This window comes from Thamnophis sirtalis, unplaced genomic scaffold (genome assembly GCF_051295495.1).
Source record: "Thamnophis sirtalis isolate CommonGarterSnake01/CBP01778 unplaced genomic scaffold, rThaSir2_p1.2 scaffold_5, whole genome shotgun sequence".
NCBI lineage: Eukaryota > Metazoa > Chordata > Lepidosauria > Squamata > Natricidae > Thamnophis > Thamnophis sirtalis.
Genome location: NW_028261385.1, coordinates 130,141,242 through 130,263,874, shown reverse-complemented (window position 1 = coordinate 130,263,874; position 122,633 = coordinate 130,141,242). Strand labels below are relative to the sequence as shown.

General features: G+C 39.3%; 3 protein-coding genes across 8 annotated transcripts; 1 reads left to right on the top strand and 2 right to left on the bottom strand.

Annotated features, from left to right (window-relative positions):
• The first annotated feature begins 1,191 nt into the window (after positions 1-1,191).
• GZF1 (GDNF inducible zinc finger protein 1) lies at positions 1,192-17,018 on the top strand. Of its 2 annotated transcripts, none has more exons than XM_087716889.1 (6): positions 1,192-1,282; positions 3,883-5,254; positions 9,313-9,407; positions 10,991-11,158; positions 12,370-12,527; positions 13,773-17,018. In XM_087716889.1, exons 2-6 carry the CDS (start codon positions 3,894-3,896, stop codon positions 14,130-14,132), a joined length of 2,142 nt encoding a protein of 713 aa, XP_087573015.1. In that variant the 5' UTR covers positions 1,192-1,282; positions 3,883-3,893; the 3' UTR covers positions 14,133-17,018. The 2 variants fall into 2 exon arrangements, with proteins under 2 accessions (XP_087573015.1, XP_087573016.1); XM_087716890.1 differs by lacking the exon at positions 1,192-1,282 and adding an exon at positions 2,111-3,094.
• Positions 17,019-21,562: 4,544 nt separating this feature from the next.
• Positions 21,563-53,494, bottom strand: LOC106541132 (beta-soluble NSF attachment protein). Of its 3 annotated transcripts, none has more exons than XM_087716886.1 (11): positions 53,299-53,494; positions 44,253-44,332; positions 42,257-42,373; positions 33,411-33,457; positions 33,194-33,271; positions 31,630-31,685; positions 31,142-31,226; positions 28,622-28,726; positions 25,223-25,291; positions 24,390-24,440; positions 21,563-23,575 (listed from the first exon to the last, which is right to left on the bottom strand). In XM_087716886.1, exons 1-11 carry the CDS (start codon positions 53,403-53,405, stop codon positions 23,363-23,365), a joined length of 1,008 nt encoding a protein of 335 aa, XP_087573012.1. In that variant the 5' UTR covers positions 53,406-53,494; the 3' UTR covers positions 21,563-23,362. The 3 variants fall into 3 exon arrangements, with proteins under 3 accessions (XP_087573012.1, XP_087573013.1, XP_087573014.1); XM_087716887.1 differs by having other exon boundaries at positions 21,563-23,227; positions 53,299-53,493; XM_087716888.1 differs by lacking the exon at positions 33,411-33,457 and having other exon boundaries at positions 53,299-53,354.
• Positions 53,495-59,550: 6,056 nt separating this feature from the next.
• Positions 59,551-118,728, bottom strand: GPCPD1 (glycerophosphocholine phosphodiesterase 1). 3 transcript variants are annotated; one of them, XM_087716885.1, is made up of 21 exons: positions 118,478-118,728; positions 110,628-110,705; positions 106,996-107,092; positions 104,816-104,900; positions 89,053-89,128; positions 86,890-86,928; positions 82,282-82,405; positions 80,543-80,789; positions 79,370-79,532; positions 78,877-79,009; positions 76,723-76,777; positions 73,919-74,011; positions 73,002-73,079; positions 72,422-72,461; positions 71,164-71,225; positions 69,827-69,892; positions 68,063-68,199; positions 67,075-67,210; positions 66,706-66,866; positions 62,028-62,065; positions 59,551-61,135 (listed from the first exon to the last, which is right to left on the bottom strand). In XM_087716885.1, the coding sequence occupies exons 2-21, from the start codon at positions 110,674-110,676 to the stop codon at positions 61,074-61,076; spliced, it is 1,941 nt and encodes a 646-aa protein (XP_087573011.1). In that variant the 5' UTR covers positions 110,677-110,705; positions 118,478-118,728; the 3' UTR covers positions 59,551-61,073. The 3 variants fall into 3 exon arrangements, with proteins under 3 accessions (XP_087573011.1, XP_087573009.1, XP_087573010.1); XM_087716883.1 differs by lacking the exon at positions 62,028-62,065 and having other exon boundaries at positions 118,478-118,717; XM_087716884.1 differs by lacking the exons at positions 62,028-62,065; positions 118,478-118,728 and adding an exon at positions 118,291-118,434.
• Between the last annotated feature and the right edge of the window lie 3,905 nt (positions 118,729-122,633).

The window sequence follows — 122,633 nt, the reverse complement described above, 5'->3', positions numbered from 1 at the left end:
CTTTGAAACTGGTTAGCATAAGACTATACACAAACAGCAAAATCAAATAATAATCTTTTTCATTGGTATGTTTGAAGGCATCCAAGGCAGTACTGGTAAGCTTTGACTTACAATTCATTTATTAAATATTCAAAGTTGCAATGGCAATGAAAATGTGTTGTATGACCCTTTTTCATACTTATGACTCAGTGGTGGGTTGCCAATTTTGTTACTACTGGTTCGGGCGCGTGACACTTCTGTGCATGCACAGAAGCGTCTGGGTGGGTGGGCGGAGCCTCCCGCCGCTACTACCGGTTTGGCTGATCCGGGCCGAAATGGCAACAACCCACCTCTGTTATGACTGTTGTAGCATCCCCATGGTCACATAATCGAAATGAAGACATCGGCACCTGACACATATTTAAGATGGTTGCAGTGTCCTGGGGTCACGTGGTCCTCTTTTGCCACCGTCCGGCCAGCAAAGTCAACAGGGAAGCCAGATTCACTTAACAACCATGTTACTAACTTAATGACTGCAGTGATTAACAACTGGCAAGAAAGGTTGCAAAATGAGGCAACACTCACTTAGCAACAGAAATTTGGGGCTCAATTGTGGTCGCAAGTCGAGGACTACCCGTAGTTATGCAATGCCTGCCAAACAGTCAGCTGGGAATGGGTCAGTCAGCTGTTGTAAGATAAGCAGAACCAAACTGCTCCTGTATGTGTGCTTTCAAGTCAGCGCTGACACTATCTGGATTGATCCCTGCAGTTTTCTTGGCAAGGTAGGTGGGGTTTTTTTTTAGGAAGCGGTTGCCATTGCCTGCTTAAGGCGTATCGAGAAATCACCGCATTGGTGCGGTTCGCTGTATAATGGATATTCAAAAGCTGGGCTAAACCAAGCGAACGAGACAATAGAACAACCTCAAACACCGCGAGAAAAGGAACGCTCGAAAAAAGAGATTCGGTTCAACCCGGACCTTTCCTAGGCACGGAGAGGCTCGCCTTTCTAGCCTTTGACGTCTCTATGGTGAAAGGCCTTTCTCCGTTTGGGTAGGGTAGGACAATAGAGCGGCCATCCCGTTTTATAGGAAGCCCGGCGGAAGGCCTGATGAAATCAGGGGTAGGAAAAATCTGACTCCTCCCTTTCCCCCCCCCCGTCTTCTCCTGGCAACGAACGCCGTAGGTATGCTGTGACGTCATCGTGAGGAAGGAGCGGCGGGGCAGCCGTTTACCGGATGTGGGAGCGTGACGGGAGGGTAGGGGCCATCCTACCTTGAGGCTGCCCAGCTGCGGGGGCTGCCTGGTGAGTGGGATGGCGGGGCGGCGGCGGAGAGAGTCGAATCGGGAGGGGCGCGGCAGGTCTGCGGCGCTTCGATAGCGGGTCGGCCGGAGGGGAGGCGGGGGGCAGGGGCGCTGAAGAAGTGAGCCTGCTCTTAGGAAGAAAGGCTAGGGAGACGAAGCGAGACAAAGTGGTACCCCTATTGTGTTCATTCTCCTCCTCCCTGGTGTGTTTGTGTCTGTGCGTGTGTGCGTGCGCGGTGGGTCTCCTGCAGAAAAGATCGCGATGCGGAACTGAGGACGGAAAGGAAGGCGCCGTCATCCCCCCCCTCCCTCCCAAATCTCTCTGGCTGTGAGCTTGGCAAGGTATTCGTAGCTAAGATGGGGAGTAATTTATGCGTAACATAAATTGCGCTTGGACCAAAAACACCGGATGGCCAAAAGATCCTCCCGCTTCCCCGGGGTTTTTAAAGCAACCTGGGTGCCTTCCCAATCAATTTCCAGTTGCCCTTAGCCGTTGATCGTGTGCTACCTAGGAAGAAATGGGACTTGTAGTCCTTTACATCTGTGCGGGCATCAAGCTAGTGAAGGCTAATGGTCCTGGGCAGCAGACAGAATGGGAGGAAAATGGGCTGAAGTCCAGCTGAGAGAAGGGTACATATTAAATGTAAATGGAGGTGGGTTATTGTTTTTTTTAAAAAAAAACAATAGTAAAGATGTGCATACTTAAAATATAGGATTTCGAAGTGTTTGAACTAGAAGTTGGAGATCATAGGGAAAAATTGCTGATTTGATTTTTTTTTTTTAATAGGCTGGGGCAGATTTGTTAGCAGAAGAATGCCAAACTTTTTAGCTGTGCCTGGAGTTAGGAGAGTGAAATTGCTTGATTCTACTGATAAAATCTTGACTTCTTCCTGTCTCTCAGTGAATATATGTCTATGTGGCTCTCTGACTTTTTCTGTGAGATCTCCTGAGCCCCTTGTACCTGCCTTGTTCATAGTGAAGTGAAATGTACTCCATTTCACTTGTATTTTTGCCTAAGCAGGGTGAACAACTTTGGAAAGAACATTCAAAATTGCTCTTTCATATCTTCCTAATAGGAACTTTACATCAGGGTCATAAGGAAATCCCAAGTTTGAGACCCACAAAGCCTGAAAAAAAAATACAAAGAGATGCAAAGCCTGAGTGTCGGAATAAAAAACGTGAATTATTTTACTTAGCAGTAAATAAACATATTAAAAATAAAAACGTGTTAGAAAATAATAGAAATAGGGAGTTTGAATTGAATGCTCAACAATAGTACTATTTTCACTGATTCATTTAAGAATTCTGAGGTGCTTTTTACCTTCCTCCATCATAAAATTATTTCAGAACAGCTTGCATAAGATTATCTGCCAGTTTGTAATCTAAATGAGATTGTGTGAAAGGAAAAAGGCTGAGGAAAACAAGCAAGTGTGGACTCTAGTTCTTGAACTGAGGTTCATTATATGATAAACCCCTGGCTATCAGATGGGCAGATTCTCCAAAGTCACCATGAATCAAACCCTGGTTAAAGCGATAGGTTTACTTTCCTTAACCACAGGCCTGTGTGTCATCTCAATCCAGGTGATTTGGTTAACTGATTAACTCTTCTTCCAAATGAAGAGATCTAAGGTGTGAATGTTAAGCAGTTCAGGGTGACTGTCAAGATGGAGACAACTGGATGGATGGGGTGTACTTCAGTGAATTGAAAATTGTAAGAAAGCTGTATATGGAAAATTGCAACATGCTGTATTATACTAAATGAAATAAGCATTTAACAGGACTTTCAAAGGGGCTGAGAAGAAGGGAAGGAATGGTGAAGAACTTCACTTTGTTAAGCTTCAAAGAGGCCACATACCCACCACTCCCCAACCCCAGATTCTTGTATGATTAGAGATCTGAACTAAGCAGTTTGCCTCTCATTGCAAGTATTTAATTTAATCAATTTGTTCGCTACATATTTTTCTCACCCTTCCTTTTGTAACTATATGTGAATGAAAAAAACACAGATTCCTTGGTATGCCATCCTATTCAGGAATGTTTTTTTTTTTAAATCTCTCTGGTTTAAGCTTATAATGTCAGAAAAGTTGTGACAGCACTGTAAAACCAAGTCCAATAGTTTATAACAAAAAAGAACAACTTCTCCTTTCTTGCTGTTTAGTCCTGTTTAGGCTGCTTCATTTAGCGACCATTCATAGTTACAACCGTGATATAAAAGAAACTTTAGGTCCAGTTCCTGCAATGACGACCTTTGCATATCTGTAAAGCAAAGGAAAAGTGAAGTAAGATCATAAAAGAATTGCGGTTTCACTTAGCAATCTATTTGCTTAATGACTAAGTTGCTGGTCCTAATTATGATTGCTAAACAAGGACTACCTATACATGCCAGGCAACTTAGGGAGATACAGTTGCAAATCACTGGCAGCCTATCAAAAAAATGGTTATATACATATTGAACAGTCAGAGACCCAATCAATGGTCATAACTGGATTTTGAAGATTTTATAGATCTATTTCTTTTTTCAAACTTGTTGGGAGAACATTACTTTGGGGTGTTAATCTCATTTGTGTGGCAGACTATTAACATGTAATAATGTATTTTTAGAGAGGAAGAAGATGGAAAGTAATGCTGTTCTTCTGGAATCCAAATCCTCACCCATCAACCTTCTGAATGAAATGCACCAGCTGCGTCTCCTAGGTCACCTTTGTGATGTCACCGTGAGTGTAGAATATCAAGGTGTCAGAGCTGAGTTTGTTGCTCACAAAGCTGTGCTGGCAGCCACAAGCAAGTTCTTTAAAGAGGTCTTTCTTAATGAAAATGGCATGGATGGACTAAGGACCATTGTGTTACTGAATGAAGTCCAGGTAGCTGACTTTGCGTCTTTTCTGGAGTTTGTTTATACTGCCCGGGTAGAGGTAGAAGAAGATCGGGTACAGCGCATGCTGGAAGTGGCTGAGAAACTGAAATGTTTAGATTTGTCAGAGACTTGTTTTCAGTTAAAAAAACAAATGCTTGAATCGGTGTTGCTGGAATTGCAAAATTTTTCTGAGTCACAGGATCCTGGTGAGGATGGCAGGGCTCATCCTGGCACTTTAATTGAGCCCAAAACTGTGACTGAACCACAAGGGGACAATGTGGATTATTTTGCAAGTTCTGCCCTCAGAAGACCCAGGACTGGACCGGACCTCGAGTCCACCACCCTGAAATTAAAGGAAAAGTTGGACAAAAAAAAAGAAGCCCTGAAGCCCCCCTGTGCCAAAATCAGGCGGGCGAGTGGCAGGTTGGCTGGCAGAAAAGTCTTTGTGGAGATACCCAAGAAGAAGTACACAAGGCGCCTGCGAGAGCAACAGAAGTTTGCTGAAGCTGTTGTGGAGGAGAGCTGGCTTTCCAAAGACCAGGGCCCCCGTGAAAAGGGTGGGGGCGAGGAGGAGGAGGAGGAGGAGAAAGATCAAGTGTTGAGCAGTGTGAAGCTAGAGGAGAAAGGGCCTGATGGTGCTGAGGACCACCGGGAAGAAAACCTGACTAAACTGGAGGAGGATAAAAAGAACCGCAGTGGCAACTTTACTTGCAGTACTTGTGAGCGGGAATTCCTCTACGAGAAGAGCTTTCTGAAACACATCAAGCAGAGCCATGGCATCGCAGCCGAAATCATTTACCGTTGCGAAACCTGCGGCCAGACTTTTGCCAACCGGTGCAACCTCAAAAGCCACCAGCGCCACGTCCACAGCAGCGAGCGCCACTTCCCATGCGAGCTCTGTGGTAAGAAGTTCAAGCGCAAGAAGGACGTCAAGCGGCACATTCTGCAGGTTCATGAGGGTGGTGGGGAGCGTCATCACTGCCTCCAGTGTGGAAAGGGTTTGAGCTCCAAAACGGCCCTGAGGCTTCATGAAAGGACACACACAGGCGACAAGCCTTATGGGTGCACAGAGTGTGAGGCTAAGTTTTCTCAGCCTTCGGCACTTAAAACACACATGAGGTATGAACAGACGGGACGGGCCTTGTAAGCTAAATCTCCGGGCAAAAAGCTAATGCCCTCCCCGAGGCAGCTTCTTCCTGGGCAAAAAAAGTAATGAATAGGTTGGAGCTCCTCTCTGGCGGATTCAGTAATAGGGGTTTTCTTTTGAAATGGCAGGTTGCGGTCATAATCTAAAATGCTCCTGAGCCACCGTAACATACATTGGAATAAATGTAAGCCTTAGCTAAAGAACAGAGAACATTTAGAATCCTGATTATTGAATCCTGATTATTATTGTTTAGTATCCTGATTATTAGTGTTGTGGGAATGATGATAACATCCCAGTGACAGGCTGACTTGGGTAAAATACAATACTGTGTAAAAGTTAAGGAGAATTGTAGCAGGTTGTCCCATGTTGGAAAACCAGTTCGTACGATTAAACCTTGTTCAGGTAATATTTGAAATACTGTCAGGAGGGTTACAGGGGTATTTATTCTGAAACAGCCTTCTCATTCTAGTGCTCTCCAGATGGGCTGGCTGAAACTCCCAGAACTACAGCTCCTTCACCCTCTCATTTTGACATGAGTTTGGAGATAATCAGTGCTGTTTGCAGTCAGTTTACCATATTAAACATTCAGAGAGCACTTTCTTTACTTCTGATTGAATGTTTCTAATTACTTTTGGCCAGATTTCTTTTCTTCTGAAAAGAAACCAGAGTATGTTTCTCATATTACTTAAGAGTAGAAATGATACTTCCTTGATCAAGACAAGGAATTGGATTGGTCTTTTAAGAAAAAAGATATTTCTGCCTGTGCTTTTCAGTCATAGCTGGGCAAATAAAATAATAACACGTAAGAGATATGCAAAACTTTCGTCATGTTTGGAGGCTAGACTAAGCTTTTATATAATGTGACATAAATGAATGTAGCCTTTTTGGCTAGTTGGAGTCTCTTGTTATCCCTTATGTTATTGAGGAGAATTTCAGAATCTCTTTAGTTTTGATGGGTCCTGATTTATTGTTTTGCCTAAGCTGGGAATTATGGGTGAAGTCTGATATCAAAACAATTCAGCTTCAACCCACTGCTTACGAACTAGACGAAGATAATCATCATGCAAAACACTAGTAGGTTTGAATGAAATAGGCAGCTGTGCTTACCTAACGGAACAGTTAAAGACTGTCCAAGTAGAAAAGAGTCAGGTAGGGGTATTGGCAAGCTTAGGAGAAAGCTGTTTGTACTTAGCTAAGGAAGGATTGAGGACCATGGCTCAATGGCTTTTTCCATGGCTGAATGGCTGGGAAACTGTGACTAAGCGCCTTAGCAAAGATCTATCCCACTGACTTTCAAATCTAGGAATACAGGTAATTCTCGACTTAACCATTCATTTAGTGGATGTTCAAAGCTACAATAGCACTGAAAAAACTGACTTACAATCATTTTTTCCACACATATGACCATTGTAGCATCCCCATGGTCGTATGTGTGCAGTTAGCAACTGGCATTTATTTATAATGTTTGCAGTGTCTTGGGATCATGCGATCACCTTTTGAGACCTGGCAAGCAAAATCAATAGGGAAGCCAGATTCACTTCAGAACTGTATTATTAACTTAACAACTGCAGTGATTCACTTAATGACTCTGGCAAGAAAGGTTGCAAAAGGGGACAAAACTCGCTTAACAACTCTCTTAGCAACAAAAAAATTGGGCTCAATTGTAGTCATAAGTCGAGGACTACATAGAAGGTAAGAACAAGGCAGATCTACTTTATAACCTAATGGGTAACTATGAGTTCAGCCCCTATAATGTTGAGCTACAACTTCCATGATTCCCCCAGGCGATATAACTGACATCCATGGTGATTAAGAATTGCAGGAACCGTGGTCCAATTTCATCTGGAAGGCATAGAATTGGAGAAAGCTACTTCAGGGTTTTGTTTTTATGCTTCCTGTTACATTGCTGCTGATCCTAGCCTGTGAATCATCGGAGATAATTCTGCTTATTCTTGGAAATAGAGAAGAAGTTTGGATATACAAGGGTTGAATGAAAAATAAGCAGCTCCATAAATTTTAGTTTAAATGGGAATATTTTAATCAATGAAACAGGGAAATCATCCTTGAAATGCTCTGCACTTCTCCACATAATCACTAGCATTTACTACACACTGTTGCCAATGATGGACAAGCTTCTTAAAACAGTCACACAAAATGTGTCTTTGGCCTAGTCCCAATAGTCTTTCCCCCTTCTTCATTTGAGTCAGAGAGATGCCTAAGAAGATATTCTTTCGATTGTGGGGAAAGGTGGAAGTTGCATGATTCCAAGTCTGGACTATATTGCAGATCGGCTAATGCAGTGAGGTCAAGCTTTGCCATTGTCTCTTGGGTGGCCCAAGGATCAAGACCTAGGGGTTGACGCCTTCAGAGTTGCATTCATATCTACTTGTCCTTCCAAACGCCATTTAATTGGGTGGGTTTTCAGCATTTTGAGTTGATCGTGGTGCTAGGTTCAAGGAACACACAAATACCACATAAGTAGACAGAAAAGCGGTAACTATGTTTTCCTGACAAAGCCTGTGTTTTGATTTTTTTTTTCCCAAGGTAAAATTTTGTAATGATATTCCATGGACCGATGTTTCATTTCTGAACCTCATTGACGTGCCCATGTTTCACTGAAGTTCATAACACAGTGAAGAAACTTTTCCATTATCTTCATTCTTACAATATGACAATGATTGCTGGCAAATTTCAACCCTTGAAAGCTTTTGTCTTTGCTATCAGCGTGAGAGGAATGCATCTTGCACGTTATGTGGGTCACGTTACTGATACATTAAAGTATATCAGTGATGTGACTGACCCACACATTCCTGTTACAATGCTATGGTTGTGTCCCTTTGACTGATTCACCAATTCTCTTTGATGTGTTTATCAACCTTTCTCATGTGAAGCTCCCGCTGTCATAGCTTATCTATGGTACTTTGTTCTTGATTATACAAATCAACCTTTCCCATCTGTACCTTTTTTGGCTCAGCTATGTGGAGTAGGCATATCAAAGCAATAATAACCCCCAACAATCAACATTTGTTGTGCATTTCAGTTGGAGGGATTCCTTTGGAAATCAAAACTTAAAAAGTGCAATCTCAGCAGGCTTCCATTTTACGAAATGGGGGCGGGGTAGGAAATGCTGAAGGAAATATCTAACATCTACTACACTAGTATTATCACCATTGTTAACTTATGTAACATCGGAAGCCTTGCTTTTCATTCAACCCTTGTAAGGTAGGAGAGAAAAATGGAGAATTTAATGGGGTTTAGATACGTCACCTCTATTCCTAAAGCAGATATCTGTGGTGGAATTTGATTACAAAGTTATAGGAACATTTTGGTCCTTCATGCTTCTTGATTCAGGAATAATCGTTATTTTAAGGGCAGAGTATGAAATACTACCTGAATTCGGAGAGGAGGTGACCTATAATCCACATGCACTAGCATTTTTTTTTATTTAAGAGAATCAAAATGCTTTTGATATATAGCTTCTGTAAGTAATTTTTCCCAGCTTTTGAAAAGTGAAATATTTGCAGTATTTGCAATATTTGTGGTACTAAACACAAAAAGACATTAATCTGAAAGTTTAATTTTCAGTTGTGATTCATTTCCCAAGTTAAATTTTAATCACGTTTGTTCCCTTTTTATTGCAGGTTAATTTAGACCACTGTTGCTTTTGATTTTAAGAAAATAATTTTCGTTTGACCATTCTCTTGTCCATTTTGAAATTTATTTCTGGTGTCTTCTCTTTTGAGGGGAAGTATGCCTAGACTTAAGCCTAGACTGTTATTCTCTGAATTTTGCTTTTAAAAAAGTCTTTTTAACATGAAATAATCTCACCCTGCCATTCAACATCATGCACAAGTGATACACTAGGTATAACATTTCCCAGTCAGTATTAGAGATCCTTATTCTAGACTGGAAATCTTAAGAGTCATCCTAGTAAATGCCATTGATTGCTATCCACTGATTTATGTCTCAGTGATGCTGAGGAGCAAATATAATACATGTCCTGATTTGTGTTATTCTTCTCTTATTTCAGAATCCACACAGGCGAAAAACCATTTGTTTGTGATGATTGTGGAGCAAAATTTACACAAAATCACATGCTTATATACCATAAAAGGTGCCATACAGGTAGTAGGATAATACTGCATTTTTACACTCCTTTTTTTTTATTCAGTGACTGATATGTGCAATGTATAATCTGTTTTGATGTATGTTATTACTATACGTATGAGCTGATGGGGTTAAGGTTAATGTTCTTGAAGATCAATGGCTATCAAATTTTATTATTGTGTCAATTTAAAATTATTACCTGGTTCTCATTAGTTTAGAAAAAATGTTGTATACCTTTACTCTGGATAGTCCAGTCTGTTTTCCAGAACTATTTGGCTCAGAGCTATTATTGGGATCAATAGAAATTCAGTTTTCCACTTTCAAGAAACCGATCAAATGATAAGAGTAGGTTGTTATTATATCTTGTTAAATGTTATGATTTGTTATTTAGAGATTTTCCTGTTAGCAGTATCACCAAACCATGAAATAATTATACTAGCGAATAAGGATATCTTTTGTTCACATAAAATGTTGTCCCACGGATAACTGAATCCTAATTCATTCACATAACTCAGTTGGATAGATTTTTTTTTTTTAACCTGAAACCATTAAAATCTTATGAAGAGATTCCTAAGTTGTGCTAGCCTAAACCATAGTTGGCTAGTTCGCAGTTCAGTGTATGATGTGAAAACAGCCTTATTTTCTACTTTAGTCGCATTAATGAGATTCTGCTAAACCAACAAAACGAGGATAAGCTCCTTTTTTTGTTTACATTAAAACAATGCACAGAAAGATATGTGCTGTTGGAAATGCCACAATGTATTATTGTGTTAAGAAGGGATATGTATTGGCAATCTTGCTATTCTTCATAACTCCATAATCAAGCATACGTACAAACTGTATCTCCATTAGCTAACTGCCAAGTTGGATCCAATATCCAATATTGCTGTGGTTTTATCTCAATCTCATGTTAATCTTAAATCCTACAATAATTTTGAGTATGAGATAATAGTAGGCTTTTTGTAGCCACTATAAAAATCTAATGAATCTAATTACGTGTCACTCTGAAGTAAGAACTGTTTTGCGAAGTATTTTTATTTCATACTTTTAAAAATGTTGACTATAAAAAGTTCTCCATCCATCCATCATTAATTATGGGACACATTTCAGAGAAATCTTTTTGGCCACGTTAACTTTGTAGAGATGTCAGTATAAAATATTCAAGGAGAACTTGTTTTTTATAACTAACACTAGCACTTAGACTTATATACTGCTTCACAGTGCTTTTACAGCCCTCTCTAGGCCGTTTTACAGAGTCAGCCTATTGCCCCCAACAATCTGGGTCCTCATTTTACTCACCTCGAAAGGATGGAAGGCTGAGAACCTTGAGCCTGGTGAGATTCGAACTGCCAAACTGCTGGCAGCCGGTGATCAGCAGAAGTATCCTGCGGTATTGCACTCTAACCACTGCGCTACTCTAACCACTGCACCACTCTTAACTATAACTATTACTTAACTATAACTATTCCAGAACTATGACAGACAAAGCAGAAGTGGATGGCCTTGTGTGCAAACTCATATTCATGTGTGTGGGTTGAACTTGGCATCAGCAAAAAACAGTCTTTCTGCTTTTTTCCCCTTCCAATTCCTTTATGCTCTAGGAGAGCGGCCTTTCATGTGTGAGACATGTGGGAAGAGCTTTGCCTCCAAGGAGTATTTGAAACACCATAATCGAATCCACACTGGATCCAAGCCCTTTAAATGTGAAATTTGCTTCAGGACATTTGCGCAGAGGAATTCACTCTATCAGCACATCAAAGTTCATACAGGTAGGAAGCTACAAAAACAATTTAGGAAAATGTTTGGCTTTAAAACTTTTTTTTAATAAAAATTAAGAGTGTTCTCTGAAGCTTTCTTGCTAGCTGATGCCAATCCTCTTGTAGCCCTTAGTTTTATCAGTGATGGTAGCATCTTTTACAATTTCCAGGTTTCCATAGTGCTATCCGCCAGATTGCCTGTGTTTCAGCCTGAATTCACTACTATACTGAATTATACCATATTGTGTTGGGTTTTTGCCCAGCCAATCCCAGTGATTTGTAAATCATCATTTGTGGCTTTATGAATCAGACTGTTGTAATCTCTTACGTCGAACAAACTGTAGCTGAGTTCAAATTGATTGTGAGAAATAATTGTTTCAAATGTAATATTTGAGATTGTTTGAATCTGGCATACACAATCTAGAAGCATACTCTTATCTTCAGCAGCTTGAAATTCCAGATCTCATATTTTTGACTGTTTTCTTGAGGTATTGTTATTTAGTTTTAGAACTTATGTAAAGAAGAGATAATATTTTAGGTTATTTATGCAGAAATATTAAAAATTCAAATGGTCTCGCCAACTTTTAAGCAGCACTATAAATATTCCCAATGTCTTTGAATCTAATTTTTATACTTTAAACTCTTGAGAAAATAATAGGTGTACTTTTGTCTCATTTTCCTCTACTTGATTGCTTTTATTTCTTGTCCCTAAAAGTAAACTTTGTCTGCTTTTGTTTACTTCTTCATTTTTTTAAAACACATGCATCTATAAATCTGTTCCTCTGCTTATGATCTTCACTGATTCCTGCTCCTTTTTATAGCTTTAACAATTTGGGGGTGTTAGTGTTGTGTTTGCATACCTGCAAATTCTCCAACTCCTGTTTAGCTTTCATATATTATTCCCTGAAATTCTGTTCTTCAGACCTTTAGGCGTTTTCCTCTTTAAAGTATATAAAGATCTATTTCATTGCATTCTTAACTGCATCACCAGCTTTGCATCTTTTGAAAAGATTCTCCAGATTCTCTCTTCAAGAGATTAGGACTATTCTTTTTCTATAATCCCCAATTGGTAACATTTTGTTTTTGCTTTTATTTGGAGGTGTAAATATGCTGAGAAGCACAACCTCAGCAAGGTGGCAGTGTAACCAAAGCTTTCTGTCAGGTTATTCGTGCATCTCATTGGCAAAACTTCCCCTGATTTTTGTAGGTGCTTTATCTTACAGGTGAGCGTCCATACTGCTGTGATCAGTGTGGCAAACAGTTTACTCAACTCAATGCTCTGCAACGTCATCATCGGATCCACACAGGAGAGAAGCCATTCATGTGCAATGCCTGTGGGCGGACATTTACCGACAAATCTACTCTTCGGCGTCACACCTCAGTAAGGGGGAAATGGGCACTTCTGTGAAAATTGCTTTTTGTGTACTTCCAGTTATTGTTATTGTTGCATTAAAGGATAGGAAAGGTTACCTTGTATGGATCCCACAATATTATATATATCAGCGGTTCTCAACCTTCTTAATGCCGTGACCCTTTAATACAGTTCCTTAAGTTGTAGTGACCCCGAACCAACGCTCTGTCGTGCCAAAACCCCGCCCCTCAGCTCTGATTGGCTTGGAACCCAATAACCGAAAGCCAATTTCTTCCCCCCCTTCCCCCCCACATATAGACTCCCTTTTTTTTTACGTTCGCGTTTCTCCTCCTACTTCCCTGTGTGTGCGCCTGCATGTATTTGTGGGTGTGTGCGCGTATGCATGTGTGTGCGCGAGAGAGAGCGACACAGCACGCTTTAGTCTAAAAAGTTAAAAGAGTTCCAATGGTCTTAGTTGACCCCTGTGAAAAGGTCGTTTGACCCCCAAAGGGGTCGCAACCCACAGGTTGAGAACCGCTGATATATATGGTGGCCTTGGATAATGAGATTAAAGTAAGAACTTTTCATGGATGAGCATTTTATGCAGATTTAAAAAATGGGAACCTTTCAGATATTAGCAGAGGGTATTTCGATTTCTATTGATAAAATACCTTCCTTATTGATGGTTGGGTTTCTGATTGGTGACATCTGCCAAATCAGGCTGTTCGGAATTACAGTGACAATTTTGATTTTGGTTTTGAACATCCACAAAAACTCATCCCAACACAATTAAGAAATGTGACACCGAGTTTCAAATATAGAGCCTGATCTTTGCCATCAAAAAGCCCACAAGCTTTTCCTTGAAGGAGAAAACAATTTACACATAAACGAATGCGCAGGCAGGTTCTACTATTTGAGATTATTTTTAGTTTGCTTGTAATGTTTCGCGCCTTCCCTTCACTTGGGAAAAATGTGTCCCGCTTCTTGCTATCTCAACATTTTAATTGCCACTGTTCTTCCCCGAATTCTACAGTTTCTTCACTGTGAACTTTGTCACTTGAATATAAACCAATTCTCCAAAATATTCTGCTATATTTGAATGAATAGCTATAGGTTAGCTATTACTTAACCAAGAATCTCCTCCGTACTGTATCAGAGTTTTAAAGCTCTGTGAATGGGTTGGTTTGTTACAGCCTTTCAGACTATAGAAAGTGCTGTAGAATCCAGTGGGTACTAATGAGTGATTTCATATGGGCAATCTTTTTTCTTTAATAGATTCATGATAAGAACACACCCTGGAAGTCTTTCCTTGTAGTTATTGAAGGTGCTTCAAAGAATGATGAGGATCATAAGACTGAGGTTCCTGATGAGGAATACGATGAACCTCGTCCCAAGTTATCAGAAAAGCTGCTGCCATTCTCTGAGAATGGGCACTATCAAAGTTTGATGGCTGTTCAAGACAGCATGACTGTCGGGCATGAAAATGGATCTTCCTCTGTAACAGACTGTAAATTGAGGCCTGTAGGGGGGTCCCAAGAAGCCCCCATAGCTACAGCTTTGCATGATCTGACAGTGTTGCACGCCCAGACAGACTCACTTCAGCCGCCTCTTCACAACTTGGTGAACACGGAATAGGTTGCATCAGTTGAGTGGAGAAGTTCCACAAGGGAAAAGTTACTTTATATTGTGTAAAACTAAAGTAGTACAGTAACCTGTAAAAAAAAGGTGCTGTTAGAATCCTGTGCTCTACCCAAATTAGTTGAATTTAAATGGATGAAGTCAGTACTTAGCCCATTTGTCAAAGAGAAAAGTGCTCTCTTTATGTTTTATCTGCATAATGTAAAGTAGGGTCCAGATCACAGTCACTATAAAAGGAAATGCAGGTTCTGTTTGAGTCCAGATTTTTCTTTTTTTTTCTTTTCTTCTGGGCATTATATCCTGTTAGTTTCCTTTTTAAAGAAATATCTTATTTAACATTGTTTTCATATTGTATGCAGAAGAATGTGAAATAGTGCACCACAATCTCTCTCTCTGTGGGTCTAATACATTATGCAGTATAATTTTTTTTCAAAGAAATCTCAGATGGTAGGAAATACCTAGCACTGTTTTTGTAAACTGCAGAACTGCTTTTCTGATGGAATTCAGAAAAATCACCCTTTGAATCCAACTATGCCCCCTTGGCTGTTGCAATGAAGTCCTGGGTTTCTCCTCCCTCAATTAACCCTTTTGCACCTGTCAAAAATCTGCAGCCAATCAATGTTTTGGCTGTTCTCCAGAACTGATGTGTACAATCACCACAAAGGGCGAGAAAGGGAAAACCACCTTGTTTGTCCCTACAATTTGGATTTTGACATAGCTTTGTAAAAGAAATGGAGCACCCTTAAAATAATGTAATCAATATAACAGATTACTTCTTTTTTTTGGGGGGGGGGTGTACTTGGAAACAGGTTTTTAAAAAATTGCAGCTTTGTTCTAGAGCTAAATTCTTCAGTCCCTACTGATCTGTCCACTTGATAGTGATGTCTACTACAGAGGTAAGGAACTGAAAGCTTTCCATAGATAATGCTAAATTACAGATCACAGTGCCAACCAGCATTCGTATTAATGAGACTTGAGAATTGTTATCTGGCAACATCTAGAGATTTATAGGTTCCCAACCTGTTTTATAAATTCATCATCTTAATGGCATCCACCTAGGTGTCTTCTCACTGCTGTACATTCTTTTCCCAGAATCTCTCTTTAGAAGGTACTGCACATGGTTCTTGGTTCCCCCACCCCCCCGCCTGCCAGAAGTTATTTCCCAGTTGCTGCCGTGTTCTACTTACTGGTATTTGCATATGGAGAAGAGTGTTCTATATCTTGAAAAAATGCACGGGCAGGACTCTCGTAGAACAGATTGCTCCAAGATATTAAAAATGGTGTCTTTTTAAAGATGGGACACATCTTGTTGTAGATAATTTATTGTATATTTTCTTGCTTTGCCCCATTATATTAATATTTTGAATTAAGAAAGTTAAAATCATCAGATTTCTGGCAGTGGTTCCTGAAATATTCTGGATGTAATTTTCCTGCTTTGGATTTATGTTTGCACGAAACACTTCCATCTCTTGTGGCAAATTAAGTTATAATTTCGGCTGACATTCTAAGCAATGCAAAAGAGAAATTTAGATAGGGAGACCTATTTGCAAACCTGTAGATTTTTACAAATATATTCACCCAATTATGTTTCAGTGCTCATAGCTCAGGAAACCCTGCAGTGTAACCAAGATAAAATAGTTGCTCCAAATGTGAAAGTAAGTTTCCTATATCACACAGAATGCAGGATGAAAACTTTTAACTCAAAAAGCATCAGTAATGTGCCTTTTTTACTTTTAAAATCAGGAAATAAGAAGTGCCAAAGCCTATGTGAATCTGAAATTCCACCTATATCCTGAATTTGCTAGTATTCTGGGTTTTAATCGTTATATTCAGAAACTATGCTTAGTATTATTTAAGACTTCAAAAAATACCAACTTGTTGTATGTTTCTTTCCAAATCACATGTATTGCGAATTTCGTGGTGTCTTTCTACATTGGGGAACTAAGGTGTAAGTTAAAGTGTTGTAGTTTCTGTCATTCCATGTGCACTCACAAATTTTCTTTGGAAGATTGTGGGAACCTTAAAGATGCAGCAGCTTTCAGAGAGCTACAAGATGCAGAAGACAACAAAGTAGGGGGAAATCCCCTTTCGAAAGTAGAAATCTGCTCACAAAAGATTTAGTATCAATCTTTTTAGGCATTTTCTGCCCCTTTGAGAAATTGGTGCAACTAGTAATGTGTGTGTTGGGCCCTGGACTCTTCATGACAAAAGAATGTGGTAAATTTGAGAGAGGCACAATTGTTTTGTCTTAAGGGACAGGATTTTCACAGAAGTTATCTTGGCATGCAAGATATCATTTTCCTCAAGGCATTTGTGGATTCAGAGAATATGCCAGCTGCTTTTACTCCGTTACTTTTCAAAGTTGATTTATTCTCGCAATGGATCCGATTTTGAATATTGGTTGTACCCTTTGGTAAAGTTTTGGATTCGTTTAGTTGTGCATCCTCAAAATTTCCTCTTTCCTTACATCAACTTCAAAATCACTTTGTAGAGGGGAGGAATAATTTAGGCCAACTTTTCTATATTTGCTTTTCAAATTCTTGCCCCAATATTTTATTTGTTCAGAAGGAAAAGCAATAAAAAGTTCCTATATATAATTTTTTAAAGGTAAACTCTGTAGTAAGAGCTTTATGTCATTTCTTCCGTTTGGTAAAATGAATGTTTTTAGAAATACTATCCAGGGGTTATATTTACATATTTATTTTGTATACCATGTGCTCCTTTTGACTTGCATTTTAATGACCAGTTGCAATACATTTGTAGGGTATATTTCAACCTTAAGTACCGATAGGGATCATTATTTTATACTGTATAAATATGTGAAAGTAGATGGACTTAAATAAATTGATTGGCCTTATTGAAAAATTAAAGAATGCCATCTTTTTTGCAAGATACTTATTTAGAGAAAGAGGTTACATTTCTTGGAAAATATCGCGATCCAGAAGGCTGAGTAATGTGTAAATGTAATTTACGTGCACTGTAAGCATTCATGTTTGTCTTCAAAAGTAATGGAACTGCTCTCTACTAAAGGATGCGTTTTCACAGCACACTAAGCCAGTGTTTCTCAACCTTGGCAACTTGAAGTCCGGACATCTTCAAGTTGCCAAGGTTGAGAAACACTGCACTAAGCCATAATGTGTTTTTTTGGTGTGAATTCAGCCATTACAGAAGGATCTGTAAACCACTTAGGTCTTAAAGCAAAACCAGCCACTGTGTTGCAATATACAACTACACTGGAGAATTTTTAGTTTGTTATAATTAGAAAAGAACATAAGGGGACCTAGTCCTACCTGCCAATTACTAATTTCTGGGCTGAAAGTGTTGAAATGGCATCTGTTCAGATTGGTGTGCTGTTTCATGCTAAATTAAGATCACTTTCAGCAAAGATAATTGAATAAACCACACTTGATTGGATTTAGAATACTTTTGAGACTCTTCATGCTTACTTTGCTTACTCATGGTTACTGATTAAACTGATTCATAAAGTCCACTAAGCCAAAAGGTGCTACAACTATTAAAACCATTACATAACTGCATTAGTAAAGGCTTTTTCATTAACTCGAAATCTACAAATCTTGTGAAGAGAGAAAATGCAATTAGAACAACTCTGGGGTGTTTTATGTTGAAATAATTCCCAATAACTCCTTTTGGGGGGTCATAAATCGTTCCAACTATTGAGTATTTTTTTCCCCTATTTACTAAAACAACATGCTAGGCTTGAAATTAAAGGGCAAAATGTGATATGGGGGGTCTCTTGGCATCTGGAGGAAATACTTTAAACCAAACACATTTCCCCCCCCCCCGAAGTTCATATATCCTCTGCAAAAGGTAGTCACATGACTGGAGAAAATCCTGGCTGTATTAAATTTTTGGGATATAGATTATGCACATGATCCCAATTCTGTATCTGAATCTCTGCACAACTCTGAGAATTATTTGCTAGTTGTACTACTAATGATATTGCGTGACCCGTCAAAACTGCGGTCCACAAAAGCGCAATCGACGAAAGCGTGCATTTGACGTCATCACAGCGCGACAAAAAAATTAAAAATTGAAATAAAAATAAAATTAAAGCAAGCCGATTCACATAAAGGTAAGGGTTAGGTTTAGGGTTAGGGTTAGGTTAAGGGTTAGGTTTAGAGCGTTAGGGTTACGTTTAGCGTTAGGTTAAGGGTTAGCGTTAGGTTTAGCGTTAGGTTAACGGTTAGGTTTAGGGTTAGGTTAAGGGTTAGGTTTAGGGTTAGGTTTGGGGGGGTTAGGGTAAGGTTTTCGCTTTATTTTTACATTTTTCGATCACAGCGCGATGTTTTCGTCGCGCTGTGATGACGTCAAATGCGCGCTTTTGTCGACCGCGATTTTGTCGTCCGCGGTTTTGTGGTGGAACCTGATATTGTACCAGCCTGACAAATCTATGAAGAGGAAAAATACAGGACTAGTAAAAATACACTTTGTCTTCACGATGGGTAATAAACAAGTTTAATGACACTTTTAACAATAAGCAATGCAAACAGATGGAATCTTCAGTACATTGAATTACAGCTTCTTCAATTAAAGACAATGCCAAGAACTTGGGTGGTTGCAACCTTACAGCTGCTTCAAAGAGTGTAGTATTTTCCATCTTTTAAGAGAAAAATCCAAGAGAATTGACCAAGTGATGCCACTTTTATACCCCATGTTACAAACGATCAATAATGAATTTGCTGTGTGTGCATCCAGGAAAATTTCACAGATTTCTAAACTATATTACCAATGCATTACTATATTGTGACTAGTTTGTCAGTGACAATATAAGCATGTCTACAGTATCTCTTCAACACTGAATATTTCACAACATAGTGGATTTTTATTTGAAATATTTCCAAAACTTACCAGGTGATGCTTTTTGTTGAAACCTAAAGCGATGGTTCTAAATACTGCTAACATTGGCTCGTGTCTTCATCCTGGCACACCAAACGTACGCATGCATCAAACAACTGTCTTTAGCTTAAAGAAATGGCATTTGTTGATTGGGAGGAGTAAGCCCAAGCAACTCAGCCACATATACACAAACACTCAGAACAAGTGAGTGGCACCGCAAAGTGAGTTGCATTGGCATAACATTCTGGGAGAGGGAGGGAGTTCACACTGCACAGTGGAGGAAATTCTGTTCGGTACACTGGAGAGTAATCCAAACTTGATTTAGTGCCCGGATTGAGTTTAGGAAACGAGCTATTTATTTTTTTAAAAAAAATTCCCTGAAGAGCTCAAAGAGGCTGTTTTCCTCTCGAGTAAATGTTTTCATTTTATGAAATGACATAAAATGTAATTTTGTGTTAAGACTGGGAGAGTCCAAAATTGCCCAATGATGTAGTTCCACCAGGATAGAAATAAATGGGAGATGCATTTCTCTCTTAAACTCATTCCTGGATGGTTCTTCCCCTGCCTCCCCCCCCCCCGCCCAACTCTGATTGCACAATGCTTTTAGATCAGGGGTGTCAAACTTATTTCATTGAGGGCTGCAGTGTTTGACCTCGGGGGGGGGGGCTCAACATCACTCCTGTTGGCCCCTGTGGTGGCCCGAGCGCTCTGCCAGTGAAAATGGGCTCCTGAGCTCTGTTTTTGGCTTCCACGACCTGCAACCCTCTGCCAGTGAAAATGGAGCTCAGAACGCCTCCCAAGCTCCATTTTTATTGGCAAAGGGTTGCAGCAGATCAGGGCAGCTGAAAACAGGAGCTCGGGAGCCCATTTTCGCTGGCAGAAGCACTAGCGGCCAGTCCTTTGCTGTTTCCAGGGTGACCCTATGGGCCAGATAGAAGTACCCCACAGGCCCCCAAGCCTTGAGTTGGACACTCCTGTTTTAGACCTTTCCAACGTAAGGGATTTCCAACACTGGAAACCACCAATAGTGATAGGGATAAGGAGAGAAGGGAGAAGAGCCTAATACTGCATTTGGTTTCCAAGACCAGCGTTGTTCTTCTGACCTTGGGAAGCAAACTTCAGCCCCTTCTATAGCTCTGGGATCCTTCATGCCTGAGAAGACTGCTGTGTTATGGATGTTCCAACACGAGATTGGAGATTGGAGAACAATTTGTCTGAAATAGTATAGGGCAGTGTTTTTCAACCTTTTTTGTGCAAAGGCACACTTTTTTCATGAAAAAAATCACGAGGCACACCACCATTAGAAAATGTTAAAAAAAATTAACTCTGTGCCTATATTGACTATATATAAAGTAATTTTCACACGGCACACCTTACACTATGTCACGGCACACTAGTGTGCCGCGGCACAGTGGTTGAAAAACACTGGTATAGGGTTTCCTGCTTAAGGAAGGGGCTGAACTAGAAGACCTCCAAAGTCCCTTCAAATTCTGTTATTCTGTTATAGCTTAATTAAATAATACATATAAAACTAAAAAAATATCTATAGGTCAATCTTCCCTCTACTACTACAATGCTAGGGAGCACATTTTGTCTAATGATCTTCCACTGGAACCCTCTTTAGATCCAGACTCAAATCATTTGAGTGGGGTTGCAGAGGACTAAGCCCTAAGATAAACCTGTGCATCACTCATATCATAAATCTATGTCATATCTTCCACATCTATTATTCACTGGCTGCCTTCGTTACTTCTATCATCTATGCTTCGCTGCCAATGCCATCCGAGAAATAGTAGTGAAATACTCTCCTAGCCAAAAGTATAAGGCGAATGGAAGTTAAGGGTACAAATATTGTTGAAGCTGAGCGTAGAGCAGCTTGTTACTGTTTTTTAACAATGTTGAGGAGCAGCAACAACATGAGAAAGCCAATGATAAGAGCAAGGATATTCTGTCCTTATAGGACCACAGTGTAGATTTCTTCAGATGACTGTCACCTGCAGAGCTGAGAATCTCTCTCTCTCTCTCTCTCACACACACACATACACACACACTCTCTCTTTTTGTAAAATAAACGACAAGCTAGGTCTGATAAAGCAGAAAATCAGAAGGTAGACAGAATAACCTATATGCCTTTAAACTTTTAGAGTGAGATGACACTAAAGAAGCAGAAAACAAACCCCAAGATCAGCAGAGAGAAAAATTATCTCTAGTCTGTTGTGCTATGCTGGTTTTCCCTTTGAGGGAATCTGTATGGAAAGGAGTGTCAACATGTATGGTCTTCTCATCTGCTATAGTAGTCAGCATTATCATACCAAGCATCCATCACTTCATTCTGTGTGGACCAGACATGTGAAAAACAATTTGGACAAATAAATTGTTGCCCATATTTCCTCACTGTTACTTATTTCAGACCCAGACTATTATGTAGTTTCACATACCTACTGAATACATACATATCTAACCATGCATTCTCTGTAGATAAAAATGGCGGGGTTTTTTTTTACCAGCAGCTATTGAAACAATCACATATAGATTCATACTGACAGAAAATGAACAGTATAAATAGTATCTGATCCAACAATTCCCTGTGTCATTTATCACAAATAAAATATACACTCTCATAGATTAAAGGTTTATCCCATCTTACAGAGGGGAGAGGAATGAGCATTTCGGGTGTGTGTGTGTGTGTGCTCTTATCATTGTTCTTTTCAATTCAACTGGAATTATATAATTTCAGTTTCCAGATCATATATTCACATGCACCCTGATCAAAATTTTTGCAGCTCCAAAAGAGAGTGGGCTACAATTGATTAATTCACATAAATTCCAATCTACTCTTTTGTTTATTATAGAAGGTGGATCATATTGTCCCAGATCTTCTGATCTGGTTTCAAGAACTCTGCCATCCTCACTTGTCTCAAGTAATGATAACTGCAACATGCAATAATCTTTTCTGATACATTCTTGTCATCAAATAAACACAAGGTTATAATTTGAACGTTGTTTGAAGATACCCTCTAGAAATCAAATTGGTCTTTATAGTGCAATCCAAAGCATCTTTGCTCAAAATGGGATTTACAGGGATAACACCAGTCCCATTGTGAAAGTCTACTTCAGACAGTGTAACAAATTGGGCAACAAGTTGGAGCCCAGTCATTTTGTGGGTCCCTGTTGGTGCAGTCACCTCACCACACTTAAAACACAGAGGTCTTCTGCTCCAGTTGATCACTGTTTAAACATTGCCTCTGAAAAATCCTCCAAATCAGGGCACTGAATGGGCTACAATCCTTGCTGCTGTGGACAGATGACACAGCCACACTATAATATGTCATTCTGAGGATTCCCTCAATGACACATTCTGTCACATAATTCTGATGGCCAGGAAATGTCCTGGGGGACAGGAGTTAGGTGACCACCAGTGAAGGCATCTGCAGAAGTGGGAGAAAGGGGCTAGAAATGGATCCCTTGAGGCCACCCTTTGGGTCTTATTCTTAATTATGAAACATCACTGAAGCTTCACACAATCTTGTTCCACTGAATCATGCTTGGGATTGCACTGCAAGGATGACTTGTATTTTGGTTACCATCTCAGTGCTATTCAGTGTTGTGACTCATTGCGTTATACCTGTGGTAGTGCAAATCACATGTGAACAACGTAATATTGGTTCATATTTTAAAATATACAATAAGCTGTGTCCTTTTGTGATGATCCTGTAATAAATAATGTTGAAAAACACTATTTCTAGGACAAGAGGCATGGAGTCCCATTTCATGAGAATATAGTAATTTAGTATCAGCAGACTGACTGGTTTGAATATGGCTTCATGAGAACTTACTTCAGATTTAACTTACACAATCCTATGCTCATTTATGAGGAAGATCCATGAATTTAGTGGGACTTGCCTGTCTGAGTAAACATGCATAGGATGAATCCATAAGCTCTCCCTTCAGAAATGAAAAACAATATAAATTCATGTTCACAGTTACAATGAATGAGCCACAACAGGATATTAAACAAGACACCAGTCAATTAAGCAGAAAGCATTGATCATATATTCCATAATGATCCTTGGCCATGACACAGGGTATTTCAGCAGACAAGTCACAAGGCCACACGCTTCACAGAGAGTTCACTTTAAATCCCCCTCGGTTTCTCCTTGAATTGACTTTTTAATGCGGAGTAACATGGTTGTGAGCCATTGATCCAAGCGGGATATTGAATCAAATTCTTTAACCTAGTTAGAGGTAAAGGATCAGGTGAGTCACCAAATTCAGCACAGAATTCACATTTCCTTTTCTTTTCTTTCTTTTTTTGCGATTTTAAGAACTTTGCCCAAGGGGAAAACTATAAATATATGACCATCATTCAGTTACCCAAAATTAGAAGTAGAAAAGAATAACTGTGCATATTGCAAAACCATTTTCAACACCACCAACCCACTCATTTGAGCAGCTTTAAGAATCTGGGGTAAAAAAACCTGGAAGTGAGTCAGGTTTTCAGCTTCCTTTTTGCCTCCCCCATGGAAGAATAATTTCCTACTGGAGGAGGAGTGAGACTGTGTTGCACCTGTTCTTATGGCCACCTAGAATACAAAGCATCCAAGAAAAATAATGGGATAACTGAGGAAGAACAGAGTTAGTTTTCCAGCTTTCTCCTCTCAGCCACCAAGAGGCTGACAAATACCACTGCAGATTAACTGCATGCCTCCTTACAAGGCTGTTTCCCTCTGAGGCTGTAAATGAATGTTGCTTGATTCCTGGCAATCATTCACACACAATCCCACGTTCCTCACCCCATGCAACCCGAAATAGCCCAGAAATTAATCAGATGACCCTTAATAACCAGAGAGTATACATGTTCCACTGAGAAAAGACAGCAGAGTATTCCGACACAATGAATTTTCCATGAAATAAGGCAGCAATTGGAAATGGATCTCCCAAAAATGCCCGGTCCTACTTTAGCACTGATACCATTTATTTTACTTTATTTAAATGTACTTTATTGTGAACATTTAAAAACCAAGGCAAAAGTATGATGATATCATCATCAAAATATTGTACATAATTCTCTCACTCAAGTTCTACAAGTCAAATGAGTTAGATTCAAATCAAATGAGCTCCCTTGAAATCAGTGAAACGAGTTAGTTATAATTTCAAAGCCAATTGCTTTCAGTGGGAACTAAATTTTACTGAGGGTGCATCTGATACCCATTTAAATAAGACCTACTGAATTCCATCTAGATGTGCATCAAGTTGGACTGTAATCTGATGCCTCTGTTGCTTGATTGCACCAGTTGCTTCGTTGTGGTTCAAAAATGCACATAAAATAAAAAGTTAACATTTTTTCTTATCTAAAACTCAGTTCAAATGTTTAATTAAAATACTAGATCTACTTACTGCTTCAGTGTATGCATCACAATTTTGTTCTTCATGAGCTTCCAGTAATTTCTAGCAAGACAATATAACAAGGTTAATAATCAAAATGATCTTTTTACTACATTTTTTATGAAGGACGGGTATGTGAAAGAACTCTTTCTTTATATAGCCCTATGTTATGCTGTCTGTCTGCCTATTTATCTATCTACAGCTATCTGTTTATCTATTTATATTTACCTACCTAGCTACCTATCTACCTACCTATCATTTATCTACCCTCTATCGTATCTATATCCATATATTTGAGGATTTCCATATTTTTGATGCCTCTCTTAAGTATTTGTAAACTAGTCCAAGATGACATTTAGCACATCTTCTGCATGGATTGACTGTTAGTAATACCTCCCAACCTTCCTAATATCTTTGATGCTTCTCCTTCCTTGTGTTTTTACAAAAATGTTCTTGACTGAACCCTCAAACTCAAATACATGAATCTCCCAAGAGAGTATATAAGAAGAGACTTTGGGAGGAGTCCTTTTGCAGGACACAACCGTTCGTAATAATCTGGAAAGCTCCTTGTCTGGTCTGCCTTGTGTTCCCGTGTCTGTTGGAGTCTGGGTTGCTGCCAACGTCTTGCCTGTGAGTCGTGTTTGGGCTTTCAGCCAACAGGATTATAATTGCTGTGAATAAAGAGTGGCAAACAGCTAAGCCTGTGTCTGCGTTCATTACCAGACGGAGGGGGGCCAGAACAACTCTTCATCAATGTTTAATAAATATAATACTTCTAATTAAGACTAGCAATCATACATCAATTCTGTTTTCAGCACAATAAAAAAGCATGCTGTTTCACTTACTTTCAATAATTTACATTCTCTTGAATCTGTGAATGCTGGGAACATTTCTTCATATTTCTCAAGAGCCAGCTGAAAAATAGCAATTGCATTTACTTCATATCGAACAAGTGTTATAATAGATCTTTTCTCAGAAAACTAGCTAATTCTGCCATGTTGAATAGCCATTCAATTGCATGACATACACAGGTTATGCTCAAAACAATGTCAGATGTTTTGATGAATCCGAGTGGCCACACATGCGCCTTTCTGTAAAGTGACAAATTGGGATATTTTTAAGATTACACTAAACCACATTTAAGAGAAGAAAGCCCCCCCCCCCCAATATGTTTGTCAGAAATGGAATTGCATGACATGTTCTTCACCTGAGGAATAACAGGGAAGATAGTGTCAGCTATCCTAGGTGGAGTGGTTATAATAACAGGATCTTGCAGATCTGATTGTGCTGAATCTCCTCTTTCTTCTTATACAGGTGAAACTCGAAAAATTAGAATATCATGCAAAAGTTCATTTATTTCAGTAATGCGACTTAAAAGGTGAAACTAATATACGAGATAAGACTCATTACATGCAAAGCAAGATAGTTCAAGCCATGATTAGTCATAATTGTGATGATTATGGCTTACAGCTCATGAAAACCCCAAATCCACAATCTCAGAAAATTAGAATATTACATGCAATCAATAAAACAAGGATTGTACATAAAACAATATCGGACCTCTGAAAACTATAAGCATGCATATGTACTCAGTACCTGGTTTGGGCCCCTTTTGCAGCAATTACTGCCTCAATGTGGCATGGCATGGAAGCCTGTGGCACTGCTGAGGTGTTATGGAAGACCAGGATGCTTCAATAGTGGCCTTCAGCTCTTCTGCATTGTTCGGTCTCATGTCTCCTATCTTTCTCTTGGCAATGCCCCATAGATTCTCTATGGTGTTCAGGCGAGTTTGCTGGCCAATCAAGCACAGTAATCCCACGGTCATTGAACCAGGTTTTGGTGCTTTTGGCTGTGTGGGCAGGTGCCAAGTCCTGCTGGAAAATGAAGTCAGCATCCCCATAAAGCTCATCTGCAGAAGGAAGCATGAAGTGCTCCAAAATCTCCTGGTAGACAGCTGCATTGACCCTGGACTTAATGAAGCACAGTGGCCCAACACCAGCAGATTACATGGCTCCCCAAATCAACACAGACTGTGGAAACTTCACACTGGACTTCAAGCATCTTGCAGTGTGTGCCTCTCCATTCTTCCTCCATACTCTGGGTCCTTGGTTTCCAAATGAGATGCAAAAGTTGCTCTCATCAGAAGAGAGGACTTTGGACCACTGAGCAACAGACCAGGTCTGTTTTTCTTTAGACCAGGTAAGATGCTTCTGACGTTGTTTGTTGTTCAGGAGCAGCTTGACAAGAGGAATACGACATTTGAAGCCCATGTCCAGGATCTGTCTGTGTGTGGTGGCTCTTGATGCACTGACTCCAGCCTCAGTCCACTCCTTGTGAAAGTCCCCAACACTTTTGAATGGCCTTTTCCTGACAATCCTCTCCAGGCTGTGGTCATCCCTGCTGCTTATGCACCTTTTTCTTCCACACTTTTCCCTTCCACATAACTTTCTATTAATGTGCTTTGATACAGCCCTTTGGGAACATCCAACTTCTTTTGCAATTACCTTTTGAGGCTTTCCCTCCTAATGGAGGGTGTCAATGATGGTTTTCTGCACAACTGTCAGGTCAGCAGTCTTTCCCATGATTGTGATTCATACTGAACCAGACTGAGAGACCATTTAAAGGCTCAGGAACCATTTGCAGGTGTTATGGCTTAATTAGCTGATTAGAATGGGACACTTTGAGACTAGAATATTGCATCTTTTCACAATATTTTAATTTTCTGAGATTGTGGATTTGGGGTTTTCATCAGTTGTAAGCCATACTCATCACAATTATGAAATCACGGCTTGAACTATCTTGCTTTGCATGTAATGAGTCTTATCTCATATATTAGTTTCACCTTTTAAGTTGCATTACTGAAATAAATGAACTTTTGCACGATATTCTAATTTTTTGAGTTTCACCTATATTTCAGTGGATTAGGGAGGTGTCCATCTGAGCTGCCTCTGAATACTATACAGTATATCTATTGGGGACTTAAAATATGTTTCACCCTCGTCACTTTGGTAAAAAAAACTTTGCATATCTCTGTCAAGGCCATCTTCCTTACTCCCTACAGAGAGATTGCTTAAGCCTGTCATATCCTACAATTAGCAATAGCAATAGCAATAGCAGTTAGACTTATATACCGCTTCATAGGGCTTTCAGCCCTCTCTAAGCGGTTTACAGAGTCAGCATATTGCCCCCAACAACAATCCGGATCCTCATTTTACCCACCTCGGAAGGATGGAAGGCTGAGTCAACCCTGAGCCGGTGAGATTTGAACAGCTGAACTGCAGATCTGGAGTCAGCTGAAGTAGCCTGCAGTGCTGCATTTAACCACTGCGCCACCTCGGCTCTAGTCCACTAAAAGTCATTCAAGTTGCTTTTTTCTGCTCAGAAAAAATACTACGAAGCCCATATCTACAGTTTATGTTTAGTTCTGTCTATGCATCTCCTGCAGCAGGTAAATTAATTCTCAATTTGCCATGAACTGCAATTCTTGCAAAATGCAGCACTATGTGAATATTATCGGCATCGCACGTTAGTGTTAGATTGGAAGATTCCATAAAGTAATAGTGATACAAACATCTGCAATGGCCAAACATGAGGCTTCCAGCATTTTCAATTGTTTTCAGGAAATATGGCCTTGCGGTCAATTCCAACATCTATTGTCTGAAATAATGAAAACATTGTTTTTGAATCGATTTGTTTGGTATTGAATTCGAAACTATGGGTCCATATTTGCAAATGACAACTCTGGTTCTAACAGGCACATAAAATGGTCAGCTAATCATATGGCAAGTCTAGAAAGCAACCTTATCATTCTTGTAGCACTCCTATGTTTACACAGCCATGTTTACATAGGAATGCACAGAAAAGGTACTCGGATTAGAAATAGCAGTTAGCAGTTAGACTTATACCGCTTCATAGGCCTTTCAGCCCTCTCTAAGCGGTTTACAGAGTCAGCATATTGCCCCCACAGTCTGGGTCCTCATTTCACCCACCTCGGAAGGATGGAAGGCTGAGTCAACCTTGAGCCGGTGAGATTAGAACCGCTGAACTGCAGATAACAATCAGCTGAAGTGGCCTGCAGTACTGCACCCTAACCACTGCGCCACCTCGGCTCTTCTGCAGAACTTCTGTGATGTTTCATGTAGTAACAACAGGCATTATTGATAGTATGTAGCTAATAAAATATTTTGTGATCATGGCATTATGATCTCTATAATTATAGTACATTAAAAAAAACCTGCACTAACCTTCGCGTTCAACTCGTCGACAATAAAGTGACATAAAGCTGCTTTAAAGAAGTAGTCCTTTGCGCTGTGCTTGAGCAATGGATTATCCATTGTACTTGTAGCAATCTAGGGGGATAAAAATTACATTTATAATTGATAAAGTATGAAAAAGCAGAACATGATTGAAAATAATATTTTAGTTCCTTGAGAATGCCTGTTCTCATATTTGATATTTTCCCACTAGATATTTTCCTACTACAAAAGGACCCGATTTCCGAAGTTCCCAGATGTCATATTGTTCCTTAAATTTCTCTGTAAGACCTGGCATTTTAAATACTTTTAAAATTTTATAACACATTTCCCCACAACGGGGATTTACATATATTGAATCTCATGCACTTTATTGCTTGGGAAAAGCTCAAACAAGCAATAGAAATCTTCAGGCATTTCATCCTAGCCAGGCATTCTTATCACTTCATCACTTACATTCATACTAGTAGGTTAGAAATTAGATATTAAAGCAGTTTGTAAGGATAACTTACAATTTTCAGATTTTAAACATTGAAAATACTGCATAATAACAACTCCCATGATTTATTTCCTGCAAGAACCCTTTATTTTCTTTGGCTCCAATTACCCAAAGCAATAATCGTGCTTCAACTCTTAACACTAGAAATCTTTTTGCCTGAATTATTATGCATATACATGTACGTAATCCAGATCTTCTTTCCACATATACCTTGAAATGATGCACTGTATGTTGTAAACTGAAATTTCTCTGACGGTTTAAATTAGAAGAAAATCAGTCCACTTGCTTCACTTGGCAAACTGCAGAAGGTTAGTGCTTTGGGTTCCCAGTGAATATAGCCAACTGACCAGTTGAAAAAAATGATCTGCCCCCTGGAAGCTCCATTTCAGCCTGCAAAGGGCCGGGGGAGGCCCGTAGAGGCCCAAACAGAGGGGAGGATTCACCCTTCGGAAGCTCCATTTCAGCCAGCAACGGGCCAGGCGAGGCCAAGGTGGCGCAGTGGTTAAATGCAGCACTGCAGGCTACTGCTAGATCAGCAGGTCAGCGGTTCAAATCTCACCGGCTCAGGGTTGACTCAGCCTTCCATCCTTCCGAGGTGGGTAAAATGAGGACCCAGATTGTTGGGGGCAATATGCTGACTCTCTGTAAACCGCTTAGAGAGGCCTGAAAGGCCTATGAAGCGGTATATAAGTCTACTGCTATTGCTATTGCTATTGCCTGCGGAGGCCCGAATGCAGCATCAGAGGGGCGCACGTGGCTGAGAGGCTGCAGGGGAGACGGCTTGCTAGATCTTCACAAGATAAGTGATCCAGTGCAGCAGGTTGGGTGGTGGTGGGGAAGCAATTGGGGGGAGCATGAAGTATTTCTGTGGGTCAGGGAGGCCTTGGGTGGTCTTAGGCAGGTGGTCTGTTCCATCACTAGCGCCCCCCCCCCATGGTCTTCCCCACCCTGAAATACTTCATGTGCACTTAACGAGCCTCACATTCTATTAGCGAATGTGTGGGCAAAAGGAGATTCACTCCCACGAAGCCTCAGATTACAAATGGAACGGGCAGGCTCCATTACATTTGCAACTCGAGGATTACCTGTAATTAATTTTAGTTATGAAGATGAAATTTCTTAAGAAATGTTTAGTGTCTTAAAATGAATGTTAAAAGAGTTTTCCTTTTAAGTTTAAAGAATTTAAAAGATTATATAGATTTTTGTTGAGATAAATGTTGGCAGTTTAGAAAGATTACTAAGTGTAAGTAGAAATATCTATCATTTCCCACAACAGGAGAAAAAAACTGGATTTGGTTAAGAAGGCAATGTAAACTGCTTTAAACAAAGAGATTTTATTTGGTCTTGTTTCTTTTTGGTATATCGCTTCTGGTTGTTATCCTTGAAATAGGAAAAAATGAAATATAGAATTTAGTTTGAAGATTTAATAATTTTATAGTTATAGAACTGGCCTGTAATAATTATAGGTATTGTAAAAAGTTGAGGTCGTAAATGTATTAGTATTATACTGTTTGGAAAGTCGGAAGTCAACATCTTTTGCAATAGTGGAGTAGCTCGGGTGTAGGTTTGTTCTCCGAGCTTGTGGGTTAGTTTCCAAATGTTTTGTCACCAGGCTAGGTAACATCTTCAGCAGAGTTTAGGGGATGTCTGTCTCACAAGACCCTCACTAGACATACCCATACATGAAGCCCTTATAAACAGAAGAACACTGACATTAACATCCCCTAAACTCTGCTGAAGATTTACCTAGCCTGGAAACAAAACATTCGGAAACCAACCCACAAACTCAGAGAACAAACTTTTACCCTCATCAACATCTTTTTCTCTCCTTTTAAAAATTGTTTAACCTACACTTCCACCCCGCTTTTTAATCTTTATTTTATTGTATTTTATGCTGTAATATTAAACTTTAATAAAACCTCTTTTAAAAAAGGTTAGTGCTTTGATTAATTTGTACTCTGTGCCTCTGATTTACAGTTCTCCCTTAACAAACCAAATGGTAGTGTACCTACCTGTTCAAAAATTTCAACTGCTTTCGGATATTGCTCCAACTGGGCAGCATAAATAGCTACCTTCAGCAGACACTTGTTGGCAGAGCTAAAAGCAAAAGGCATAATGAACTGAAGAGCACAGAAATACAGGTAAGAAAATCAAATCGTACCCCTGTCAGGTGGCACTCTGGCTAAAAGGATCTGACCTATTTGAGTAAAGATTCATTCTGTTGATATTCATACAGAGCCATCTTCTGATATTTCTCTTCTCGCTAGCTAATCACGAGAAGAACATTTCTGAACTCTGTATTTTCATATCACAATTGTCATGCAAATAGAATGCCAAACCAAAAATTGTTTTGGGATCTGAATGTTCTTTTAAAGCATTAAATGAGGGAATCATAAAGTTTCATGTCATAGTCACACAAGAAAAAATAAAACCCAAAACAAAATAGAATGAATTTAGATGTAGACGATCAGCACTAAGATTGTCTTTTATGGAAACTTGCCTGTTAGATTCTTCCCCTTTGTAATAGTCTGCAGATTGTTCATAGTGGGCGACGGCCTAAAAAGAATTCAACATATCCACTTACAATATTATCCTTGGACATTCTGGTGACAGATTAGACAGATTCAGGCCATTTCATTACTGTAGGGATTTACAACATTTTCACGGTATTGCCCAGCCATCACTGGAGTGAGATAAAACCTCTCCACCCCACTTTTAAGATGTTAAGATGCTAACACCATCCAGGTTTACAGGTGGTAAATTCATGATCAAGATGTTCTTTTTCAAAACAGATAGGAAACTTTTCACATACCATATTTTTTGTTCCATAAGACACACTTTTTTTTCTTCCAAAAGTGGGTGGAAATGTCTGTGCCTCTTATGGAGCGAATATGAGCGACAGGCAGCAGCAGTAAACAGTGGCAGCAATCCCCGTTGCCTGGAACAGCTGATCAGCAGTATTCTGGGAAGCTGATCCAACCGCCGATCAGCTGTTTGGAGGCGAAGACTCCAGCAGAGGCAGCAGATACGGAGGAGGCAGGCTGTTTGCTGCAAGGATGCTAGCCAAATGAATACTGGATGGACGCTGGGAGGCAGAGGCAGATATGTTTTTTTCCCTTGTTTTCCTCCTCTAAACCGTGGTGCAGCTTATGGTCAGGAGCGTCTTATGGAGCAAAAAATACTGTATATTCATATGAAACTATTTCTTTCCTATTTCATTTACTATACACCATACATGTTGTGGCCCAGCAGGAGCCGTTGGAGCTGCCACCAGACTCCGACAGCGAGGGGCCCTATGAGTCGGCTCTGGAAGAGGTGGAGGACCCTGGACAGGGTTCCGACTCCGAGCAGGGTGCAGAGAGGCTGGTTCACCACCAGGAGGCGCCTGAGAGCCAAAGGGAGCGTGCTCCCGAAGTCAAGCCTTGGAGTAGTGGAGAGGAGACAAGGGAATGTGATCCTGACATCATGAATTGGAGCAGTGGGGAGGGGTGAAGGGAGTTGGTCCTGGATGCCCGGCAATAGAGGGCTAATAGGCGTAAAGAACAGTTACGCAGTTACAGGAGATAATTGAACTCAGCTGGTGGTAATTAGGCTCCTCTCAAGACTATAAAAGGAATGGCTTTCCACAAGCTAGTCGCAGGAATCAACGTATTTACTAGAGTTGGAGAAGCTATCATGGCTATTTTGGCAGGCTGGATTGCTGCCAAGATCAGTCTGTGCTGGATTGCTGCCAACGCCTGGACTGTGCTGGATTGCTGCCAAGGTCTAGTCTGTGTGTTAATAAATCTTTAAAGTATCTTTGTCTCGGCATGCTTTGGTGTATGAAGAGGGAGGTCAGAACACATACAGTAGAGAGTTGATAAGTTAAATCCATGAATTCAAGTTAAATAAGCGTTAAATGACATTCTGTGATCACCAGGGCCTTTAATTTAGTTGTAAGAAAACACACTTGGACAGTAGCTATGAAATATGAAGTAATGGGCTCCCTCAATTCTTCCAAATGTAATGGCACCTCAGCAAAGTATGATTAGGAATTAAACCCAAATCCTTTCACATTGGCTTACCTTTTCAATGTCTACCAGCTCAGATTCATAAATCTCTGCAATAGTAATGTGATGCTTGGCAGCAATAGTAAATCGGCCCTGAGAAGAGAAAAAATTGGCCCGATGTGAAAGGGGGAAAGCAACGAATACAAACTGAACACAATTTGAATTCATGACAACACCAATAGGAAAGGTATAAATTGGAATCCCAACCTAGCACTTCGGGGGGGTGTCTTACCATGTCTGTGTAAATATCGATGGCAGCATTTAAGCAGTTGATAGCCTCTGCATTGGATGCATTTGGAGGGAAACAATGAATACAATCAACTCAGGCATCCAAATGTAATCATTTTGTCAGTGCAAGAAAGCGGACGGTTTGTATCAGCACATTCAACAACTAGATTCTCAGCTATTTTTCTATGCAACATCCGCTGAAGACAAACTTTCTTCATCATTTCCTGCCAGCATTGCAGACTGCAGATTTATAGGATATTCATTCGTTCATTCATTCATTCATTCATTCATTCATTCATTCATTCATTCATTCATTCATTCATTTCTTTTATGATGAAATCTCAAAGTCCACCAAGTGAAAACGGATGCAAAAACATACCCCAGAGTGAAAGACTTGTGTATTCAAAGCTCTGTTTTGAGTGCTAAGGAATATATCTCATAGTCTTCCTACACACAAAATCCCCACTCCTAGTTATTCCTACATCTCTTTATTTCAGTAGCTTAGTTTGGGCAAAAAATGTGGAGTGAGAAACTATATTTATTGCCCCATTCACTGCAAATCATAGAGAAGTCAGCAGACAGATCTAGACCTACCTTTTACCCATCCCTGCTCTGCTCTTGCTTCTATTCAGTAATGCCTTTAAAAGAATTGATACTCTGATTTCTAGTTTCTAGAGTTTTTCTAGACAGCAAGGTAGTCTTTGCTTAATGACCAATTGCTTAGCAACTGTTCGAAATTATGATGGACGTCCCAAAAGGTACTTACAAGCCAATTTCAAAGTTTGGGTGGCTGCACTACTACCACTCCCCCCCCCCCCAAGTCACATGAACACGTTTTGGGTACTTGGAAACTGGTTCCCGTTTATACAGCCAATTGCAGCATCATGTGGTCAAAGGCTGCAATTTTCAACATTTTTTTTGCCAGTTTCCAGTGTTTACTTCTCCAATATCTCAGGGGCTGCCACAAAGAAGAGGGAGTCAAACTATTCTCCAAGTCACCTGAGGGTAGAACAAGAAGCAATGTGTCAGCTTCTGCTTTGCTGCTGCTTCAGCTGCCATGAAACGGGAAGGGGGGGGGCGTGTATGTGGGAGGGTTTTAATTGATGTGCTGGAGGACTGCTGGAGGAATGTTCTAGGATGTACCAGTCGTTGGGATTGCGCATGCGTACGTGTTTCCCGCCTGCATCAACGGCCTTCACATTCCATCTTGGCCTGTCTTTTTGAAGTTATCTCACACCTGACATTTGAAGGACTTATGATTGGACTGGAGCTTTGATCCTAAGGGGGGGGAACGGGCTTTGCTATATATCAATTGCTTTCGCGCCATATTATTCAGATTTTGCTTCACTGCTGCTCGCTTACCATTTATAATTAGTAAAAGTACTTTGGATTTCCAACCCATGGAGTCTCTTGGTCTTCTTTCCTAATTATGGAATGGAGTGGGGCGTGACAAGAAGCAAAATCTGAAAATATCCCTTTCCAGGAGATTTTACGTCTACCGAGAAGGGAAATAATGTCTTCTCCGACCAGAGAGGAGGAAGGCGCCGTTGGAGGGACGGATTCCAGTGAACTGGGACCTCCCGACCTTTCTTTACACCAGCCCAGCCCGTCTGACCGACCTTTGCACGAAGATTTATTTCAACTGCAAATTTCCAGTCAGCCTGAACCTTCCCCCCTACCCCGTTGGTCAACTTCAGTGGGGCAAAGAGAAATAGAGACAAGCTGGAATGCTGGACTCACCCAAAGACCACCTCAACAAACTTCGCTGGAGCCAGGGGCCGTGAGAAAACCTCAGGCGGGTGAGTTCCATGAATATTGGAGCCAAAGGGGCGATGAAGGAGAATGGAGAAGTTATCAGCACCAGGGCCCTGGGAGACAACCCCAGCGGAGTGAATTACCTGATTATTGGGGTCAAACATTTTTGGAAGAGAGAAGGGGGGAGGAGGAAAGAGACTGGAGAAATTGGCAACGTTACCCACGCCAGGATTCTCCCCCACCCCCCCCTCGGCCCGTGTCACCCCCTGCGGCTAGAGGTTTTGCTGACCAAAGGGGACCTCCACCCCAGGCTCCCCCCCGAAGACATCGTATGGCTAAAATCCCTCCTTTGCCTGTGCGTTTTAATGGGGCTTCTGCTAGCCTCGCCTCCTTTCTTATGCAGGTTTTTAACTACATGGAGATTTATGGCCGGGACTTTGAATCTGACATTTTAAGGGTCAGAATGGTCCTTTTATCTTTGGATGGTGAGGCGGCTGCGTGGTCGACTGCTTTGCATATGTCTGGTTCTCCCCTCTTGGGGAATTTCAACCGTTTTATGGCAGCTTTCCGTCGACGTTTTGATGACCCGTTGACTGAGAAGCGAAACAAATTGAAGTTTTTAACTTTTGACCAAGACGACAGACCTGTCGCCGAATACATCCAGGAATTTCAATGTCTGTCTCAGTACATGAGAGGCTGGGGGGAGGATGCGATGCTGGACAGATTTGCTGAAGGCTTAAACCCTGAAATTTATCAACAATGTGTTAATCGTAACCTGCCGAGATGCTTAATCACTTGGTTTGAGCATGCTGCTGACGCTGAGCTTGACTTAATTCGTCTGCGTTATGCCACTGAAGAAAAAAGGAAGCGGAAAGAAAGGGCTGCCAAGGCCCTCCCCCCTCCTGCTACTCAAGCGCTTTCCAAACGCCGAGGCGACGCGAGAGAGCCCCCTTCTGGCTCCTCCAGACCTTTAACATGTTTTCGCTGTGGCAAGCTTGGACACACCGCCCCCCTCTGTAGGGCGAAATCACCCCTCTCCGCCCAACCCCCTGCCAGACGAGAGGAGAAGCCTGCAAGAGGCTCTGAGAAGAAAAAGAGGGAAACAGCTTTCGCTGGAGAAACCAACCCCCCTCCTCTTGCCCAACCATTGAAGGATGACGCGGATGCTAACTACTCTTCTTCTGATGACTCAGATGATGACGCTTCACCTCGCTGGGTGAGTTCAAACAAGGGGCCCCTTCTACTCCCTATTGAATTAAAAGTTCCTCCTGAGGGAACACCTGCCACCCTCCTAGCATTACTGGATTCCGGCTGTTCCCGGTCCATGATCAATCCAGCCATGGTTGAGAAATTAGGCCTCAAATTACGCACTTTGAAAACCCCTATTGTTTTTTGCCAGATAGACGGATCGATTGCAGGGGGGGGGGGCATTTTTTTACTGAGCCTTTGGAAATGACAATGGGTACCCACACTGAATTAATCTCTTTTGTGGTCGCACCTGGCATGGACAGACCACTTATTTTAGGCATCCCATGGCTCCGGAAATGGAACCCTCACATAAATTGGCGGACAGGCCGCTTGCGTATTCGCTCCAAAGTGCCTCCAGTGGGGGAGGGCTCTCCAACCCAGCCTGACGTCACTAACGTTCCTGAGGTGGCCGCTAGGGGGCAGGAGAGGATTGCAGGAGAGGAGAAAATTCCGAAAGACTATTTGGATCTTAAGGAAGTCTTCAGCGAGCAATCTTCGGACATTCTACCCCCCCACAGGCCTACTGATTGCTCCATTGACATTTTGCCCGGGGTCAAACTCCCAAAACCCCGCATTTACTCCATGTCACCCAGGGAAATGGAGGAGATGCGTTCTTTCATTGACAAAAATTTGAAACGTGGTTTCATTGAACCGGCCCGACCCAAGGTGGCGGCCCCTGTGCTATTTCGTGAGAAGAAAGATGGGTCTCTTCGTTTATGTTGTGACTTTAGGAACCTTAACGCCATCTGTTCTCAAAACCTCTACCCACTACCCTTGATGAAGGACTTATTGGCACAACTGGGGAAGGGACGCATCTTCACAAAATTGGACCTGCGAGAAGCTTACTATAGAGTACGCATCAAGGAAGGGGACGAATGGAAGACCGCATTCAACTGCCCTCTTGGTTGTTTCCAGTTCCGGGTTATGCCTTTTGGCCTACAGGGGGCTCCTGCTGTATTCATGCAATTTATTAATGAGATCCTACACGACCACCTCTATAAGGGCGTTATCGTATATCTGGACGATATCCTCATTTATACCCGCACTTACGACCACCACGTCAATCTGGTGCGCACTGTTTTGAAAAAACTCCGTGCTGCCAACCTGTATGCCAAGTTGTCTAAGTGTGAGTTTCACCAAGCTACTATTGACTATCTGGGCTACCGTATCTCCCCTGATGGCGTTGAAATGGACCCTGAAAAAGTGAAGGCGGTCACTGAATGGGACGCTCCCAAAACTCGTAAACAGTTGCAAAAATTTTTGGGTTTCGCTAATTTCTACCGTCAATTTATTCCCTCTTTTGCCGACATTGCTCTACCCATTACTAATTTGCTCAAAACTAAAGGCGACCCGAAACCAAAACCCAGTAAGCCTTTGGACTGGACCATGGAATGCCAGGCGGCATTCGAAAAGCTTAAACGCCTTTTTGCAGCTGAACCAGTTCTTAAACATCCTGATCTCAACCAGCCGTTCGTTGTCCAGGCGGATGCCAGTGATGTCGCCGTTGGGGCTGTTCTGCTACAAGCCAATGACCAAGGTAACTTGCAACCTTGCGCGTACACCTCACGTAAACTCACTGACACGGAACGGCGCTGGGCGGTCTGGGAGAAAGAGGCTTTTGCAGTCCGTTGGGCCCTCGCTACTTGGCGCCACTTCCTTGAAGGCTCTAAGCACCCATTTGAAGTGTGGACTGACCACAAGAATTTAGAAGCGTTGCGCACACCGCGCCGTCTCTCCCCAAAGCAGATGCGTTGGGCCCAATATTTTAACCGTTTCAATTTCACTCTAAAGTATATCCCGGGCGGAAAGAACTTCATGGCCGATGCTTTGTCCCGGTTACCTCAGTATAATTGTTCCAAACTGAGTATCGTCCAACCGCTCTTGGCAGCTCCGGTGCTCACACATCAACAGACCAAGGCTCAAAAGGACGTGCCTCACGATCTGCTTTCTGACCTCAAAGCAGCTCTTCCTCAAGACGACTGGTTCCTGAACCATCGGGACGAGTGCACCATGAGGGACGATCTACCGTGGATTGGTGCTAAATTATACATCCCCGCTTCCCTACGTCTTGTGGTCCTTCGTCGCGCGCATGACTCCAGGATGGCGGGTCATTTTGGGTTCGTCAAAACTTTGCACCTCGTGAAGAGACAATTCTGGTGGCCCTCTTTAAAAAAGGACATTGAACTTTATGTTTCCAGTTGCCCGGTTTGCGCTACCGCCAAAAAGCCGCCGGGGAAACCACACGGACTTCTGCAGTCTGTCGCCCGCCCGGTTGCCCCGTGGAAGGAGATTTCTATGGACTTTATTGTGGAGCTTCCCGAGAGCCAAGGGCACACCGTCATCTGGGTGGTTACTGATTTGTTCTCCAAGCAAGTTCACTTCGTGCCTTGCCACAAGATTCCTTCCGCCAAGGCGTTGGCTAAATTATTCCTTTCTCACATATACCGCTTGCATGGGGTCCCCGACCGTATTATCTCCGATCGTGGAGTCCAATTCACATCTAAATTTTGGAAAGAGTTCCTCACGCGCATTGGCTCCGCCCAGGGCCTTAGCTCCGCCTACCATCCTCAGACTAATGGCGGCTGTGAACGTACTAATTCCGTTCTTGAACAATATTTACGTTGTTTCATCAATTATCAACAGGACGATTGGGTGGACTTGTTGCCACATGCTGAAGTGGCCTATAACAATTCGGTTCACTCCAGCACGGGTTTCACCCCTTTCCGGGTCGTTTACGACCAGGATTTTGTTCCTATTCCCGAACTGCCTACGGCCCAGCCTCAGGTTCCTTCCGTTGCAGACTGGAGTGAACGTCTCAGTCGCCTTTGGCCCCTCACTCTTTCCACCTTGGACGCTGCCCATAAGGCTCATAAGAAGCAGGCTGATAAGAAACGCTCTCAGCCTTATGAGTACCACGTTGGAGATTTAGTGTATTTGTCCACAAAATTCTTGCATACTACACAAAAGTCAAAGAAATTGGGTCCCAAGTATGTTGGCCCTTTCCCAATTGTGAAAGTTATCAATCCTGTTTCTGTTCGTTTGCAATTGCCCAAACATCTCAACCGGATCCATCCGGTGTTCCATATCAACCTCATCAAACCAGTTCGAGTCTCCGACCTACGGCCCGCAGATGACCCTCCACCTGCTCCGTTACTTATTGATGGGGAACGTCATTTTGAAGTCCGGGACATTCTGGATTCCCGTCGCCACCGTAATCGCATCCAATACCTTGTGGCTTGGAGACATTTTCCCCCCTCCCACACGGAATGGGTTGATAAGTCCCACGTTCGTGCCCCCCGCTTACTGCAGAAATTTTATGCTTCTTATCCCGACAAGCCTTGACTTTTCTCCTTTCCCTCTCTTGTTTGTTTGTTTTTTTTTCTCTTCCAGGCCTGACAGCCTTTTTTCCGGGGGACGGCCGGATGTCAGCTTCTGCTTTGCTGCTGCTTCAGCTGCCATGAAACGGGAAGGGGGGGGGCGTGTATGTGGGAGGGTTTTAATTGATGTGCTGGAGGACTGCTGGAGGAATGTTCTAGGATGTACCAGTCGTTGGGATTGCGCATGCGTACGTGTTTCCCGCCTGCATCAACGGCCTTCACATTCCATCTTGGCCTGTCTTTTTGAAGTTATCTCACACCTGACATTTGAAGGACTTATGATTGGACTGGAGCTTTGATCCTAAGGGGGGGGAACGGGCTTTGCTATATATCAATTGCTTTCGCGCCATATTATTCAGATTTTGCTTCACTGCTGCTCGCTTACCATTTATAATTAGTAAAAGTACTTTGGATTTCCAACCCATGGAGTCTCTTGGTCTTCTTTCCTAATTATGGAATGGAGTGGGGCGTGACAAGATGGGTGGAAACTAATCAAGGAGAGAAGCAACTTAGAACTGAGGAGAAATTTCCTGACAGTTAGAACAATTAATCAGTGGAACAGCTTGCCTCCAGAAGTTGTGAATGCCCCAACACTGGAAGTTTTTAAGAAGATGTTGGATAGCCATTTGTCTGAAATGGTATAGGGTTTCCTGCCTAGGCAGGGGGTTGGACTAGAAGACCTCCAACTCTGCTATTGTATTGTATTGTAAAGAAGGAATAGCAAAATCTGGGGCAGAGTGAAAAGAAGGATCAGCCTAGACTCCCTGTATAGGCACAAAGTCTAAGTCCCTTTGAGGGCCATTGTCCCTTTTCTAACTCTAACCAGATGCTGACAGTTAGTTGAGAAGATTCATGTGCATAGGCTTTTAGTAATAAATCAGCTTAACTTTCATGTGTAAACATGGTCTTTTGCATCTGAGAGTTACCCGTTTAATGACCGCCATCACAATCATAATTCAGTCTCAGTTATGGTTGTAAGTTGAGGACTACCTATAAGTCATTGGAAAGAACTGCTTGGTAAACTCAAAGGGACCTGAGATCTCCATTCCCATTACTGGAGACACTTGCAGGAATTTGACACTTGTCTTCCAGGTGTCCCACCTTGGGTTTTTCCATTAGAATTTCTATGTAAAAGAAAGTCTTCTCTTTAAATTGAAGATATGTGTGCATTAGCTCTTCTTGAATTATAGGCAGAAGGTTTAGCATGTGATGATTCATTAATTGTGTTTTTGTCTGTTTCTATTGTGTCCAAGTTCTTTTCCAGATCTTTTTGAATGGCATCAGATTTTATTGTTGTTGTTATTCTATAACTGCGATCATGCACCATTCCATATTCAGAACAAGGAGAAGACAGATACTGCACAGGGAAAGGTAACCATCATGTATAAATCCAGTTTAGATTAGAGCTTTAATGTAAGTAGAAGACCTGTACATTAAACAGCTTTGTCCAACATGTTGTCCTCCGTTCTATCATTACAGCTCTTGAAATTCCAATGCAATGAAAGCCCAGTATACCACAAGTGAGTTATGACTGTAATGGAGTTTGCTCATAACAATTGTCTCACGACAGTGGTAAAACTGATTTTATGACCTTTTTTTTATAGTGATCATTAAATGAACATCACGGTCAAATGAACATTGCAGGTATTAAGCAGATCAATGATTTGCTGCTGAAATGCCGATTTTCAGCAGACATCGTAAAACACAGCCATGTGACTGTAGGATACTGCAAATGGCTGTAAATGTGCCTGGTTGCCAAGTGACCGAAGTGTGGTCACATGACTGGGGGGGGGGGCGGGAAATGATCATCGGAACTTTGAATTCATAACTCCCTGGTAGGTCCGTTGGAACTTCGAACAGTCACTAAGCGACCAATTGTATGTCAAGGACTACCTGTGTTCTATGGATAATAATGTTATGTCCAAATTAATGTTTATATATATAAAATATACACCCAAAATTATATTTCTCATTAATCTCCAAATTCCTCCTAATTTTCCCAAAAAAGATCTTTTAAATCCAATAATTAAACCTTCAACATCTCAGGAAGTGGCAGGACAAAGTTAATGATCAGCAACATATTTAGGTGTACATTAGCCAAGCAGATTTAGTTTGGGGAAGGAAGGGAAACCACACAAGCATTTTTCTTAATCATATTCAAGAGAAAAGAAAATTGGGAAGACATATACTACATTATACATAGATATCTACACTCACTCCATTATCCCATCATGGCTAATGAGCAACTGCATATAATGTAAATCAGTATTGGTACAGCACTCCATTGATCTCAAAGCTCTTTAGATGCTTTCAGCATTATTTATGTTGATCTGAACAACAGTGAGTTTGTTGTTTTTGTCTGGAGCTTTATTTCTTTTAGCACATCCTTATAATCAGAGATGTTCCTATCTATCTTGCTTACCAAGAAGAAACATCACAAGGAAGCCACTCTGCCCCCAATACACCTTACCTTGAGGATCTGCCTTTTTGTAAGCGTTCCCCGCGTCAACGAAACAGGTGGCTGAATCGTGTTTACTCTGCAACTGCATGTGGAGCTTTGCTGCCTGACAAAATGCATTCCCTGCAGCTGAAAGAGAAACAGGGCAGCATTTTGACATCAAAAGTAGACATTTGAACCAGAAACAAGCACTTGTCCCAATTCTCTCTCAAAAAAGAATTTAAGGATCTGCTACTGAAAATCTACCAAGATTTTCATTGGGGGGTGCTGCTTCTTTTGACAAAGATAAGGAGCCTGACGTTATTTCCACATTTCCCTACCTGCCCTACATTTCCCTACCTGCTTCGACCACATAGCTGCTCAATTCAGCCACGGTGCTTTTAAATCCCATCTTTTGAGATTATCAGTTTCTCTAACTAAATGGAAGGGAAATCGGAGGCTTTGGGTTTGTTCAGCCTTTTCCTTTCGGCAAGAATTTTAAGTGGATGAAAGTAAGTTGCGGTTTGGCTACATGAAGATTCCATTATTTAGATCAGTGGCTCTAAACTTTTATGAAACCATGGCTTAATATCGAATAGAACAGTAGTTTCTGTAGCACTTTAGAAACAGAATGGAATAGGAATAGGAAACCTATTCAGAAATATATTAGTAGTTCATAAAGACAACCCAAGAGAACTGTTCAATGAAACTAACAGTTTGTTGTGGCCTGCCAGCAGCCAGCAGAGCTGATGGCAGACTCAGACAGTGAGGAGGTTGGGGAGGAACATGGGCCAGTCCTGGAGTCTGAGGAAGGCTCTGATGAGTGCTCTGCGTCAAAGGCAGAGATGGGCCAGGGCTGTCTGACAGTTATCAGCTGCCTTTGGCGTCAGAGATCAGTGGGACAGAAGAACAGCTGGAGCCTGTTCCTGATGTGCGCATGCCCAGAGCTGCCAGGAGAAAGGAATAGTTAAGAACAAGGGCTGACTCAGGAGTAAAGGCACAGGTGGACAGTGAATGGCCCCTCCCATAGGGAATAAAGAGTATCGAAAGGGGAGTGGAGTTTGCAGGGGACAATTTGTTCTCTTAATTGGTTTGTGACTCTCCAAGACTGCTTGCCAAGTATTTTCTTGTACAGCTTTGCGTTTGGAAGATATTGGGCTGGCAGCTCTCCATGCCGGATAAGGTCTGTGATTGTAAATTCACCCTTGAAAGACTGTTTGCTGGGACTTTGCTGGATGTGAATGAGAGGAATTCACATTAGCTTAATAAAAAGGGGTTTTGTCGGAACAAGGAGTCTGCTTCGTCATTTTGTGAAGCCTAGGTCAGAACACAGTTGTGCAACCAATTTTCCTATACATTGACTTAAAACAAACTAATGGCGAAAATACTGCTCCTCAATTTGTATATCATGGAGTTAAAAATACAGTATGCATAATAATTTCTGAGGAAGCATGAATTGCTCCTTTTTATTTTGATTGATTGATTGATTGATTACATTTATATGCCGTCCTTTTCCCCGAAGGGGACTCAGGGCGGCTCACAATTCAATCAGGGAAGGGGGTACAGACAGGGGGGTAAAAAAAAAGACAAGACATAACAATACAAAATTTAAAAACACACAACAATTTTGGGAGGAAAGGGACTCAGATATCAATGAAGAACTGAGAAAGGCAATTTACTGTATGCAGAGATGGATGGTTTTTAAAGTTCAACGCTAGTGAGTCACAACTTGAAATATCAGATAAAGCAGCTAAATCCCCAGCTTGTGAACACTTCTATGTGCAATTAAGGCATGTTATTTCAGGACAATGACTTAATATTAATCCCCTCGACTATTGCAACGGTATCTGAATTTTCTAGTAAGACTGAGGGGCCTAAAAGCCATTCTCAGTAGCTCCAATCAACATGGCCATTCTTGAAGGGAGTTGGGAAAACTGAAGTCAAACAATATTTGAAGGATTGCAGTACCCTCTCCACCCGTTGTAGTGTCCTTTATATTTATAAAGAAGATAAAAATGTCTATATATACCAGTCCAGTTTTTGGCTATCTTGAACATATTTGCAGCTCTTATGTACATTTCACACGCTTCTTCTAGCTTTGAATTTCCTCTAGGAGAAATAAAAGAAGACACAGAATTTAGTAGATACCGTTGCATTATGAAACAGCCAAATATGAAACATATTCAAAGAATACAACGAAAGGTTGACAGAATAAACAACACAGAAACCAGTTCCCTATAAATAGTGCCTGCTGCAAGCAAGGAATCCTTGGTTTTGTTACTGCATTGGAAGCATAATGAGTACCCAAGAAAGTCATAGGGACCTTTGACTCTTTACTAATATTCCCTCCTGACACAATCGAGCTTTTTTTTGGTCTCACATACATATACATGTTATATACATGTTACTTGAATGTATCTAATCACAGCAGCATGCAAAAAACTGGATTGTGGAGCCCCTGTAGAAGAGAACATGGGAGGCTGTATTGTTACCATTTCAGTACTAACAAAATAGAGCCAGACCAATATTAGGTCTAAGACATGGGTGTCAAACCCACAGTGTCACGTTGTCGTCATGGGACATTTTGCGACATTCTTCTCTTCACGGAGCTGGGATGGGCATGGCTTGCATGTGACGCATCCAGCCCACGGGCTGCCAGTTTGACACCCCTGGTCTAAGACGTTGAACTAGAAGGGGGAGAACTAAATTGAAATCCCCATTCAACAGAGCTTCTGCATAATATTGGGCCAGTCATTCTCTCTGCCCAACCTACTTCATATAATTGCTGCTATTAAGTATACCCCCCATGAAAATCTTCTTAAACTCCTAGAGCAAGAAAATGGGATGTAAATAAATACATAAGTACGGGGCAAGATGCAGTGTTCCCAGAAAGAGAAAAAAATGAGCCACACCATTTCCTAGTTGCTATTAAATAGTGCTTTAATATTATAGTAGCCTTTTTTCAAGTGAACATAAAGATAGTAAGAAAGTCCATAAAGCTAAATTGGCCATTTATACTAAGTGGGAAGCCGATCTATTTATAGATGAGATTGTTTGTAATGTGATTATACAATTTTTAAAAAATCACTGGAATTACTTAACAAAAACAAAGAATTAGGTTTATCCTTAATTCGGTCAGGGGGGCAATATTTCTGTTAGCTTGCCAATCTGGAAATTAAAAAAAATAAACATCTATTGTAGGGGTGTCAAACTTGTGTCATCATGGCGGCATCAAGTGACGTATCAGGACTTTCCCCCCTTCCCTAAACCAGGCCCGGGGGGGCAGGGCCAGCACATGACGCATCCAGCCCGCTGGATGACACCCCTGATCTACTGCATTATAAAGGTAGCCCTCAACTTACATCCACAATTCAGCCTAAAATTTCAGCAAGACATTAAGTGAGTTTTGCTTCATTTTACAACATCTCTTGCCAGAATGGTTGTGAATCACTGCAGTGGTTAATTTAATAACATGGTTATAAAATGAATTGGGCTTCTCCATTGACTTTGCTTGTCAGGAGGTTGCAAAAGGTGATCATATGACCCTGGGACACTGCAACTATCATAAATACATGGCAGTTGCCAAACCTCTGGATTTTGATTATGTGACCACAGGGATGCTGCAATGGATGTAAGTGTGAAAAGGGTTATTAAGTCATTTTTTTCAGCGCCGTTGGAACTTCGACCGGCCACTAAACCAATGGTTGTAAGTCAAGGACTATCTGTACTAATAAGTATACCTGCACACAGTCCTAATTTTATTCCATAAGCATACAATGAGGGGAAATGATTTATAGCAGATATACAAGTATTTTCTCAGTAACAAATTTAGGTGAGAGAATAATCACAGTGTTTTTCAGAAGATGAGAAGGAATGGATGGGATATGATTACACAGAGTTAATGAGCCACCTTATAGTAAGTATGTGCATGGGATATGATATGGTGAGTAGGGAAGCTACAGCTTGCTTTATTGAGCATTGTCCATAGGGCCCCTAAGGTCCAGTTCTTATTCCAGCTGTTGGGCTATGGTGGTTGAAATCCCTTATGCATGTCTAATATGTTTGTGGTATTAACTGAATTGGCCACCTTTTTTATTGTTACATGCACCCTTTTTATTGTATTTTTGTGTAATGGTATTCAGGAATGACCTTGGGAGGAAAAGCTTCAGTCTAGACAACCATCAAACAAAAGGTATTTCAGCCCATATAAGTTTTCTGAAAAATACAAGCAAAGAAGGGAAGAGGGGCTTTCAGATTCTCTTACTGTAATCTTGTGACGTACCCGTGGTTCGCCCATGAGGCCAATGTTGAGAAAAGACACGGACACGAGCTTTCTCGGGATGGGACGACCCAGATTGGGGTCTGGGAGCCCCTTTTATTGAGATAGGACAAAGGCAGGAGGAGCAATCAGCATGTGATTTAAGACAACCTGTCAAACTACAATTGCTAATCTACTGCTCAGGGAAGTTCTGTCTATATATGGTCAAATCCTGGGCGTCGTTGGGTAAGGCACATCTAGAGTGAACTATCAGGATGTTATGTTATGAACTATCAGGATGTTATGGAGTTTGTTTTTTCCTGTGTGGTTCAGCGTGGCTGCGCATGCCCTGTTATGCACTGGGCCATGGGTGACTGCCACACCTACACAAGGAGTTATATGACAACATAATCTTACAACAAATTTAGTGTTAATACAGGTAATCAGGGGTGGTATTCACTTAAGAGCCGAGGTGGCGCAGTGGTTAAATGCAGCACTGCAGGCTACTTCAGCTGACTGCAGTTCTGCAGTTCGGCTGTTCAAATCTCACTGGCTCAGGGTTGACTCAGCCTTCCATCGTTCCGAGGTGGGTAAAATGAGGACCCGGATTGTTGTTGGGGGCAATATGCTGACTCTGTAAACTGCTTAGAGAGGGCTGAAAGCCCTATGAAGCGGTATATAAGTCTAACTGCTATTGCTATTGCTTTCCCTACCGGTTCGCAAATGTGTGCCCGCGCATCAACACATGCACACCCGTCAATGCATGAGCACAGCCATTGACGTGTGCACTTTGCCTAAATTTTGATCATATGAATATGGGGGCGCTGAATCAGCCATACCTCCGGCCACAGTTTGCAAATTCATTTCTTTCAGTAATGCCATAATTTTGAAAGGTCACTGAAGAAATGGTCAGAATTCGAGTACTACCTAATACATTTTGTATGGTTCTCACTTTGTTAAAATAATAAACATAAAACTAATTACTCTTCCTGATCATTTTTATACAACTAGTTTTATTGCTTTTTAAAGTGCAAGTGAACCTTATTTCATTGTCAACCCTTTTTAGTTTCACACTTAGGTTTTTAGTTTGTGGGTTATTCACAGTTGGATGTTATCGCTGGGAAAACAAACTAGAAAATCTGAATTTAAATAAATGCATACCTAATTAAAAGTAACGTTTCAAAAGAGAAGTCTGGCAGAACTAAATCCGTGTTATGGTTATTGTAAGAGAAAACTCAGCTCCGCTTGCTAGTTTACATGCAGAAGTAACTTCTGTTAGAAATTTGTAATGATTGATTGATCGTTTACTGTTTTCGCAGAATCATAAGAAGATTCCTAAAAACTGCATGTTCTCTTAAACCATGAATTAATAGTATTATTAGTAAAATATGCCTTAAAACTACCAGAGTCCCTACCAAAGCGTGTTTTTTTTAAAAAAGAGAATACTCTATTTTTTGGTTACATTTCCTAACCAAAAGGCCACAAGAATTTGCCTATGGCTTGTTTTAAGGATCCAAAATTCCTCCTGCCTGTCATTCACACTCAGCCAGCAGAGTATGACTTGCTGATATTCAACCCAGAGGTTTGAGGAGAAAGCCACCCATCTCCAGATATGCTAAGCCAAAAAAGCACTGCAAATCAAAGACAGCACAGTAATTTTCATTTTCCTGATTTAAAACTAGTGCCACATTCAGTGCTAAACCAGGGCCAAAATAAGCTATTTTTTGCTGCTTGTCAAAGGTGAAAAGTACTTCCATGCCAGTTCATTTCATGCATTCAACTGACCAGATGAATCTATTCAGAAGTAGACTTAAGGCAGGTGGGCACGTGATACCTTGAATTTAAACTTTACTACAGCCATTTACAGCACAGAATAATAATACAGAATATATGGAAATAATATATTGTAATAAAAAGAGGCAGACATAAAAAGCAGTTATAGGATAGCAAAGTGCCCCAATCTATATTACAGGGAAGAAGGGGGAGAAGGAAGAGAAGTCAAGATATCTTATCAGCAAACCAGGCCAAAATAGAAATATTTAGGTAAATAGCTATAGTTTTATTCATACCTAAATGAATAAAGTATGGATACATCTAACATTATTATAAAGCTACCCTATATAAAATATATTAGGCAATGCATAAAACCTCTAAGTATTAGTAGGCGCTAACAGCTCCAGCACGCCTTCCTACGTATTGGAGCAACTCCTACCAACTTATCTTGACACCAACAATGACAAAAAATCACAAAGGAAATTGGTAGACTCAACCCACAAACCCATTTGCACTGGGCTGAAAAGGTTGGAGAACAAATGGGGATGGGCTGCTTCCAGTGCCCGATTGTGAGCGGCAGCTTCATAAACTTTACACAAAACAGATATAAGAGTCCGTATCGAAACATCTGGGCTCAGCAGTTTTAAGTAGAGGGAAGAACAGTAAGTTCCAGACTTGGAGAAAGAAGGTTTAAATTCCTGAAGAGCCTTACCCGCCCTCTCTCTCTCTCTCCCCCTAATGTGCCTCTCCACAAATACTACGGCACAGCAGTAACTGTAGTTAAAAAAAATATTCATGTGTTGGAGCGAAATAAAAACAAATGTCAAGACATATCGTTGAAGAACTTGCAATTTGGAAATGCAAGGAGGATGAACTATATCAATATTTACAGATAGCAGCATCTGGTGCCAATTGTCATTGACAATTCATTTCCAAGGTAAAAGATAGAGGATAACTGAGACCAACCTCTGATGAGTATTTTCTTCAGAGTTACAGCAATTCCTGTCAACCACAGCAACAGTACTTACTGGCACCCCTCCCGGAATCACAAAAACACCAACATTTGTTTTCTCTGCATTTATAAGAGAATCAACTGGTGCCATAATTTTTCCCTATTTTTTTTTCCTTCGGTACAACAAGCAGAAGCAGTTCCACTGAAAATGGGAACATTATGTATGAGAAACACAGAGATGCTTTTCCCAGTGTAGCTGTCTCTCCATCTGTATATTTTTTTAAGAAAGAAAACACTGAGATACAGGTACATAATTGGATCCTGTACTATAATTTACGCTATTTATCTAGCACTAATCCCTTTAAGAAAGACAGAATTAAAGGTTATCCGACACCAGATAATCAATCAACTAATAAACTGAAAACAAATCCTGAAATTTTCTATGTATAAAATAGAAAGCAGATGTGGAAAGCGTTCAGTTTGAATTAAAAATTCTCATCCTAATTCTCATTGCAGCAACTAAAATCATATATAAGCAAAATTATTATGCCAATTTAGACTCTAAGTGGGATTTGACTAAAAGCTTTCCCTACAGTACCAAGAAAAGAAAAAGCCCGAATTATTAATGCACATAATTTGGACTACAATTTGGAATAGCAATCAAGACATGGACTGTACTGTCTGAATACAGTGGTTAGTTATCTCAGTTGCTATTTAAGAGAACTGTCCGAATAGACAAGCTGGGGCAGTTGGGTAAAAAAAGTGAAAACATACATGATTTCTCCTTTTCTTTCCCCCCCCCCCCTATTTAGAGGCTGTTTTACCCCTGGCCTCATAGGCTAAACAGAATGCCTCTTACATGTAATCTTCAACATACAACAGTTCATACAACCGTTCAAAGTTACAACAGCACTACAAAAAGTGACTTGTAATCATTTTCCCCACTTATGACCTTTGCAGCATCCCCCTGATCATGTGATCAATATTCAGATGCTTGGCAACTGCTTCATATTTATGACCGCTGCAGTGTCCCAAAGTCATGTGATCACCTTCAGACAAGTAAAGTCAATGGGGAGGGCAGATTCACTTAACAACCAGTTAGTAACTGCAGTAATTCACTTAACAATTGTGGCAAGAGAGGTCATAAAATGGGTCTTAAAAAACTCACTTAACAAATGTCTCACTTAACAACAGAAATTTTGGGCTCAAATGTGATCATACATCGAGGACTACCTGTATTTAGTAGTTTTTTAATTTTCTTTTTGGCATTTATCTCCCTTGGTGGCATGCAAAACACTAAGGGAACTGAAGAACAGCAGCAGTATAGCAATGCTAAGAGTAAACAGCAAAACAATATCATTAGCAGAAAAGAGATTGAAGTGGTAATTATTGAAACACAGTGCCATAAAATCATCCTAAAGGGTTCTTTTAGAACCCAACAAATTGTATAAACATTAATTATTAAATATTATTAATATTGTTGCATTAACTTAGGCAATTTCAGGGACTAAATGACAGTGCAGTTGTGTGGGGAGGGGGATGTTTAATGTTTCCCCTCATTTTATCTTACCTCAGATCTTTGAGGCAGATTCCTAAACTTCATGACTAAGCAGAGTCATGAAATATGGCTTCCCCAATCCCAGACTAGTAGCTTGATTAGTAAACCACTTTGCAGACATGCAGATTCTCTTTCAAGATGAACTCCTGCTGGCTTTCTGGGCATGTCCATGTAGTTTTTCAGCAACATACAATAGTAATAATATTAATAATATAGAAATGCTATGCGCTTATCTTCTTCCAGGGTGGAATTTTGATTTCCCTCCTCATATTTTCTGGCTTCTCATCCTTGTGCAAAGTAGACGTAACCCCGCTTAACTTTATAGTCCACATGAAGTTTGGCTAAATGTTGCTACTTTAAGGAGCCACACAAAACACCATCCTCCTGATACTCACCAATCTATTAGTTTTCTCAATTGTGGATCAATGAAGAACCATAAACAGACATTCTTTTATCCTCAAGGTGCCATGAAAGGGAATTACTGACAAATTACAGAAGATAGCCTTTATGTCTGCTGTAGTTAAGCTGCATAGCATTGTAACAGTACATTGAAGATTTAATAATAGTCCATAAGCTTTCATGATTCACAGATTACTTTGCCGCCTTCATGAAACATTAGTCTCAATTGACTGGGGTGGAGGGAGGGTGGGGATGGTAGACAGAAGAACCCAAGACTATGTTATACAAGAAATCCAACCAGACTAATGGAACTTCTATGCCAAACTTAAATCGGTAGAAAATAAAAAATTAGCTTATTTGCAACACAAGTTTCTATGGAGATTCTCAGTCGTCCAGGTCATGGTTGTCCCAAAGGTGTTTTTTTTTCCCAAGAAGCAACTGGTTTTTCTAGTTTTTCTTTGAAGATGTTTCACTTCTCATCCAAGAAGCTTCTTCCGAGGTGAGAAGCAAAATCTCTTCAAAGAAAACCTGGCATAAAACCAGCTGGGTGACCTTGGGCCAGTCACTTTCTCTCAGCTCTAGGAATAAGGCAATGGCAAACCAGTCCTGAAAATCCCTACCAAGGAAACAACAGGGACTTATTCAGGCAGTCTCTCAGAATCAGACATGAATGAATGGAAGGGGGAAAACTTTTTAAAGACTCCAGGCAACATAATTAAGGCCTCAACTCCAAACAGTACCTTTATAGAGTTAGTCATTGATATCCTTTATATACCGTATATGTTAATAATAGTTAATTCTTATCTGGCTATTTATGAGAGTTTTAATTCAACGTGCCTGAAGGTACTGAATTAAGAAACCTAGTATATGTTTAAGGCTGTATGTTAAAAACACACTCTAGAGGGGGTTAATTATTATGAATTTAAAATATACATTTGAGCCATCTTAAGCACTGCTTTTGATGGCAGCTTTATCATATCTACGCCTCTCACTGACCTTACCTATATAGGTAGTCCTCGACTTACAACCACAATTGAGCCCAAAATTTCTGTGGTTAAGGGAGACACGTGTTAAGTGAGTTTTGTCCCATTTTATGACTTTACTTGCCACAGTTGTTGTGCGAATCACTGCAGTTGATCAGTTCGTAACCTGGTTGTTATGTGAAACCGGGCTTTCCTATTGACTCTGCTTTTGCCAGGAGGCGGCAAAAGGGGATCACTTCGCACTAAGACAGTGTTTCTCAACCTTGGCAACTTGAAGATGTCCGGACTTCAACTCCCAGAATCCCCCAGCCAGCATTCGCTGGCTGGGGAATTCTGGGAGTTGAAGTCCAGACATCTTCAAGTTGCCAAGGTTGAGAAACACTGCACTAGGATACAATAAAGGTCATCAATACAAACCAATTGATTGCCAAGCATCTGAATTTTGGTCGCATGACCCTGAGGCTGCTTCAAAGGCTGTTAATGATGAAAAAAACGGTCATAGGTCACCACTGTAACTTTGAACAGTCACCAAATGAACCATTGTAATTTTAGGATTACCTCCGCTGACTTCCGCTAAATCTCCATCCCTAGGGCCGCAAGTCCATAGCTGCATTAAATCCCAATTACAATTTCACCAGAGTCCTTGTTCTCATTTCGTAGACCTCTCAAATGTGCCCTGTCACTTCGCAGGCTTCCTGCAACCCGCCTTCAGACGTTCTGCAGCCACGCTTGACAGGTGGCAACGTCAGATTAAGGGCGGGAGAGGGAGATCCTTTTATTCACAACCCTTGAGGGTATGTAGAATGAAGTCCACATTTCTTTCCCCACTCGCAACAGCTTCGGCCCTCATTGACTCGGGTTCGCCTCTTCCACGGTGCAGCTCCGAGCCAGAGGCTGAGCCCCTATTCCAGCAGAGCCGCCCTTTCCCCCTATAAACCACCCCAGCAAATTCTCCCTTCGCCCGGGGTGCGTGTACGTGTGTTGACGGTGGGGAGCACAGCATAAGGATGCTGGCGCGGAGGGGGCCCGGATGAGAAGCCCCGGAGCTGTGTGGAGGTAGCGCCGAGGAAAGTCTCCTCTAGGGCCGAGGATAGCGGTGCCTTTTGCTCCCTCCCTCTCTCCCTTCCTGCCTTTTCCCGCCGGCTGGCTCACCCGAAGAACCCCCGGAGGAAAGAATGGGAGGATTTGACCCGCTTCTCGGCCTCGGCCAGGAGCTGCATGGCCTCCCGCTCCTTGTTGCCCGCAGTTGAGGCGTCCATCTCGGCGGCGCGCAGAGGAAGGAGGGAGGAAAGACGGGGCAGCCGCCTGCGATGCTCTGATTTCTGGCGAGGGCGGCGTTGGGGGTGGGAGGGAGAGGGAGGCAAGGAGATGAGAGCGGAGATCCGCCTCTTTCCTCGCCGCCCGCCTCTTTCCTCTGGCGGCGGCGCTCGTTTGCCGCCCCCTCCCTTCCCGCTTTAACACCCGCCCCCTTCAAGGAATTATCTGAGCAACCTGCAAATGGATTCACCTTTATGAAGTCATGAAGCTCTCTTCCCCACAGGCAACACGGCTGGAGCCCTCTCCCACCCACCCCCCAGAACTATGTAACCCAGAGTTTCTCAACCTTGGTGACTTTTTAAGTCCTGTGGACTTCAACTCCCAGAATTCCCCAGCCAGCCCCCGCCCCCCCAACTATGTAACCCAGTGTTTCTCAACCTTGGTGACTTTAAGTCCTGTGGACTTCAACTCCCAGAATTCCCCAGCCCCCCCCCCAACTATGTAACCCAGTGTTTCTCAACCTTGGTGACTTTAAGTCCTGTGGACTTCAACTCCCAGAATTCCCCAGCCAGCATAGCTGGGATTCTGGGAGTTGAAGTCCACAGGACTTAAAGTCGCCAAAGTTGAGAAACACTGATGTAACCTCACTATCTCCTGTGTGTGTGTGTGTGTGTGTGTGTGTGTGTGTGTGTGTGTGTGTGTGTGTGTGTGTAGGTAGGTAGGTAGGTAGGTAGGTAGGTAGGTAGGTAGGTAGGTAGGTAGATTAGATAGATTAGATAGATAGATAGATAGATAGATAGATAGATAGATAGATAGATAGATAGATAGATAGATAGATAGATAGATTAGATAGATGATAGATAGATTAGATAGATTAGATAGATAGATAGATAGATAGATAGATAGATAGATAGATAGATAGATAGATAGATAGATGATAGATAGATAGATAGATAGATAGATAGATAGATAGATAGATAGATAGATAGATAGATAGATAGATAGATGATAGATAGATAGAGGGGAATGGACACAAAGATCTCTGCCTTTTCTGCAGCTTCCCCAATGCCATACAGAAAAACTTTCCTCCTGAAATACCGACGAACCCCCTTGCCTTTCATAAAGGACAGGAAACAAATACAGGTAGTCCTCTACTTAAAAGCAGTTCATTTAGTGACCGTTCAAAGTTACAACGAGGCTGAAGTGACACGATCATTTTTCACACTTACAACCTTTGTAGCATCCCCGTGATCGTGTGATCTGTTAGGTAAGCTCCCCGTTGGGAGAGTGAGTACGTTCAGAGAAGTGTTGTGAGAGTTCAGATCAGCCCAGCATCTAAGGAATTTCAGGATTGCAATGCCTTGGAGAAACAAAAAGGGTTTAGGACCACAGGTGCTCCAGCTCCACCTTTAAGGAGTTTTGATTTCCAAATAGTTTGATTCAATTCTAAATCAGATAATCTTTCTCCAAACTAGATGTGAATGTACTTGTCATGGGTAATAATTTATTTAGTGGGAGGATGGCACACAGCATATGCAAGTTTAAGGGGACTCAGCTCTCTAGCTTTTTGTCAGTTCCAAATATTCAACAGAATTTAGAAAAAATGTGTAAAAAATATTTTAGTGCTCTAAGTCATGTCCCCCTTTTTTCCTTTCTTCAGAATAAGTAACTAAAAAGTAACTAAATATTATGCTAGCACATATGTGTCCCTTTGCTGTGCAAGTGACTAAAAGGATAGGAAACATGGTGATTCAAACTGCAGTCTGCATTTCTGCTTAAAATCTCAAATGGCACTAGGGTAACCAAAAGTACTGTAGTAATAGTATATGATTTAAAAACATCCAATTGATGGAAGAAGTGTCCTTCTGGGTTCAACTCCAAGTGGGGAAAAAGACACTGGAGACATGGAGGCTGCTTGGAAAGATGGTTTAATGGACAGGACCACATGGCTTGAGCCCTGAACAGAAAAGGTGATCACATGCTTCAGTGTTGGTGGAGAAGAAGAGAAGGGCTAAGGGAGGGACTTGCTAGGCTTTTTATAACCTGTTCAGTCCCCACCTCTCTGTTTCCTGTTCCTGTGTAAGAAATGTATTCTAGTTGGTTGTCAGACTCCCATAGGGCCATGCAGAGGCAACTCTCTAGGCTGCATTTTGAATCCAGGTTTAGTTGAGTTCTCAGATGCCATGTGGTCAGTTGGGGCCAATATTATCATGCTTTCCTGTAACTGAAGTGGAGAAGCCTTTATTATGTAAAGTGGACTAGCTTGGCCTTCTTAATGGCCCATTAACAAAGTGGGGATGGGCAGGAAGCTACAGGCAGCTATTGTGTCTTTTAAAATATGTTTCTTTCTTTTCACATCCAGATAAATATTCTGCCTTTTCAATATTTCCTAGGATATTTCATTTTTCTGGGAGAGGGCTGGGTGATAACGTCCTACACAGTAAAAGTAATTCTGCTGTTTGAAGAGAGTGATAATCTCAAATAACCACTATATACCAGTATTGCTTCGTTTGGCCCAGAAGTTTAAAGACTGTACAGAAAGCTTCTGATTATTTGGTTTTTCTTATTCAGGATTTAGTATCAAAAATCTCAAAAGAAAACTGTCTTCACCAGCTTTGAGGAAGCATTATCAGTTTCAAGAATATTGAGATCTTCTGGGGTTTTTTTAGCTGCTGAAAGATTGATTACATACACATAATGTCAATACATTATATTGCCTGTTCTGCATCCAATTATTTACTCTTATTTTATGGATTATTTTTAAATATATTTTTGGTTGTAGCATTATTTTTGGCCTCTGTCCAGAAGCATGTATTTTAATTCATTTGAAATGTTCAACAACAGAACTTTTATTTAAAATGTATATATATATATATCCCAAAATCCAGCCTGAAGATGGATGGCAAATGAGACCTCGCTGAAACGTTGCCAAGACAATCTCAATCTTATAAGGGAAAAGATCCGAATACAACAAGACAACAAGTAGTCATTCTTTTTTTCCTGTATTATGTTGCTCTTTTTGCTGTTATTAATCTAATTTTCACACAATTATTTCCATTTTATCTTCACAATAACGCTGAGATAGTACAGCTGAGCAATTATGACTAATACTTCCTAATCTCACAATTTTTCCATCTAATTCAAAATGTATGCATGAACGTGCTTTGCTGTTCTGTTTCAGCCACTTTAAAAACCTCATATTAACATTTTAGAGTTTTCTAATGCAAGAAGTCATAATCAGGCCATTCATACCAGCTTGGAATTGCTGGAATTTCTTAAAGCTGTGGAGAGTAAAATATTGTATTTTTGGAATCTGGTTTTGGAAAAATCATCTTACTGCTTAGAATGCTGGAAGGGAAATCCATAGCTAGAATGCTTTTGATGCCATTGTTTAAAAATAGTTTGCTTAGGGACACGTTCTGCAGCCTGTTATTCTTGAGAACCAGGGTTTTTTTCCCCACAACTAACCAAAACAAAGTAGAATTTAAAACAAACAAACTCCAACCTACCAAAAACCACTACCCCTGAAAATCCTTCAGTTGGGTGAAACCAGGAGGCCCAAATTTAAAACTGCTGTTTGGTTGTCAAATGCATATCATGTGCTCAAACCGTTCATTTCTTTCTCCCTTTCAATCCCCTCACTGCTACAGGAACTTTGTTCAACAACATACAGTACTTATCATTGCTTACCCAAATTATGGAGTGATGAATCCTATTTTTAGGGTTAACACTTAAATTGTGGCTGGTTAGTTCAATGTTTCATAAGATGCTGGCATAAATATTAGATGAAAAATGTAGTTGGATGGGATTGGATTTGTGTGAAGAACTTGGCAGAGGAATATCATGTTCTTGACAATCTTCCTTAGAAAAGGAAGGTTGGAGACTGGGTGAAAATTGTCCAGGGCTGTTAAATTCAAGCAATGGCTTCCCAAGGAGGAAATATACCATCACATCCTTCAAGACTAGTAGAATCATGCCCTTTTTCAATAGTACCACAGGATGATCTTAACCATATAACATCTCTCAGATAGCTTTAACAAGCCAGGAGGATCCAGTTATGCCCATTCTTGAATCAAGAGCCTTCCTCACAATTTCTCATTTAGGCTTTTCAGGACACCATTAAGCTGGATTCCAAAGCCAATGGCAAGCGGGGAAACTTGAACTGTAGCTCCCAAAGGTTTATGCTTTTTAATGAAATGTCAGAAATGTCTAAGATTTCTAATTTTACACAAAATAGGGAGAAAACAGTTGAATGGGTAAGACACACATGGTTGTTTTTATTGTAAAATTTGGTACCCCAGGAGCAATCTACCACAAAATGAACAGAATTGGCCTTCATTTGCAATTCAAAAAAGGTGACTGGAATTTTGCTTCAAGAGCAACTTTATGGAAGTAAAAAAGACAAAATAATTTTCCTATGTTGTCATCTGGAAGGACTTATAACAGCCTTCCAAACCAGTCCATGTAATTTTTTACTAAAGGTATCATCTCACCTTCGCTTGGGGAACAAATTGTTTTTGCTGACATTCTAATGTTTTAAGAGGACTAAACATGGAGATGTGTGTAATGGGAATAACAAACCTCTTCATTTCCGAAATGAGTATGTATTTGGATTGTTTCCATCAATAGTTAAGGTAAAACAATTTAGAGGTCTTATCTTTTTAAATACGGGCAGGTGCTCTGCAGATTTTTGAAGTTATCACAGTAACCTTATTCATTTACAACAGTGGAAAATGTTAAAAAGTCCAAACTTTTTTTTGTACAGTTGAACAAGGAGATACTATTCCAAGAGGTTTCAAACCTAAAATAGAAAAGAAATGGGGAAAAAACCAATCCTTGCATTAAAATTCTGGATAAGATTACTGCCTGCTCTCCACCACTGCAGCAGCCCATTAAAATGAAAAAGAAGCTGTGAACATATCCAAGAACTAGAAAGGTTTGGAAGGGAGATCTGCTAAGGACCTATACAGATGTGAGCAAGTTATCCTGTACTTCACTTTCCACCTTCAGAAGGCCAAGACATAAGATGGAATATTATTTCATTAAAAAGCATAAAATGAAAGCAAATTGCTATAAGACAATAGCATGTGATATCCTAATAGTCTTTTATCATGTTAATGAAGGCAAAAATGTCTAGAGCATGCTCCTGTTTCTGTTTAAGCATTACTTGAACATTACTAAGAAAATACATACACAACAATCAGAATAGTTAGAGAAGTTATATTCTCATAGGCCAATAAAAACAAATCATTTTAAAAAATAAAGTAGGGATTTCAAGTTACAGGCTTTGGTTTCATTTCATGCAGCACGACAAATCTTTCTTGAAACACAGATTGTTTTAACATGTATTTAGATGTTGTGTCTCCCTATTTCATTTTTTTCTCCTTCCTGTAGCACTCTGTAGCTACTCTGTACAATGTTTTTCAAAAACAATGACCAACGTATCTGCATTTCACAAATTGTACTTGACAGTATGCTTGAAGGCTAGGGAATCATTTGAACTTTCATCATAGAGGCAAGTTTTAAAACTTTTTATAAGAACAAGAAAAGCTATATACTATTTTAAATACATATTTAATCTTCCCCAGAAAATTATTGAGGCCTTAAGAAATAGTATTTAAGATATTATCTAAACCATTCTCACAGAACACATGCTATTTCATAAAATAACTAACAAAATGTTGAACTGTTATGGAAAGCAAATGTAAATTAAAACTGATCAAGATGGATTATAGGGAGAATCTCTGTATTAGGAATACCCGCATGTCCAAATAGGTAATGCAGCATTAATGAAAAGACTGAAACAAGATGAAGCCCTTTATATATATTCACATTTCTCATTAACATCAAGCATTATTATGGATTGTATAGTACAAGGCAAATTGCTTTAGCACGTTTTTAAATTACTAGAGCCAAATAGCTAGAATCTCTTAGAGAAGCTATCATCTAGAATAATAGCAATATAGGGTGTAAAAAGCAGGTGGCAAAAGAAGATAAAATTCAAATATATGTTCCTACAAAAGAATGTATGATATAATTAAATTAATTCTGACTGAGTAATAAGATTTAATGCTCAGTTGATTCCAGATGCAAATATTAGATAAACTCACAATATTTCCAAACTATTAATAAAAGACAGGCTGAATGTAGATATAAAACATGCTTTTATTTTTAAAGTAGGATAGTGCCCAGACCTTAAGACCATGTTGTCTGTTGAGGATAAACACAAATACAAAGCTTTAGAAAAACAAACTATTTTATCCAAACAACTGGGGTGTACAAACTTCCATTTATGCAATAATTCATACTTAGTAATACATACTTGCATTTATTTGAACTATAATATCAATTAGCTTTGTACAGCAGTGACAAGGTTCATATCATACAAGTTGATTGGCCATTGCAAGATAAAATATATGTATATATTTATATTTCAATATTTATTATGTATTCAACACTTCAATACAAAGGTAAAGAAACTTCAGTTTCAACTATCTAAAGTTTGTAGAGGTCTGAGCTTAAAGTCATGCAAAAATATGTGACAAATACTCATCATAATTTTGAACAAGTTATACACAGTGTACATTAGCTAGAGGTTAAAGACTATGACCCTATTACAGTCTGAAAATCAATTAAACTGTGTTTTAAAACAACAACAACACTATCACATTTATTGGGCTAGGAATACAGAAATAATAAAATCTTCATTTTACTATATCCACATAGAGGTGTGTGGTTTTTCAGCAAAGATGCAAGCATTTTACTCAGCCCTTTCTACCCTTGCACCATGTAGCACCACAAGGGCGCAAAGACTGCTGCATACATCTGCAGTATCACACTTAGACCCCACTGGTTTTTGGATTGTGCATTTAATATTTAAGTACAATGATATTTTTTTCAACCCAGAATTAAAACACTAGCAATTTGGTTTATATTGATTTACAACATTCAGATCACCAGTAAACTTTAGATACAAAAACAGTGAAGGGATGCTATTCACCCTTAGGTTGCTAAAGAGATCATACTATTTACCATTGTGTCTGGCGGTATAAATAGAAAAGAATAATAGCCCAAAGGAAATTGGTGGATGAGGGGATAGAATCTAATGATTGCAATGTCATGGCACACATTTGTATAGTTGCATGCATCAGTGTAAATGCATGCACTTGAGGTATTTTTTCCACTTGAAAAAAATACAATACAGTACATTATCTTTGACTGAGTTTGAATCACTTAAAATAATGATATTTGGCTGCTTGGATCCTAGCTACATAGATAACTATTGCATTTATGATTCTTCAGAAATTAGGTGCATGTTACAATACCATAGTTTCTATCTTAAACTGCTTAAAATGTATGAGATCCATAGAACTAGAATTATTCAGGCATTTTAGCAAGATTCGATAATCTACAGTAACATTTAATGTCTACAGTGGACCATGAGTTATTGCTTCATTTAGATGCAAAATGAGCAGAGTCTGTTACCATATTCAGCGAAATTAATGTGTTTCATGTGAAACAGCATTTTTTTTCTCTGTGAGTCTATTGGATATCGGTTGCACTTTCTGCCATTCTTGCTCTCATCAGACTGCTATTGCAGTTACACAGACCAAAATTAAAGTGGCTAACAGTGGGACACACACAGCTTTTAAGGTCTGGTAACTCCTTCCTCAGTCGTTCAAGCTGCTCTGTCTGGAATACATTTGGCTGCTCGGGCATCCAGTCATAAATCCTAAGAGACATACAAAGAAAAGAATTAAAATCTACTATCAATGTGTAACAAAGCTGTATTGGAAGCCACATAAAAGTTTAATGTCAACACTTAAAAATTATTGAAAATTGAATAATCATCACTTAAAATGGGTTATATGTACAGTTTGTATCCTAGCATGTTCATCTATATCAATCAATGATCGTTTCCAATAGGTCTAATATGTTACTAAGTAGAAATCTGGAGGTAACAATGCTAATATGGATGCCAGAAATGTTATTGGTTGTTAGGCATTACTGGGTTATAAATTGAGCCAAATTTCAGACTACATGCATCAATTTAGCATAATTCTACTACTTATTATTCACATGCCATGTTATTTAATTTGTAAATATATATTTAGGGGTAGGCACTCCATAGTTGCCCAGAACTGAGATTAGGTTGCCAAAACAAAGCAAAAAATGCCCAAAATTTGGCAAGATCTCTTGTTTGGTTACCAAATATGGGTTGAAATAGATAAGGAAATCTGATTTTGCTCATTTCCATAATAATCTCCACCCTCACCCCCAGAAATATCAATGCTGTGTGGCAGAAATTAGGGAGATTAGAGTCATTTCAAAAGTGGAAACAGATGTAGTTTATGTTCCTGTCTCATTCATATCCTTAAAAAACCATCAGAACACACACAAAAAATAATAAGCCAGCCAAACTCTTTTCTGATGTGACTTCTCTTCCAGAATTGTCACCCCAAATCCTTCAGGAAAGAAGTTCCCCTCACTCTATAGTTTGCTTGCTAAAGAAAGCATAGTATAAACCTTGTTTTCAAATCAAAAGCATGCCATACAAAAGGAATTAAATGAAACAGGGATCCCAGAATTATTTTAGAAAAGCATTCTGGGAAGCAAATACAAACCTGGCATATCACGTGGAAGTTGAGGATCTTGTAAAACTCTAGAGGAAGAGGAATCCATGTGTCAAGGGCTAATTAGTTGCTTGCCTTTTTTACAGATCTTGAAGCTAGCATGCTCAACAGTTTTAATGTTCTAAAGTGGAGTAGAAAATCTGTTCTACAAATGACTCTGGATTATCTCTGATGATTGGCAGTTAGAGTGGAAGAGAATCCAACAGTATCTACGGCCGCATGTTCCCCATCCTGCTCAGATTCTTTTCAATGCTTTATAAGTATACATATTTTGCCTGTTCTCAAAAAACTAAGAATCATCCTCAGGGCTCTAATTTCACAAATATTACAACTATAAGATAGTTTCAAAAGGATTGTTCTATTTAAGATTTTCACTTTGCCCTTAGTTAAGACACAATGGATTTTTTTAAAATATGAAAAAAGCTGAAGCTAAATTGCCTTCTTTACAGCTTGAGAAAAATCACTTTATTATCAAATAGTTACATAAGTGTATTCTAGTCTAACAAAAATTTGTGAGAGCCATGATTCTTCAAAGAATGTAATAACAATCATAACAACAGCAACATTCTATCCTCAGAAAGCATTTAAGGAAGGAGATGCACTCTCTAGGTATATACCTGATTCAACTGGGCATTTTATATGTGGTATAGCATTGCCAATAAAGGAGAATAGCATTAATCTGAAGAAGATAGGCAATAATTGATTCTTCTATGTGCTCCTTCATTCATAACTTTGAAGTCTAGCCTTCCAGCAATAACTTAAATTTTGTTGGCACTGGGCTTATTAAAGTAGCAGAAATATCACTACATATTCTTGTTTCCAATAAGATAGGAAAGGACTCCATATGTTAGGCACAAGTTGCCCTATGCTAGTGCTCTATCAATGTGTCAACAGGTCTACCCAAGGTATCATAAAAAGGAAAGCCAAAATATTTGTTTTCTTTGATTCTAGTTGAATTTTTGATTGAAAAGGAAGATAAGATTAAAATTCAGTCTTGTGTATACAAAACAAGACAAGCTGGATTAGTGCTTGGAAAGATCAAGTTGTAGTTTTGTCACCAAAATAATAGTCATGGATAAATAAATAAAATTATTGATTTGTGTGTTCCGAATTAGTTTTTTTTAAAAAAAAAAACTAGTTTAATAGCTCAACATGTGCTATTTGTATGTCTCTAAATTTCTTTTCTTGCTGTCTTCTAAAATGTGCCACATTTCTATTTCTGAATTCTTATGAGGCAATCCTAAACCCAAATTAGTTTGCTAATTATTGACTGGATTGTATTCTCAACAGAATTACCCACATTTGGAATACTAAAGTAATACTGAATAACTTGGTGGTTTACAAATTTATCTTACACCAATAGATAGGAACATCATTGCTGGATAGTGATGCTCAACAAGGTGGTTTAATTTTGTCTTCCAAATCTGAACACTATTTTACTCTATCTTTTTGTGTGAGTCAGTGTTAACAACTCTTGGCAACTGTTCCAGACTATCCCCTACAGTTTTCCTGGCAAGATTTTTTGAAGTGGTTTGGCATTATTTCCTTCCTAGGGCTGAGAAAGAATGACTGGCCCAAGGTCACCAAAATGGTTTTGTGCCTAAGATAGGATTAGAATCACAGTCCCCAATTCAAGGCTACTGCCTTAGGCACTATACCAACTGACTCTCTTATTTAAGACTATTTGAGTTTTATCTAATGCAGTATGAAATTCAATTGAGGATTTTTAAAAATTGTAGTACTAAAGTCAACAATCAAAACCTGGTTTCATTCAATCAAGTCCTTTACAATATTCTCTACTTTGAGATGCCAACTTCCCTACAAAATGCCTAGAGTTGATGGATGTTATGGCATAATAGGTTTCCCAAATAGCTTTCCAGTTGTGAACTGTCTTTAAGGAGATAATTAACCAATGCATTTGGACAAGCACTTAATGGTTGGTCAACCATGAGACTAATGGTTAGTTTTCTATCCTCACAGGTAAAGTATGGTAAAATTTAAAGTCTTGAGTATTTAATAGCTGAACAGAAATATGGAGGAGAAAGGACAGGGATGCAGATATTGTGGAATCTAGATTGGCTGATAGATGAATTATTCCCTAGAATGATTGATTCATTCTAGACCAGTTAAGGATGATAACTAAGACCCATTATCTCCACTATCCTCAAATGTTTGCAAGGCATTGCAGTCTTCTTGTCCATGCCTATGCCTATTCTACAATGCACCACTGTTTATTTTGTAGAACTAAGTATGTTCCTTCCAAATGAGGATCAAATAATTAGCTCAAAGAACAACACACCAACAGCTGCACCTGAAGTCTGATAAATACAATTGTTTTATCTCTATACTGTGCTTCAGAGGGAATAGAAACACCCTTAAATAAAACCAGCACAGTAAAAGAATTGTAATGAATATCTTAAGTATTATCCTGATCTCAAATAGAGAAAATTGAATTCTATATTGAATTTAATATATTAAATTCTACTGTATAGTGCAATACTAATGCAATATTGAGTTTTCAATTCAATTGTATAGAATGTGAAGGATGCATGTTTGTGTTTTATTTTTACAGTTATAATGTACACTGAAGATGGCATTTAATTGTTTTATGAAGTGCAATGACAATAAAGTAAACAACATAAAATCCTGCTCAAAAAATAGAAACTAGAAAACTGAAGGCCAACTAGATTTTTTGGACATAACCAGATTTCCCAGAATCTGTGAGGCCAAGTGGGATATTTTCTTTGAAACTGACTACATCCATAACATTGTTAAGTTTAGTACACCTCCATCTTTTGCCAAATGCCAGTATTGTTCCTTGCAAGCAGTGTAGACATCCCCACAGAGTAGCTATTTACAACATTACATTAGCATGATTAAAGTTTAAATTTGGGATTAGGTCAGCAAATGAAAAAACTTTATTTGAAATTTGTAGCAATCAGAGACAGCTGTTCTACTTCTTCAAATACTTCAACATAATAAAGCCAAGTAACTGTTAATTTATTATCAATGAATTTCAGTGCAGCCTCCTCCAAGAATTTAAGGATGTGCATGAAATGGAAACTTACCAAACAGTTCTGAGTGGGTTGACGTTTTGCAGAATCAACACCTAAGCCATTCTGGTTGTTCTGAAGTGCAAGCACGGTAAAGCTGGTACACTTTGTTCCCCTCTTCTTTTTCACAGGCTGCATATTGGTCCACCCACCAATTGTCTTAGTGCCTTATCTTTCTTTTTGCCAAATTAAGGAAAAACTCATGGACAGTGATGGTTATTCAAGTAGCCCATACCCATCTTCTCAACTTCCCTTCCCTTAGACACCGATATCCTTACCCTTTTCTCACTTTTTTTAATCCACTCAAAACTCTTTGGCTCAGAACACAGGTTTTTGTATCTGGATCAAACATACATTTCAGTACAGAAATGGATCACCTGAAATGAACTGTTCAATGCATGGAATGATTCATGCATGCAGTGCTTTGCATGTTACAGGATGTACTGGAAAGGAAATCAGGACATACTACTTACCCAAAGGTATAGATTTACATTCTAGTAAATTCTATGACCTGATCTGGATTTAGATTCCTATGTAGATATGCAAATATAAAGAATCCCTTGTGCAGAGCTTGACTCCTGATGACTACATGAACACATCCATATAATTTACTGACCAAAATGCAGAAATAATTTATTCAGCAATATTTGCTTGACTTCCCAGTATAATCTATTGCTTTGGGACTTCATGGTAATCCCCCATCCAAGTACAAATCAGCTTTAATACTGCTTAGCTTTTTTTTCTAGATTAGTCATGGTTGCTAGGGGTTAGTCCTATGTAAATGGACATTTGGAAATAAATGTTTTAGATCTGCTGCTTTCTAAATCATTTGATGCAACATTGAAAAGAACTATAAATTTGGCCTAGGCAAATGTTTCATTTAATTACCGGCCTGATGCAGATAAAATGCAGACTATCTGCCGCACAACGTTTGGTGATGAGAAGTGCATGTATATTTATCCGTTCTTCCTTCCTCCTTTTACACAGGCATCCCTGAAGCAAGTATAATTGTTACAATATGCCACTCACACCATGGCAAAGCTGGTTGCTCATTTGCATACAGTTAAAATTGCATACAGTATTTTGCATTAAGTATGTTCATCATTCCTATTAGTGACTTTATATTAAGAGCATTTGGTTTCAAAACTGAAAGTGCAGAGGACATCGCTGCAACACATGATGATGATAATGTCTCATTAAATGTGCGTGCTGCCCAACACTCAACAATAATAACGATAATTTAATAAACTTGCATGCTGCCAGACTCTCAATAACTCTGGGCAGTTCACCATGATAAAAGAAAGAAATTATAATAAAATCATTAAAAAATAAAAGGTATAAGATGGCAAGTACAATGAAGTGAGGTGTCTCCCACACTGAAAGCCTGGATAAACAGCCATAGTAGATATAAGCATGGAGGGTAATTTTGATCACCTAAGTTTCAATAGCAATCACCTGGCCTTAGAAATGCAGTTGGTCAACTTAATTCTTAAATAAGAACAGAAATACTGAAATAATTTTTTTTCTGTTTATAGTCTGTTCAGTCATAATAGGGCCCAACTCAAAAATGCGAAGTTCACTATAAGTTACATGTGATAGTTAGGATGTTGTAATACCTATCATACACCAGACCATGAACTCCATATTCCCTCAGCTTCTTCCTGTTCTCTGGCTCATTTGCTTCGTCTCCCCAGCAAAAGACAACTAAGCCTTTAGATAGGGCTTGGTCAATATATGATGGAGCTTTAAGCAACTCTTCAGTATGTGCGTTAATACCCTAGAAAAGAAACATGTAGCATTAAATACATGTACCTGGGGTATTACAATGCCTAGATCAATTTGAATGCATCAGAAATGTTACACGTGATGTTTATAAAGACACTGTGCAGTCATTACAGTCTCCTTCTAATATTTAGTTTGCAGCACACACACACACACACACACACACACACACACACTCTCTATCTTATTGTTTTATGACTTACCAGCAAATTTTCAAAGAGTGCAAAACTTGTAGCAATTGCTGTTGTACGGCATCTGAGATCCATGAGTTCTGGGTAAGTATCACATTTCCCTTGAGTTAGAAACAATATGGGATACTTATTTTGCTTATGTCTGACCCTAGAAAATTAAAATAAGATAAAAAATTTATTATCTTCTGCATGGTTCTAATAACACAACTATAGTCTTTCTTAATTTAGAAAATTTAAAACTATCAATATCACTTATGCGCATAGAAATGGCTATGGAGTATCCTACAAGGTGTAAGAAAATTAGAGTGAAGTTATACCTTAGTAAAGCCAGCCTGCACAAAGATAATGGGGAATGTACCTTAGCAATTGTTGAAGGGCCATAAAATCTTCAGTTGCTATTCCTAGAGAATATGAAATATTCTGAATCCCTCTTCTAAAATAAAATGTATTACCAAAATCCAGCAAAGTTATACATATAGGAAATGTTACCTTTGCCAGGCGTTTCCTTTGAATTGAAATATTCCATGTAAAATACCACTAGTCTATTGTAACCTTTTTATTTGGGCTCTTACAAATATAGATTTCATTGTTTACAAATATTTAGGTAATATTTCCTACATGTATAACTTTGCCGGATTTTAGTAATACTTTTTAGTTCAGAAGAGGGATTCAAAATATTTCATATTTTTTAATAATAGGAACTGGGGATTTTGTGGCCCATGAACAATTGCTGGAGTACATTCCCCATTATCTTTGGGCAGGCTGGCTACTAATTTGGGATACTCAATGCTGCCAGAGATACCGTTATTCCCTGGCTTAGAGATTTCAAGCATAGTAACATGAGGATTGTTGGCACATGTCTGTTTTTATTAGCATTTGGGAAGAAGGGAGAATGTGAACTTTCTAGTTATATGGTATTTTAAATTCTATTGATATAAAGCATTTCTAAGATAAAACTACTTCATTGAAATGGCCCTTAAAATATTTTCATTAAACTCACATTGTGCATATATCTGCATCAAATGAAGAGAATATAACCCTCCTTCTTCCAGCTTTGAGCAGAACAGTCTTCAAAATTATATCTAGATAGACATTCATGTCAAAATAAGTTGAAAGGTTGCCATCCCACACACCATCCTACAAAAAATAAAAGCCACAGCGGTAGGGTTATTGAAGTTTAATGGAAAGATACTGATTTAGATCATGATTAGACAATATGTCTTGACATATAACTTGGCTCCAAATCACTGAAGTTATCAGTAGAGCAAATTTCCCTCAATTTAATGGAACTACAATTAATGGACTTCAGCAACAAGAGACTAAATTTGCATTCAGACATCACTCCTAAAATATCAGAGGTCAGTTTTTTTCAGTTTGTTCAGACAATTGATGTTATTTATGAGATTTTTGGCAATGACAAAACATTAATATCACTTGCAATTTACAGCATTTGTTGATGAAAATGTCATGAATACTAATGCAAATGATATAAAAACATAAATAAGGGCAATATGAAGTGAATTTCAATCAGTTTAACAAATATTTGGCCTTAAAAGACACATCTTGCCACCAAATGGTCTTATACATGGAGGATTCACTGTACAGAATAGGACGCCCAATTTAGGGTAGTCCAATGGCTTGTGGACTGATTAAAATATCTACGAGCCAGATCCAACAAAACCTGCTCTCCCCCCCCCCCCCGACTCTCAACCAACTTAATAATTATGGATTGAGGATGGCTTCCTATTTTTATACTTTAACCATTCCCAAGTATAGAAGAGCTTTTTCCCTAGCTCACTTTAATGTCTTGCCATCAGCACTTTTGGATGGTCGTTTTAAGAGGCTCCCGATTAACGAGCGGCTATGCCTTTGTGACAGAGCCAAGGTTAAATCTGTGGAGCACGTCCTTCTATTTTGCCCCATGTATAACGCAGACAGATCTAAGTTACTGTCTCTTCTTGAAATCGTCCCTTCTAGACCTAATGGCTGTAATTCGTTTGTACATTGCCTTGGAAATGGCTCCTCATACATCACCTCCCAGGTTTCCAAATTTTTCTTAAGAGCTGTAACCATTAGAGGAGAACGCTGTAACTTCCCTTAGTTAAGCTTTTGGTGACTGATTTCTATGATGCTATGATCAACTCTCTTATGTCTCTTTTGTAGCACTCGTGTTTTGGTCTGTGACCGTAAATAAAGTGTATGTATGTATGTATGTATGTATGTATGTATGTATGTATGTATGTGTGTGTGTGTGTGTGTGTGTGTGTATATATATATATATATATATATATATATATATATATATATATATATATATATATATATATATATATATATATATATATATATATATAACTTCACTGTACAGAATAGAATTGTTATTTTACCATTTCATGTCAAATAAGCAGATGAGTCATTTGGGAAATTTTGCTCTCTCTATATATAAACATTGTATAGTATGGAATTAAATAACAATTCTAAATTTTTACCTCAATCACATACAGATTACATATCTCCATGTTTTACTCGTCATAGTCTTTCATCATAAAAAAAAACCTTCCTCACACCAAGAGCTCTAGTATAATATATGTATGCATCAATATTGTGGTAGTTCATGGTCCTATATATTGTAGTAACAGACAACTACTGCAAATGTCTTAATCCCTTCCAACACCATTGTTTTATAATATACCTATTGGCTTAAAGGAAGTAGATAAAACTTAAGGTTTATATAAACATTGTATATTAAAACATTGATTCTTACCCTTTGCTGGCAGATCCATTTGATTTCTATATTAAATCCAACTTCTTCAGGAATCAATTCTAGTACCTAGTTTAAAAAAAAGGAATTCCAGCAATATAAGCACCACTGATCAGGCCAAGTATAAAACATTGATTTACAGACCTGCATTCCATGGATTTTAGCTGTTACGGACAAAAACTGTAAATGCTATGTAATTTACATATATTCATGTAAATTATCATTTTGCATACACAATTTGTAAATTTGGCATTACATAATTGATCAGTAAAACTGTATTAACTTGCCTGTATTTCGAAGTGATTTTTTAAATTTAAAATACTGTATCTTGGAGTTCCTTTTAGAACTTATAAGAGTTGTTTTTGATGACTTCCAAATAACTACAAATGGCAGCTAGAGAATCAATTAGATTAGCAAATATTCTATTACATTGTAATGAATGCCACACAGAAAATCTACCATCACATAAAATAGGTGCAACCAACGCAAGGAAATTTTAACCCTTATCTAAACTGAATCCTCTAAAGTCTGTGCTTTTAAGTTTAATGCTACATTGCAAAATTTGATTCTTAAAAATATATAAACTTTATTATGTTCACTTCATCAATGAATGCACTGTTTGCTATATTAACTTCCTAGCTTTTCATTAACTTAATCAGCTTTCTTAAAAACATAAAGATTTTCTACTTATAGACATTTTTAAAAAATGTGCATGCAGTTAACTGATCTAATTTAAACAATCAATTTCTTGAATCTGCTTTTTATCAGTTTAGTACACTGGAGGTTTCTACACCTATGTTCCATTTATTGAATTCTTGATCTAGGACACCTATTTGACATTATCTGAAAGAATGTCCATTGGTTTCGAAGATTAGTATTTTGCAATAGCCACCTTAATGTTTATCTGATATTTATCTGCTACCTAGCCTTGACTTATTTTCATTGATTATATGTAATTTTTAAAATTAAATTTGATATTTGTATTTTGGCTATTCTTGCCTTGAGTATACTCATATTACATGTATAATATCAAATTAAGAAAATAAATGCTAACAAAGCTCCATGAGACAGACACACTGGAATCATTGTCTATAATCTGTCTTTAGCCACAAGCATTAGAAGCATAAAAGTTCAGCTCTGATTATGCAACAGATTTAAAAATACTTACAAAGCAACAACAACAATTAAAATTATTTACATCATCTTGCTCGCTATCTGTAATAGAGCCAAATATTATTTTATAATTTTTTTAATCATGGGATTATTCTCTTAGGTTTTAATACCTCCAGTATTCTATTTCAGAGCTTATACTAAAATGTACAGACTAAATGGTAGCTTACTGATTGTAAAGAAGGGAATGGTTGCATCTCAGCAGGTGTATTTTCTTCATCTTTAAATGACTCTGTAGAGAAGAAATATAAAATGAAAGAAATTTTTTAAATAAAGGGCACCCAATTAAACAGTTAATGCAATTACCAATGATGCATAGTCTGAAGTAGAGATGTCCAATCTTTTTCACCTTGGAGGTAACAATTCACATGCCTAACCTGATAATGATCAGAAGCTTTTCAATAAGACCATGATGTCCCTTCGAAGGGACACAACTGAAAAACTAAGGGCCATTTTTTGGATTTAAGGATTAAGGGTGAAACTAGGAGATTGTGTACTCTCATCCTTAATTTTATATCACTCTTTTTAAACATGTAAATCACACCATTAACATTCTGACAGGCATTTTCAGAGCCAAGGTCTCAGGGAGCTTCGGTTGGGACAGACTACCCATCCATTTATAAAGGCCAGCAATTTATTGCCTGATCTCTAGAAATGTCAATGATCTTGCTCCAAGGCAGAGCTGTAGTAAGATAAATGCAATATGTAGTGGCTAATTTAATGATAACAGCACATCTAAATTGTTTCCCATTAATCTTCTTCCTTGACTTTTCTGAATGATAAAAACATTTCATAAATCAATAAGCATCTGTCATAAAATCCATCTTAGATGCCTCGTAAAATAGGAGGGAGTTTGACTAAAACAGAGGTCCCCAACTCCCGGTCCGTGGATCGGCACCAGTCCGTAGCATGTCAGAAATTGGGCTATGCAAAAAAGTGAAACCCCATCCGCGGGATGCAGGCAGAACATGAAGCCACACCCTCTCTGGTCCATGGAAAAGGCTCTCTCCACAGAACCAGTCTCTGATGCCCGAAAGATTGAGAACCACTGGACCAAAAAACATCTATGCAGTAATTGGCCTTCTTTAATACCTCACTACAAAATTATCAAAATGTATCTGGTATATTGCTCAGCTTAATCAGGAAACCAATTCCAAAGAGATATTACTAATTTGATTAAAGATCTATTGTTTGTTTTTCTAATTTTTGTGGCTTATTGCTTTATTTAAAAATAGGATAGTAAATCACTAAAAACTGGGGAGAGTTCTCATAAATAGCAAATATATATTGCATATTAACAGTGCTATATTATGAAATCTATTCCCACCTAAACACACTGCAAATGATTTAAGTTAACCAGCAAGGTCATTAATAAATTCATAAATATGCTTTGTGCAAGCATGACCAAGAGTTTAGATTTCTACATACCTTGACTATTTTGAGATTTCAATGCAGTCACATGTGTCAACTACAAATTGAAAGAATAAATATTTTAGAAACCTTTGTTTATCAAAAGTCACAAAACCTTTCAAACATATTTATTTTTAAGCAGTATCTGTAAAGTTTTGTCCTAAAAATAAAGACATAAACTGCCTACCCAATAATAAAAATCTTGTTGCTATTTGAATTTTTGCAGAGCACAGATTCATGAATGTGTTGACATTTATAGTCTTACAAATGTCAATGTTAGGAATGTATTTATAAAATTTCTATTTCTAAGGCCTAAGATGACAATATTAAAATGAATACAAGCAGTATATTAATAATTTTACACCCCAATAATCAGATAACTTCTACCAGCAGCTTCATGAAGATATGAAATACAAAGTGTAAGAGAACATTTGGAGTACCTCACAAGGGAGAGACCACTGAGCCAATTTCGTATCTCCCACTGAATGGAACTGCCCACAAATGGTTGCCCTAATCATAGGCAGCCCAGATAAATAACACAGTTATTTGGTGTATTTTTTGAGAAATGCTTAATGAATCAGCCAATACAATACCGTACCTTTAATAACTTCAGCTGGGGAAATGTAAGCTCTTTAACTGCAATCTCAAATAATTCCAATGGATCAGCTTCCGTTTTCTTTACAGAAAGAATGAAAAAATACAGGTAGGTTATAAAATCACTGAATGTTAGAAATTCTTCTAAGGCTAGCTGCTAGGAAGTAGATCTGATAGTTAAGGTACCAAGTTAGAAACCAGGAAAATGTGAATTCTAGCACACACACACACTCACAACTTTGGGCAAGACACTCTCTCAGCCCAACCCACTTTACAGGGATTGCTATGGGAAAAATAAGAGGAGGAATGAGGTACATTCATTGCTTTGAGTTACGTACAAAGTAATATAGGTAAGATTTAAAAAAAACCTAATACATAAATTTAATAGGATTTACTCCCAGATGATCAAACGCAGATTGTGTGTTGTAGAGTCAATGTAAGTATTTTTGTAATAATTATTTATACAAATTTGTATTAAATAATCTATAATAGATATATTAATTAAAAAGCAAAGAAAAAACTGAACCTAATAAGTAACATAACATTGAGGATATTAAATATTCCCTTATTAGGGATTTCTAGGTGTTTAGACTATAGAAGATAGCATAAAAAAACCAAAGCAAAAACCAAATACTCCCCTGAAAGACAGTACTTTCTAGAAAACCACAATTTTTTCCAAATTTCCCATTTGAGACATGTTACTCTAATAAATATCCCTGTGATTCATTCAGATAAATAGCTGTTTTAAACCCCACTATTTAATCTTGAGTATCAAGAGAAGGAAATAAATAGGTAAAATACAATATTCTAAAACAGAAACCATTAATCGAATTGTATTGCTATCAACAATGTTAGCTTCTTAAATTAAAACCATGCAATGGACGCTCAAAACATTAACTAAGTCGTGTACAATGAACATACCTTTTTCATTGCAATGCAGCAAGTAAGATCATGATATATAATTGGGATTTGATCTCGAGAGAGGTGAACATCAAATTCCACAAAGGCTGCTCCCTAAGTGAAAAGTAGGGGGGGGGGAAGGATGGGGAGATAAACAATGTATTTAGAATCTGAGAAGCAAAAAACATGCACATAAAATATTTCTCTCCCATTCATTCCAAGCCTGTTACATTATTTTCATGCCATCTTTCTCCAATGGAATCTGATGGCTCAATGTATGCTTTGAGAGAAATGCCAGGAGTCACACTCCTAGAAGCTGGAAGGCCCAGCACACAAAAATAAATTTTATTTTATTTTCATTTATAAGCATTTAATTAACTAAATCACATAACAGTCATTTAATACATCATGAAATTAAAAATTTCCTCCATCTTTCCTTTTGAGATTTACAATACAAAAATAGCTTAATGAGGTTCTGTGGGGGAACATTTTAGGTACCTTCAGGCTGCAAGGAGAAAAAATTCAAGCAATGTTCAGTATTATCCCCCTTCATAGAATTCGTAAATTATCCCTTATCCCATTACTATGCATTAACATTCCTTTAGGCATTAGGTACATAATTTGGGCAAGAATTCTAAAATAATTCCTTGACTTTGAATTGGATCCACAGAGCTTTCTTCCCAAATTCAGAGCGGTCTTCAATTTAGAATGAGTGGGGAGATCTCTTAGAATACATGGGCATGAATCAGTGGTGAAATCTAAAAAAAAATCCTACCAGTTCTGTGGGCGTGGTTTGGTGGGTGTCTCATGTGACTGAATGAGCATGACTATGTAGTCATCTGACTGGGGTGTGTGTCAAAAGACAGAAACTTACTTTAACAATATCCTGCTGGAGCAGGGGGTTGGACTAGATGACCTCTTTCAAGGTATCCTCTGAAGCTGCGTCTACTGCCAGTTTTGTGATTCTTCCTCCCTTTCCTTTTTCCATCCCTCCCTCCCTCTCTTTCTTTCCTTCTTTCTTTCTCAGCAACAAACCCCCCTCCCCCCCATTTTTGACCTAGCAGGCCTCAGGGAAGCCTCCTGGGAGCAAAAAGGACCCCAAATGCTAAAAAAAAGTTTTTAAAAAAGTTTCTACCATTGTGCAGCACAGCTAATTGTCAGAACCTTTTTTTAGTTTGTTAAGCATTTTTTTTACTACCGGTTTTTTACTACCAATTCGGGCAAATCGGCCCAAACCGGTAGAATTTCACCCCTGGAATGAAAGCATGAAGAAGAAATGTATGAAAATTTTAGATCTAGAATAATTTTTACATTCATTCTTTCCCCACAATTTCATCTGGACATATTATAAAAGTAACAAGCTTTTAAAAAGTTTTCCAATCACAAAACAAATAAAGAAACTGGTGCAAATGGAGTCAATTTCTTTTAGTGGGAACAGCAGTTAAGCTGACCATGTAAATATGGTTTTCCAGAGGAAATGAACATATTATCAGGGACGAGATAACAGATATTAATTTTGTTGACAAATACTTTTTTCTCATGATACTATTGCTGCTTCCCCAAACGTGCTATGAAATAATTTCTGATATTTAATATTTTTTTCGATTTTGTTCCATCATGCTTACCTAGAGCTATATAGTTATTATATTTTAAAGATAAAGATTTCCCCTAACCAGTCATGTCCAATTGTAGAGGATGATGATCACCTATGTTTCTTAGCCAAGAGAGCCAGCATTGTCCAAAGACACTTCTATGGTCGTGTGGCCAGCATGACTATACATTGCACATAACATTGTTACCTTCCCACCGTAGTACCAATTTATCTACTCGCACTTGCATGCTTTCAACCTGCTATGTTGGCAGGAGCTGGGCAAGTAACAAGAGCTCACCCTGTTATGTGATGCTTGGGTCTCAAACCCAGATTTCCAGCTGACAAGCCCACAATGCTTTTAACCACTGAGCCATTGCTTCCCATTATATTTTATATACTGCATCAACTGGCAATTTGCTAGTATAAGACACTTTTAAAGTAAACAATCAATATTGACATTTTAAAAAGAATGATATAACTTCATAGTCTTTTCAAAGGTTTTGTTCTTTACGCTTTTGAAGTCCTTCTTCTGCCTTTTGAGTGGAGGACTTGCATTATACAGCTAGAATTTTGAGGTAGCTATTAGGTTGTAAAGTAATTAAGAATCTCCCACTGTGAAAATTCACAAGACAGTAATTATGATTTTACAAGGATAATATTTGGGATATCACTAAAACCTATTAAAGAGGTTAATACGTTAAAATCCCAAGTATAGCAACATAAAATTTTCATAGAAAATGTGTCAATTCAAATATGCAAGGCTAAACAAGATACTGCTTCCCCCCCAAAAATCTTTTTATCTTTTATATAGGTGCTGTATAATTAAACTGCAGAAATATCCCACTTTTGCTTTTTTGAGAGAGGGGAGACAATAGTTGTAAGTAATGAAAAAGAAGTCCAAACACTGATGTTTATATATAAAAAAACTAATCTATTAATTCATGTGTGTCATTCAAAAGCTAGGTTAAAAGATACATCCTACTAGGTTTCCATTAAAAAGTTACAGGCTATAATTGGAACCCAAAATAATTTGTGACTTTCAACAGCACATATGGAAACAGGAGGAGGAATGGCTCTCTCACTCTTATACTGAGGGCTTATCAGTGGCAGAAAAACATTAGTTGGATTTCAGCCAGTTTCTTTCAACAATGGATCATTTATTTACTTGCAAACAGACATTTCTAAATGTTAGTATGGAAAAAGAAATCTATTTTTAAAAAAGTAGTATACATACATGTTTAGCAGCATTCTTTAAAGAAGCAATGGTATTTTCTCGAATTTTAGCAAGTCTGAAAAGACCCACATATAAAGAAAATCAGTGCAAATACAAATAAAACAGATTCGACCTACAATATGTAAAGATTCATCTTAAGTCAAGTTTTCCTATATATATATATGTATGTATGTGTGTGTGTGTTTGTGTGTATGTATGTATGTATATATATATATGTATATGTATGTATGTATGTATGTGTGTGTGTGTGTGCATATATATATATATATATATATATATATATATATATATATATATATATATATATATATATATATATATATAAAATCTTATACTACAGAATTTTACAAAATAACAAAGTCAAAAATATTACTGTATTCAGTAATTCAAAAGTCATACACAGAGTTGATGATATTGCACTATAAATATTTTATTACTATAAAATAAACATTACTTACTCCAAAGGTTTTAATTTTATGAAGTTAGTTGAAGACTAAGAGTAGTTTGGGGAGAGCACTTTAGAATGTGTTGAATTGAAGTTCTAGCTTTTGCCTTTATAATTTGACTTTTCCCCTTCAGACAAATGAGGGGAACAAGGGATTTTATTTCATGCAGACTGTACTCAGCAGTAGCACATTAGAAACTTCTATTTTTCCTCACATAATAAATTATTTTCTTTGAAAATTTTGAACTTCACCAATGCAAACCCAAGAAGGTTAAAATACCTTATTTTAAGCAGTAGCAACCATAATACAGTGGCAGATTTCATGGTTATATGCTAGAGTATCCATGCTAGAATATCCATATGTTTGATTGCTTTATATATGCTGAAGATTGTCTCCATTGCAAGACTACAGAAGAATTACCATATTTTTGGAGTATAAGACGCACCTTTCCCCCCCAAAAAGAGCGTGGAAATGTTGGGGTGTCTTATACACCGAATACAGCCATTTTGACCTCCCAAAGCCCCACCCCCCACATCCCATTTTTGTGAAAAATGGGTGAAAAACGGGCTGTTTTTTGCAAAAATGGGGGCATTTTTGCCTTTCCCCAAGCCCCAGAAGCACTCTACAGGCTTCAGCAGGACTGGAGGAAAGGGAAAATACCCCCATTTTGGTGAAAAACAGGGGCATTTTTGCTTTACCCCAGCCCTGCTGAAGCCTGCAGAGTGCTCCTGGAGGTCAGGGAGAACAACTTTTTTTTCTTATTTATCTCTTCAAAATCTTGGTGCATCTTATACACTAGTGCATCTTATAGTCCGAAAAATACAGTAGTTAATTACAGATTTGGCTATTTTAATTCCTTGAGTGATCATCTTTGAATTCACACACAATGTTATGACTGCACAGAACTCTGTTCAAGACTTTCCAGAACTTACAGAATTATTCACAAATACCCCTGGCCTCAAACTACTAAGTCAGTTCCTATGACCAGCACAGCGATGTAAAGCCTACTAACGTCAGGGAAATGCAGGTTGCTTGAATTTATAGATGACTACTCAAAATAATTCCACCACAGATAATCAATTCTTGTGGTCTCTACGGCACCTAGCTCTTTGTAGTTTCTAAAATTCACCTACAAAAGTATTATCTGGAGGATCTGGTCATCATAAGGTGATTAAACGTCTGTGGCCTTGTGATAGAATATTACGATGAAAGGCTGGCAATATTGTCATCACTGTTGTTGAATGTGTATGCTCAGAAGAGCGTATAATTATTTGGAAGTTCATTGTAAAGCATGAATTGCCAGAAATCATTTGAAGAAATGCTAGTGAAAAGACTACTTTTTAGATTGGCCTTGGTAGGTTAGACATAAATGCTGCTCTTGGTGAAATAATGCTACACCACACAGGTAAAATGATGGACATCAGAAGCATGAAGCTATGTTAGAATAACCATGGGCTGGATCTTTCAACACTGATTGGGATGAGCCTTGAAGAAAGGAGCCAAAAAAGCAAAAAGACTGCCTTGTCCAACCAGCAAAAAATCCCAGCCAGCTGAAAAGGACACCTTAGTTGATGGTATTAAAGGTAATCGTCATTTGTTGGTCTGAATTATAATATAACCCAAGTCTAGCATCTAAGAATCCAACGTCCCAACCTTTCATACAGAATGCCTCAATGTATGAATTTATAATTCAATCAGATGATCTTACTTAGTTGTAGTTGTAGAGTTTCCAGCACCCCTATGGCCAACATCCAGTCCTGTTCTTGGTTTCCAGTATTTGGCATATGAAGCTTCCATATCACAGGAAAAACCATTAATGGGCTTAATAATTAAATAGTCCACTATGGAAAAAGAGTAAATAGAATTGTTTTTTTGATTCTTCATTTTTAACAATTAAGCTACATTTCATTTAAGTCCACTGGAAAAAAACCAAGCTTTCCAAACCTAAACAAGATAGTTTCACTTATATCAATAATCACTAAATGGATCCTTGTTACTTTCATTGCAAAAAATGCTTTTCTTCCTTAAAATTGCCTTGGTGTTTTGGTGGAGACATTAGATTATTACCCTCCTTCCAGCATGCATATAATTCTATCAGGGTGCTAATTGTATCAGTATTTAAAAATCAAGTAGTGGGAAATGTATTTAGCCTAAGTTCATGTTTGCATTGCTACCAATTTTTTAAAAGAAAATAAACATACCTCTAACTTTTCCTATTGTTTTTCGCGAACCTCTGTTCATAATGGGAAGCGTGAGAATACCAGCACTCTTTCCTGATTCTCCAAGCGTGGAAGATAACAGACAAGCGGAGCCCACATGGCCTGGAATCTCATCTCCTTGGATAACTTTTTCACTAAGATCTTCCTACAATTACAAAGTTATTATGTATTTAAAATTATTGCTTTGCTTATGCAGAAGGTGAAAGCATTTCCCTTAATATCAACTTTGCCTAAAATTGGAAAGGTATTCCACAAGACGGAACAATGAATGGAAACTAAGGAGAGAAGCAACCTAGAACTAAGGAGAAGTTGCCTAACAGTGTGAGCAATCAACTAGTGAAATGGCTTGCCTTCAGAGGTTTTGGATGCTCCATCACTGGAGGCTTTCAAGATGAGACTGGACAGTCATTTGTCTGAAATACTATGAGGTCTCCTGCTCAAGCAGAGACTAGATAACCTCCAAGATTCCTTCCAACTCTGTTATTCTATGTTTAATTAAAGCCTTCGTTATGTTTGATTTATAAATTACTCATCTTGTCACTATTTTTAAACTCCCATGCTAGATTTAGATTTAAAATAATAATTTCTTGATAAAACTAGATGATCTGTCTAAGCTCTCTATATCTGGTAGTATATTCAATGCTTTTGAGAAGGGCTAATGAACTGTGGTGCTGATATTTAAGGCTAGAGAAATTTCTCATTAAAGTAACACCCTGATGTCTCCATTTGGATGCTAAGTCAAGGTATAGATAACATATTACTGTCTGGATGTTTTGATCCATTTAGATCCATAGCTCTATGCAGGCATAACCAACAAATAACTGTGAAAACTATAATTCAAAATATCTGGAGGATACTAAGCTCCCTATTCCTACATCAATTTGAGATTTGTGCTAGATGTCATCATGCTGTGCTAGCAGACAAGTGTTATTGAAACACAGAGGGAGAGACAGATCCTTCCAGTCCATAACATCTAAAAAGTATCAGGCTTCCTATACATACAAGAACTTTAAATAAAAATTGTAGTCCAATTGAGGATGACATGAGCAAATACCTCATTCTCTGTTAGGGCATATTTTAAAAAATGTCTGAACATCAACATTCATTAGTCATCAAAACAAAAGAGCCAAGTTTTATACATAGCCAAGCCTTTACCTCAAAAAAGTCAAAGATTAATTCAAGGTTGTCTGGTTCCATGGTCTGTATGGTATACTCTGTCCAGCGATCTGGCTGCAGACCATATCCACATTCAGGCTGAGAATGTCGAGATTTGTATTCAGTATCACTTATAAGCGAAAAATCTAACGTATTTGCCATTTTATGATGAAGCATAGGTGAAAGTCTGTCATCATCTTCATCATCTTCATCCTCTTCCTCCAAACCTTCAAGGGTGAGTTTCACTCTAAACAGTAAAAAAAACCACCTAAGTTTGATGTAGTATACTTGATTGATCAGCTGCTCTGCTGCCCTTCAAAGGCGGGCACCTTTACTTTTCTGTACCTTTCTGTTGTAGTTTCTTTGTGTTTACCTCCACTCTCCCTTTGGGTTTGTGAGCCGCCCAGAGTCCCTCCGGGAATAGGGCGGCATATAAATAAAATGAACCTCGAACCTCTTGTATTCTTCATTATATATCTTTTTTAGTTGAACGCAATCTCTATCAAACCATTTTTTATTTTTTGGGGTGAGCTAGCATTTTGGGGTGAGCTAGTGATCTGTTACTGAGAACCGAATTCAAGTTTACAATTAAGGATTCAAACCCCTCTAGGTAAGATCCCCCACAGTTATTTCTTAGTAGAGATGTACGTAACTCTATGGTTTCAGGGGCTAACATCCATTTGGTAACTTCCTTAGCGTTTTTCTCATTCCATTTAATTTTTACCTGGGTATTTTGAGTTTCTAACCTGGGTAGGTAGGCTGTGCCTGCCCTTAGAGAATTCTGGTGCAATGTGAGAGTAAGGAGTATTGTATTATGATCACTTTCCAGTCACGAGTCTACCTCTATCTTCTGTAAGAACTTCAGGAGGTCATATGATATTATCCAGTAGTCAACTGTGGATTTTCTTCCTGCTCCCCGGTAAGTACTATTACACTGCGAGCTATACAGAGCTTGTAGGGTCTGCATATATTTTCCCCTTATTAGAGAGATTGCCAGGGAGGGTAGACAATTTTTATCTAGGCTTTCTCCTCCAGGACACTAACCCGGTTACCACGTATGCAGTGGCAAAGTTCTGTGCTGCTGCAATGTCCATAAGAAAAAAAATTGGCTACAGTATAGTACCATCTTGTACCAATTATCTGGACATACCTTTAACAATCTTTGGACCATAATGTTATTATCCACTTTTAATGTAAATACTTTTAATTATATTTTAATGTTAGTATTTTTAATATAGTGTAAAGACAAATGTATATTGCTGGTCTTTGACCGTAATAAAGATCTTACTTATTTACTGCCCTTCAAAGGCCAGTATGAAAAAGGTTATTACTCTCATACCTTACTTGATGTTTTCCTAGAAGCATTTCATTGGCCATTATGGAAAATAAGCTGAAAGAGATAAGCTCCTGACTGATCCAAATGTGTTTTACACAAGACATCCAAGGTTACTCTAATAGTACATTTACTAAAAATGTACTTTTTTCTTACACTTATTAAAAAGTTATGCATGACTATGCTTAGTATAGACATTGTTCCAGAGGTTCAAAAGAACCAGTTTTAGAACTGTAACAAACTTCAATTCTCCCACTGAGAATCAATGTCGGCATTGATTTTACTATTGCTTTTCTGAAAGAGTCCACGCAAAGCCCATACAAAAGATATGCATATAACAATCACTGCATTATAAAAGCAAAGACAAGCACTTTAATAAACTGTAAATGGACTAAAATAACCATACCTAAACCTAGATTTCTTGAATTTTTTCTTTGTTATCGATACAGGTGGTTTTTCAGAAAAATGTAGCCGTAACCTTATTTCTGTCTGACATGTCAGCCATCCGGAATCAACACTCTCCACATCATCTGACAAAACAAAAAAAAGTATTGTAAAAACATCTTGCTACATTCTGAAATACCATTAAAACTTGTCTAAATAAAACATCTGGGTAGTTTATACTATGGATAAGCTGAGAGTTTTAGGGTAAAAAAATATAACCAAAAAGTTGTGTTTGGCTCATCCACAGATGGGCTTAACCACAAATATAGACAGTATGTAATAAGGTACCTCTTTATATTTGTAGACTAGCTCATCAGAGAATAAGCCAACCCTTCAATTATAACTGAAATACCACGAGAAGTCCATCATCCACGGATAAGCCAACTGCACAAATTAAAACATAACTGAAATTTTGAAGGATGGCTTATATGCAGGTGGTATATATGGTATCTATGCTATTTGGTTAAAAATTGTCACCTTATCCATGGATGGGTTTATTTTTCAGTATATATGGTACTAATGCATTAATATCCATTTCCACAGGGGAAATCCATCCTAAGCTTATAGCTGCTGAACTAATCAATATGGATCCACATCAAAATAGATTTGGGTTGGCCAAATTTTAGCAACTATTACATGGAATACTAGTACCATTCAAGTTTGGATTTCCAAAATCAATCTTACATACCATGTTTCCCCGAAAATACGACGTGTCCTGAAACTAACGCCTTGCCACATTTTTCCTGTGGGCAAAAATATAAGCCCACCCACAAAAACAAGCCCCCTGGACAACCCTCACTCCGGCCAGGCAGAGCACCACTCACCGATCTAGCAGTATCCCAAAGGCGCCAAGCCGTGGGAGCCGGGGGGGGGGGGGAAGGTACTCACGTTGCTTGGCGTCTTCGGGATACCGCTAGGTTGGGGAGTGGCGTTCTGCCTGGCCGGAGGGGGGAGTTGCCGGGTGGCTTCTCCCTTGCGAGCGGGCTCCCGAACAGCCTCAGGGGTGAAGCAGCCATGTGGTGACCATGCTCACGAGCAGCCGCCCGGCAAACCCCCTCTCCAGCTGGGCAGAGCGCCCTTCGCTGATCTAGGGGGTAGTCCTAAGGCACCAAGCCATGTGGTGCTCTGCCCGCCCCCCAGCTTCCGCGGCTTGGCACATTGGGGATACCCCCTAGGTAATCCATGGAGCTCTGCCCGGCTGGAGAGGGGGGTTGCGTGAGCGCCTGTTCCACCCCCAGCAAGCATACCTCCCAGCCTCACCATGTCCTGGCCCAGCTCTCCCTGTAGGGCGCCACCGCTGCCACACTCCGAACATAATTTCTTCTCCTGCTTCCAAACTCCAAACTCGGCTGTCGAGTCTTCCAGCAGCAGCCACTCTAAGAATGCGCTCTCGCTGCTGGAGGACTTCGGAGTTTGGAAGCTGGAGAAGAAGTTATGCTCAGAGTGTGGAGGCGGCACCCTTCAGGGAGAGCAGGGCCAGGGCACGGTGAGGCTGGGGGCGGAACAGGTGCTTGCACAACCCCTCTGCAGTTGGGCAGAGCTCCATTTACTGACCTAGAAGGTATCCTTAATATGCCAAGCTGTGGGAGCTGGGGGGCAGGCAGAGCTTGGCGCCTTAGGGATACCCCCTAGGTCAGGGAATGGCACTCTGCCAGGCTGGAGAGGGGGTTTGCCGGGCAGCTGCTCGTGAGCATGGTCACCTCATGGCTGCTTCGCCCCTGAGGTTGTGCCCGGCTCTTCGGGAGCCCACTCACAAGGGAGCAGCTGCCCGGCAACCCCAAAACAATAAGCCCTCCCCCTATAATAATCAAGGCCATATTTCGTGGGGCAAAAGAAAATAAGACCCTGTCTTATTTTCGGGAAAACACGGTAGTAGAAAGGAGATTAATTTATGTTTTTTTCTTGTAAGCTACTCCCTAGTCAAGTTAAAGAAACACTGGAAGGAAGGAAGACACACTAATACATACTCAACCCAGCATTACCAGCAGCAAATACATTGTGTGGTAGTACTGGCTCTAAATTAAATTGGATGAGCTTTGCAGAAGGTGGAAGGAACTACTGCAGAGATAGATCTTATAAGAGCTTGCTTTCCTATTACAGGGCTTCCTAATGTTAATTTACCCGTAGGAAGGATTCATTTGAGTTACGGTATATTTTAAAATAATTAGAATTAAAATTCAAAAGTAGGAATCCAAGTTACTCCTATAAACAATGTGACAATGTGCATTGAAAGGATCAATGCAACTGCTGTGAATGGTTTTGTTGATTGTCTCCAAGTTTTCTGGGTATATTGGCTAACTGAAGACATTTCCACTGTGGATGACTACCATGCAGGACAAAGAACTGGCAAGTAGATCAGTTCTTTAGAATCTCTCCAGATAGGAAAAAAAACAGGAGATCACCTATGAGTGCTCTGTCTGACAGCTTCTTGACCATACAACAGTGGTCTCCCATGGTTTTGAGTGCCAGAAGCCAAGGGACACAACATCTTTGCTCCAAGCAGTGGCAGAAAAGCCAGATAAACTCACTTTTTAATCACATTTGGAAATGTTCAATTCAACTATTTTATGGATATTAAAGAACTTCAAAATCTGATGCCTGGTGAGTCTTACCTTCTTTGAATTAAGAGAGTTTAAACAGTGATTTAAAAGTTTAAAATAATATACAACTTGCAAACAAACAAAAAAAAAGATTTTGATTTTAAGTTTTAAATGGATTGGGAGAACTCAGAGATTTGGAATATTTCTTATTTTGCTGTAAGATTTGAAAACAATTATATAATTAAATAATATACTCATGGGAAATGACTGAAACAGAAGTAAACTTGTATTAGGAACTGAGGCTTGATGAAGGTTGCAAATGAGCACTAGAGGAAACTGAAGGACCAGGCAAAAAGGAGTTATAAGGCCAAGCCAGCTATAACTTTTACTTGTCTTAAAATAATCCTTCAAAAATGGGCTGAGATAGGAACTAGTATCTAAGAAATGATACAATTTCAATGTTAAACATTTAGAATATGGTTTTTTTTAAAAAAATAAAAACCTTTTATCTGATACACACATTATACAATTTTGAAGGCATGGAAAAAAACAAAATTGAGATTACCAAAATGCAAGAAACAAATCAGGAAAAGAATCTGGGCATGGAACGGGTGTGACAAGAAATCCCAAAGTAGGCTGGTGAAAGCTTTGAATGTTCCTTTTGAATTCCAAAGACTCCTTTGATGAAAGATCAGATACTGTGATGCCATTGGAATGATTTAAAGGCCAAGATTATGAAGAGCAAAAATAAGAAACATAAACTTGGACTATTTGATCAGGGGAAACTACTACTTTGATATTTTTGGTAATTCCTAATGAATCTTTTGCTGAATCATTTCACTGCCTGAAAAGATGATTTTTTGTGGCCTATTCTTCTATATATATAAAAGTGTGTGTGTGTTTGTGTGTGTGTGTGTGTGCATGCGCGCGTGCGTGCATAATTCTGGAACGCCTCGAGCAATTTTAACCAAACTTGGTACACAGATGACTTACTCTCTGGAAACAAATACTGTGAGGGTAAGACACCCCTAATACCCCTCGTGGTGTGTGTTCTGTTAAGATACAGCCTGTTGTGCCTTAAAATGGCTTCAGTGGAGTTGCCATGGTAATGACTTCACAGTACTCCACAAGGAGGCTCCCTCTGGTAAGGGGAAAAATCCAACATTAGAAATTACGTTTGGTCCGGACATTTTCAACAAGGCTGTGCTCATTCTAAATGCCTGTAAATAAAATTACTTTGTTTTGACACTGCATATAATTCATTCCTTTTCCTGTCTAATTGGGATAAATACCTGGACAATGCTGGGTTATCAGCTAATATCTAATAAAAATTAGGCTACAGTAATAAGTTATTTTATTCATAATTTTAAGAGAGTAAAGTTACTATATTAGCTGAGACTCGATGTGGTGCAAAAGATGGAAGCCATTTCTTTATTTGTTTTTATTTTTATTTTCTCCCTTTTTCTTTCCTCTGTATTTCTGAACTTCTTTTATTTATCTTGTTTATTCTAGTTTAGTCTTATTACATTTTATTATGTTTACTAAAACTTCCCAGTAATTTTTCCATTTAAAAAATGGAATCTTTCCAAGTCATGTAGCTTAGGAGTAGTTCACTTGAACAGAGCAGTGCAACTGCTGTGAATAGTTTTGTTCGTTCTCTGCAAGTATGTACATACATAGCTACTTCAACTTTTGCAGTCAAAATGAAAAGGTCTCTGCATACCCATTTAAGCAATTAGGAATTCTTACAAGCAGCCAGATTAAGTCTTTCATAAACTTAAGTGGTGATGCTTTGCGTGAGTCACTAGGCTTTAAAATGCTTTCCACAGCCCCAAAAATCAATAAGGTTACACCTTTCTTTGTGGCACATTAAAAATGAAAATTTAAAAAAAGATTTTTGGAGTTTTAAGAATTTGAAAGAGTCTACTTCTCTACCATTCTAATTACTTAAAAGCATTTTTTCATTTAAAGTGCATCTTGTTATTACTAGTGTGTTTACATCTTAACATTTTAAAGTTAGGACCACTTACCAAAGACTCCAAAGACTCCATCATCAATGGAAATATTCTCTAGAATTAAAAGGACAAAGTGTGAGAATAGTTCACTTTTGCACATTATAATTTAATTGTTAGTTTAGGCAGCAATACTACACACTTGCCAAAGAATAAATTCTCTGGACTTAAGCAACTTATTTCTGATTAGACAACTAGTGGTTTACACAATTAACAATACCTCTAACTCAGCACTGTTTTCAACAGAGCATTTAAATAGAAAGATACTAAGTAACTTTACTGCAACCTAAAAAAATACTGCTTAGTTTTGTTTACATCCTTAGAAAGATGTTATTTCTTTCCATCCAAGTTATCTAAAATATTAAAATAATAGGTCATCAACTTGACAATGTATCATATATTACTAATGGAATGAATCAGAAGATGGTATCAGCTAAGAAGATAAAATATCTGATTTGCTACTTGTTTATGGTTTGAAGATTTTATTAAATGTTTTTTTTCTTTTCAAGCATTAGTCTTCACATGCTACAGAAATGTAAATAATGAATTCTTTAAATATACAATAAACTCAACACAATTATATAAGTTTTTGAAAATAAAACTTTTGACATATTGATAGCTATATTTAACCCTCTCTTAAATTTTAAATTATAAATATTTATTATTCATCTCTCAATGTGAGAACAAGACACATTTCTTCCACTATTACAAAGAAAATTCTGTTTAGAATAATAATAATCCCCTTCATGGATAATAATGCATTTTTCTATTTGATTATTTTCTCCAAGATTGAAAGGGTAAATAAAAAAAAACTTTAATACTAGCTGGAAAATATCACAAATATCTTTTCTAAAATGTGCGCAAGTTGAGTCACTGGTACCTAGAGACTTAGTCTAGAAAATATTTTGATTATAATAAGTTACTAATTTACCTTTAAAGGCAGTTGAAAGTTATTTATGCTGTGTCACAAAGAGTCTACCTGAATTTAAGATGTTATCTATGCTTGAACAGGATGGAATCTAGACTATCAGAGAATGAAAAAAACTTTTATTACTGAAGGACATAAATCTCTATTTATTTAACTAAAAAATGAATCAATAAGTCAAAGTAACTTATGACAGGCTTGTTTTTAATCAGGAAGCCAGAAAATGAAAGTAAGCAGCAGATAACATGTATATCTACTCAGACACTGAGTAGATATAAAGGGTCTCACTGAGTTCCCTTTGACTTGTCCTGTGTAAACATGAACACAGCTGTAGCCTAAGACTATCAACCTAGGTTTAATAATTTGAAGCCTTTTTTTAATAAATGGAAATTACTTTTGAGCAATACATTTAGATTGAACAAGAAATGATGTCTTTAAATTATAATAAAGGTGTAGAATGAAAAGGCCGGTGACAATATTTTCAGGTTCATTGAAAACAAGCTACTTCATAAAATCACCTTTTTAATGGAGGCAACATACCAAATTATACCAGGTTTCCAGTTGCATTGTTTCTCCTAATTTAACAAAAGGTATATGATTTATGCTTACAGTAACCCATGCTTATTTTAAAACCTGTTTTATTCATGAGTATGTTTAGCATAAATCTTCTGGTCATTGTTCTCTTTAAGAAAATTTAATTCGTATTTAAATGTCAACTTACCATTAACAATTTGTACTTTCTATCACTCAGGCATGATTTTTGAAAATATCAGCATGGACTTTCAATCTCAAAGTATAATGATTATCAATAGTATTTCAATGTCTTTAAAAATGAACAACTTCCTTTTCCTTTCTGAAAGCCAAGTAAGATTCAGTGTACTGAATCTACAAACCATAATATACTTGTGCTAGGATGATCCCCACACCTTTTCCTAGCTTCTAGGTTGAAGGTAAGAGAGCTGGGATCAAACCATGCCATACATTAAAACCCAGATGTGCAATCATAAATTTTGGCAATGAAAACCTGTGGATACCTGATAAAAATGGACTCATGATAATACTATTCATAAGTCTTCTGTCATATAAATTCATTTTGCAAAATTTGTGAAAGCAGTGCTCATGTTGGCTAATGGAGGATCCCTTTGTAATGGAAGATTAATGTTAATCCTACAAAATAACATCAACCCAATTAAACCATTTTGTAACATTAGTAATCTTATGCATATGTTTCAAACAGATGCAGTTGATGCCCATACCTAAAGGGGTTATTGATCGTGCTGGTAGATGAGTCTCCCACTTGTGAATTATGACTTGGCATGGACCATCGATAGTCTGTAATTTAAAAGTTAAATGTCTGCAATAATTTTTGTTAAATTGATGCTTATCGGCGATTCCATTTACATTCTTTCATGAGCCAAATTTGCTTGTACATCCTTTGAAGTACAAAGACTGTCCTCAATTTAAACCATGTTTATTATAATAATCAATGCTACTGTGATAACCTTAAGCCCATTGTAAAATCAAAATCCAATCTATTATATTTCCAGGCAAAGAATGGTATCGGTGGAATCTAATGGCAGCTTTTTGCTATATTTCCCATATTTATGCACTCATCCTTATCTCTTAAAAAATTTGCATATTTCAGCCATTCAGAGGCTAGATTGAACATGTGAAAATCTAAAGACGACTAGTGGGTATAATCCCATCCAAACATACCCTTCAACCATAGTCATATAAATAGGCTTCTTATAAAATGGAAGCTCGGACTGGGAGTAATATCATTCTCTTAACATAGAGTAGTTTAGGAAAACATTCTTTCTAAAATCTGATTATAAAGTATGAATACTTCATACTTATGAATAGGATTATATTTTCATAATTGTTTTGCAGGAAATCACAAATTATGCAGGTATTGCAGCCTCTGTAATTATTAATTAGGCTACAAGTCACTGTGGAATATACAGAATATATCACTGAGTGGACTTTTGGCTGAAAATCAATGGCAATTACTTAGATTCAAAAGAGAACTTTTTCATGTAAAATATCCAAAAATTAACAAAAGATTCCATCAGAAGTAGCCACAGGCCTACTTCTTATATATACAGGTACAACTTACAACAGTTCATTTAGTGCTGTTTGAAGTTACTACGGAACTGAAAAAAGTGACTTCTGATCATTTTTCACACTTATGACCATTGCAGCATCCCCGTGGTCATATGATCAAAATTCAGACCTTAGCAATAGATTCATATTTAGGACGGTTGCAGTGATACTGGGTCACATGATCCCCTTTTGCCACCTTCTGACAAGCAAAGTCAATGGGGAAGCCAGATTCACTTAACAACCATATAACTAACTTAACAGGTTCACTTAACAAGCCAGGTTCACTTAACAACTGTGGCAAGAAAGGTAGTAAAATGGAGCAAAACTCATTTAACAAATGTCTCACAACATAAATTTTGGGCTCAATTATGGTCGTAAGTCAAAGACTGCCTGTATTTGTTTGAAAAGTATCAACTCAGCTCAGCTGCTCTTTATAGCTTTTTCTAAAATTATACTTTAAAGCATAATCTGTCCAAAGTCCAGTTAAACTTTAAATAACATGCAAAAAAATTTAGGTTATGAGTAGTTTCTTCTATTATTTACATAGATGTCTAAGATCTATTTGAACTAGCAAAGTATTATTTAGTAAATACAGGTCCAATCTCAGGATTAGACCTTAGGAAGACAAACACTATATATTTTAATTTAAACATATTTTTTGAAAAGGAATTAAGTTTGCCACCGATCCAGGTTTGCCATTATGTATAGGGCGGGAGGCAATGAAGCTGCTTTGATTGCAGACTCCCAAGAAATAGTAGTATTTGAGAAGACAATAAATCTGGATCATGAAATGAGTTTAGACTGACCATTTATGTTTAGTATTTAAAAGCAAGGCCACCTGGAGAATATAAAACCATTAAGTAAACAACAGTTCAACTGGTAAGCCAATTTTGTTGCTGAAGAAAACAGTCTGAACCTATGAAGTTCTAGCCAGAGTGACCTTAAATTTCAGGACAGATCAGATGGCAGACATCTTGCTATGAAAGGGTGAATATATAAGCACACACCTGAATCAAGCACTAAATAGTTTTATTAAGAGATCTGACCATCATTAAAATGACCTTGTAACTAAATCATCCTGTAAATTAGAAGCAACAGGAAGCAGAAAAAGATAAATATACTGCATCTGACTGTTAGGAAAATCTGGTGTGAGTTTAGCATCCTTTGGGAGATGGAATGTTAGCCAGAATATACTGTCTAGTTATACAATAGTGACTTCGTAACATATATCAATTAATTTAGAAATCCTGTCCCTGGGTGGAACATTAACTCAATACATATGGCATAACATCCCATGTTCAGTATTTTATATATCTCATGTTGCTTATTTTGGTAGAAGCAACTAAATATGTATTTTCTTTTCTAGGACAAAGTTTGTTTAGGAGTTTTATTAAAAACTACCATAAAATTTATAGGACTAGCACTTAAAGCTTTAATAGAAAGAGAACAGAGTCACAGATGAGGTAATTCATGGACACTGTCATACATATTAATGAATTACTTCACCAAGGTCCTCCACATGGCCAAAGGTCATCATATAATTATCAGATAACAGACAAAGCACTGATCTGCTGGGATAATAATTTTACAAAACAGAAGGACTGGTCCGGCCAAAGAAACCTGGCATTGTAAATTATTTCCTTCCAATTATGTGGAAGGTGACACAAAAACTATGGAAAACTATCCTTATGTCTGTGATTGAGTATCTACAATATGCCAGCAGGGCTTTTCCATCACTTAGTTCTTTACATATAGGGCTGCTGATTTTCAGCATTCTTCCCATTGAAAGCAGAATACAGTAGAACCTCTGGTCACTACCATAATTTGTTCCATAACTTTGGTCGCAACCTGATTTGGTTGTGACATGAACCTAATTTTGCTCACCAAAAAAAAAAAAAAAAGGCACAGGAGAAATCAGCCATGAAAAAAAATAAATTGGGATTTTTGTAGTCAGAACCCGATTTGGTCGTAGTCAGCATTTGTGACCAGAGGTTCTACTGTATGTTTTAGAATAAAAGCTACTTAAATAAACAAACACTTAAAATTCTGGGGTATTTGAATTACTGACACAATCATCTGCTGAGATTTTACAAATTAAATATTTATGATCACTTGTATCTCTGAATTATTAGGTACAATACTCATACAATTTATTAAATGTTTGTATTAAGCATGCCCATGGTCAAACAATGTATTTCAAATTAAAATAATTAAAAGTAGAAGATACATTTTAACATATATGAAAGTATTTTGTGCACATTATATTCCTCATCAATAAAAAGATTGCAATGGGATAAACATACCAAATGAAAAACAGTAAAAAGGACATGAAAATAACTTCGTCTACCGAGGTCTCAGTTTTCAAATGAACCCTCAGAGATGCTAGGAAGGAGATATTAACTTCCATTGTTCAAGTCAAAACTTACTAAAGAAACAAATAACAATAAACACCTAAGTTCAAATTGACAAAATAATTGTAGATGGGTTTTTTGATTGGTTAAGAAACAGAAAGACCTCATCTCAAAACAAGGAAAAAAAGCACCATTTATAGATTTCTCAAGATGCTTGAGCTAGAGAGGGAGTCTATGACATATATAGTTTCATTTTTCTTAAAAATAAAAAAACAAATTCCTGCTTGTCACAATAAAAGTAAAATCTAACATTCTGCCAGCCATGTGTATTTATGCTAGTTTTTTAATAGCTGTTTTTTAAATATATGCTAATGAATCAGTGTTTTTTGAGTATCCCAAGTAGGTCCTTTTCTGTCAAGCAAGGTTCTTGAAACATTAATCAAATGTGAACCAGTTTTTTTAAATATGGTAGCAAGAAAGTGAGAGAAAAGTTGAACTATATGTTTGAATAATTCAATTTAATTCAAGGCACTGTAATCTAGTACATATGCAAATCACTATCTCTTGGCAAATCAACCTGCTTATACTAATATTCCAAGAGTGTTATGTCCAAAATATTTGAGACTAAGGGTCATTTAATAAGTTGCTGTAACAAAAAAAAATATGGCACTTTCACAATCTCTAATGATTAAGTCCAAAAGCAAATTGCTGTTTTCTTTTCTTACTGCCATTTTAATCACAAATTAGGAAATCAAACTTAACGAACATGTAAATGTGTTATTATAAATTTTAGAAAATTGGTAGTTTCCAAATACAATTCATGAAAAATTTAGAGATTTGCATCTCTTCTGTTAAAGGTCTCAAAAAAATTAATTCACCTTAGATGGGAGGGGCTTGCTGTCACAGTGAAACAATGGACTTTCCTGGAGCTCTGGGATTGCCGCTGAATTCTGGTCACCTGGACGGTCCAACTGGACCTAAACTGTCCCATAGAGACGGTGACAGGTAGGGGTATACCCTGTCGATCCCAGAGACACCCGCAAAGTCTCTGGTGATCCAGGGAAAAACCCCTCTTGCCAGTGACTACGAGTCAGCCATTAGGCTGCTGGTATCAGGCCTGCAGTCATATTCCATTTTAGGATCTTTGGCCTGCCACACTCTCTATTATTTCATTATGCTGTTTCATTAGTGTAATTGGGAGGGGGAATAGTAAGGAGTAGAATTGTGGAATGTGTTGTTGTCATTCCTTTCTAGAAATCAAGGTCATCTTTTGTCTCCGCACCTCTGCATCTGACCGGAATTAGATGGGTGGAAATGCCAGCATGGCCGAAGAAGATTGGACCATGTGATGGATTTATGGGTGTGGGGATAAGATCATGAACTTTCAACTGGGTGGAATCCCAGGAAGCTTTTAGATTTGGGATTCCATAGATGTGCCAACATGTCTGTCTTATTAAATTGGAACTTTAAGGATAGCTCTGCCTTGGACAGATTTAATTCTGCATGATATTTGGAACGCTGACATCTGAAACTGCTGACAGCTCCATAACGCAAGGGCAGGAGAAAAGCATGTCATTTTGGTGACAGTTTTTTTAAAAAAATTATTGGAGAGAGAACACCCTAAATCTGGAGATTTAATTCAAAATAAAAGCTGATGAGAGAGTAAGCAGCGGATTTAAGGAATGGTCAATTGAAGGTTCCCTCCCCTTTTACTGACGGAAGCCTGATTGGACTTACATTGTAATTCACTTTTTAAATTGGAGTGGCTCTTTGCGCTTTTTTTTTTTTACTCTCTTTATTGGACTCTTTGGAATCATTGGTATAATTAAGCTTTAACTATCTAAGAATTTCCTTTTTTTTTACCTTTGCTTAATGAACTATCGTATTTTCCCTTTCCTGGCTTCCTTTTTCTATTTTTTTTAAAGAAAGTAAAAGGCAGAGTGTAATAAAGCTGAGAGTGGGAAACAAGTATCACTGCCACCTAGTGGATTTGAAACGTTTTTATTCTTGTATGAATGTTTGGAGAGAAACTGTTCCCTTCAAGGTTACTTAATCAAGGCTTGATAGTGGGAGGAACACGGTTGTTTATACAGGTGTCCTTTGGGAAACTTTCAGTGTCTGGAAATTTACCTTGAAAGAATAAATAAATAAAAAATTAAGGGAAAGCTCAGTGTGACCTTGGAAAGGCTTTCATTTTATAAAAGCTTTGAATTCTTTTTCTTCTTTTTTGATGGCAGTGTTTACCTCACTCTGTTTTGGAAATTGTGACTTTCTGTTTACTTTTTCTTTTTTGAATTTTTTTTCTTTGTTAGATTGTTTTAAGTGAATTGGACTGAGGGAAAATTTAAACACATATTTCTTTTTCTTTTTCCTTTTCATATTTTTTGCATCTTCATATTTCTATATTTTTATTTGTGGACTGTTCCTTTTTTCCCTTTTTTCTCCCTCTTTTTTTTTTCTTCCTTTCCCTTTTTTAATTAGAATCAACTGGACAAGAGCATACAAGAGATTAAAGATTTTTACCTTTTTGGTTTTTTATATTAGTATATATTTTTCCTTTTTCTTCTTCTGGCCTTTTCTGTTGCCCCTTAACTCCTGTTTATTTTTTTATTTTTTGACCTCCCCATGGTCACTTGAGATTATAATCCCACCCCACACTAGGTGGATTAAAACACAAAAAAGAAGATGAGTAAAAAAATAACAACTGTTGGCTCCGCAACAACAACCCCCTCCTCTTCACCTGCAGGAGGACAAAGACCAATACAGACGATGCTTCAACAGGAAAAAGACAAGGGAGTAACATTAAAGGCGATTATGCAAAGAATACAAAAATTACAAGTAAGAGCAGAGAACATTGAAAAGAGAACAGAAACCATTGAAAAAAGAACAGAGAACATGGAAAAGAGAATTGAGACGATAGAACAGCAAACAGAAAATATAGAACAAAAGACAGGTAAAACAGAAAAAAAATTGAAAATATTCAACAATGGATGATGAAATATGAGTACTACTAGAATATTTGTTTAAAATGAAGGAATAACAATTGTAAGCTGAACATATGATCTACAATGAGAATAATGTACCTATGTATACTTGATGGACAATCTGTGATTTTATATATAATTGAAAGTGGTGATGCACCGATGTTTGTAACCAAACAACATGCTATATGTATATGTATTGATGATGGTTTTATGTTTCATGTATTGTTCGTCTAAAAATAAAAAACTTTAAAAAAAAAAATTAATTCACCTTGATACTTAAAATGTCAAATAGTACATGGAAGTAAACATGCATCAGTTGCCGCATTTCCAATTTTTATTTCATTTAGTTTAAAATCATGTTCAATTCCTCTGTTTCTAATACATTAAAAAACTGATTTGAACTTTATCTTAATTCAGTTCTAAATGTAAGCAGTTTCTCAGCTCAAGATTAAGGAATATGAAACATCCAAGGAATAGATAAAATTGCTAAATTGGGCGTTGGTTCTTACCTGATATGCTCATTTTCTGTTGAAGTGGAGACAGCAGCCAGACTGGGTATGCTCCGTTCAGTAAGCCCTTGTGGCTCCTCCCCAGTTCAGATGAAGGAAAACTAGACTCAAGTGAGAATTGTGAGCAAAACGTACATGTGCAAGTCCATAGTCTATGTTTCTCTCTCCTCCGCACAAAAAAAGGTTCCATTGTGTGACGCATACCAGGGCGGGGCTGGCTGCTGTCTCCACTTCAACATAAAATGAGCATATCAGGTAAGAACCAACACCCATTTTCCTGTGATCATGGAGACAGCAGCCAAACTGGGACGTACCAAAGACTGGGCTGTCCACTAGGGTGGGGATACTAAGGAAAGTCCGTTAAGGCACAAGCACTTGTTGCAGCACCCTGTGTCCAAAGGCTGCGCCAGCCGACGCATACTTGTCTAACTTGTAATAATGTATGAAGACTGTGGGAGACACCCATGTGGCTGCCCGGCAGACTTCTTCCAACATTGCATGCGTGGAACAAGCAGCAGTTGTTGCAGCATTACGTGTAGAATGAGCTGTAATATTTAGAGGAACCTGCAAGGACTAGAGTTCATAAGTTTAATACAGGCCCTGATCCACTGCCCCAGACTCGACGATGAAGCCTTGGTACCCAAGGAAGCCTGACGGAAGGAAACGAAGAGAGCTTCCGAGTGGCGGAGCGAAGCAGTGCGGTCAATGTAGATCTTGAGTGCATGTCGTACATCAAGAGTGTGCCACTTATGCTCCCTCTCATGACGAGGAGACGGGCAGAAATCAGGCAAGGTTAACTCTTGACCCCTGTGGAAGCAGCTATTCACCTTCAGTATGAATGTTGGGTCCAGTCTTAAAACAACTCAGTCTGGATGGAACACACGTTATAGCCACAAAAAACAACGTCTTAAACGACAACCGTTTCAAAGAGGTGGATCTCATAGGTTTAAAGAGCGAGGCAGTCAGAGCCTCTAGTACATGAGACCCAAGTCGGATACCTATGGACGGCAGGGGGACACAGGTTGGATGCTCCATGGCGAAATCTCCGGATCAAGGGATGCGAAGGTAGATGGTCGGAGGCAAGACCATCTAGGACAGAAGCCACAGCACTCACCTGTCGGCATAATGTATTAGGGGTAAGGCCCTGATGAAGCCCCCTTTGTAAGAAGTCCAATATCTGTGGAATGGATGCTTTAAGTGGGTCAATCGTCTTGTTGGTACACCACAGTGCGAATGCCCGCCAAGTGGCATCGTAAATGCGGTTAGTAGAACTTCTGCGTGATGCCTGAATGGTAGCAATGACATTGAAGGAGATGTTATCGGTTGCTAAGGCTTGCCGCCATGTGGTTAATTGTGGCCACTGCGGGTCGGGATCACAAACTGACCCTTGGTGTAGAGACAGGAGAGACCATAGAATCTGCCATGGAGTAGAGATTGACAGTCACTAGGTTGGCCTACCAAGGCCAGCATGGCCAATTCGGCACTAGCAGAAATAGTTCTGCCTCCTGCTCCAACATTTTCCGAATTACTCTCTGAATGAGGGGAAGGGGTGAAAACGCGTACAGGAGACCTTTGGGCCAATGGGACCTGAGGGTGTCTACTCCTTCTGCCATGGGATCCATGAACCGCGAGTAATACCTGGGTACCTGGTTGTTGACTGACGTCGCAAACAGGTCTAGGACTGGGAGACTGAATCGTAGTGTCAGTCGATGGAAGAGGTTTGGATGGACGCTCCACTCTGCCTGACCTATCCTTGTCTGGCTCAGCCAGTCCGCCTGGACGTTGGAGGCCCGAGATGTGCTCTGCCCTGAGAAATGACAGGTGAGATTCCGACCACCGACACAACAAATTGGACTCCTGCATTACGGGCCAGGAACGTGTTTCCCCCTGCCTGTTTATGTGCGCCTTGGTCGTGGCATTGTCTGTTAGGACTAATATGTGGCGGTCCTGAACTTTGTGTTGAAATTGTCTGAAGGTGAGGCGAACAGCCCGCAACTCTAGCCAATTTATGCTGTTTTGGCTCTCTTCCAAGGACCACTGACCCTGAGGCACTAGGTCCTGCATGTGTGCCCCCCACCCCGTTAGACTTGCGTCCATCGTAAGTGTGAGATGGTACAGATCTCTGAAAAATGTCCCCTGCAGAATCGCTGAAGACTGCCACCATTTGAGGGTTTGTAAAGCCTGGCTGGGAAGGGGAACCCGAAGAGAACAGCTCCTGTCGGCCTTTTGATGTGGAAGCATGAACCATTGAAGGGTCCTGCTGTGGAACCTGGCCCACAGGACAACCCCGAAACAAGGCACCATCTTGCCCAAGACTTGGGAGAGGAGAAGAAGTGACGCCTTGGGGAGGCGTAGCACCTTCCTGACAAGCTCCTTCAGACTGAGTATGCGGTTGTTGGACAGAAACACGCTCTCCGCCACGGTGTCTATCAAGACCCTGAGGTGGAGAATGTGAGTGCCGGGAACGAGGTGACTTTTTGAGATTCACCCCGAACCCGTGATTCTGCATGGTGTGAATGGTGAGAGCGAGATCTCTTTCTGCTTGAACCAAGAGAATGTCATTCAGGTAACAGAGAATCCGAACTGGAGATGACCTGATGTAGGCGGCTAGGGCTGCCAGTACCTTTGTGAAGACCCTGGGGGCCGAGGACAGACCGAACGGAAGAGCTCGGTACTGAAAGTGCCTCCCCCTATAAGAGAAACGGAGATATTTTTGGTGGTCTATGAAGATGGGAATATGAAGGTAAGCTTCGGTCAAGTCCACCGATGTGAGGAAGTCACCTTTTCTGGCTCCCTGCAGGATGGTGTGCAAGGAATGCATTTTGAACCGCCGGTAGACAATATGGCGGTTCAACTATTTTAGATCCAAAATTGGTCTCCATCCCCCCGGAACTCTTTGGTACCACAAACAGGCGGAAATAAAAACCCAGCCCTTCCTGATAGGGAGGAACCGATTGGATGGCCCAGATCTCCAACAGGTGCTGAGTTGATTCTTACCTGATACGCCTCTTCTCTAGGCAGGTGGAGACAGCGGTCATGCATGGGTTAACTCAGTCAGTAACCAATAGAACTGAGTTTACCAAAGTGATGTCATCACCTCGGGGGAGTGTCCTCCAGCCTTTGTGACGAAGGAGATAAGTAGACTGCTGTGCGTTAGTTGACTGCTTTCAATCCTCCGGAAAAAAAAAATTCTCCCCTTAGCACCATAATGCCCACTTTCACTAGGCCAGGAACCAAGGGTGGGGATGACCGCTGTCTCCACCTGCCTAGAGTAGGGGTGTATCAGGTAAGAACCAATGCCCCATTCTCCAATGTTGGAGGAGTCAGCAGTCATGCATGGGACGTACCAGAGCTGGGCTTGTCCATGGGTGGGACTGAGACTGGGCTAAGAGCTTGAAGAAGGGAGAACTTGCTGGAGGACTCGCCGTCCAAAAGCTGCATCCGCCAATGCGTATCTGTCCATCTTATAATGGCGGATAAAAGAACTAAGGGTCACCCAGGTGGCCGCCTTGCAGATCTCTTCCACTGAGGCCTGCCTTGTCCATGCTGCAGATGTAGCCGTGCTTCGTGTGGAACGCGCCATGATGTTAGATGGAGGGAAGAGGTGGTTTGCCATGTAAGCCCTGGTTATAGCCTATCAAATCCAGCACCCCACCATAGATGGCGAAGCCTTTAGCCCCTTATTTGTGGGATGGAAAGAGACGAGAGCGCCTCAGTGCGTCTGAGGACAGCCGTCTTTGCAATACTGATTTTAAGAGCCCTTCTGACGTCTAACCTGTGCCATTTGCGCTCGAGCCTATGGGAGGGATTAGGGCAAACGTTCGGTAGAGTGAGGTCCAGGGACCGATGAAAGGCCAAATTTGGGGCAAAGGTGGGATCAATCCGAAGGACCACACAGTCTGGGTGAAAGGTACGCAGGTTGGAACGGATGGAAAGAGCTGCCAATTCTGAGACGCATCATGCTGACGTGATAGCCACCAGGAAGGTTATCTTCAATGCGAGGTGATGCAGGGAGGCCGACCTGAGAGCCTCGAAGGGTGGTCCAGTGAGGGAGTCAATGACCTTGGTGAGATCCCACGAGGGGAAGCGGTGGATGACAGAAGGGCAGAGGTTAGACGCACCCTTAATGAAGCGTTGTACATGAGGATGCAAGGAGAGAGGCTCATTTCAGTGAAGAGAGAGAACCGAGGACAGAGCCGAAACCTGCCTCCGCAAGGTGTTAGGCATAAACCCTTTGTTTAGTACCTGTTGCAGGAACTCCAAAATCTGGGAAACCGAAGCCCCCAGGGGAGACAACTTTAGAGATGCACCACGTGCTGAAAGTCTGCCACGTTGATTCATAGATTCTATTAGTGGCTGGGCGTCGGAAAGCCTGAATGGTTTGGATTACAGTCTCAGAAAGGTTAGCCATCCTCAAGACCTCCCGCTCAGCCTCCATGTGGTTAGGCGGAGCCAAGATAGGTTGGGGTGTTGGATGGAACCCTGATGAAAAAGAGACCGTATCAGGAGAAGACAACACTCTGGCCCCACTGAGAGGTTGATGAGGTCTGTGAACCACGGCCGGCGCGGCCAATGGGGTGCGAGCAGAATGAGCTCAGCCTCCTCTATCATTTTCCAAATGACCCTCTGTATCAGGGGGAAGTGGGGGAGGCGTAAAGGAGACAGCGGGTCCACCTGCACCTCAAGGCGTTCGTCCCTTCCACGCCTGGTGTCGTGTAGCAAGGCAGATACCTGGGCAACTGTTTGTTGGATGCCTTTGCAAAGAGATCTAGGATCGGGTCCCCGTACCTGGTTGACAGCTGTCGGAAGATGTGACAGTTGAGGGTTTACTCCGCAGGGTCGATTCTTGTATAGCTCAACCAGTCCGCCCTGGAGTTGTTGGAGCCCGAGATGTGTTCGGCGTGGAGAGAGAGAAGGTTGAATTCCACCCAGATCCCTAGGTGAAAGGTGGACTCCATGAGAGAAACAACTCTCGTCCCCCCCTGGCGATTGACATGAGCCTTGGCTGTCGTGTTGCCTGTCCAAATGAGCACATGTGTGTTGTGAACTGAATATTGGAACTGAAGGAGAGCTAGGTGGATGGCCCTCAATTCTAGCCAATTCATACTGTGGGAGAGGTCGGAGTTGGACCAGAGACCCTGAGCTATCTCATCCTCCAAATGAGCGCCTTAACCCATCAGGCTCGCGTCCGTCGTGACTACGAGGCGAGGAGGTTCCCTGAAAAGAGACCCCTGATAGATGGCTGGGGAGATCCACCAATACAGAGAGAGAAGGACCTCTGGAGTCAACCTGACTGTTGCTGGGGAACAACTGCTGTTGGTCTTTTGGAATGGCAGAAAAAACCATTGGAGGCAACGGCTGTGAAGCCGCGCCCAAGGAACGATGGAGAAACAAGAGACAGCTGGAGAACAGGGGCCTGCCACTTCCTTCATATCTCTAAGGCTAATTCCCTGAGGCTGAGCTGTCTCTCCTGAGACAGGAAGACTTTCCCCTGGCCGGAGTTGATGAGAGCCCCCAAGTGGACTAGACGAGAGGTGGGGGTCAGGTGGCTTTTCTCTTGATTGATGGAGAGCCCCACTTCCTGAAGTACCTGCAAGGTGTCTTGTACATCCCGCAGGTCCTGGGTGCATGACCTGGACAACAGGAGGATGTCATGCAGGTAACAAAAGATCTGAATGGGTCTGGCCAAAGCAGACGCTTGGCCGTGACCGAAGAAGCCATGGCTTTAGAAGCAAACCTGGCAGCATTGAGGGAAGAATCAGCCACAAATTCAACGGCTGCCCTAATCTTGTTGTGGTTCCTGTGTGATCTAGTGTCAGTAGGAGCAATGTGCTCCTGAAGTTGTTCAATCCAAACTAGGGCCGCTCTAGAGAAAAAGGAAGTGGCTGTGGAGGCCCTAAAAGCCCAGGCCCCCACCTGATGGTTTTTTACTAAGGTTTGATCTGATCTTTTCTCCTCAGGCTTGAGGACCTCCTCAGGGGCTCCAGAGACCACTGTAGGGAATGACAGGGCTGCAACCGGTGCGTCCACCGGGGGGGGGGGGGTCTTGAAGAATTTGGTGAGTTCCAGTTCAATGTTGTAGAGATATTTGTCGAGGTTGGTTAGCTGTGGACCCGTGCCCGGGGACTCCCACTGCTTCTGGATCACGTTCAGGAAGATCTTGGGAACAGGGATCACCTCCTTTTCCACAGTAGTTTCGGTGAATGGGGTACTGGGACCTTCAGTTGTAGCTGGTTCTGTCGGTTTCTCCTGTGAAGTAGAAGCTGAAGCAGAAGATGGTAGGTTAGCAGCTTTAAGTAGAAGGGACTTAAAGCAATTGGTTTTGAATAATCCTGCAAAGGCAGGGGCATCCAGGGTGACCACCTCATCGTCAGACAGGTTTGAATCCCACAGGTTATCTTGCTCCCCATCAACTGAAGCCTGAGAGGTAGAAGCAGAGGGATCAGGTTGTTGAGCAATTGCAGAAGATTTATGCTTGTGGCTATGTGATGGAGCAGGTTGGGGGGTGCTGTTGTAGGCCAGCAGCCGTGACCTGCTTAATGGTTTCAGCAATGATGGTTGCCATAACTGTAAGAGAGGTGTACATGGCTTGGGGAACCCCAGAACCATGCGCAACTGGGAGAGAAGCCTGTTCAAAGGTGCGCTCCCTATTGAGAGGGACATTAAAGAAATTGCCTCTGTTGTCAGGCTCTATAGAAGAGGACGACTCTGAAGAAGACAGTTCCCCATCTGAATCAGCCATAGAAAGGCAAGGGCCCATGGGAGACAAGACAGGTGGAGCTGGGGAGGCCACTTGAAGATCCTCGGGGGGAGGAGAAGAGCGCTGGGCAGTTAGAATTTGTTGCTGTTTCTGGGCCCTTTGAAACCCCTTCTCAAGAGCCTTCTGCCTGCGCTCTTCTGCCCTGGTAGTCACTTTAGAGACCTTGGGGCTTACCCCTGAGGAAGGAGACTCTTTGGCTTGCCTCTTCCTACTGCTCTTTGCCCCAGATGGCCCTGCCTCCTCTAATCCTTTATCTGCAGCCACAGCTTGGTCCGTCATCTCACCCGACATAAATCCAAATCACAATAAAGATAGGCAATGGTCTCACCCGTTTGCTGGCCAGGCGCTCCTGATCCGATCCACCTGAGTGATCCTGGGTCGCTGGGCACTCGTATTGGCTGCTGCAGAGTTCGCACCTTTTTTAAACTGTCCAAAATGGCTGATTTTTTTTCTCTGAGGCTTTTCCAATCCTCAAAATGGCCACCACTATCTTCGCGGGCTTTTCCAACCCGCAAAATGGCCACCAACTGTCTTAGTGGCCGGGTGATCCACTGAATGGCCACAAACCTCACCTGGAACCGTTGCACGCGAAAGGGCCAGTCGTGCGTCCCTCCAAGTGCCCAGAATCCAGGAGTGCCGTGGGGAAACATCTCCGGAGCTGTAGCTCGTGAGCTGGCCGATCTGACTGCAAGGCAGGCTTCCTGAGCGAACTCGTTGCCACAGGCAGTCAGACGACTGAAGAGAGGTAGCCAGAAAGCAGTTTTGAATTTTCCTCCAATTTGGTCAAAGAAAAAATCAATTCAAGGAAAAATAACCAATTAAGGTTATAAAGTTAAAATTTGGATGAGAGATCAATTCTCACAGCCAGTCCTGGTTGGACTGAGTCTGAACTGGGGAGGAGACACAAGGGCCCGATAACATCATAAGTGTAGACTCAGTCCAATTGGTTACTGGACAGAGCATACCCAGTCTGGCTGCTGTCTCCACGATCACAGGAAAAATAGATATACAGCAAAAATAGTTTATAAAAGCACTATCCTATCATTAATCCAATTCACAGGATACATTCATTTTTCATTGAATTGCAGTCACACTAAACTCTATTTTTTCATCCCCTCTCTTTTATTTTCATCTCGCTTGTACTGTATCCCCCACACTGAAACGTATACTGCACTGCAATATATCATCTCCCACCAACTCCATCTATTGTTAAACTTTTGTTGGCAACCAGGTTCATGATGGCCCTTTACCGATTCTTTATGTATGTTTCTACTCTGCTATTCCATAAAATGTATACTTACCACAGAAGCCTCTGCATCACACGGTACTTATAGCGTGCACGATACAGAGTACCTACTCAAAGGAAACACACTTACCAATACATTCTGTGAAGTTTGCATGTATTATAAGGGGGCATATCTTATTACATTAGATCTACCAATGTTTAAATGATTTTACTGGTTATCTTATCATTTATATTGTAAGTGATTAACAAAATTATGACAATACTGAATTGATTTGGCAAGAGTTCTAACTTACGGATTTCCTGCCTTCTCTATGTCATTATCTACTTCTAGCATGTCCTTCAAACAGAATTTCTATTTTCTATTTTGAAAAAAGTTGTGAGTGCCATATTTAATACTTTATATTCAAATTTAAGTTATCAGCAACAAGGTGTTTTGAAGTTACCATTAAGTTTGATATTTTTTCTTAGGCTACTTATGCTCTACACAGAAAACAACTGAATAAGAAAAGCATAGAATATACTAAGTCTTTGCATTCATCACAAGAATTTATTTGGAGCAAAGTACATGGATTGAGAAGAATGGATCAATTATCATTTCTATCTATACAGAAAAATACAGGCATTTCTTTTGCCATACAGATTTTATGCTTATCTAAAATACTTTTTGTGTAAAAAATGTGGATTTAAAGAGTCTGCTGTCAGGATATTTGAATTTCATTAGCTGACTATGAAGTACAGACATTCCCAGAGTTATGCAAGACTTGACATATAAATTTGACTTGGAACAAATGTCTTCATAAGCCATATGTAAAGTTTTCAAGGTGTGAAAATTAATTAGCAATTAAGTCCCTCATTATCCACCACCAAACTTCCAACCTCAGATTCCTATGAATATACTTCAGTTTTTGGACAGATGGTGCGATTCTGACTTGTTCAAAAATTGAATTAGACAATATTTTTGGAATAGCTACATAAGTCTGGAAATGCCTGTACATTACTTTATTTTTAAACACGTTACCATCAAATAGCCAAGATGTTTAATTGAAGTTCATTGATGTATATGTACCTTGGGTTCTAAGAAGCTTCCTTGAAAATATCGATATGTAATATTCTTTCCACTGGGAAGATCAACTGTAGCTTTCCACAGCAGACTGCAGAAAAATATTTTTTTAAAAAAAATACAGGAAAGTTAAATAACAACACATAAAAATCACTGACTGTGTAAGTGTATATACACATGCATGCACAATGAGATTTAAAAACCTTTCTATTCCCTTTTCCTTTAATAGTAGAGATCATAGCTTTTAATTACCTCTATAGGTTAAACAGAACATAAAAATTATCCCAGTACCCTAGCACATTGTTCAGGATCTTTTAAAAGAGGCATTTAAGTTGCTTGCATGTTCTAGTAAAGCTCCTAAACAGTGAAAACAAACAAATAAACAGCTGTTTACATTTTAAAAAGAAACATGAAATCTAATGCATGTGAAAAAATTACCCAGGTAACAATCTTGACTTTCACAATATTTTTACTCAAATATAAACTAACAAAGGTCAATATATAATATAACTCTTGGATCCATTTCAAAAGTCCTCTGAAAATGACTCATTCTTAGAAAAAACAACGTATTTTCCCAAGCAGGCTATTATACTGCATTGAAAGGTGTAGAGAAAATTTTAAAAAAAGAGAACGTGCAATTGTGCATCAATTGCCAACTAGAATGTATTTCTCAATTAGAGATTAACCTTATCGGAATGCAACTTATTCAAAGGTTTCATTTATGATAATAATACTGCTTTAACAGTATTTAACAACTACCCCAATGTTGTATTAACTGGGCTGATGAATGCCTACGACCAACCAGGCTATAATACAATTTATTATAATATAATCACATCTAAGTAAATGAGCAGAATATCTCCACTCAGTTGGACTGAGAGAAAAAACATTCCATGCTGAAATTAATCAGAAAGTTCAAATTTTTGCAAAACAGCATTTCTTACTTCCCCAATTATGCAAGCTAGTTAGGTAAAATGAGGACAATAGAAAAAGAAAGAAAATATGAAATTAACAGTAAAAGAAAAGAAAAAGAAAATATGAAATTAACAGTAAGACCACATTGAAAAGATGTGCTTTTTAGTAATATAATGATTACTTGGGATGTCCTACTAATCCATAGTAGACTGAACAACTGTTCTCCCATCAGCATGGTCCTTTAGTATAGGGCTAAGGAAATGTGTGGGCCATGGGAAACATTTCACCTTATTCCATCAAAGGTATCCCTTTTTACACCTTCCAGCCGCTGGCATAGTTAATGTAAGCATATTGTAATTCTTTCCTTCCTTTGTACCTACTTCTGTTATTTCTTAGTAATTACAAACAAGTGGGGATGGGGAAGAAGTCTCATGTTATTTTCCATTCTGGGTTCCACTTTCCAAAATTAGTTGCAGACATGTGAAATTTCAATTTATAATAAAGATAACAGAGAGGTGTACTTAGAAATTTAATATGTGTTATAAAAATGGATCCGGGGAAATCTGTTTTTAAACCTTAGGCATTCTGTGGTTGTGCCCCTAATGAATACTGAGGACATCAAACAAGCCAATTAAATACTTTGGCCACACAACTATGTTTTGCTGTCAGATTAGTGATTGTAGTCAAAGAACTGGACTGAAATCTGGAGAGTTCAGGTCTTCACTTGACTATAGATAGTGACTTTGGGCCACTTACATTTTTTTCAGTCCAATGTATCTACCAGGTTGTTTCAATCCAATGTATCTACCAGGTTATTTCAGTCCAATGAATCTACTGGGGAATAAAATGAGAGAGAGAGACCCCCATGTGTAACACCTGAGCACTCATACAGAAAAGGTGGATACAAATGCAATAAATACATATGAGGCCCAATTTGTTGTAGTAAGTAAGGTGCTGAACTAGAAACCATGAATTCTCAGTCTTGTCCTTCTTTAAGTATGAAAACAAACTTATGTGTCTCTGGGCAAACCCTTCTCACAAGGTGTTAACTGTGGGAAAAACAGGAGATGGTGGCATCATATATGCTGCCTTGAAGTATAAAAAAGATGGGAAATAAATGTAATAATCAATCAAATAATCCTTAACTTTTAGGCATGTCAAATCAGCTAAGAACAATGGAATTTGATACAAGTGAAATAAATGACACAATCAAATACAGACTACTGTTACAGTTATTATTGGGTTTTAATGTACTACTGAAAAGAACTTACGTATCACCAGCCTCATCTTCTGGGTGAAGGATTACTGCACTTTGTGGATTCCAGTTTCCTAGAGAATAACAGCTTCCACATATACCTAAAACCTCTCCTAGAAAAGAAGTATCAGAAAATAAATGATAAATGTTTAAATATTGAGTATTCAAACTAACGCAAATAACAAATAATATACACTGAAGCAAAATGATACAACCTGTACTGATATCTGATCTAAATAAGCTTAATGATTGAATTTCAGAGTTATTACATTTTTAACTAAATTCATATTTGTTTTATTTTAAACACTATAATATAGTTGTTTTTTCCTTCTCCATATAATCATTACGTCCAAAGTACAACTACTTTAAAACATTATTTTGAAATGCCCTGTTTCCACACAAAATAGCTGTTTCCTATCATTTTAAATTATTGTTATTTTGGAAGTGCACTTAAGTGTTTTGCACACAAACCAGTTCTGTTTTCAGTTTAAAACATTATTTCAAATTCAAAGCACTTTCCAGATTATTGAAGAAGCTTTTTGAACTGTGTTCTGCACCATTTGCACATACCTAATTCACATCCCATCTTAAATAAATAATAGCACTAAAAGCGCACACAGCAAAACAGAAAATTTATAATTTTGTCTGAATTTTGCTGTAAAGATTATACTGAGATACATTAGGATTACTGGTGCATGTATTGGCATTATATGGCTATTGCACTTGAGAGCACAAGAGTGGGTTTTTTTTAATACTATGAACATCAGTATGTTCTGTAAAAACATTTAAAGCTCATATGTTCTAGGCTAAAAAAAAATCAGTTGCCTCTAAGGCATCCACAACTTGCTAGATGCTAGGGCAGTGGTTCTCAACCTTCCCAATGCCACGACCCTTTAATACAGTTCCTCATGTTGTGGTGACCCCCAACCATAAAATTATTTTCGTTGCTACTTCATAATTGTAATTTTGCTACTGTTATGAATTGTAATGTAAATATCTGATATGTAGGATGTATTTTCATTATTATAAATTGAACATAATTAAAGACCCATTTTGAGTCCAACCACTAGTAAGAGTTCACATTTGCATCTACACAGTGAAAAATCCAACAATCAAATTGAGATATTTTGCCACGTCATTGCATCTGATTAAAGACAGAAAAGACGATTTCCATAAAAAGTCTGAAAGGCCCACTGTGAAGAATTTTATGACTTCTGGATAATGAAACCACTCAAATTCAAGAGGAGTTGAACTTCAGCTGCATAGCATCAACAGATGTAACTGGCCCTTTTCACAGGTCACTCACATACTGTATAAACTAAACGTATGTAACTAGAAGAAAGTCAGAAGGCTTTCTGGAAATTTCTTTATAAGCTTAGAAGGCTATCCTTTTTAAACTCATCACAAACAATTGCAAAATCTCTTCCATGTAATAATAATTCTATTGTCACCAACATTTTGAATGAGTTCAGCCAGTATCAAAATCATTATGGCTCACAGTGTACTTAGCCACCATAGTACATGACTACATAACAAATTATATAGTTTATAATTCAGTTTGCCACGAACCTAACAGTAGTTTGATTCATCGCTAGTGCAATGTATGAATACAGGGCTAAGGCAAGAATTAATACTGATTATGGCTTGGGCTGAAGAGACCAAAAGTGGCTGACTTGGGGCTGTTAACACTCATGTTAACACTCAGGGAGCCGAGGTGGTGCAGTGGTTAGGGTGCAGTACTGAAGGCCACTACAGCTGACTGTTATCTGCAGTTCAGCGGTTCTAATCTCACCGGCTCAAGGTTAACTCAGCCTTCCATCCTTCCGAGGTGGGTAAAATGAGGACCCAGACTGTGGGGGCGATATGCTGACTCTGTAAACCGCTTAGAGAGGGCTGAAAGCCCTATGAAGCGGTATATAAGTCTAACTGCTATTGCTATGTTATCTTCCTCAGAGGTTGTTATTTGAATGGCGATCCCCAGGCCTGGCATTCTAAACTTCCAGAAGGAAGAGGGGATAGAAAAGCAATAATTAACTGAATATGAATTAGGGCACTGACCCAACTGGATTCAAAGCCCATACTCGAACATCATGCAAAGTTACAGGTTAAATTCATGCAGCAAACTAAGCAAAGTGCGAGGATGCCTCCTTTGAGACTCAGTGGGCTGCAGCCCGAGCCTCACTTCCCTAGTTTGAAGTTAAAACCCGCTGCCTGGCCCAAGAACCTCAAAGGGGGAAGCTGGCACGACCCCCTTGCCACCACAACAGTTGCTCTTCCCTCTCGGTTGCCGGGGCAGCCTGAAGGGAAAGCAGTGAAAATGCTTCCCTCGGCTGCTCGGCATGGGATATTCCGTAATATGGCGGAGGTGTAAAAAAAAAAAAAAGGCCGTGCCAAACAGCTGTCGCCAATCCGGCTTGCCCCTCACCGAGCAGGGCGAAGTAGCTAACACGCCTCCCAAGAGAGGTGGGCTGCTTCTCCTTCCTGCCTTGGCCAAAGAAAGCCCAGCAGATCAATGGAATAGTTCCCAGCTCCGCTCCCTTCACTGTTCGCTCTTCTCACCTGAGATCTTCGCCAGGCCATCAGGGGCTACCGTGACCAAACGAGGCTCCCTTTCTAGGAAAGGAGGGGCGACCGCTCAGTGCTTGTGGCTTAGAGCAGCTCTCCCAAAGCATATCAGAAGCTTTGCTGAGCAGGAGCAGCCAGCTGACATCCAGTCTTTCTTTTCCTGGCTCAGAAGGGGCTGTCGGGAGCTGTAGTTTTAAGCTCAGTCTATGTCGTTCCTAAGACCATCGAAAATATGTGTTTTCCAATGGTCTTAGGCAACCCCTGTGAAAGGGTCATTCAACCCCCAAAGGGGTCGCGACCCACAGGTTGAGAACCGCTGCGCTAGGGGATTTGTTATAAAATATTTCTGGATATGCTATCTTAGGAAGTTTTGAAAGGGATCAGTTACACAATTAGACAACATATATACATAATGTACTGCGCGTGCAACACCCTCCGTGCATGTGTGACACTCCCACCCCACCCCGGTGCCCCGTTTTAGGCCTAGTAGGCCTCCCTGCTGCCTCCTGGGAGCAGACACGGGCCACGGGGGGGACCACTGCAACCCCCCTGTGCTCCCCCCCCGTCCCTCCTGCATGCACCCCACTCCCTGCCTATGCATGGCAGAGACCTGAAAATCAGCTGGCCAGCGGGAAGCGTGCACGCATGCTCGATAGAGGTGAGTTGGTGCGATGGCTCCCATGCCCACAGAGAAGGCTCTGCATGCCACTTGTGGCACACTTGTCATAGGTTTGCCATCATGGACACAGAATGATAGTACAAGCAAGAAATGTAGCTGGTAAACTGGTCTGAAGAGTAAATATAGAAATTCAAGTTTTCATATACTTACAAGACATAATCATAGAAATATTTGAGAGGGCATAATATTTGGAAACAATATGCTTGAACTAAGGAAACTTATCTTGGGTTATTAAAAATAAGTTTTTACATACAGTATATACTCATTAAATGCCAAGCATACCTACAAAATGTAACAAATGAAAATTTCCAAAAATCCCATCTACAACTGCCTGAATATAATTTGTTACTTAGAAACTTAACTTTCAATTCTATTGCAAGTCTGCACTAAAAACTACTTTGTACCTGGTGGAGATATTCCTCTTATTTCAAAGGTAACCTGACAAAGTGCCATCTTCAATTATTTTCAAAGAGTGTAGTAATCTGTTGAGAAAAAGAAGAAACCATCATGTTATTATTTTATTTATCTGCACACATTCTTTCAAGAAAAAACCCGGATTAAAATTACAATACAAGCCAAAATAATAAAAACAGGGTAAAAATGGTGTAGTGGGTAAGTCATGTACTTTGAATTTTAAAGGGAAAAAATGTTATTTAGTGTACATCAAAGCAAAGCCAAATGTTAAATTTCTCTGAAGGGGAGGGAAGCAGTTCTGCAATCTGCCAAATTGATAATAACTATTAGCAAACTAGAGATGAGGTTCTATGAAACCAAATTGAAATATCATACAGAATTGATTAATTCTTCAAATGAAACATATACTATTTAAAAGCCAACTATTTTTTCAAGACTGTGGAGTAGTGCACAAATTGAAGCTATGTCCACCTTTTCCCAATGAAGCGTTTTTCACAGTTACCATTGCAGCATCCCTATGATCAAAATTCAGATACTTCACAACTGGTTCATATTTATGACCATTGCAGTGCCCCAGGGTTATGTGAACCCTTTTTGCAACCTTCTGACAAGCAAAGTCAATGGGGAAGCCAGATTCACTTACGAACCAGGTTACTTACTCGTTGACTTTGCTTGTTAGAAAGTTGCAAAAGGTGAGCCATTGACCCAGGGACACTGCAATCATCATAATTATGGATCATATGAAGATGGTGCAACAGTCGTGTGAAAAATAGTCATGTCCAGTACTATTGTAACTTTGAACAATCACTAAACAAATGGTTGTATGTTGAGGACTACCTATACTGACTTGATGGCATATATTAATCAAGCCTCTTCTGACTGGTACAGATGTTTACTTCACATAATATACTATGTTCTCGTTTGTTTTAATCAAGATTTATTGAACAAGTCATAGTGATCTGGTTCATTCATGATGTTAAACCATACGTTATTTACAAACCATAATGGCTGAAATTACAACTGAACTATATGTTTCATACTGTTGGTTTATATTTCATGTAAATCATAGTTTCACCATAATTTACATGAAATATAAACCAACGGTATGAAATCAGTTTCACCACAATTTACTGACTAAATCACATCTAACATACCTAAATTCAATCATTCATACAGTAGGTTAAACTAAAACCAAAACAACTACATTAGGACTTAAGACACCATGAATCTAATTTATTTAGAATTAAATTGTTTGATTCTTTAATTTCATTATTAATAAGCCCAAGATGAACAGTCAATATTCCTGGCTCGATCCATTAATTTACTGACATCAAGAGTCAAACGAAGCTCTTTCTCTTCTATATGAATAGCTAACACAGTCTTGGACGGAGACTTTACAGACTTCTTTATGCTCAGGATATACTGCATATTCAAAGGACCAGGAAGTTGGGTATCCAGTATATGGGATAAGCTCTGACAAACCATTACTTTAAATCACAATCTCCTTTACATTATTGCACAGCAGTCTTCAAATATTTCATTCTTTTGGGAAATAGATATATTAACAAACTTGCAACTTATATAGATCTATCAGTGTGAAAGCCCCACATAGAATAAACTATATACCAACATTCAAGTATATTATTTACAGTCAAATCCTAACCCAATATAAAATATTTAATGTAATAGTAACTAAAGCATCTATTACTGCAAAAATTCTTTTTCCTGTGGACATTCTCTTGTCTGTATATGCTTCTTCTTCTCATAGTTTGCTTTAATCTGCAATGCAGAATTTACAGACCTTCAGCTTTGAGCATTGCAGAAAGCCAGTAGAACATGTCATAATATGCATTTCATCTTTGTGGAATACACAGTAAGCAATGACTTTGCATGAAATGCAATGAAAGCATGTGAATAACCTGTTAGAAAAAACATTTTTTCTGATATGGATTAGAAATTAATAAACTACTGACCAAATTAATAACTACTGTGAATTAATAAAGGATCAATAATGTTACAATTGTATGAGATACAATCACCTTACATAGCTTAGCTAAGGAAAATCCATTTGTGAGTTATTTGAATTCTATTGACTTAAGTCTCTGTCATGTTTACAACAGAGATAGTCATACTTTGATAACAATAAACAACCATGTACTTAGGATACATTGTCTTTAACAAGAAAAGAAATGCAGCACACCATCAGATGCCCCATGAAATCTACAGCAGCAACTACAGGAAATCGTTGACATGACCACCATTGAGCCAAAATTTCCATTGCTATGCAAGACAGTTAGGTGATTTATGCCCCATTTTAATGACTTTTCTTACCACAGTTGTTAAATAGAATTACTGCAGTTATTAAGTTAGTAACACAGTTGTTAAATGAATCTGACTTCCCCACTGACTTGACTTGTCAGAAGGTCACAAAAGGTAATCGCATGACCCTGGGATACTGCAACTGTCATAAATAATGCCAGTTGCAAGCACCTGAATTTTGATCTCCCCAACCATAGGAATAATGCAACAGTAATAAATGTGAAACATTGTCATAAGTCACTTTATTCAGAGCTGCTGTAACTTTGAATGGTCACTAAACAAATTGTTGTATGTCAAGGATTACCGTATTTTTTCAGAGTATAAAACGCACCTTTTCCCCCCAAAAAAGAGGGCGAAAATCTGGGTGTATCTTGTACACTGAATACAGCATTTTTGGCCTCCAGAAACCCCGCCCCTTCAAAAAAATGGACGTGCAGAGGGTTTGGGAGGCCTGCAAAGTGCTCCTGGGGGCTGTGAAGAGCAAAAATCAGGCGGTTGTTTACTTGCCCCCCCCCCCAGCTCACAGGAGCACACTGCAAGCGTCCTAAAGGCTATGCACGCCCTTTTTTTGGCAAAAAATGGGGACGTTTCCATGAAAAATGGGCTGCTTCTGCTCGTTTTTGCCCCCCCAGCCCCCAGGAGCACTTTGCAGACCTCTCAAACTCTCTGCATGCCCCGTTTTTTTTACAAAGAAAGGAGGCATGCAGAGGGTTTGGGAGGTCTGCAGAGTGCAAAAACTTTTTAAAAAATTACCTCTTCAAAAACTTGGTGCGTCTTATACTCTGAAAAATATGGTACCTGTATGGCTGCTTGGCTTAAGGCTAGAAAAGAGCAGGTTGAATTGAAATTTAAGCAAAAGTAATTAGGTAAAGAAAGTAAAGTATGGTTTATCATAGTTAATCAGGATGACAACTGAAGGCTTTAATAACAAAGACACTGTCCATTATCTACATATTACTAAATCCCTTATGTCTGTAATCTTTAAGTGGGCAAAATGTTAAAGCAGAAAGCCAAATTTCTTCAACCAAGGTACCTCAAATGGGCTTACAGAATACTGGGACTCAGAGAATGAAATTTGGAAAAGTTGTGATTGCTTCACTTCTAATGGGTTACTGCTTCTTCAGCGCTGCTGCCACTGCACTGTTGCAGTCCAGTGATCCTCATTTTCCATGTTCTTTGACAGCTTCCTAGCCACTCACACAATTACCTGGTGCTCCACCCAGCACCAATAACTTAATTGTCTCTGGGGCGGAAGGAAAGAAGGGAGGGAGGAGGACAAAAAAAGGGAGAGGAAGGAAAAGAAAGAGCGGGAAGAAAAGAAGGGAAAAGAAGGGAAGTGGGAGGGAAGGAGGGAGGGAGATTTCGGATGCTCACTGCCAACTTCCCACAAGGAAATTCAATAGGAAAGCTGACAGTAGGTCAAAAATTGCTCCTGCTCTGAATTTTTGCTCTCTGGTGGTCATTCTGTTTCTCTGCTTAGGTAAGGAAATCTGTCTCAAATGAGATTTCAGAGGTCACAGGATGTTTCCTGGCAAGTTAAAGATGATTTCCAACAACCATTTCAAATTGTTATGGAAAAAAGTGATCAGACTCAGCTATAATATGAAAGCAGCAATAAACAGAAAGAACAAGTTCTTCTTTCATTAGTGTTTCTAAAGCAGCTCAAATCACAAATGATAGACAGATATTATGGACAGGCTAGTAAAGGAAGGTCCACATACCCCCCCACACACACACATACACACACACACACACACACACACACACACACCTTACATATTTTTGGCATGAAGAATTTATGTCTGTGTGTATGTGTAAAGTTTACCGCCAGACATTAACCATCAGAGACTTGACTTTTTAAAATATTTTATATCAGAATGTTGTTCCCTCAATAGTCCACGTCACCATAGCCCTGCTCTTTACACAAGATTACTTAAGAATATATTGTAAGTTACATTGTATTACTGAAAAAAAAATGAAATTCCATTTTTTTCCACATGTGATCTTTTATATTATAAGATAGGGACTGTATCACTAATTGTAAACTGTTTTAGGTTTTTTGGCAATATATTTCAATTACATAAAAAAGTAAATACTTGCTATTTACTGGACCAACAAAAAGAATAAGTTCAATTTTAGTCTAGATTTATGTGCAATACTGTATTTTTTTAAAAACCTGGTTACTTAAAAAATTACAATTATTTTCCCTATAATTCAGAGAAAACATGTTCATCTTTAACACAGGATCTCATTCATGAAAGAATTTCTAAGTCATCTTTTGATGCTTTCATTTTGAAAGCTATTTAAGGCTTAGTATAATCTGATAGTCAAACTAGTAGTGAAAACTTTGTGAGCATTAATATAATTCCATTCTTCCCAGACAGTTGTTCCATATCAGTTGTCTCAGTGAAGCAAGATTCTACATGCAGCAAAACCTTTAAAATGTAGATCTTCTGATCTTGTCTATATGGATACATCATGGCAAGTGCAGTAATTTAAAACTTTATATAGGCATCGTTGACTGATCCTTCCAATTCAATGACAAATGGGATCAAGAAGAAGAGCCTTCTCTATCATGTTTCACTCTCTGAAACATCTTGTCTCCTAAAGCAAGGTCTGCCTCTACCTTTCTGGTCTTCCAGAAGAGCCTTAAAATCTGGCTCTGGTTGGCCTGGCGCCTTCAAAGGAGGGATGGTTATGCTGAAGGTGGTTGATTGAGCATCCGTACCATAAGATTTAACCTTTAATTGTTGTTAAACTTAATCTTGATTTTAATGTTTTTACATTTATGCTTTTATATTATTGTAAGCCACTCAGAGTCACTTGGGAGAATGAGAAAGCATATGAATTTAATAATTTTTCATGAGGATTTGGTATCATTTTCCATTTGCTTTGCAAAGTACAAACAATCCAACCAACTTTCATTTTTTGTTTTTTCTTCTACGAGAGCAGACAACTGCTCAACTCTTAATAGCTGTCCTGAAATCTCTATAGCCTAGAATTAAACCAAGGATTTTGTCTGTAGCACTAGCCATCATAAAAGGGCTTTGTCTTTCCTGATTGTAAATGGCTATATACACTTACCACATATTAAAAACAATTAACTGTATCCTGTATGTATGAAATGACTAGAACTTAATAAAGATGGTTGGTGGCTAAATAGGTTAAATTAAAATATCTGAATAACCTTGACTGAATAAGCCATCACTCAATCCAATTTAAAAACTAGTTTTCTTTTAGATTTTCAGGTGCCAAAAATATGTAGAAATTTACATGTAGGCTATTAATTTTTATTGAGAAGTTGTATGTCATGGACAATTAATCCATCTTTGCCTTCCTTCTGACATATCAAGGTTACTGTCACATGGCACTGAGTTACATACCAAACCACTACATTGTAGCTCAGCATGTTATGCCAACTATACATATGTTCATATACTACAGCATATTGCAGAAACCTAGAAAATTGATTTAGATAAACCACAGTTAAGTTAACCATGAGTAAAGCATATTGTGGAAATGCAGGCTGTTTTTTATTTATTTGCAACAATTATTTTGATATCGAAGTTGACTCAATCATGGCAAATTTTCACATTGAAACTTGTGGTTCAAATCAGATATTACTCAACTCTACGCTTGACTGCTACAAGGAATCTGGCATTAGACACTAATTGTGAAAAAGGCCAATTGGAGAAAAGTAGGATGCTTTTAATATCCCCCTCTCATCTTGTACTATACAAGAATTTCAACAGCAAACTCAAAATAACAATGTTCAAAAGAAGCCAAAGATATCATTTTCCAACTAAGATTATCCACACATTTCCTCGACTTTTCCATTTTTCAAAATAATGACTATTGTATGTATGGGTTTGGCATACAATTGCCAATGGCTACAGCAAATAAATGTCTGAATAAAGTTGTCACAGCCATAAACTCTTCATAAGCAGTTTCTTTTGTTATCAGAGCAATAGGCACTTTAAGAAATCCTGGCTTTTCCTCCCTGGAATCTGTTATTAACAAAGGGGGGTGGGGGTTAGGCCCAGAGGAATGCCATTTATCCATCTGGACTTTTTCATCTTTTTCTATCAACAGCTGAAGTCACAAGCTGAAGTCACTGCAAAGAAACAGCTAGCCTTGAGCTTTCCTTCCTATCTGACAGTTTTTTCCTTTCCCAGAAGAAATATTTTTAAATTTCTGCTACTAAACTTCTCTCTGTTACTGGACTTATAAGTCCACAGCTTCTTCAAAAAATATGAATCCAGAATCAAAGGTACAATAGCCTCATTTTTAACAAATCCTCATCTTTTAACTAGTCTAAGTCTCCAGTTTTAGGAGCACTGTGTTTTCACAAAACCAAGAAGTACACTTGAGTAAAACCAAAACACACTCACATAGGGACACACTATCTTAAATTGCTCCAAAGGTTAAGACTAATTTAACACTGACCTTGAAGGAGTAGCACTGTGCACACAACCTGCAAAACTAAGTAAACCCCACCCACCCCGTCAATATAGTGGCAGAAGTTTCCAAAATATAGTTTTATTAAGCATTAAAATATCATAAAGTAAATCATGTGTGGAAATACCATTTTTTCTGCCCTTCTCTGAACTCATCTTTGTCCCATTAAACTATTACTCTCAGAATTTGCCTTTCTCTCAAGTAAACTGAATAGCGTGCTGTAATCTATTAATCTACCCACAATACTCACAAGCTGCTTATTTAATTGCTTTGTGTGCCAGTATCAAATTCTACTTGTGCTATTTCCTCCTAAATGTGTTGTTTATTTCATTTTTTTTCTTTCCAGAACACATGTCTGCTTAGAGTGGTTTCCCCAGTTCATACAAAGACTGTGATAACTAACATGTGCATCACTGTCTTACCCTTCATTGTGCATAGCTCTTTAGCCAAGTTGGGCAGTTCACTTTAGTGTAGTTGTCATATAAATTGGCATCGTTTTAGGTTTCCTGAAATCGATTTGAATCCGGGATTTGTCATAAGTCTGAATTCTCCAGAACTGTTTGGGGTCTGAATGAAATATAGCTAACTAATCATCCTACAATGTCAGATTGTCAAGAACACGAAGAGTCATCACATCTTGTCTGGCCATCTTGTCTTAAGCTTGCAACTAGTAAATTGTGCTTTATTCAGTAAAAGTGTCTCCTTACAAACAAGCGCCCAGTAACCCCGACAATTCTTGCCAGTGGCTCTTTTGGGTAACCGGTAGATCACGAGTGAAAAACAATGGGGATAAACCCATCCGTCCCCGACCCGGTGATCTCTTCCGCCCAAGAATAGCACCCCATTGCTGAGGGAGGAAAGAGCTCCATTATGTACCGTTAACAGCCAGCTGAGGGGGATGCAAAAGGGTCCCGAGATGTCGACAAAGGAAGAGGCGGCAGAGCCCTTTACGGTACACGAGGAGCTTCTTTTCCTTCCCCCCACTCTCGGCCCTTCACGCGGGCTCCTGTTCGTCTTTCCCCCCTCGTTTCGCTGCCGCCACCGCCCGAAGACCGGGACTAACCTGTGCCGGCAGGGGAGGGCGAGAACTGCGGATGGAAGCCGGGCGGATGCGGCAAAGCACCAGTTGGCTCTCGCTTCCTCCCTCGGGCACAACCACCCCGCAGCAGCAGGGAGGAGGGCGGCTTTAAACGTCAGCGGCAGTCGCGAGGAGGGGGAAAAAAAACGGGGGGGCGCGGCGCAGTTGTTCAGTTGACGCCTCAGCCTCTCCCCGGCCTAAACCGGTTACAGCCGCCCGGCTGAAACTGTCGTCGCCGGGCGGCGAGAAAGGAAAACAAGCGGCACCAAGAGCACGTGAGGCGGCCGGCCAATGGGAGACCGCGCGCTGGGGGGGTGTTTGTGTGTGTTTCTGTGTATCTAAAGGCGGTGGGAGGGGCGGAGCGAGTTAGGGGAGGGGAACGACGGGAAGGTGACACCCTTCTTAGGAAAAAGCGCGCGCGGGCGCTCTCGGGAAAACGGGAATGGGGGTGGGGCCTATCAAGGCCGCGTGGCTATCAAGGCCGCGTGGCCGAATAAGCAAAGATGGGAATGCGAGAGCGGTAGTCCTGTTCTTATTGTGGCAGATACTATTGCTGGTCTAGTTGACATTTATTATTAATCCATTTATAAACAACACAAGCATGCAATACGACCTATAGTAAACTCTTTGGTTGCTTGCAGTTTTATTTTCTAAGGAACTGTCATCACCCCTTACCCCAGGGCAGGTCATTTTAAAATATACTTCCTGTTGACTTGTGGTCAGTACTAGATGTGCTTTCGAAGAGCACTTAAGTCATTGATAATGTCGGAAGCCTCCTCCATCAGAGAGAATGAAATATCAAGGGGCAGACTATTTCCCCAAAGGAGAAATGGGAAAAAAATTATTAAAGGTGAAAAGCAGCCCCAACAGTTTCAAGCAGAACCCCAAAGTTTTTAGAGATGGATTTTTTTTGCCCATTAAGAAATCCAGGCCTGCTCCCCCAGAGTGGATGGGATTAAGAATTTATTTTCCAACACCCACCCACCCAAATTCTAAGGACAGGATATCACCTTTAGGGCATATTGTATAGAATTAACCCACCACCATTGGAATAGTAAAAGACCAAAGGCTCGCTACATTGCACAACCCCCTGGAGCTTCTCAATCACTAAATCCCAGAACCCCATAAAGATCCATCCATTCACTCAGCCATTTTGTCAGCCACCCCAAAAACATGCTTCTGTCATGTTTCTGGCATCCAAATGAACAAGAGACCTTCTTTCCATGCGGCCTACATTTTATTTCCAGCATCTTTCTCCTAGCTTGGAACAGGACCTGATTTTTCTTCCCACAATAACAAGCAGACATAGGTCCATGATGTGTCGGTACCTGAGGTGCATTGAGGTGAAACCCACAGCCTGACTAATCTTTTGGAGACCGATGCTGCAATTAGCAACAGCTGGAAGGGCCCTTGGAGGTCTTCTAATTCAGGGTCCACAACCCCCGGTCCGTGGACCGTTACCAGGCTGCAGCATGCCAGCAACCGGGCTACGCAAACAAGTGAAGCCCTATCCATGGGATGCAGGCAGCATGCAATACCACATTCCCTCCGGTCCATGGAAAAATCTGGTTGGGAGCCACTGTTCTAGTCCAACCCCCTGCTCAAGCAGGAAGACCTATATCTTTTTAGACAAATGTTGTCCAATCACAAAAGCAATTAAGGGTGCTGGAAGAAATGTCCTTCTGGGTTCAGTTCCAAATGGGGAAAAAGACACTAGAAATATGGAGGCTGCTTGGAAAAATGGTTTAATGGTGAACAGGATCACATGGCTTGAGCTCCTGAACAGAAAAGATGGTCACATGCTTCCAGATGTTGGGTGAAGAAGAAACCGAGATGCTGAAAGTCCCTGATTTTATGCCCTCTCTGGGCTTTGAACCTGATCTTGTATTCTGATTGGTTGTCATCCCATAGGGACATGCAGGGGTAACTCTTTAGGTTGTGCTGTGAGTCCAAGTTTGTTGAGCATTGCTTTTTCCCAGGTGCCCTGTGGTGAGATGGGTAAAGGGCTAATACTATCATGTCTTAATCCCATCACAGTGGAGCTGAAGGGGGGTGATCTTTGTTATGTTTTTAATGGCCCATTGACAAAGGTGGGGGCTATTAAGAGTGAGTCCATTTCCTCCCTAAAAACATGTTTCTCCATTTCTGATCCAGGGAAATATAATATTCTCCCTTTTCAATATTTCCCAGGATATTTCATTTTTCAAGGAGAGGGCTGGGTTTTCCTACAATGGTATCAGTACACATGGAAAGACTCATTTTTAGGCATTCCCTTCATGCCAAAATCGATTTACATATCTTTCTACTGCATCTTCTTTAGATCAGACTTTTTAAGGGAAGAAGTGAAGCACATTCTGTTTCAGTTCCTTAGAACAACCGTGAAATTTTTACGCGTCAAGATTACCCTTGGATAAGCATTGTACAGAAGCAAAGAAAATGATTAGAATCAAGTTCATTGCTATTAGAAAGATTATCCATGCTTCCCACATTATCCACTCTGCTACAGCACTTTGTTCCAGGGGGAAAGGACACTCTTTGTTTACTAGAAACCAGAGAAAACCTGCTGTAGGAGGGCTAACCCAACAAGAGGGTAGCTTGGATCTTAATTGAGGTGTGATACAGAGCATTTGAGCCAAAGTATGTGTATCCTAACACTGCGCCCTATCTAATGATTGTCAATGAATATTGAAGCCATATTACAATATGTGAAGATAGTTAAATATCCTTAGTAACTGCCAGCCTGGACTCTTACAGTATATACATTAAATATTAGTGATTTTAAGAAACAAGCGTAAACATCCATGCAATTGCATGATTTGCTTTTATATTCACACAATATTTGTTTTCTCTCCCCTATCTCTAAACTGGCATATTATTTTTATACTAGGAATTTTACTTTCAGTTCTTCAAAAAGCATCCTGGAACTCAGCAGTTTTTGATACCATCAACCACAGTATCCTTCTCAGGGATGGGCTGCACTTATGTTAACAACCAGTTCGCATAGATTCCTATTGAAGGCATCTGTTCCTAACCCAGGAGTCTTGTTCATAGTCTTGTATTTCTTGGTGACTTCTTGCATGGATTATTGCAATGTACTCTACATGAGACTACCCTTGAAGAATACCCATAAATTGCGAATTGGTCTGGAGTAGTTTTGAAAATCAAATAACCTTTACCCATGGGCCAAGAAGTTATAGAGTATTTTTTTCTGCATTCTGTATATTGCAGATTATGATTGGGTTCACATATTCCACTGCCATGGTCTATCTGTGCCATGGCTTATTTGAACATTATTTTCTGAATTATAATTAGCTGAGATTACACAACATATTAAGTCATAAATCATGGTTTACAAGCCACAGTGATGGAGTCAAAGTTAAATCAAACAATATATGACCCCCTGACTGTATATTACAGAGTTCACATCCAAACCACACTTCCATGTACTTCAATTTTATTAATCTAGCAGAACCTGACCTGCCAGGTCAGAGCCAGATATGAACCATTTATATTGCTGAAATAAAACTCCTCAGTTTATTATCCATAATAGATGGTTATACATTCCTTAAATGTGTATTCTTAGTGTGTCTTTGCAACAAACTTTTGTCTAATCTGTCTAATTTGCAACTTTGATGATCTCAGAAGTGATTTTAATTAAATTTTAAATGAGAGACAGGATAACATTATGAATACTGTGGAAAATTAATTAAAACTGCATGACTGTAAAGGAGATATTTAATCCGAAATGATGGGGGTTGATATAGTCCAATTACCATTCCTGGTAAAGTAACAAGAAAAAGCAGCTTAGATTTGTCTCATTTGTAATATCACCCTTCTGTGTTCCAGGTTTTTGAAGCAGCAGCTGTAAATTAAGAGAAATGGGTATTCACATGGAGGTAGAATATCTCAGTCAGGGAAGATACTCAGAATAAAAGGGATAACCTGTGCATAAAAACAAGTACATCTCGAGAGTATAGTCTTTTAGGAACAACCTTCCAAGATAAAAAGTAAACACTGATCCATTTAGTGTAGTGATGGCAAACCTTTTTTCCCTTGGGTGCCAAAAGCGCTTGTGTGTGTGCCCACACCCGTAATTAAATGTCCCCCATGTGCCCACCTGCTCATGTGTGCCCCCCACTGC

What these genes read in the sequence shown, in the direction of transcription:
- LOC106541132 (XM_087716886.1), bottom strand. Translation starts at nt 53,405, where the DNA reads ATGGACGCCTCAACTGCGGGCAACAAGGAGCGGGAGGCCATGCAGCTC. An exon ending in AAAGGGGAAGAATCTAACAG is followed by an intron (nt 31,227 to 31,629) that starts GCAAGTTTCCAT and finishes TTTTGCTTTTAG; the next exon opens with CTCTGCCAACAAGTGTCTGC. An exon ending in GTGATGCATACACTGAAGCA is followed by an intron (nt 23,576 to 24,389) that starts GTAAGTAGATCT and finishes TTTGTATTCTAG; the next exon opens with GTGGCCATAAGAACAGGTGC.
- GZF1 (XM_087716889.1), top strand. Translation starts at nt 3,894, where the DNA reads ATGGAAAGTAATGCTGTTCTTCTGGAATCCAAATCCTCACCCATCAAC. An exon ending in GCACTTAAAACACACATGAG is followed by an intron (nt 5,255 to 9,312) that starts GTATGAACAGAC and finishes CTCTTATTTCAG; the next exon opens with AATCCACACAGGCGAAAAAC. An exon ending in CCATAAAAGGTGCCATACAG is followed by an intron (nt 9,408 to 10,990) that starts GTAGTAGGATAA and finishes TTTATGCTCTAG; the next exon opens with GAGAGCGGCCTTTCATGTGT.
- GPCPD1 (XM_087716883.1), bottom strand. Translation starts at nt 110,676, where the DNA reads ATGGCACTTTGTCAGGTTACCTTTGAAATAAGAGGAATATCTCCACCA. An exon ending in GAAGATGAGGCTGGTGATAC is followed by an intron (nt 104,901 to 106,995) that starts GTAAGTTCTTTT and finishes ATTTTTCTGCAG; the next exon opens with TCTGCTGTGGAAAGCTACAG. An exon ending in CCCAGCTGAAGTTATTAAAG is followed by an intron (nt 72,462 to 73,001) that starts GTACGGTATTGT and finishes TTCAATTTGTAG; the next exon opens with TTGACACATGTGACTGCATT.